The sequence below is a fragment of the Hyperolius riggenbachi genome, chromosome 12 (genome assembly GCF_040937935.1).
Source record: "Hyperolius riggenbachi isolate aHypRig1 chromosome 12, aHypRig1.pri, whole genome shotgun sequence".
In the NCBI taxonomy this organism is placed as follows: domain Eukaryota; kingdom Metazoa; phylum Chordata; class Amphibia; order Anura; family Hyperoliidae; genus Hyperolius; species Hyperolius riggenbachi.
The window spans coordinates 101166295-101295038 of record NC_090657.1 but is presented as its reverse complement, the minus strand read 5'-3'; the positions used below and the strand labels follow the sequence as shown (position 1 = coordinate 101295038).

Sequence of the window (128744 nt, the reverse complement as noted above, 5' to 3'; positions counted from 1 at the left end):
CAGTGACAACCGAGGTGACATGAGTGCACACCAAAAACCTCTAGCAGATCCGCAAAACAGAGGTTTTTGAAGCAGATTTCAGAGCGATTCTAGGCATGTTGAGGCCCCATTCACACTTGAGCGGTTTGCTGGTGATTTCGGCAAAACGCTCAAACGCTAGCACTTTTGAAAGCGCTAGTGTAATAAAACCCTATGGGCCCGTTCTTACTTGGGTGATTTGCGCTAATCGCCGCAAAACACATAGCCTGCACCATTTTCATCGGATTTCCCGGCAATCGCGTTTCAGTACTATAGAACCGCTAAACGCGATCGCGGAGAAATTGCTGCATTGTCCAGTGATTTTGCCACGTGAAATCGCAGAAAAATCACTCCTGCAAAACGCCGGCAAAAATCGCTTGCGGTTTGTGCTTCTATGTGTGAATGGGGCCTCAGAGAGGTTTTCTAAATATGCCTAGCGTTTTTTGGAGCATTTTTGTGTAGCAGATTTCAGGGCTGGTGCACACCTGAGCGGTTCTGGAGCGTTTTTTAAACGCTTGCAGGGGGAAAAGCGCTTGGCTAATGAAAGTGAATGGGATGGTGCACACCAGAGCGGTTTGTTTTTTCCACAAATGCAAACTCGGGGGCTGCAGCATTTTTTAGATTTCTGAGGCGTTTCTGCTTCAATGTTAAAGTTTAGAAAGTGGAAAACCGCTCTGAAAAACGCTAGATCAGAGCGGTTTTCCAGGCGTTTTTGTTACAGAAGCTGTTCAGTTAGGCCCCATTCACACTTACAAAATGCTAGCACTTTTGCTAGTGTTTTGCTCTGGCGATTTTTGGTGATTTTCACCGTTCACACTTGGCGATTTTTTTGGGCGATCACGTTTAGTGCTTCTATAGCACTGAAACACGATCGCTGGGAAATCGCATGAAAAGTGTGCAGGCGACGCATTTGCGTTTTGCGTTTTTGGGCGATTTGTGGCGATTAGCGCAAATCGCCCAAGTAAGAATTGGCCCATAGACTTTAATTACACTAGCGCTTTGAAAAGCGCTAGCGTTTGAGCGTTTTGCCGAAATCGCCAGCAAAACGCTCAAGTATGAATGGGACCTAACAGCTTTACTGTAAGGCCTGGTGCACACCAGAGGAGTTTTTCTGAGCGTTTTGAGTTTTTAAATCTGCTTCTAATGTTATCCTATGTGTCTGTGCACACTGGAGCAATAAGGTTTTGTAAAAAAAACCCATAGCATTACATTGGGAAGAGCTTTTAGAGGTTTCAAAAGCTCTTCCCAATGTAATGCTATGGGGTTTTTTACAAAACCTCATTGCTCCAGTGTGCACAGACACATAGAATAACATTAGCAGCAGATTTAAAAACTCAAAACGCTCAGAAAATCTCCTCTGGTGTGCACCAATATTTGAAATCTGCTACAAAAAAAACGCTCCAAAAAAAGCTAGGCATGTTTAGAAAGTGGCCATTCACACTACAGCGTTTTGGCAGAGATTTTGGCAAAACGCTCAAGCGCTAGCGCTTTTTAAAGCGCTAGTGCTATAATACCCTATGGGCCTGTTCTTACTTGGGCGATTCGTGTTAATCGCCGTCGATTAACGCAAATCGGCAAACGTGTAGCCTGCACCATTTTCAGGCGATTTCCCGGCAATCGCGTTTCAGTGTTATAGAAGCATTGAACGCGTTCGTGGAAAAATCGCTGCAGTGTCACTCCCACAAAATGCCTGCGGTAATCGCTGGCATTTTGCGCTTTGAAGTCTGAATGGGCCCTTAACATGCCTAGAAACGCTCTGAAATCTGCTTCAAAAACCTCTAGCGTTTTGCGGATCTGCTAGAGGTTTTTGGTGTGCACTGGGCCAGAATGTCAGTAAATTGCTTCCTGGAGCAGGAAATAGATAAAAAAGGGTCAATAATTCTTAGATTTGAGCTCTTGCATACTTCAACGAAGGTGTCATTGAGCAGAGACGATGAAACAGTAAAAACTAAAAAACTAGATTCAAATATAGAATAAAACCGTGGGACATCTAAAAAAGTCATTTTTAGGAGAAGGTGGATAGAAACAATTGTTTTTCTCATCAATTTAGTTTTACCTCGGATGTCCTTAGGCCTGTTTCACATCTAACAATGCGTGCAGGAGCCGTTCTCCTACACGCGTTTTACTAGCCTGCGGCTGTCGTCGGGAATCTGCGGTGTGACGCTGAGTAGCGGCGGTAGTATCAATTAACCCGACGGGGAAACGCCGATTCCCGGCGATAAAATGCGCCCGGATTTGTCGTACCACAATGCATCGAAACGCAGCGTCGGGTGTGAAAGGTAAAATGAAAGTCTATGGACTTTCCTTTTACCTTGGTTAACGCAAAAAGGGCTCTGGTGTGAAAAGCTGTTATGATCAGAGAATGCAACCCAACGTAACCCTATTCTCACACAGAACCCTCCTCTGCCAGGCAACTAATCACCTCCGCCCCTCCAGGGAACTAATAAACCCTCCTTGGTGGACAACTAATAACTCCCTGCCCTAGGAACTAATAACCCCCCCTGGAGGGAACTAATAGCCCCCCTGTGGTTGCAATTAGTAACCCATCCTCCCTCACCTGTGGCAGCTAATAACCCATCCTGCCCCTCCCAGACTTTTTAAACATAGGACACCAGCAGTTGCGAATAATTACAGGTAAGATTCCTCAGAGAAGCCACGCATGCGCAGTTATGCTCAGTCCGACCAGCACGCATGCGCTGTACGGTAAGCTGCTAAATCTAATGGGTTGCAATATCTTCCACCACACCGGTTATGTATGAAGTTACATGGAGAAACAGAACAACTATGGTGGGCATATGACTTTAGTAGAGATTCAACTGTGAGCTCCTCTGAGGGACGAGTACATATTACTTCGGCGCCGCTCAGTTCGGCGCGGGGAGAGCCGAATGATGGCTATCTCTGCTGCCGTTAAATACTATTCCCCCTCCGAGTTGACGCAACTCGGAGGGAGATGTAATTCGGGGTCTGACCGCCGACAGAGCCCCGAATTACTGCTACGGGGGGCACGCATCATAGCATTGCTGCTCTGACGGCGCCCAGCTTTGGCGCTCGGCTTTTAGAGCTGTGCGCCGAGATGAACTGATCCGCTGTGGGACAGAGTTACAAGACTATATAATAATAATAGTTATTTAAAGATACCACTATTAACACAAGAGATCAAGGGTTGAATCCGCGGCTGAAACTAGTTACCTATTCAGTAAGGAGTCCTTGGGGAAGACTCCCCAACCCCCCTGGGGTGGCCTGATGAGTGTGTCCTTATTGGCTGCAAATGTCAAGTGCTTTGAGTTCAGCAGGAGAAAAATGCTATGCAAATGTTAACATTAATGGTATTACGTTTAAATGTCCTGTTAAGCTCTGCAGAACGTCAGAGCTATACTGTATGAATATTAAATATGGCAAACGGGCATAACTAAAAATCACTGGGCCCCCTGCAAAACTTTGGATGCCCCCCCCCCCCTTGCTTTCTGCACAGGTAAACTGAGAACCAATGTTATTCAATTGGCTAGTGCACAATTGAATGTGTTTTCCCCATGCAGATAAAAACACAGCAGACAAGCGCTGCACATATTTTATCAATTACATTAGCTTCTGTGATAAAACATGCATGTTTTCACACATATAGACACACATGGGGCTTGATTCACAAAGCCGTGCTAACTGTTTAGAGCGGGTGTGCTAAACAGTTAGCACGTGAAGTGCCGTTCGCGGACTTTTGCGCGCGAATTGTGGCACTTTGCGCGCGCAAAAGTCTGCGAATGGCACTTCACGTGCTAACTGTTTAGCACACCCGTGCTAAACAGTTAGCACGGCTTTGTGAATCAAGCCCATGGTGTGTAGAAAACACATAAAGAAAAACGACAGAGTTTGATCCCAGCCTCAGCTTATTACACTCACTCTGTCCATCTATGATGAAGCAGAAATGGCTCAGACTTCTCCAGCATCACTTCAGTACAGAGCACTTGGGGAGGGGTAGAGAGGTTGCGGGCTAGGTGCTGTACACAAAAGCCTGCTGCACACTGAACAGGGACTGGCTACAAATATTTATCTACAAAACTTTGTATGATTTGTTATCAGTGGCTGAGCAGAGAGTCATTAGAACAATTGTGCAGAGAGCAGAAAGCTTTTTCTCTCCGTTGTTATAAACTGTTCTAATCACCTTTTTTCGGCACCAGCAACTCATCAGCAAGAGTTGCACACACGACTCATCACAGCAAGCAGGAGATAGACTTTCTCAGGCTTCTTCAATATTCACGTTATTTATTCAGGAAACAGAAATACAGATAGATACAGTTCATCATATCCTAGCCACGCCAATCTTCATGTTGCGTTACAAGCCTCTTGATTACCTTCCTAGTGACTGTAATCAAGTCTTCTTAGATCTATTCTAAGTTACATCTAGACTACCTATGTACAGCATACATTATATCAGATTACATATAGAATGAAAATACTTAGAGGTCCCAGTCAGCATTAAAGTAGGAAGCATAGCAGAAATCAGAGAGCCCTTTTTCAGCTCGTCCGGCTATTTAATACTGACTAGGAAAGAGTTAAATGTGACCTCATCTTCGCCACGACTATTGGCTTAGCCCCCTCGTGGTGTCATAATACACACCTACTCGATTAATATTTAATGAGGCTCTTGACATACTTACAGGAATTTGGTATTTAGAAAACATGGCCTATGTTTACTGTTCCTGTGGTGTACATGTTGAGGTCAGTGTAGGCCTGTGGCCTTCTTTCAGGAACATGTTCTACGATGTTCTCAGTATCTGCTTGTTTATTCAAGCAGACACTGAGATGCCTCTGCCTGCATCACAAGAAACTCTATTTATTTTAAATGTATACACTGCGGACAAGCCTTTTACCTAAACTCAGGCCAAGTAACTGAGGCCTACTTAAATTCTAACATCCGCGCCGAGACTCCTCAAGCCTCACTACAGTACACAACACTTGGGGAGGGGTAGAAAGGCTGAGGTAGAACAGCACTGTACACTGAATAGTGACTGTCTACAAATCTTTATCTTCGCAGGGCGCTCCGCGCGAAGTGCCCATTAAAGCCTATGGGACTTTGCACACGGTACTTAGCGCGCGATCTGATTGAAAGAAACGGTGCTAACCTACTTAGCACCCTGGTTAGCGCGCCTAAAGACTTTAGACGTGCTAAGTAGGTTAGCACCACATAGTGAATCAAGCCCTATGTGTCTATGTGAGGAGGCCCAATCAACCCAGGCATTAAACATCATGGAGCCTTGATTCTTTGAAAATATTAGGCCACAGGTGTGCTTTTTTCCAGAAAGCATGAATATTTCCATTTTTTATTGCCCATGACCTTTCAGCCATTAAATTTGCATCAACCTTTCTCGAGATGTCTTCCAAAGTTGGAACATAATGAGATTTCCAGTTGTCAGCTATATTCAATTTAGCCACAATACACACATGATTGAAGATATATCTCTCACGTGGAGGAAGGTCAGATGTTTTTAGATGCAATAAAGCCATATCAGGAGTTATAGTAGTGAGAAATACAGGTGATTTTTTAAAAGAATGTTTCTATACTCTTCCAGAGATTTACAATTTTTGGACAATACAGAGAAATATCTCTGTAAATGGACAATTGTGTGTAAAAAAAAAATCATACCAGCATGGGTATGTGTAAAAATACAACCCAAAACACATTATACTACTTCTCCTGAGTACGGCGATACCACATGTGTGACACTTTTTTGCAGCCTAGGAGCGCTAATGGGCCCAACGTCCTATTCACAGGTCATTTTGAAGCATTTGGTTTCTAGACTACTCACGGTTTAGGGCCCCTAAAATGCCAGAGCAGTATAGGAACCCCACAAGTGACCCCATTTTAGAAAGAAGACACCCCAAGGTATTCCATTAGGAGTATGGTGAGTTCATAGAAGATTTTATTTTTTTGTCACACGTTAACGTAAATTGATTTTTATTTTTATTTTTTCACAGTGTCATTTTCCACTAACTTGTGACAAAAATAAAATCTTCTATGAACTCATCATACACCTAACGGAATACCTTGGGGTGTCTTCTTTCTAAAATGGGGTCACTTGGCGGGGTTCCTATACTGCCCTGGCATTTTAGGGGCCCCAAAGTCTGGAAACCAAATGCCTCAAAATGACTGTTCAGGGGTATAAGCATCTGCAAATTTTGATGACGGGTGGTCTATAAGGGGCCGAATTTTGTGGAACCGGTCATAAGCAGGGTGGCCCCTTAGATGACAGGTTATATTGGCACTGAAGTGCAGGAAGCGCAGGATGTTCTCAAATCGTGACCTGGACATGGCAGCAGAGAACATGGGCATGTGATGTATTGGGTGCGTAGACCAATAAGACCGCAATACTGTTACGCTTGGTGGTATATCCTCCACGGTCAGCACACAATGCGGATTCTGACGTGAAGGAGGTACACACGCTAGCATAAGGAACCAGGATATCCCCAGTTTAGTGGAGGAGAGGACTGACTCCAACAGGAGATGTGGCGCACAGAGCAGGCGTAAATCCGAACAGCCACAAACAATCCTTCCACTGTAGTGGCTCAGCGCAAGGTAGCACTGAGCGCATAAACCAGAACTCAGGAGATCAGGACAGGTAACAGGATGAACGTTTGCTTAACTAGTCACTGCTTAAGTGACAGCAAACGTCCAAGACAAGACAGACTGGAATGAGGCAGCCAATGCGATTGCAGCAGTGGCGTGCCTCACAAGGACAGGACAGAATAGTCGGGAAATAGAGTCAAAGAAGGCAGACGTAATCCACACAAATATACAATAGGTATGATTTCCTAGCGTATTACGGTTACAGCTATCAATGAACTACAAACGACTAACTGACATATGTATATATCGGCGATAAACCGATATATGACATAAGCAAGGAACACTAACTAAGAACTGAAGCAGGACTAGGAACAGGACTGAACTAGCTAAGCACGGGTGATCACGATACGCGCAACCTACCAAAACGTGCTGGAAACTAACTGACTGAACACAGAATATAAACAGTTCGAGTACGTATATATCAGCGACACTGATGTATTAACGTAACACGAATATTATTATTTATTAGATTTATATAGCGCCAACATATTACGCAGCGCTGTACAATAAATAAGGTTACAGACAATGATAACAGGGGTGACAGAACAATACAGGTAATCGACAATAGATACAACTAAATACAGGTAATAGCAAAAAGATGCACAACACAATGCAGACAGTAGTACAATGCCAGATCATAAACTGGAGGGGTAGTGGTAACAAGTTCCAAATTCTGGGTAAAGTGCACACAGTTATGTATGATACACAAGGGGAGAGGGCCCTGCCAAAGGCTTACAATCTAGAGGGAGGGGTTGGTGACACAAAAGGAGGGGGTACAGCAAGAAGTTATTGGCAGAAAGGATTAGGGCAGTGTTGAGTTGATGTAGGCCTCCTTGAAGAAGTGAGTTTTGAGTGCTTTTGTGAATACCAAGAAAATAACAAACGTGCTAGTATGCGTATATATTGGCGATGAACCGATATATGACGCAAGACAAGCAAAGTAACAACTTCTGATAACAAGAGCAAAACTAGGAGGACTCGCTGACCCCTTTGCAGGAGTCAGCGCAGTCCACACAGACTAGGAACGAGGTGGGGGCCAGACAGAGTAACAGACAGAATCTGAGACTATGATAACCCATGGAACACTGCAGGAAGCAGTCCTTTATACTGAGGTCATCCAATGGGAGCAGACATGCAGATTCCCACACAGATGAATGGTAATCAATCACAGGCTAACAGCAGGAAAGGGCAGACAATGATATGCAGCCTGCAAGAAAGGGATTGCAGCTCCATTGCAACAGACAATGTTTGTTTTCACAAAAGCATATTAATCTGTCATTAACTTCAGAGCGACTGCAGATGGAATCAACGCTCAGTGTAAGAGCACGCAAAATTATGCGAGCAAATGCACGCAAAGAAATCAAAAACTGCTTGTCTCCAGTAAAACTTCAGCCAGCAGTACATGCTGCAGAAGTGATCATAACAAATACATTCTTTTTGGCTAGACCCATGTAAAGGAAAATGTTACGTTCAGAAACTTGGAATGGTTTCCACCGAAAAGGCTAGGTGTGGTAGCTTCTTGGATTGGCGGTTGCATACTGTGTGGCATAACGGTTGGTCTCAGCCACAATTAAGTCGTAGAGACCAGCAGTGATCAGAAAAAAAATTCTGTCACTGCAGTGGGGCGGGTGAGGGTTTGGCCGGGTGATCAGAAGCCCGCAGGGGGCAGATTGGGGCCTGGTCTGATGGATAGGAGTGCTAGGGGGGTGACAGAAGGTGATTGATGGGTGTCTCAGGGGGTGATTAGAGGGGAGAATAGATGCAATCAATGCACTAGGGAGGTGAGTTTGGAAGGGGGTCTGAGGGGGATCTGAGGGTTTGGCCGAGTGATCAGAAACCCACACGGGGAAAATTAGGGCCTGATCTGATGGGTAGGTGTGCTAGGTGGTGACAGGAGGTGATTGATAGGTGTCTCAAGGTGTGATTAGAGGGGGGAATAGATGCAAGCAATGCACTGGCGAGGTGATCAGGGCTGGGTGATTGGGTGCCCAAGGGGCAGATAGGGGTCTGATCTAATGGGTAGCAGTGACAGGTGGTGACAGAGGTGATTGATTGGTGATCAGTGGGTGATTAGAAGGGAGAACAGATGTAAACAATGCACTTGATCACTGGAGGTGATCTGAGGGTGGGTCTGCGGGCGATCTGATGGTGTGGGTGGGTGATCAGATGCCCGCAAGAGGCAGGTTAGGGTCTGATCTGATGGGTGGCAGTGACAAGGGGTGATTGATGGGTGATTGGCAGGTGATCAGTGGGTGAATACAGGGGAGAATGGATGTATGTATACGGTACACGGGAGGGGGGGTCTGAGGGCGTTCTGAGGGTGTGGCTGGGTAATTGGGTGCCCGTCAGAGGCAGGCTAGGGTCTGATTTGATGGGTGGCAGTGACAGGGGGTGATTGACAGGTGACCAGTGGGTGAGTACAGGGGAGGATAGATGTATACAGTACACGCAGGGGGGGGGGGGGTCTGGGGAGGATTTGAGGGTGTGGGGGGGGTGATCAGGAGCACCCAGGAGGCAGTTTAGGACCTAATCAATAAAATAGCGCTGATAGATAGTGACAGGGAGTGATTGATGGGTGATTAGGGGAGTGATTGGGTGCAAACAGGGGTCTGAGGGGTGCTGTGGGCGACCAGAAGGCAGGGGGGGGGGGGGTAGGATCAGTGTGTTTGGGTGCAGACATGGAGGGCTGCAGCCTGCCCCGGTGGTCCATCGATCACTGGGACCACCAGGGCAGGAGGCAGCCTGTATAATATGCTTTGTATACATTACAAAGCGTTTTATACATTTGTATGCGCGATCGAGTAGTCAATTACCCGCCGCCGCTTCCGTATGGGCAGCGGGTAAGAGCGCCAGGTGGACGGAGCCAGTCGCCAGCGGCAGATCGCGTGACGCGATCACGCCGCGTAACCACGCCCCCCGCCGCCGCCGCTGATGAGCGTAATGCGGTCGTTTGGGCCCAGCCCTTGCCGCCGCCCATCGGCTTAAGGTGATCGGCAAGTGGTTAAAGTGATTGGACCCGCAGGGGCTCAGGGCAGGATGAGTGGAGCTCTTGTCATTGCCAATTAGCAGGCATAAGTTCGTAGCGCTCGCTATGCTACTCTGATAAGGCATGTAAACTCTGATAAGTCACACTAAGCATGCAGTAAAGGGAGTAAAAGGAGATAGCGAGCGTTACAGGAGGTAGGTAGGACAAGGTGGAGGCCACTCCTTGCTTTTACATGGTAATTTAACTGTTTTGTATAATTAATTTTTTTTTAGCAAGATTCTTTATCGTATTTTTTTCTGGTATTCACACGTCTTTTCTCTCCTCCTTTTGACTAGTCTCCCTAGTTGTGAACTTCTTCACAGAAGTGTTCTCAGTGTTGTCTGATTTGGAAAGTCATTGGATCAGGACATATGTAAGTATTGAATAGCCTCATAACCAGCTATGGTAAAGTATTTCAGTAGACATCAAAGAGATTTCACATCAAATGACATGTAGCTGTCAGGGAAATTAAATGTCCTGGAACAGATACTATTTTCATAAGGGAAATGTACATGAAAATAACATGTTGGCTTGCTAAGATGCTCCTATACAATAGAAGGTGTGAGGTATGAAGTAAGAGGTATGTTGATGCTGGATCCTTACAACCCCTAGGTTAGGTTCGCTTTACAATGGGTTTTTGCCCTGGACGGTGACTGTGCATACGCTGTTAAAGTCGGCAGCACAAACCCCACTTGTAGAGAAGAGAGTTCTGTGAATTAAGGCCTGAGCTGCTATCCAACAGCTGAGCCTGATTGGAAGGGTGGATATTCAAGTTGCACAGCGAGAACAGTAAAGAACATGGGGGTATTACTGTGACAAATTGAGGAGAAGCTTTGTGCTAATTAAAGGGACCCTGAGCAGACTCTTGAAAAACAAATCTGCACTTACCTAAGGCTTCCTCCAGCCCCACGTAGCCCATGAGGTCTCTTGGAGTTCTCTGGGTCTGCTCCGTGGTCCTGCTAGTAGCTCTGTTAAGCTGGCGACTTTGGCTGAAGGAGGCTTGCGGCGACGGGTGTGTGATAGCGTCAGGTGCGTGGACAGGCCGTCCAGGAGAAATAGCTAATGACTTCAGGCGATGTCGCCAGCTTAACGGAACCGCCAGTGGGACCATGGAGCAGACCCAGAGGACGCCGAGTGACCTCTTAGGCTATGGGAGGGGGGGGGGTGGCTGGAAGAAGCCCCAGGTAAGTCCAGATTTGCTTTTAAGGGTCTACTCGGGGTTCCTTTAACCCCTAAGGCTTCTTTCACATCTAGAACGCGTGCAGGAGCCGTTCTCCTGCACACATTATGGCCTGCGGCGTGTCATCAGGATGTTGTGGTGCAACGCAATCAGCGGCGCTAGCTATTCATTCACCCGATGGAAAAACGCCGGCCCCCGGACAATTAAAAGCTCCTGCGTGCGTCGAACTACAACGCACCAAAACGCAGCGTCGGATGTGAAAGGTAAAATTAAAGTCTTTGGACTTTCATTTTACCTTGGTTAACGTTAAAACACAGAAAACGGGCTCAGATGTGAAACTTTAACTGCACCTGGCGATCCCTGTACTGACGTGCAGCTCAGCTCTACAAGAAGCATTACAAAGAATTTGGTGGAGCTACTGAGGCGCAAAATCCTTCCTTTTGAATTATAAAAATTGCTTATTGTTTAAATTGTCCTGCAGGCTGTATTTGCTATACATACTTATTATATTGTATTTGTGTAACATTGTATGATATTAAAACCGCGAAACGCGTTGCCTGTGCTATAATAAATCTTTTGTTTATTACAAAGATTTGTCGTCATTGAGGTAAGCTACCTCACGTTTTTGTCAATTTTAAACTGTTTTTAGATGCTTTTATCTACGATTAGGGCGCCTCTTTACAATTGTCTATTGTATGATATTACTCTCTCTGCACTGCAGAATACAGACTTTACAATGGATGTTTCATGATGTCAGTTCCACCCCGCAGTACCTTCTTTTCCAACACATACAAATACATTGTCTGAGCATGAGGGAGGGGCTTCATGACCACATGAGTCTGTCACCCTTAGAGTGAGGACATGAAAATCTCTCTCGTGCACTCACGCACACACGGTTGAAGCTTCCACCTGTAGCTGTTATGTAAATTGCCGTGACATGAAGATGTGCATATGTGCTTGTGTATTTGTATGCATGTGTAGTCATGCTATCTCATGCACTGGGCAAGTTACATCAGCCCTGGTTTATGGTTAGATCGTATACTCTTGTAATAGATATATACAAAATGCATTCCTCCGTTATGACTGTTTAGACCATTCCTAGCTCAGAATTTGTTTTATATACAGCTTAAAAAACCATATGAATCATTTTTTCATATTTATTTTAATAGGTTCAACAGTAAAATACATTTTACTGATTTTTGCACCAACTCCACAGCCTTGGTAACTATTAGACTAAGGAGTCGGAGTCAGTGATTGTGCGTGCACCAGGCTTGAGGGCCCTTTCACATTGGCACGGTGCGTTGTGTCAAATTGACGCACTGCTACCGCAGGCTAATGAAAGTAAATGGAGATGTTCATACTTCTCATGTTGCAGTATACTGTGCCGGAAGTGGCAGAATTAACGCTACGCTAGGGCATACCTATGTTATGCGGCAATCTGCCCCGACCCCCAGAAGCCTCTGGGAATGCGAGTGATTGTTCGCCTTCCCAGCCTGTATATCGCCCCCTATGCTGCTATTGTGGCTCCTTAGCAGCATAGGGGGCGATATACAGGCTGGGAATGCGAACAATCACTCACGTTCCCATGCCTGTCGGCCAGTGACGGCGAAACCGGAAGTCGTCGCCGGCGGGTCCAGAGGCATCGGAGCGGAGCTGCGAGGGCACCGATCGGCTGCAGGGGGCTGAGGGAAGCCCCAGGTGAGTTCATCTCATTTTTTTTTTTTGACTTAAGGTTATCTTTAAGCCTGGTGAACACACAATCACGGAACAATTTTACTACCTACATGTAGTACAAGGGTTTATCTACACAACTTGCTCACGGTATTCATTATCTGTTGACCTTCATACTACATGGAGGCGGTAAAATTGGTCAGTGACTGGCCAATCATAATTGAAAGTTCAATTTTAAAGTTAAAGTTTAATTATAAGAAATACTTTGTTTTTTTTCTACCTACAGAAATTGTCAATCATAATTGAAAATGTGTACCAGACTTTAGTTTGGCTAGCAAGGTTTACAAGTAAGGCACCATCTTACTGCTTTGTAGTACATTTGAGAGTTTTTTGTAAGACTTGCTGAAGTTAATTTCATAGTGTAAATTCTTTGCATAATTCCACTGGTCACAATATGTATTTCATGCTCCCCTATGTAAGCCAGCAGCGGGCAACGTTTCTCTCGAGCACGAAGTTAAAGGTGGTCTTAATAGCTAGAAGGGATGTAAATAAGCAAAAAACCCACACCAAATATTATAATATCTGCTTTTACATTAAAGTTTTTTCTTACACCATGGGACATAAAGTTTATTTTTTTTTTCCAACCAAAATGTTTAAGGCTAGGTTCACAGTGGTCAGATGCATAGCTCACGCATTATAATGACTGTGAGCTGCAATGGAGACTGGCCACATAGTTTATGCAGCAAGTTAGAAAAACGCGATCAGTTAAAATGCAGTACTGTGAACAGCCTCATAGAACTATATGGACAGTGAGTTGACATGCAAAATTTTTCTGCAAGGCAACTGACCACTGTGAACAGGGCCTAAAAGCAGAACGAAGTTTGTGTTTTTGTTTCCCTTTTAACTGAAAGTGTGGGCGGTTTGTTATGTTAACCGCTTTCGGACGGCAGTGAAATCTATGCCCTGTTTGGAGGCTGCTATTCCTGCCAGGGCGTAGATTTCACTCACCGACGCACGATCTCGTCGCCTCTATCGGTCGCGTCACGCTCTCCCCGCAGCAGCTCATTCGCCCTGCTGTCGGTATGACAGCAGGGCTCCGTGAGCTGGTCAGGAACCGATTTCATTGGCTCCAGATCCTGTCATCAACCATGAGCCAATCTACAGTGCAGCTATCTATTTGCATGAAAAGCTGAAGAAGCCTTGTATTCATGCTAGATGGAAGCCAGCCGAGGTCTCCTTTAAAGTGACACTGAAGCGAAAAAAACCCCCATAATGAATTGTATGTGTATTACGGATAATAGAAATTAGTCTCATATTTTTATTTTCAGTTATATAGTGTTTTTTTTTATAGCATTGCATCATATTGTCATATTGCAGTTTGCTCTGTCTTATAGTTTAAAATACAGAGTGTGGTTTGTAGAGCTAATGACCCTTTGAACTTCTCTATGCTCGGGCTAGCCGCCAGGAGCTCATTGCAGAGTATATCGCACAGCGGGTGCTTTTACTCACCTCCTGGGGGATCCAGACATCGGTAGCCGTTCTCCTTCCTGTCCTCCGAGGCTCTGAATCACTCTGGTGAGATCACCATCAGTAATCTCACCGTAGAGTTACAGCACCACCCGGAGGACAGAGGTAAAATTGGAGCGCTGGGAGGTGAGTGCTGGGGCTGCTGCAGAGACTCTGGCGGCATGATTTGTTTTCCTGATTTTACGATCTGAAATGTTTTATAAAGACCCTAAAATCCGGAAATAATCCTACCGCCAGGGAGGTTAATAAACCTCTCTGAGTTTTCCTTGGTGCTTCTGCGGGAATCATGGGTGTCATTGGCTTAGTTAGAACAGAAGTGGAAGATAAACATTCCCACTCTACTACTGAGGATTGAGAAACAGCACTAAGTACCCAAGGGAGCTCTGGTTTCTTCTACAGATAAATTGATTGAAATTTAAGATTCTTCATAAACCATACTATTCTCCTACTGCTAGACCTGAGAATTGTCCTAAAGCCATAACTGTTATGGGGTCTTTTATACATATGCTTTGGTCTTGCTCTAAACTCTAAATGATTTGGTTGGGTCCAAACTCTAATAAAAAGAATCTTACATGTCAGGCCCCCAATGTGACCCTAATATTTTTATTTTACAGTCGATTGAGGAATGAATAGCAAACTTCTTCTACGATTTAACAATTACTATGTAGACTTGTTCATTTCCCTAAAAAAGAGATTTTGTACAAGTGGCTGCCATATTTTTTTCCTTTTACGCAATACCAGTTCCCTGGCAGTCCTGCTGATCTATTTGGCTGCAGTAGTGTCTGAAGTACACCAGAAACAAGCATGCAGCTAATCCTGTCAGCTCTGACAATATAGTCAGAAACCCCTGATCTGCTGCCTGCTTGTTCAGGGTCTATGGCTGAAAGTATTAGATGCAGAGGTTCAGCAGGACCACCAGGCAACTAGTATTTCTTAAAAGGAAATAAATATGGCAGCCTCCATATAACTTTCACCCCAGGTTCACTTTAAAGGGGAACCTGCGTATAAAGGATACCAGAGGTGAAAAACCTAGGAGAAAATGAGGGGAGCTGGTATGTATGGTGAGCCGTCCTGAGGCCCACTGCTCCACTCGTTCACCTTTCTGCCCCTTCGCTGCTGCTAATTGCTCTCCGGCACCCTATTCCGGGTCACCGAAGTAGAGCATCACTGCACCTGTTCTGGCCCGGCTGCGTGCGTCCCACAGCGCGTGACCGATGCTGGGAGTGCTCTGCGCATGCCTCAGGACGGCTCACCATACATGCCAGCTCTCCCCGTTTCTCCTATATTTTTGCCTCTGGTATGTGTAAACGTTTCTCAGGTTGTTCCCACTGAGAAAGAGTAATCTTTTTTTAGAGATGGGTGAACTGGGAAAGTTCTACCTTCCATGCAATCAAACCCTTGATAAATGTCTTGTGCTGAGGTAGGGAGTACCAGTTCTTTAGTCTGTTCTGCAGCATACTCTGCTTTTAACAGTTCAGCAGTATCTGCTGCACTAAACAAATAGCAAGCTACCTTTGTCTGAACCTGACACCAGCCTTTCCTCCCTCTCTTCTAATGCTGGGTACACACTATGAGATTTTATGGTCGATTTACTGTCAGATTGATTATTTTCAACATGTTCGATTTGCTTTCCGATCGATTTCCGAGCATTTTCAAATCAATTTCCTATTAGTTAACAGAAATTGATTGGAAAATGCTCGGAAATCGATCAGAAAGCAAATCGAACATGTTGAAAATAATCAATCTGACAGTAAATCGATCATAAAATCTCATAGTGTGTACCCAGCATAATGAATCCTCCGCAAAAAGGAACCTTTCCTGGATCTTATCCTGCTGAACCAATGAAACCTGCTTTGTTGCCTGATTTACCCCAACAACGGTGGGACGGTGGAACAAGTGCTGGAGGGAGGTTTAGTGGGGGCATCAGAGGCCTAATGGTACCTGCAGGGCCGGTTCTAGACTTTTTGCTGCCTGAGGCAAACTTGTGAGGATGCAGAACTCAGGAAGCAACAAAAGTAGCTCCCACAGTACAATCTGGAGACAGAGGAGGTAAATGAATTGAACATACAGGCACCTGCACAAACTGATTGTATGCTTCCTAGTGGGAAATACAACAAGAACTGAGGCATAGTGATAAGAGGTGGGAGTTTATAGGGTGCTGTACATTTTGATTGGTTGTTTTGTTTCCTTAGGAGGAAACCAGCTTTGTCTTGTGTAAGCCTTCCTGAGGCATGAGAATATAAAACAGCAGCCATGTCAATGAGACATTAAACCTTGCTTCAACTTGAAAACTAGACTTAACCGTTAAAACCAGAATAAGGCCTTGGAGGCGGGGAAGTTCCTGCTTATCAGCTGCTCCCATGCACCAGCCAGACACTTGAGAAGTGCCCTCATTGACTCACACCCGGGTGCAACCGTTCTAAGATGCCATTTTGCAGTTGTTTTGCCATAGAAAGTATTCACAGTCACTTGTAGGCTTGGTTTAGATGGGCAACTTCTGGCATGTTTACTGCCAGGTTCACCAACGCCCACATTGAGATGTCAGGGAGCATTCATGTCCATGAGTTTACCGTCATTTGTGTGAACCTTGTGGTCAATCAGAATTTTTCAGAAGCCGCATGTAGCGTCCCATGATGGCTGCTTTTGGCGGTTCCATGCCCCACATCAGCTAAACGAGACACCCCAGAAGCCTGTGTGATCTGGCCCTAAAGAAACAATGCTAGTTCATTTAAGATTGTGTGAAGATGTATGGAGATGTGAATTCTACCCATATTAGCAGCAAGGTTAGATGAGAAGCCAAACGCAATCAAAGAACATTGCTAGGAAGCCATAAAAAGTAGAGAAATTGACAAAACACATTTTTAGGTTTTATTTAAAAAAAAAAAAAAAAAAAATAAACAACATAAGAAAAATGTTTTTTTTTTTCTCCAATACTCATACATAACAAGCTTAAACCATTTCCCATAGTCCACCCATCAACAATGATGTGATCTAACTCTGAAAAAATAAACTCAACTTGACTCTCCCCTTTCTTTATTTAAAAAGAAAAAGACAATTTCTTTCAGACATTACTTATTTTAAAATATTTACACTCAAACAAATAATTTTACACTGTAGAAAAACAAACTGTGGGAAAGGTGAATAGCTTGTGAAAATGTAAACTGTTATTTTGCACTGTGATGGTAGATAGTTGAGGCAACACCCCTTTAACTGGGGTACAATGAAGTGCAGGCCCCTCTGGCAGCAAACAGATACCTGGGTATTTTTTTTTTTTCACAGTGCTTAAACTAGAGTTAAAACACTATTCTGGAGGATGTTAGGTGAGCAGAGCTGCAGACATATTTTGCTTTCTATGAGGTAAAATGTTTTCAGAGACCCCCAATTAGGTCTAAAGCAAATACAGTCTGTCTGTATATCTATAACCATTTCACTCAATCATGAAGAGCAGTACAAACATGGCCATTTTATAGCCTGGACTAGTAATCATTTAAAATGGAAATTGGCAGGTCACTAGGAAGCAATAGCATAAACTCACAAAATCCTTTCCTTCATGGCATTTAAAGGGAATGTGAAGGTATTTTTGTTGGTCGATTAAGGCTTTATAGTAAAAAAAAAAAAAGTTAGAAATGTATGAAGTATTACAAATAAACTTTTCCTTTTGGCTCCCCACCTGGCTAAAGGAAAAAAAACTAATGATATAATGAACTGTATGGGCTGGTGCACACCAAAACCCGCTAGCAGATCCGCAAAATGCTAGCAGATTTTTAAACGCTTTTTCTTCTTTTTCTGCAGCGTTTCAGCTAGCGTTTTGCGGTTTTGTGTAGCGGTTTTGGTGTAGTAGATTTCATGTATTGTTACAGTAAAGCTGTTACTGAACAGCTACTGTAACAAAAAACGCCTGGCAAACCGCTCTGAAGTGCCGTTTTTCAGAGCGGTTTGCGTTTTTCCTATACTTAACATTGAGGCAGAAACGCATCCGCAATCCAAAATCTGCTGCAGCCCGGGAGTATGCGTTTCTGCAAAACGCCACCCGCTCTGGTGTGCACCACCCCATTGAAATGCATTACCCTAGCAGATCCGCACCCGCAAGCAGATCGCAAACCGCAGCGGAAACGCTCCGGTGTGCACTAGGCCTATGTGTAGTACCGATAACGAATAGAACATTGGTAGCGAAGAAGAGTCTCATTTTTAATTTTCAGTTATGTAGCGTTTTTTTTTAATAACATTGTATCATTCTGTCATATTTGCACTGTCTTTTAGGGCCTGTACACACTGCTGCACTTGCGCTGCGCTTTTCAAATCCCATGCGCTTTTTAATCGCAATGTCTTTTGAAAAATAATGAAAATCGGAGACCTGTACACACTGGTGCGATGCGCTTTTCCTATTCTCATGAAGGCTTGCGATTTTAAAAGCGCAGCAGTGTGTACAGGCCCTTAAGCTATAAAACAAAGCAGAAATAATGACAACTTTCCTGCAGTAAAACGTTATCTCAAGCTGTATCTCACCGTTTCTTGGCTGTTTTATGCTGGGAAAACACCAGAAGTTTTTTCAGCAGATAGATGGTTCAATAGATAATTTCCGACATGTCCGATCTTATTTTCGATCGTTTTTCTGATTGATTTCTCATAAAAGTGAATTGAAAATGATAAGAAAATCGATCAGAAAAATGATCGAAAATAAGATCGGACAGTAATCGACTGAAAAATCTCATTGTGTATTCCCAGCATAAGTGCCTCAGAAAATATTGTATTCAAAACAGAGCTCAGAGAAGCTCCTTTGCATGGTTAACTGAAGGTTTTTTAACTCTTCCAGTACTGGAAAAAAAAATCATAAGATCATCCATACTACACATTCATTTCTTAGCTGTACTACACATACAATTCATTATCTCACAAGTTTATTTTCGCTTTAGGTTTGCTTTAACTGTGAGCAGAAGAGCAGGTCACTTGTATTTGGGGTTTGAATTCAGAAACCAGAATTCTCCAGCACACCACACTTCAGCAACTAAAGCAGTGGACAAGGTCATGGGGAGTTCACTTACTTGCGGTTCACACCACACTCCCCGTGACCCTGTCCACTGCTTTGAGTGCTGATGTGCAGGATAATTCAGATTTCTGAATTCAATCTCCCGAATTCAAACACTACACTTGTTAGATTAGCAGCAGATAGATCATCAGATAGATTTATGATCTGATGTGTTTAGGAACATTTTTTAATAGGAACAGATTTCCAATAGATTTCAGTATGAAATCTATTGAAAATCGATCTGATGGCATTTTTTGCCATTAGATTTCCATTAGGTCCAATGCAAAATGATAAGCAATCAACAGATTGACCTAGATTTTCCAGCATGTCAGATCGATTGAAATCGGCCGCAAATCGATCGATCTGTCAATCGATTTGCAATCGATTGGCCGCTAATCGGCTTAGTGTATGGGCCCCTTTACACTACATGCCACCTTACTGTAGCAGTAAAAAAAAAAAAAGTCTAAGTAACATAAGAACAAAAGTCCCCAGACTTGGTGACTGACAACTAATCATTATTCTCTGTAGAATTGTTATTACTGCACTGCAGCAAGCTAAGGCCTAATGTGTAATTACAAGGCTTGCAAGTCAAGCCAGTAGAAGGAACTAAACAAATACCAAGTTGAGCGATATTTATCTTTTCTTCATTAACACAAGTTACTTTATATGCTCAAATGTGGTAACCAAAGTTCCATTTTTACCTAAGAAAACAGGTAAAAATAGTTGATACTATAAAATGAGGGCATCTTTACCCCACTGCCATGTCCCACCACGCCATGTTGTAGCCATAGGGTCTTCTCTTTAACCATGGCCGTGCCCTACATGACCTCCATAGCTGCTGGCTTCCACTACAGCTTGGTGTCATTCAGCCACATTGCCACAGGGAGTATGAATGATGGCAGCCTGAAACGTAAGCTAGAACAAGGCTGAATGACAGCAGTGGCAGAAGAAACTGCAGGTGTCAAGAGCACTTAGGCAGTGGCTGAAGAGAGCTCCACGTTCCAGACACAGCAGCAATGAAACCAGCACACTCCTCTGTATACTCTGCATCTGAGGGGTCAAAAAAAAAGTCTTATATTCAAGTATACATAGTAAAAGTTTCCATTGAAATGAACTGTCACATTCAGCATGCCAATAGCATTTCTAAACTGGTCACTAAGGCCTTTCAGACAAGCTGTTGGCAGGCAGGCAGTCCCTAGCAAGCGCTTAGCACTGGCAGTGGGGTGGTGTCAGCCCCCTTCATGCACATTAGCAGCTGCACCTAAATGTTTTGTGAAGAAGTTTTCTGCTGCCCTGTGATTGCACCATGCAACAGCAGATGCTTGTTTTATTCAGACAAACTTTGCCATTCAGATGCATTTAAGAGCAGCCAGGAGGCACTCCTTAACTGTCAATTTACGGTAGGCTACTTTCACACTTCACACATTTCCTTGCATCACGGTCCTCTTCCTGCCGCAGCTTGTCACAAGGGCAATGTAAGTGGGGGGACACTATGGTGACGCGGTGCGACAGGAGTAGTGAAATCGTCAGAAGGCCACCGCATCATATGTGAAAGTAGCCTAATGGAAAAGAGGTACAGCACAAGCCATCCATAAACCTTGGACGGCAATGTTTTTATAGTCTGTATCCCTTGGGCTATATCAAACCATAACTTAGGTGACTGAGAAGTTATCAAATCAGAGTTTCACTCAGTGAAAATAAACATTTTCTTTTCTTTTTAAAGGAATCCTGAAGTGAGAGGCATATCTGTAACAAAAAATACCAGTTACCTGGCTTCCTGCTGATCTCTGGCTGCAGTAGTGGCTGAATCACACACCTGAAACACGCCTGCAGCTAATCCAGTCCGACTTCAGTTTGAGCAGTATCAGCAGGACAGCCCAGGCAATATTTTAAAAGTGAACCTGAAGAGGTTTACAAAAAAAGGGGGAATGTGAAGTGTGTGTGTGTGTGTGTGTGTGGGGTCTTGGAACCCTAAAGGAAAAATACAGGAAACAAAAAACCGGCAGCCCAGTAGTGCAAATATGTTTAAATGCAAAAATTTGCAGTATGAAGAAATAGATATTCTATTCACAAAGGCGAGTTGCAAGGAGGACAACCAACCACAGGAGGCAGATGGGGACAATAAACCCGACTCTGCTCGGGGTGGCCCAAATGGACCTGGATGCAGTCACTTTCCTTAGTAAAAGTGACAGATTGCCACTGTGGTAAAAACCACTTGTGGTCTGTCCTGTCCCCTTCAACAGGGACTGTTGGGGGAGATAGTTAAATCACAGAGTGGGAAAAGTTGTGCCCTGGTGTGTATTAAAAACAATAAAAGCAGAAAAAATTGAGGTGGCTTACCTCAGACGAGATCTTTGTGTAAACAAAGGGTCTTTCTTTTTAGCACAGGCAACGCGTTTCGCGGGTCTGAGCCCGCTTCCTCAGGCCAATAAAAGTGCCAGTTGGAAAAAAGCTGTCCAACATAGGGAGCCTCTGAAGGAATTTTTTCTGCTTTTATTGTTTTTAACCAAGTTTTATACACACCAGGGCGCCTCTTTTCCCACACTGTTCAGTAGGGGGAAGCCTCTGACTAATCCAGAGGCTTTCCCCACCTCCACCAATCCAGTGCTTGTACCCCGAAACCCACTCGACAAGGTTATTGTCAAGCAGTGCAGGTTCCCTCCCATGAATGAGCAAGGCCTTCATCCATAGGACATCTCGCACCTGCGCAGTAGCATGGAGCTGACCAGGCTCTGTTTTTTACCACCTAGCTGAGTGGGTTCCCTGCTATTGCGCATGCACAAGGTGTCCTGCACCTGATCATGGACAGAGCATGGCTGCAAAGTTGGCCGGGAGAACAACATGAAAGCTTCTGGGGGATCCAGAGGCCTCCCTCTACCGAGGTAAGTATCTGACATTTTCACCTAACAATCTCACAGATTTTCTTTAACCTTTTAACTGCCCTGTCAGAGTTATCTTGTTTTAGATAACCTGGGGCAGGGCTACCTCACTAAACTAATGCAGAGTGACTGATATACTGTATTTACCTGAACTGGACGCAGGATCGCCTTTTCTCCTCCACCACTGTGTGGCGCTGTAACACTGACCTCAATCACGGACCCAAAGGATGTCAGCGCTACAGCGCCACTCCATGGTGAAAGAGGAGAGCCGATCCTGTGTCCAGATCAGGTAAATATATCAGTCACTTTCTGCGCCACTCTGCATTAGGTTTGGGGAGTAGAGGGAATACATGGCACCACATAAAGAAAAGAAAAACATCGGCAGGGAAAGGTTAAGAAAAATAAATACGTCAGCTTTCATATCCCTCTCACTTCAGGTTCCCTTTAGGCCCCTTGCACACTGTGTTGCACTGCGTTACGCTTCCCTGGCGCAAGGGCCATGCAAGTCTATGAAGGTTTGCACAATTCACAGGTGCGCCAGAAAACTCTATATAGCCGGAATTCCGCACACAAAGTCTGCAACGCATTACCACATGATCCATGCCTACCGCACGGATTATGCAGTAATGCAAGTCAACAGGCGACGCAGTAGGTGTGCGCGACGGGAGCATGGTGCGATATGGCACACATGCGTGGACCAATGGGGATCTCAGTGACATACTTCCTGTCCAGCAGGGGGCAGCGATATGCACATAACCCTGTTGCTGCACCATGGTGCAGGGTTATATGAAGGCTTATTTCTGCACTAACATTAGATATGCAACCGGTCTTAATAAAATCTGGACAGCCTCAGTTTCTTTAACGATAAGTCCATGCTGTGGATGCTGCATGCAATTGTAGTTACACACACTAAAACAACAACATTCTTCAAATCTTGATTTGGTTCAATATGACCCAGGCAAGGGTTTGCTACGTCATCGTGTTCTGCAGCCTTTAATAAATCATCCTCAGTGGATTCACAAGGTAGCCAGTCCTATCACAGCATGCACCATAGTTGGCTACTGGGAAGGAGAGTCAAAGCACCACATCATTACTGCCTAGAAGAGCACACCTTAAAGGACCACTACAAAAAAAATATCTAAGCAGTTAAAAGCGGACGGAACTGATGAGCTTTGGACTAGCCCATCTCCTCATGGGAGATTATAAGGGATTCCTTTCTTTTCAAAACCAATTCCTGAGCGGTAGTTGCAAAGTCCAATTGCTGGCATGGAGGCTAGAATCTTACTATTTCGGCACTTGGCAACTGCCGTTCAGGAAATGCTTTTGGAAACAAAGAAAACCCTGAGAATCCCCCATGAGGAGATGGACTAATCAAAATCTGACAGAACCTATAGGTTTTGAACTGCTTACTTTTTCCGCCATAGTGGTCCTTTAAAGCCACATACAGACTTTAGATTTTCAGCACCCAAAACAATAGTTTTGAAGGACCATCTAAGACCATAGGTGTCCCCAGACTTCACCGGTATTGTTGTCAGTGATCAACAATGCTAACATTCTTCTATAGTAGTGTCCACAATAGAGCAACTTCCACTTGTCCTTACCTGTTCCTAAATCAGAACAGGATACTCAGCAGATAGTCCATGAGATGCAGGGAATTCTAGCTTGCATGCATTTTTACACTTGTATGCGGCAAGAAACTGGGCCAATGAAATGCCCTTCCTGCTAGGTTGGATTGGCCCAATTCTAAGCTGCCTGCAAGCCAGAATGATTTGTATCTGTTGGTCATCTCTACTCCGCAGAGGGATCAAGGAATTAATGGTTAAAGACCGGTCATTGTTGAATCATTAATGTTTCAGGTAACAGCATTTTAAACTATGTATGTGTACTGAGCACCCAGGATACTTTTTTTTTTTATACAATGAACCTCAGTAATGGTTTGTAATGCAATGTGTGCCATTAGGGTGTCAGAAGTAAGGTGTTCGCCATTGCTTATCCATGAAGGGGTGCTCCTCTAACACCCAGTCTAAATTAACTGCCCCATGAGCATCCACAGGTACCAGAAGTTCAAATATTCTGTGTAACAAGCATCCGGCCACTGCAATGCATGCTGGGAGAGGTAGTCCTTAGATGTGAGTACAGATCTTCCAGCAGGCATAGCGGCAGCCTGGAGCGCTCTACAGATGGAATCTAAACTACCAGTCACTGCAGACACTTCTAGCGCACTCCCCAATCCTTTAGGTAAGCAAATAGCACAGTGTTATGGAGAGGTTCATTGTCAAAGGGGGGGGGGGGAAATGTATCCTGGGTGCTCAGTGCACTTTAAGGTGAATCTGTAAAGAGGGGTAAGTAAATCTTAGATACCTACCTCAGTAGAGGGAAGCCTATTGTCTGACTGCACAACAGCACAATACCACTCAGGCGTTGTTGTTTTGGTTTATTCCTCCGTGCACAAGCTTTCTGACAAGTGTGGATTGTACTCAGGCATGGGCAGTGCAGCCGTGCTCATACATGGATGTGAGTATAGCTGTGAAGAGGCAGAGGGTCCCAGCCAGCAGTGATGGGTTGAAGGACATGTAAAAGCTTCCGGACTATTCTGAGGTATGTATCTAACTTTTACTTTTCTTTATACCCACAGGTTTGCTTTAAAAGGAAAAGCATGCTTTCTGACCTACACAGCAAAATCTTAAAGGCTACATCTGAGCTGCCCAAAAAAATAACGAGATCTACTTACCCAGGGCTTCCTCCAGCCCCTGACAGCCAATCTGTCCCTCGCCACAGCTCCGGTGTCCCGGGATCCCATCCGTTCCAGATGCTGACTTCGCCAGGTCAGCATCTACTGCGCCTGAGTGACCACCGCTTGGGGTCACGCTCACGCGGTCTGGAGTGTTCTGTGCAGGCACAATACTTCTGTGCAGAACGCTTCAGACCACGTGAGCACGATCACCAGCGGCGCTAACACAGGCACAGTAGATTCCAACCTGGCAAAGTCGGCATCTGGAACGGATGGGATCCCGGGACACCGGAGCAGCCGCGAGAGACATATCGGCTGCCAGGGGCTGGAGGAAGCCCCGGTAAGTAGATCTAATTTTGGGGGGCAGCTTGGATATATCCTTTAAGCAGAAGCCACTGAAATCGTCCTTTAAAATAAAAATATATAATTTAACTGAAAAAAAAAAAAAAAAAAAAACAAATCACATCAAACCTAGAGACAGCAAACATAGTAGATTCCCATAGGTAAAGGGTACGAGGCCCAAGCTGATAGCACAGCTAGTACAAGAACCATGCTACATAGAGCTGTTCAGATGAGTAAACCACCGCATTCTGTAAGCACTGAACGTGGGAGCAGTTGTGGATGGAACGCTAGACAAAAATAACACATTTAATGGGGGAGGGTCAGCCTCCACTGCAGCATGAACAGACCTTATAAATTATAAGTAACTGAGCAAGCACCACATCTAAAAACAAATGACAATGGCCTAAATTCACTAAGCTTTATCAAACACTTTATTAAACATTTGATAATTTACCTCATGGGTAAAATCTAATTTTGAATTCACTAAGGTGTTATATATTTATCGAATGTTTTATCGATAAAATGTTCAATAAATCTATAACACCTTAGTGAATTCAAAGTTAGATTTGACCCATGAGGTAAATTATCAAACGTTTGATAAAGTGTTTGATAAAGCTTAGTAACTTGAGGCCAATGAGATAAAAGAGGGGCTGTCATCTGCAGGACAACAGAATGCACATGTATGGGAACAGTTATGCCACTAGCTGTAGAGCAAGAAAAAGCGCTACCCCAAAATAGTAAACAAAGGGTGCCTGTACTTAATCTATATCCATTTCTTCATCCTAGTTAGTGTAGTCCAATTCTCTCCATCAAGTTCCAGGCAAACTAAACTATTAGAGCAGTTGTAGGCCTCTTCCACACTGCAAGTGATTCAGATTCCGCTTTTTAATCAGTTTTTACATCCGATTCAGATTTGCAGTTTGCTCCCTGCACACTGCAAATCGGAATCTGAATCGGATGTAAAAACTGATTAAAAAGCGGAATCTGAATCGGAAATGCATGCAGTGTGCAAGAGGCCGCACAGCGTTCAGCTGGGATGCAGTGCCAGCCTCTGCCCGGTGTGACCAAGCCCTGCCCACCTTACCCTTCCTGGGGCTAGCAAGTGTAAATGGGCACTGCATCCAGCCCAAGCTGCAAGTGACTGCACCGATAGTCTGGTAAACCAAGAGCTTGAGGGAGGGGATTATTTTGCTATACTAATTAGGATGAAGAAACAGACCTCATGGATTGCGAGTACAGGCACCCCAGTACACAGGGGCATGTTCACTTTAGCACTTTAGAAAAGTTCAAAATAAGATTTTACTTTTAGGACTAAATGGATGAGCGTAATTAAGAAAACTATTTCTGCCCATCCACATTGAGGGCCCATTTCCACTATCGCGAATTCGCATGCGGTTTTCGCATGCAAATTCGCATAGCAATACAAGTGAATGGGACGGTTTCCATTTGTCAGGATCCCTTTGCGTTTTTCTGTGCAGAAAAAATTCGCATGGCAGAGCCATCAGAATTCGCATACAATGTATTTAATAGGAAATTCGCATGAGGTTTGTGTATGCGAATTTTCATGCGAATTCGCATAGAAACAATGGAAAGCACACCAGCACTGCCGTGGTTAAATTCGCATACAGCGTCAACCATGCGAATTCGCATAGACTCGCATGCGAAATTCGCATCCGCATGCAAATTTTTACCGGGGCGATTCGCACCGCACAAGTGGAAATGCAGCCTCAGGTATTGAGTATCTGGTTCTCCCTGCTCCCATAACAACAGATAGGCACATGAACCTGCTTCCACATCTCAGCTGATGTCATACTGAATGGGGGAGCTCCCGCATCAGGGGAATGCCACAGGTGTCAGGAAAACACAACCTGGCAGTACAGTAGTCTCCCCAATTTGCTAATGTGAAGCTTGCACAGATATATGATCACAACCTAATCCAACTGCCAACAGTCAGATTCAGCAGCCATCACTCATCAGCACACAGCTTAAAACTAGCTACATCACGCTTAAAGAGAACCCGAGGTGGGTTTGAAGAATATTATCTGCATACAGAGGCTGGATCTGCCTATACAGCCCAGCCTCTGTTGCTATCCTAAACCCCCCTAAGGTTCCCCTGCACTCTGCAATCCCTCATAAATCACAGCCACGCTGCTGACAAACAGCTTGTCAGAGCTGGCTGTGTTTATCTCTATAGTGTCAGTCTGCTGCTCTCCCCGCCTCCTGCAGAACTCCAGTCCCCGCCTGCATCCCTCCCCTCCCTGCTGATTGGAGGGAAGGGACGGGGGCAGGGACTGGAGCTATGCAGGAGGCGGGGGAGCAGCTGAGACTGACACTACAGATGTAAACACAGCCTTATGAGGGATTGCAGAGTGCAGTGGGACCTTAGTGAGGTTTGGGATAGCAACAGAGGCTGGGCTGTATAGGCAGATCCAGCCTCTGTATTCAGATAACATTCTTTAAACACACCTCGGGTTCTCTTTAAGACGTGCTTGTATTATACCTAATAAACCCAAACAGACTGTAAGCAAGACAGGCCCTGCATTATACAGTTACATCTCAAGAACTGGGGCTGGAAAGGACAGTGTTCAGGCAGGTTTCAGAGGACATGGAAAATCACACTAGTGTGTTACTGGGGACAACATGTTTAAAGGTCTATCATCATGAAAAATTGAACAAAACTTAAAATAAATGTTAACATACAAATAAGAAGAATCTCTCTGTCAGAATGAAATGAGCTATTAATTACTTTTTTCCCCCATGTTGATGTCACTTACAGAATGTAGTAAAAATCTGACTAGTCCATCTCCTTAGAGGATTTTCAAGCATGTCCTTTATGCTTTACAAAATAATTTCCTAGAAAGCATCCATATAAAGATGCCGAATGGCCTGCCTGTTTGCACACTATTTTGGCAGACTTAGTAACTGCCATTTAGAAAAAAACTTTGAAAATAAAGAGAAAAAAAAACACAGAATCCCCATGAGGAGATAAACTAGTCCAAGTCGGTGGGCGATTACACAATGCAGCTATGCTCCTTAGTGTTGGACAGAAAATTCTCCTAGCATACAAGTCTCCACTGAATCAGGGCGGGCAGGTATTTAGCCAAAACCTCTATCGTGCCGCCGCATCAGTTGGGCGCCGGGTAGTGTATGCTATCCAAAAACAAGTCAATGACAGCACAATTCAGCAAATGGTGGACCGCTCCCAGCCTGAAATATATAAGGTACTAGCGATACTGCATCAAGATGTATAGTGCTGTGCAGCAGTCGATTCCCCCCCCCCCCCCCCCATAACACCTCCCTGTCACCAACTCCATAGATTTGTCCAACACATCTATTTACCCTTTCTACCAATAAACTGCCTGAGATTCATTGGAAGTGGATTTTTATTGGGCATGTTGAAGGCAATTGCTTCTCAGCCAGTTTGATCAAGGCGATTGGCCAGAAAATACATAGGTATATTGCTGGCCTATCAATCAGTGAATCTGTCCCCCCGAATCTTCCTTCTGTTCATGAAACGGTCAGAACAAAGAAAAATTTCACAGCAGCCGAGTGGCTGAAATGTTAAGGTGTGTACACACCTTGATGGATTTTACCCATCGGGATATGGGCCCAATCCCCTTTAGCAACGTTGCTGGGCCCGGCTGCACAGTTGTGAGTCAGCTGTGTCCCTGACAATGCGCTGTGTTGCTTTGCAATGAAGTGGAGGGATGACTGAGCGGGGCACGTGTCATGTCATACTGCAGACGGGGGAGCGGCATAATCAATGGGTTCAGCCATCGCAGGGAGGGGACGCGAGTTGACCTGCCGGGCGGATCGCTTGTGGGAGTCGCAAGCCACTGTACACACCTAATTATCAGTTGAGGCGGTAGTTTTCAGCCACCTCAACCCACTTTAGTCAAGCGTGTGTACAAGCCTTTAAAGCGAACCCCAGGTGGCATTGCATTATGTTACGGGGGCACAGAGGCTGGTTGGGCACACTAACACCAGCCTCTGTTGCCCCATCGTATGCCTCAAAGACCCCCCTGCTCGCCGCTATACTCCCCGCAGTGCTGGCGACACGCAGCGCGTCGCCATCACAATGTTTACCCTAGCGCTGTCTGTCAGCGCCGCTCCCCCGCATAGCCGCTACCCGCCCTCGTCCCTTCCCTCCAATCAGCGGGAGAGAAGGGACACGGGCGGGTAGCGGTGATGCGGAGGAGGCGGCGGAGCAGCGCTGACAGACAGCGCTAGGGTAAACATTGTGCTGGCGACACGCTGCGTGTCGCCAGCACTGCGGGGGTATAGCGGCGAGCAGGGGGGTCTTTGAGGCACACGATGGGGCAACACAGGCTAGTGTTAGTGTGCCCAACCAGCCTCTGTGCCCCACTAGCATAATGCAATGCCACCTCGGGTTCTCTTTAATCAGTTGTAAAGGCCCATACACACATGAAGCTTTCAGTTGACATTATTTACCAGTGTGTATAGCTTTTTCCCACCCAATGTTTGCTAATTTATTAGCAATCGAACATGCACAATAGCCATTTTTATTTACCAACGCAGGCGCCTGCAACTGTTTAAACCCCCTCCTCTCGGCATACAGCAGAACAAGCATATTGGCCGATAGCCAAAGCTCACACTTTGTACAGTTTCATTATTGCCACTTGAAACAATCACTAGAAGTTATAATGTAGCAAACCGAGAAGACGTGAGGGGAAATGTTGACTAGAATCCTTAGGTGAACAGCTGCCATCTACCTGAGCTACGGGCTTTCATAGGTCAAGTTCTCTCTTCCTAGAAGAGTGGAGACTTACAATTTAGAAGAATTTTCTGCTCACACCTCACTTAAGCAAAGGCAAGCACACATTTAAAAGGGGCACAAGGAAAGACCAATAGTAGAATACTGGTTATTCTAGTATACCCCATAAGATATTGGTAACAATACTGATATTCTATAATTCCCCACAGTAACCTTTTCACACTAACCCTCCCCTATCTGCGCCTATTAGTAACTCTCCCCCAATATGTGCCCAACACTAACCCCTCTTACCTATAATGATCATCAGATTTCTCCCAGATCTAGCCCCCCCCCCAGTTACTCAGATTCCATAGCCTTAATGGTAATTAGCCCATAAATCACCCAGTGCCTCATGCCCATTTTACCTGCTGCAAAGGTAAGACCTGGTATTGCTGCAACAGGAGTAAGGATTTCCTAAAATTTAACGTGAATGACAACAAGCCAGTAAACTGGGAGTGGATTGTGTGAAAGTCTCAGATGTGCTAAAACCCAACGACTCTACTGGGAAATGTTAAAGGGTAAGTGAGGCGAGCAATGAAAACTACATTTACTTATCTGGAGCTCCTTCCAGCCCCTAGATGTCATTTGTGTCCCTCACCACAGCTCCGATCTTCTTCTGGGTTCCGCTGGCAGAACCTGCAGATCACAGACTCCTGATTAAGGGGTACACTCCCAATGACGTGGGCGTGCTCACACACGCTCATGTGCAGAAGATGCCAACCCATTAGGGGTCTGTGATGTTCAGAGGCTGCCAATGGGACCCAGAAGAAGTCCGGAGCTGTAGTGAGGGCCCCCAAATGACATATAGGGGCTGGAAGAAGCCCCATGTAAGTAAAGATAGATTTAATTGCTCGCCTCGCTTATCCCTTAAGCCTTCGTGCATGAAAAAGTACCAGATCTTAAAACAAAACAGAAAATAGCAAAGACTAACACAGAGATGCTTCAACAGATGTACGTTCAGGTCCTTATGAAACTTCATGTCAGCCCTTGCCTGCTAGAATGGATAGTGGTATCCTGGCACACAAACTGTCCCAGGAAGGTTTCTGTGCGATAAATCTCTGCCACGCCCCTTCCTTTATCTTAATGTGGTTATAGCCAGTACTAGATCACACATCAAGAAAAAGTGTAAGCACTGATAGTGAAGGCAATGATGTTAATACATGCCCAGGATGACGACAAAAATCCATCATGCAACCTAAAAGCTCCACAGCTGCTAAACAAAGACTACATGGGTCGTGATGCTTTGGCACGTGAATAAGAGCAGTCAGGGCAGATCAACCATCATACAGTGTCTCCTTTTTCCATTGCGAGGACACAGGATCTCTTGTGTATGCTGTGAAACAAACACTTTGAATGAGGTTCCTCTAAACATGGACAGTGTGAAACATTGCAATGGGGACAGCAGGTAGGAAGGGAGTAAAAATAAAAAAGGAAAAGAAGAATGGATATTACTCGACATGCACCGCAAAGATGAGGCAGTAAAGACAATACAAATAAGCCATGAAGTTTATGTATAAAAATAAATTGACAATTTATGCTCCAGAAGCATTCCGAGAAAGTTTTAGCTGTAAACTCAAACCACTAAAAAGTGGTCCAATTTGATGATGAAGAAGAAGAATAAACGCCAAAGCCAGTGGGGTCTGAAATACATTGCAGGCCACGCTTGAGGTTAAAGAGAAAGGCAGCATTAACCCCTCAGGTCTTGCATCCATCAACCTACAGTGCATATAATTCAGTACATAAATGTCACTAGACAGGGGCTGCCTGGCTATTTACGGGGTGTCCTGTGCGGGGTTTGCTTCTTCTGCATTTCAAGACGGCATCGGCTCCGTTCATCCAGCCAAGGGAGCTCAAAATTCCTGCAGAGTAGAGGGAGAGAAGAGTTAGGACACAGCCTGTGAGCGCTGCAGGAAGTCACTAAACACATTTCAGCAACAGAAACAGTAGGATCAATTTGGATTTCTGACTGTGTGAGGTTATTGCTGCTTGCATAAAGGTCTATTGTTTCCTTATCTCACTATTATCCTTATTTTTAATTTTGCTGTATCCTGGGATCCTGAAGTGAGAGGAATATGGAGGCTGCCTTACTTATTTCCTATTAAACAATACCAGGTGCCTGGCAGCCCTACTGACCTCTTTGGCTGCAGCAGTGTCTGAATCACACCCCTGAAACAAGCATGTGGCTAATCCAGTCAAATCACCTGATCGCCATGCTTGTTTTGAGTCTATGGCTATGAGTATTAGAGACATAGGTTCAATGGGACAGCCAGGCAATGTGCATTATTTCAAAGGAAATAATTATGTCAGCCTCCATATCTCTTTCAGCTCAGGTGTGCTTTAAGGTAAAATGTGGTTAGTATTTAAGAGGAAAAAGGAAAGCTCAGCATTGGCTACTTACTGTGGGGTTATTTTAGGCAGAGGTCGTCCAAATGCCACAACAGGGAGGTAGGGGGTAATCATCACAGATTCCACTGTAGCGAAGAAGAAAAACACGACCAAAAAAAAACAAACCAAAACAATTAAACAGGCATAATAGAAAGACAGTAATTCTAACACTATATCTGAAGCACATCAATCGTGTTCCTGTAAACAGCACCACCACTTCCACTTTGACATAAGGATTTTGTAAAATACATCATTTTAGACATTCATCCTAATATTAATGGGCAGATAGAAGTAAAACTTGCATTTCAGTGTCCCAGAACATATTTTATTTGTTAGGACCACCAGCACTGCGGGAAGGTGACCACCTCCTACAACTACGTACAGGCACTAGATTAGAAACAACTATGGTACACGCGTTCTGAGCCTGGCAGCCCTATTCTGTTTTCTGGAAAAGGGGGTGTAGAGACGGATAAGCAGGGGGCCCCCCCATCTAGGGGACCTAAACCGGTTCACTACGTAAGAGCTAAAGGCCAGTACACACGGCAGATGAAACTCAGCCAGGGAGGCCTGTGTCAATCATCCAACCTGTGTATGGCAGCCCCTTAAGACCTCCGACTGCTCACCCAGCAATCCGTCCGAGCAAACCACTTTGACCAGTAGCATTGCTCTCCCCCACTTACCCCGAAACGTCACTCTGGCGCCGCTCTGCCCCCCTGCATAGGGTAGAACCCAAGCGAGCGATGTAACTGCACAGCCCCAGCCTTGCAATATCACCCTAGGGACAGTAATAGTGTGTGTAGGGACCTTCACATCACACTACAGAAGAAGAAGGTGCCAGTACTTGAGCTAGAATTTCAACTTTGACAACTGCAAAATACCAGTATGTGTACATAGCTTGAGAATTTTGATTACATCATCCTCAGCTCCTTTAAAGGACAACTGAAGTGAGAGATATATGGAGACTGCCATCTTATTTCCTTTTAACCAATGCCAGTTGCCAGGCTGTCCTGATCCTCTGCCTCTAATACGTTTAGCCATAGACCCTGAACAAGCATGCAGCAGATCAGGGGTTTCTGACAATATTTTCAGATTAGCTGCATGCTTCTTTCTGGTGTTATTCAGTCACTTCTGCAGCCAAACAGGACTGCCAGGCAACTGGAATTGTTTAAAAGGGAATAAATATGGCAGCCTCCATATTCTTCTCACTACAGTGGTCCTTTAATCTGATTGTATCTTCCAGTTGCTGCAATGTTCAAGCTACCAGACAAGCAAACCTGTAATTTCCCCACTGCACTATTACTATTAATACAGACGCTGGGCGGGCTCATAGGACAAATGCTCAGGCTGACACAGCTGTATGCTCTGCTCCTGTTGTGTCCCTTAATTCTGTTACTAAAACCACAGAAACTTCAAATGTGATAGCCATCAGTTATGTATGATTACTCACCCTCTCCGACATCCTATACAATGCCTTTCATGCTTTAGTAAATGGACAGAGGCAGTTTGTCCAGTCAGCAAGTACAGAGCATACTCCTGTGTCTACTTGACTGTCATATATGCCCATCATCAGGGTCTGCATTATTAGCAACTGTGCAGCCTGAGATATAACAAGTATGCTTGTGATTGAGTTGTGACTAAGTTTTTAAAGTATACCCGAGATGAATCAAAAGGATGCCCCCTGCTCAGGACGCTCTCAGCCACGTGTGCATGTGCAACAGAGTGCTGACGGAATATGCCGGGGTGGCCAGCAGTGGGATTGAAGTGGCCTAGGGACATGGTGAGGGAGCCCATTAGCTGAAGGAAGCCCCAGGTAAGTTTAAATGCTTTCATTTGATTCATCTCAGGACTCCTTTAAAGTGAGTGTTTACCATTTAAAAAATAAAAAAGTCGGATACTCACCTAAGGAGAGGGAAGGCTCGGTCCTAATGAGCCTTCCCTCTCCTCTCCCGGTGCCCGGTCCCGCGCAGGATCCCCCGTGGCAGTATTCGACCAGTTCGGTCAAATACTGCCACTTCCGCATGCCGAAGGGAGCTTTCGGAAGCCTTCTGGAGCACTCGGGCTCCCGAAGACGGGCCGCTCCATACTACGCATGCGCGAGCGCCCTCTATGACGCACTCGCGTAGTATGGAGCGGCCCGTCTTCGGAAGTCCGAGTGCTCCCGAAGACCTCCGAAGTCCCTGTGGCGGCGGACGCGAACGGGGGAGCCAGCGCAGCACCGAGGGCACCGGGAGAGGAGAGGGAAGGCTCATTAGGACCGGGCCTTCCCTCTCCTTAGGTGAGTATCTGACTTTTTTATTTTTAACGTGGTACCCATTGGCTTTAACCAGCCGGGTGGTATGGACGAGCTCAGCTCGTCCATCACCGCCGGAGGCTGCCGCTCAGGCCCTGCTGGGCCGATTTTAGTGAAATAAAAAGCAGCACACGCAGCCGGCACTTTGCCAGCCGCGTGTGCTGCCTGATCGCCGCCGCTCTGCGGCGATCCGCCGCGAAAGAGGGTCCCCCCAGCCGCCTGAGCCCAGCGTAGCCAAACCAAAAAGTTCCGGCCAGCGCTAAGGGCTGGATCGGAGGCGGCTGACGTCAGGACGTCGGCTGACGTCCATGACGTCACTCCGCTCGTCGCTATGGCGACGATGTAAGCAAAACAAGGAAGGCCGCTCATTGCGGCCTTCCTTGTTTATTCTGGGCGCCGGAGGCGATCGGAAGAACGCCTCCGGAGCGCCCTCTAGTGGGCTTTCATGCAGCCAACTTTCAGTTGGCTGCATGAAATAGTTTTTTTTTAATTTAAAAAAAACCCTCCCGCAGCTGCCCTGGCGATCTTAATAGAACGCCAGGGTGGTTAAAGACGCCAGTGACTGATCCAGAGTGGCATAAGCTCAACCTACCATCATCAGGTTCTGGGAAGAAAGAGGTGACCTCTGGCTCACTCTCCTGACTGCCCTTCTTTTTGTACATCCTTAGCTGCAGGCGCTGCAGAATTCTCTGCTCACGGATCCTCTGTATGTCCCACCTATTGGGAGTCACAATACAGTATATAGATTAGTCATATACACAACATCTATACTTCCCAGTCTAGAAAGATTGGGCTTAGTGAAAACCCAAGTTAAATTTTTAGAGCCGTTGTGAGCGCAATATTTTTGGTATGTAATACAACAACAACAACAAAAAAAGTTGTTTTATTGGCACAAAAAAAGTACTTGCCTAATGAGCAAGAAAAGCCTCATCCGAGTCCACCGCCACTTCCCGGGACGTTCTGACAGTCTGCAACTGCATTCCTCTTTGTGCATTAGCACAGCTGTACTGTGCCTGTGAGAGTACAGCCAAACCTACACAGTAGCATGGAGCTGCTCAGGCGCAGTTGTACTTGCACAGGCGGAGTATGGCCATACATGACAAAATAGTATGCAAGGGAGTAGGGAGGCTGGCTGGTATTTTACTATTTTGGCAGTTAAACTGCTGTTCAAAAACAAAGAAAACCCTGAGAATCCCCCAGGAAGAGATGGACTGGCCCAAAACCTCTCGGTTGTCAGATTTTAACTGCCTACTGTTTTTTGCGATAGTGGTGCTTTAACACTCACCTTTTTCTTCTCTTCTCATCCAGCTCTAACTTGGCATGTCTTTTTGCAAATACTGCATCATCCAGGTTCTAGGAAGAAGAGCATATTTATCAGAACACACACGCGCACGCACACACACACGTTGGGCTACAATTTTCTGATTAAAAAGGAACCTAAAGTGAAAGGCTTTTAGAGCTTCCATATTTATTTCCTTGTAAACAATACCAGTTGTGTAGCAGTCCTGCTGATCATTCTGGCATCAGCAGTGTCTGCATCACACATCTGAATCAAGCATGCAGCTAATCTTGTCAGATATTTGTCAGAATCATTTCATCTGCATGCTTGTTTAGTATCTATGGCTAAAAGTATTAAAAAGGGAACCAGAGAGGAACGGGCTGAAAACATAGAACAAGATTTTATACATCATGGGGCTTCTTCCAGCCCCATAAGCCTGGATCGCTCCCACACCACCATCCTCCGCTTCCTGGATCGGCGGTACCGGGTCCCGTCACTTCCGGCAGACGCGGACAATTGTCCGCATCACAGGGGCTCCCTCCATACTCGTACGCATGAGGCTGCGCAGTAGGCAGCCTCATGCGTATGTGTATGGAGGGAGCCCCGTGTGATGCGGACATTTGGCCACGTCTGCTGGCCGACTGGCGGCAATGACTGGACCCGGTACCGGCGGATCCAGGCAGCAGAGGACGGCGGCGTGGGAGCGATCCGTGCGTATGGGGCTGGAGGAAGCCCCAGGTATGTATAAAAGCTTCCCCCCAACCTCTCTGGTTCCCTTTAAGTAGAGGATCAGCAGAGCTGCCAGGCAACTGGTATGATTTAAAACTAAATAAATAGGTCAGCCTCCATATCCCTCTCACACAAGTTCTATTATAGGCCCAGTGCACACCAAAAACCCTCTAGCAGATCCGCAAAAACTAGGTTTTTGAAGCAGATTTTCAGAGCGATTCTAGGCATGTTTAGAGAGGTTTTCTAAACATGCCTAGCGTTTTTGTGTAGCAGATGTCATATTGTTACAGTAATGCTGTTACTGAATCAGCTACTGTAAAACGCCTGGAAAACCACTCTGATCTGGCGTTTTTCAGAGCGGTTTTTCACTTTCCTATACTTTAACATTGAGGCAGAAACGCCTCAGAAATCTAAAAAAAGCAGAGTTAGTACCTGCTAACGATGTTTTCAACAATCCTTCAGGGCAAAGGTGAGACGTTGCTCCTCCCAGGAACAGGAACAGACAGCACTTCCCCTATAAAAAAGTCACATGGTTAGTCCACCCTCAGTGCGTTTAGCCAAGTACCCGACAGGTGAACATTCCACTAACCCATAACCGTGCAACTATCAGACACAGACAATTAACACCCGGGTGGGATCGTTGCCCTGAAGGATTGTTGAAAACATCGTTAGCAGGTACTAACTCTGCTTTTTCCCCACAATCCTTCAGGGCAAAGGTGAGACGATTAACAAGTAATACAACCTCAGGGTGGGACCACTGCTTGGAGAACCTTTCTACCAAACGCTTGGTCGTGTGCAGACATTGCATCAATTCGGTAAGGACGGATGAACGTAGAAAAGCTTGACCACGTTGCTGCCTTACATATTTGCTCAGGCGAAGCCCCTGCATTATTAGCCCAAGAAGCTGCCCTAGCTCTAGTAGAATGCGCTTTAAATGAGGCAGGAGCCTCACTTCCCATAACTCTGTAAGCTTCTATAATAGCTAACCTAATCCAATTAGCTATAGTAGATTTAGAAGCTCTCTGACCTACAGTTTTCCCTGAAAATAAAACAAAGAATCTGTATTCCTGACATCTGCAGTTCTGTTCAAATATTCCAGAACACATCTTCTAACATCTAATGAGTGAAAAATCCTCTCTTTTCCACACTTTGGATTCACACAGAAAGTAGGCAACATAATATCATGCGACCTGTGAAACCTAGACATAACCTTCGGACAAAACTCTGGATATGCCTGTAACCCTAATGTATCCTGAAAGTAAGGACTTTTCATAGACAAAGCTTGTAGCTCACTGACCCTTCTGGCTGTAGTGATGACTACTAAAAAATACTGTTTTTAATGTAAGATATCTAAAAGAACTGTCCTTAAGAGGCTCTAAGGAACCTTTGGACAGTCCCTTTAAAACCCCTGATAATCTCAAGGAGAAACATATGGTTTATAAACTGGCAGTTTCCTAGAAAAAGCCTTCAGAAACCTTACTATCAAAAGGAGAGGAAGACAAGGGGATAACTGAAAAAGCAGATAAAGCAGCAATCTGCACTTTAAGCGTACTTACAGAAACATTTTTATCCCAACCCTCCTGAAGAAAATCCAGGACTGCTGGAACTGACAGGCTATCAAACTTAAAGCCGGACAGCCGAAGATGGAAAGTTTTCCAGCATTTCAAGTAAATCTTCCTAGTAACTTCTTTACGGATACCAATCAATGTAGTCTGCCTTGTCAGATACTCCCAATTTTTGAGTAAGGATCCAGACTGACAGATTCAATCTGCCTGGATGTGGATGCCACAGGTTCCCTTGCAGCAGCAGATCTGGCCTGCAAGGAAGTCTCCAAGGGCCCCCTAAGGTGCAATCAAAATCAGATTTTGACAACCTCTTGTTGATAACTGCAGGAATCAAATTGAGAGGAGGAAATGCATACCGAAGTGGAAAGTTCCACTCCTGAATGAATGCAGTCACCCCCAGATATATGCTTTTTTGGATTGAGGGAGAAGAAACTCTGAATCTGGGCATGATCTTCTGTTGTGAACAGATCGATTGACTGTGTTCCCCATCGTTTTGTGATGTCTGGGAACACCTCTCTCTGTTTAGAGACCACTCTGATGACAGAATCCTGCTTCTGCTCAGTTTGTCTGCCTCTATATTGAGTTTTCCCTCGAGAAGAACAGCTCTCAAGGATAACACATTCTTTCCTGCCCAGGACAAGATCTCCTCCCCTTCTTCTTGCAACAACAGGGATCTCGTGCCTTCCTGTTTGTTGACAAAACGCTACTGCCGTAACATTGTCAGAGTGGATCAGAACATTGGACTGTGACAGTATCGATCGCGCCTGAAATAAGGCCCGCTTTACTGCCCTTAATTCCCTCCAGTTGGATGACCTCAGACTCCAGTTCTGTCCACTTCCCTTGAAAGGCTCTGTGAGCTATACGAGCTCTCCAGCCCCAAGCGCTTGCATCCGTAGTAATTACCTTGTCTACAGGCTCCTTCCAAAGCCTTCCTTTCACAAGGTTGGATTCCTCCAACCACCACTGCAGAGACAACACCACAGTTTGAGGAATTGTGACTTTGAAATCTTATGTTTATGGACGACCGTCCCAATTTCCTAGAAGGAAACTCTGCAACTTCCTGGCGTGCGCCAGTGCCCAGGGTACTGCCACCATTGTGGATGACATCAATCCCAGCACAGACAAAATCATCCTTAGGGAAACCTTGTCTTCCCTCTGTAATGATTTCACTGCCAAATTTATCTTTAGGATATTTTCCGGAGGAAAGAAAATCCTCTGTTTTAATGAATGCACTAGCATGCCTAGAAAAGGCGTTTTCTGACTTGGAATCAAAGAGTACTTCTCTAGGTTGATAATCCAACCTAGGGATCGGAGATGTTCCGATACCAGATTTAAATGGTTTGTCAGTTGATCTGCTGAACTTCCGAGAATAAGCAAGTCGTCTAAACACGGAATGATTAAAATCGACTGCTCTCTTAACGGAATCAATGCTTCTCCCAGCATCTTTGTGAACACTCTTGGGGCAGAAGTGTTTCCAAACGAAAGGCAAACAAACTGGTAGTGTTCTACCCTCCTATTTTCTCCAACTGCAAATTTTAGGAATTTTTGCGATTTTTGGTGAATGCCAATATGCATCTCTTAGATCGAGAGATGCCATAAAGGCCCCTGGAAACAGTAGCTCCCTTACTGAAAAAATGGATTCCATCCGAACTTTTTCTGTCTCATAACAGGTTAAGTCTTTTTAGGTTCAGAATCAGGCGAAACTTGCCCGACGACTTTTTACTACAAAAATAGTGAAACAGAAGCTTTGCTTTTGTTCCTTTACTGGCACAGGATACAGACTAACCAGCAAGCTCATGGTGACCCAGAACTCAGAGTGTGTAAGAGGCTACAATGGTCCTAAAAGCCCCCTTACTAAAATGCTAAGAAAAGCAAAAAAGTTTGCTTTCTTAAAACAGAAAGAATTTGCAATAATTCAGGTTGGAGTGAGCTTGAGATGTCTCCCAGTGCATCACTGCTGACTATATGCAAATTAACCACTGTTACCCTTAGCAGCTACACACCGCTGGAATGCAATGATGTGTCAGCTTGTTAATTTGTACAGAGCCCTAATAATCCAACATGCATACAGACTGTTTCGGATTGTTTGATCCGGCACAGGATAAAATACATTCTGTTTTAGCATGTTTTGCAATATACTCAAAATTTCTGGAAACAGAGTGGGATCTCCTGGGGCCTTTGAGACCACAAATCTTGACGATGGATGGAGCGCAAAGTATTTGGTAACCAAACTTTATTGTTCGGCAAATAAACGGCCTTTTTCCCCTTTTTGCCCACCTGAGAGAGAAGCATCTTAGCCTCCCCCCACTGCCTTACACGAGTCATTGGGATTTTGACTGGGTTTTCGGAGCTTTATATTTAACCACCCTGGCGTTCTGATTAAATCGCCAGGGTGGCTGCGGGAGGGTTTTTTTTTAAATAAAAAAAAAACTATTTCATGCAGCCAACTGAAAGTTGGCTGCATGAAAGCCCACTAGAGGGCGCTCCGGAGGCGATCTTCCGATCGCCTCCGGCGCCCAGAATAAACAAGGAAAGCCGCAATGAGCGGCCTTCCTTGTTTTGCTTATATCGTCGCCATAGCGACGAGCGGAGTGACGTCATCGACGTCAGCCGACGTCCTGACGTCAGCCGCCTCCGATCCAGCCCTTAGCGCTGGCCGGAACTTTTTGTTCCGGCTGCGCAGGGCTCAGGCGGCTAGGGGGGCCCTCTTTCGCCGCTGCTCGCGGCGAATCGCCGCAGAGCGGCGGCGATCAGGCAGCACACGCGGCTGGCAAAGTGCCGGCTGCGTGTGCTGCACTTTATTTGATAAAAATCGGCCCAGCAGGGCCTGAGCGGCAGCCTCCGGCGGTGATGGACGAGCTGAGCTCGTCCAGACCGCTCAGGAGGTTAAAGCCCCTTTTCCCGGACTTGTCAGAAGTCCACTTTCTGCCTTTTCTCAATGTATTCTGAACAGAGTGACCCGGCTCCTCCCTCATAACCCTCTCTATGCACAACTGACAGAGTCTTTGCATAGGGCAACATTAGCTTAACATTGCACAAAGGGCATCTCTTATAATTAGGAGGGAGCCTATGCTTATCTGCAGCAGCAGCCTCAGCATATTTAGCAGCGGCCTCAGTTTTGGCCTGCAAACAAAACCAACAAGGCATTTAACTCTGTACAGCTTTAGCACCTTTAGCCCAGAAAGAGAAGCCATTATCTCACCTTCTGGGCGGCCTGGTTGCTCTCAATCCTCTCAGCGTCTGACATGTCTCCAAACTTTCATGTCCAGCGCAGGACCAAACTCCCTCTGAGCAACAGTGCAAACAGGCCTGCGCAGCCTCCCTTTTAAAACATATCCGGCCTGCCACAATTGGATGAGGGGTGGACCGGAGGTTCAGAAGGAGTAATGAACCAGCTCTACAATTTGCTACATTCGGCATACCCGCCGGAAATTACGCATCCGGACGCGGCCAAGCGTCCTAATGGCCGCAATGCGCTTCACGCTGCACATGGCCTCTGGCTTACCTCCGTCCTGCTCCTCTGCCGCAAGGCCGCCAAGGGGAACCCACGCCTTCCACACTTGCTCTCCCTGGCAGCGGGAGAGAAAGGTAGGCAAACCCCAGTAAAGATCCAGCCTGGGGCGCATGGCCAGACTGCCTCAGTACCACAGTCTCAGCCACCCAGAAGGATCCACCTGCAGCCCAGCACACAGGCTTCACCCAGAGGGGAGATGCCGACCTGCCTGGACGCAGGAACAAACAGCACTGTGGGTGGACTAACCATGTGACTTTTTTATAGGGGAAGTGCTGTCTGTTCCTGTGAGGAGCAACGTCTCACCTTTGCCCTGAAGGATTGTGGGGAAAAAAATGCTGCAGCCCCCGAGTTTACGTTTGTGGAAAAAACAAACAGCTCTGGTGTGCACCAACCCATTGAAATACATTAGCCAAGCGTTTTAAAATACGCTCCAGAACCGCTCTGGTGTGCACCAGCCTTTACTCAACTGGGGTTTCTTCCAGCCCCCTGAAGCCTTACAGTTGCATCAGATTCCTCCTGATCAGCTCTGCTGTGGCACTCCAAAAGCTAGCTTCCTAGACCAGTCACACGCTACTGTGCATGCATGCCCCCTTGATCACACTCCTGTAGCCTGCAGTTCATTAAGACTGCTCAGAATACTGGAGTTCAAGGGAGCGCAATCAAGGAGGCGCAGTCTGCGATCTCGGAGTGGGATGGTTGTTGGACAGCTGCACAACGGAGCAGATCAAAGAAGCCCCAGGTAAGTAAAACAAAAACTTATCTCCACCCCCCCCCCCCCAACTTATTTTTAAAAGACTTTGGCTGTAGAAAAAAAATACTCAGCAAACTCAATTGCTTATTTTGTAATGGAACCCTTACCTCGGGTATGTCTGTGCCATTTACATCTTGTAGAGGCTCTATAGTGTGTTCTCTCCATGAAGGAACTAGAAAATAGGACGTCTCAGTAAATATACATACAGCAACATAATCTGGTGCAAAAAAACATTTCAATTTAGTCCCAACAAGTCTGCTTCTTTCCTACTAGAAACTGCTGAAATTCTGTTTTTGCAGAGAACTGGTGCAAAAGAAAACAATCCTTATCAAACCACCGCTACATATTTCAAGTATTTTAATTAGCTGCATTAAACAGAAATATCTACGATTACCCTGAACTCTCCACTATTCCTCTCCATATGCTACACGGTTGAGTCGCTAAGAAAGCTGCTTAAAATGGTTGTTAGCTGCAACTGAAATGTGAGTAATTACTCCCAACTCCTGCTTACATGGCATGCACATTGATTTGAGGATCCCCCTACCCCAGTGGTCCTCAAACTATGGCCCGCGGGCCAAATGCGGCCCCCCCAAAGCTTTTTCACTGCCCCCCCCCCCCCCCCAAACACAGAATGTCTAACTTATAGATACGGCCCTCTGCACCTTTAAATATCGCCGGCCCGCATACAGTATAGCAATGCTGGCACCAACCATCCACATGCAGTAGAAGCTAACAAGCAGTAATTTTCTGGCTTCCAATCCAATTCTGCATCAGGGGGCAAAGCTGTCGGATTGGGTGGCAGGTTGTCACCTGAGAATGCTTCACTGTCTGGTGTACAAAGACGTTCTTCGGGTGCCACATGCCCGAATGGCTGCTGCTGGGAGTTCTCCTTCAGGCATGGTGGGGTGGGGAAGAGAATCAATACCTAGATTCAATGTAAGGTTTTTCAACGGTTCATGTATGTTCTGGTCCCCCAGCAGTCTGAAGTATATGGACCTGGCCCTTGACTGGGGAAGTTTGGGGACCCCTACCCTGCCCTACCCTATGGAATGCGCATGTCATTGCAGCAGACTGAGGAAAGCTGTAGCGGTGTGAAGATCTGCATATTCTACTTTCTGCTTTGTGCAGACTTTTAAACCAATAAGTATAATTTTACATTAAGCTGTAAACTGTTGCCACGGGTTCCATGAGAGAAAATTAAATCCTAGCCGCGGCAGACAGAAGCAAAATATATGATAGACTTCAGATATAGATTTTAAACAGTGGAGTTACCCTTTAATGAAAACCTGAAACCTGAACCTGAACATAGACGTGAATAACTGCTGACCTTCCCTGGGGTAGGAATTGTGACCGGTCATTGCTTATTTCTAAACAAGTAAAAACACAGTGAGGTCAACAAATAAATGTACCCTTTAAAGGAAATCTGAGGATGGTTATTATGTGCATGCGTCCCTTGTCACAACCTGTGCCCAACTCCTGGAAATAATGGCACTTTCAAAACAAGCATGGCAGTGTACGAGACGTCACCAAGATAATGTCTGCTCAACAGCTATAAACCCATATAATACCTCCAGGGCATGACATCCAGTGTATGTCTCCAGGTTTTCAAATACTAGTCTTACCTCAAGCTCCTTCCCTACAGCGTATAGACAGTTGATAAAGGTCACCAGAACGTATGACTTGACAGGCAGCCTATTGGGCCAAAGTGCGGGGATCTCGCCCTACAAAGTGAATCAACCCTTAAGTCAGCTAGCTAATTGTACAAGCGGTTAGTCAGTATTTCTCCTGTCTGGGAAATTGTTGATGTTGCTGAAACCCAAGAGAAGCTGAAGACGTGTCTGACATTTCCGCTGCCCGGAGGATCAACTGTATACACATCACCATGGCAACAGGAACGCGAGCCCCCTGCTGCACTGTCCCAGTTTGAAACATATTGTATGGCTCTCACAGAATTACATTTTAAAATATATGTGGGGCTTATGGCTCTCAGCCAAAAAGGTTCCTGACCCGTTTTAAAGTGTACCTGAAGCACAAATTGGATAAAAAAATAAAAAATATGTCCACCAGCAATAGGAATCCTTTGCATGGTCCAGAGGCTCTCCAGATCTTCTACCCCTCCATTGCTGCCCAGGATCCTCCTCTTCTTGTGGCCATGCTCCCGCCAGAGTACGAGCTTTTCCATACAAGCCATGCACGAGTAAGCTCTCCACGTGTCAAATAAAATGAAACCGCCCATGCATGGCTTTTTCCTCCTTGCGCCAGTGCTTTGTTCTCCTGGGCATGCATGGAGCTTACCCCCACATACCCAGCTCGGAGAAGCTCGTACTCCAACAGGAACATGGCCACAAAAAGAGGGTCCTGGGCAGCAACGGAACGCTAGGAGAGGCTCTGGGAAGCCACTGAATCGTTCAGAGGATTCCCATTCAAACTGAATTCATTCTCTCTCACAAGTTTGCTTAGAGCCCATCAGTAGGTATAAATGGCTATACTGCCATATGATATCGTGTCTGGAGCCAATCAACCATACTCTAACCAGGGAGGCGGAATCAGAAATTGGAAAAGTATTTTGCTCTTTGAAATGGATTTATGCTACTACTCCCCAATGCAAAGAACATTTAGGTAACAGATGACTGGTTATTCTGCCTTTGCTCCCATCCTCCTAAACAACAAATCTAGAGATCGCGGTCTTGAATTTATTACCCCATATTGTTCATATAGGGATGGTTAATGAGAAAAGCTGCTGCATTTGATTAGTACATTTCCAAACTATAATATTAGAATGACATTTGCATCAACTCAGATTTGCACCTCACTGACCAGCCCCAGGGTTCATAGTATAAAATTACAGCATCAGCATGTGACAGTAAATGCATCAAATGGCCACACTCAGTGTTAGCTCCACCAAACTTGGAACAAATGTTATAGCCCCTTACTTGCCACACACTCTTCTTTCTTGGGGGAGGGCTCCCTCAGAGGGGAAGGAGGTGGTTGGTGCCACCGGCATAGATACATGTCCGAAGTGGAGAGGTAGGGCAGAGCATCTGCCTCACTGGGGTTTGAGTCATTGTCCTGTACAGAAGGTGCTGCAGAACTGGTCCAGATGGGTCCGAGCTGGATATCTGTCGGAGACTGCGATTTTTCAGGAGTTTCCTTGTTGCGCAGCTCTCGCCGCCACCCCGACTCTGGTACGGAGCCTCCAGGCTCAGCTTCTGCCACTTCTGCTGGCAAACGGGGCACTCTGCCCTTCATTTTTACTAAGTCCGAAGACAGTCTCTTAACAGGGGTCCTGTGTTCTGCACGGCCAAAAGCAGACTTCCTACAAGGTAAATAGAAAAAAAAAAAAAAAAAAAAAAAAAAAAAAAACTTACTTGCTGATTTTCAAGCAAGGATAATGGGAAAAAAACAGGGGGTTGTAACATCCAACAATAAAAAAAATATATATGTAAACTCCTTTGGTTCTAAAATAGGTCCCCATATGTCCCCCAATTTTTTCCTCCATCTCACCTGGTTGCCTTTGCATAACTGCAGGAACTATGCAGGAACAGTCCCAGGATTAATTTTTTAAACTACAGTAACAAGCTTATCAGCATTGAAAATAACCAAAAGCTTCCTATTTCAGATAAGATAAGGACACTATGAACAGAAGGAAATTGGATCCCCCTTCCCTTTGAAGCGTTTGCACGGTGATGTAAACCTGTTGTCTAGGTGATGTTTGCTGTGGGAGAGACAGTAAGCTGTGGCAGTAAGGAGGGAAAATAAACACTGAGCTGGGTTGGAAAAAAAAAAAAAAGGCAGAAGTAATGTCACTTTGGGCAAGAAGGATAATCAGTAAAGATGGAAACCAGCAAAAATATTCTTTTCATATCACATTTCTCCTAGATCTGACAACGAACATTAAAAACAACTGGATAGGTAAGCTACACAAGTAATTTTTTTTTATTGGATGATTTTTTTCCCCCCCAGTTAATATGGAGTTTAATCCCGCTTCAAAGTGAACCTAAACCGTCGTAAAGAAAAAGTTTAATTTACCTGGGGCTTCTACCAGCCCCGTGCTGCCGCCACGTCCCACGTCGGTCCAAAACGATCCTCCGGTCCCCACCACAGCTTACGGTAGTTTCGTTTTCTGCAGACTGTCAGGACACTGCCCGTTTACAAGAGCATCCTTGTTTGCAAGAGCGTCCTGCGCAGTAAGAGAAATCCTTATACTGCACATGCGCAGGATGCTCTTGCGGACGGGAATGAGGACAAGCGTGGCCAGGGCCGCTCAGACGTAGTGGCCTGCTGACTGATCAGTCGGCAGAAACAAAACTAAACCATGGCGGGGGACCGGAGGATGGTTGAGGACCAGCGCGGGACAGGACGGCTGCAGGGGGCTGGTAGAAGGCCCAGGTAAGTGAAACTTTTTCTTTCCAACGGTTTAGGTTCACTTTAAGGCTCGCTCACACTAGAAGCAGTGTTCGGACAATTGAACATTAGTTGGCACAGCCCCTAAGCCTCTGCCGATTGTGCTTTCAATTAACTACATAGTAAGGGCCTCTTTCCACTAAGAGCCGCAACAGTTTTCCAATTCGGCCGTGTCTCCTGTTCTCCTGTGTGGCTGCATGCACAGCTATAGTGATTTGGCTGCAGCATGCTGACGAGATTTGCAAAGAAATGCGATTGAAACGGCAAGTCACAGAATAGATAGGAGTTCCCCATGCAGGGAAATGCTGCAAATCTGTTTATGATGGAAAAACCAATTGATTGAAGAGGATGCTGAGCAGCATTTGTGTGAAAACAGATCTCTAGGTTCACATCGTCTGCAATCTTCTCCATTCCATTTCTCTCAAGAAGTGCTGTGTAAGGGTGACTGTGCAGAATAGGATAATCCAGTCCTGCTGGAATCTGATCTAATGTCAAGTGGTACAAGCTGTGAAACACGGAAATGGCGCATATCAGGGAGCTGATCTATGGTCAGAGCACAATTTTATTGAATTATATGTCTTGTGTAGCACCAATAGGTTTCATTTCCTGCCTCTTATTTCTGCCACATCAGGCAAGGGCCCAGCTACATGAAGTACATATACAATAAACACATGCCTCTTATTTTAATAGCAGCTAATGCTTGGGCAGTTTCAGATAAGCAAAGTCTGTCAGGTCACTTCCAAAAATAAATGTCGAACAACAGACCATATGATTAACCATTTCCCCTCCCCCGGGACGAGTAACTACGTCCCTGCAAAATGCCATAACTCTGTGCAGGGACGTAGGTCCTACGTCCCTCCCGCCACGCCCCCCGCGCTCGGTACCGCCGCTCATTATCGCCGATCGCCCGCCGCTAGATCAATGAATGGGAAAACAAATCCCATTCATTGATCTAATTCCCCGTGTGAATGGCTGCAGCCGTCTATACAGACGGCTCTGCCATTCATTCAGTACGCGTAGTGCTTCCGTTTCCGTACAAACAGTACGGAGCTGAAGTCACTACTGAGGACATCTTGTGGCCAAATTGTAATATTACATCCCCCCCCCCCCCCCCCCCCGCCTTTTTTTTCAGTTTATTATCCCTAGTTACCTTTTATTATTATTATTATTATTATTATTATTATTAACCCCTGACCTCCCACACTCCCCTAAAGTTACCATTTTTTTTTTATTTTTATTTTTTTTAATAAAAAAAAAAATTACAAAAAACAAACAAAAAAAAAAAAAAACATAAATAGTTACCTTAGGGACGGAACTTTTTTAATATGTATACAAAAACTGTATACAACAATTACTTTATAAAATTATGGGCTTGTAATTGGGGATAGACGCAAAACTTAAAAAATGCACCTTTATTTCCAAATGAAATATTGGCGCCATACATTGTACTAGGGAAAAATTTTAAACGTTGCAATAACCGATACAAACGGAAAATAGAATGTGTGGGTTTTAATTACGGTAGCATGTTTTATTTTGAAAATATAATGGCTGAAAACTGAGAAAACATTTTTTTCAATTTTTTTTCTTATTATTCTTATTAAAACTGAGTTAGAAGAAAATAATTTTTAGCAAAAAGTACCCCCCAAAGAAAGCCTATACAGTGGTAAAAAAAAAACAAGATATAGATTGTTTCGCTGTAATAAGTAGTAATAAAGTTATAGATCCAGGGATTTTATCTGATTGCCATCTGGAGTCGGGAAGGAATTTTTCCCTTTAGGGGCTAATTGGACCATGCCTTGTAAGGGTTTTTTTCGCCTTCCTCTGGATCAACAGGGATATGTGAGGGAGCAGGCTGGTGTTGTACTTTATACTGGTTGAACTCGATGGACGTATGTCTTTTCTCAACCAAAAAAAAAAAAAAATAACTATGTAACTATAGGTGAATGAATGGAAGGAGCGCTGACGGATGAAAACTGCTCTGGTTTTTTGAGAGGAAAAACCCTTTGAGGTGAAGAGGTTAATATCCCAATAATAGATAAATACATAAAACAAGAAAGGCAAAAAAGGCCATTTCATGGTACAATGTAATGTACACTTGTTTTACCTATGGTACTATACCTTATGTGACGACATTGCACTATAGGACAGCCCTATTTATTGCCTCTCGTTTTAGGTTTTCATATGGAAGCTCAGCTGATCATGTGACATTTCACTGGCCACAGTCAGGTGGTTTTCCTCACAGCAGTCTGCTGTCAAGTTTGGTTTATGCCTGGTAAACACCATGCAATTTCCCATCAGATTGATGGTCTAATCAATTATTTCCTACAGGTTTGATCCGATTTCCAAACGTTTTTGCAATCGCTTCTATACAAAATCAGAAAAAACATGGAAATCAGATCTGACCTGTGGATATTATCGATTTGATGGGAAATTGCATGGTGTGTACCAGGCATTACATGTAACAGAGGAGTTTTAAATAAAACTGTTCCAGCATTTTCTCCAAAAGACAGAAGCCAAAATGATCTGCAAGAATAAATAACTGCTACAGACCTATAGTCTGTTTTTTCCCCAACTCCCATCACAGTAATTACAGCAATCTCAGTCATGCACACTAATATCTGTATGGCCACCTATGAAAAACAAAGCTACTCCCAGCTTGCTCCAATATCCCCTGTAGGTATATCAAACCCCACAGACTAACAGGCCATCTAGGCTGCCTATGAGGGACCCACAGGTGGGTTCAGAAGCCACAGTGGAGAGAAATGAGAGTGGCTTCTTCCTTTGAAAGGTGAATGCACAGAGACTTTTATTGCACGGCTATTCCCTGCTTGCTCTGAAAGTGTACACTATCCCATACTCACATGTGGGGCCCATTCTATTGGGAAAGGGGGGGGCACAGAAATCAGAAACAGAAGACAATGGGCATGATTCACAAAGCTTTTTCACCTGTTTTCCTTTGTTTTCACCTTAATTATATTATATTTTTGCTCTTTGGGAGCTTAAAAATGCAACATAGATAAGGATAAGAAAAGTAATATTAAAATTAAGTTAAAATGGTCTGAAACTGACATAAGATTCAATAAAAATGCGTTTTTCTACTTCTTACTCATACAGTTATGTTTGCTTTTGTGCTTAAAGAGAACCAGAGACGAAGCACCCTCATGTATTTTATTGCATTTATCAGTGGGAACATGACAGTAAACACCTACCCTGCTTTTAGTTTCATTGTTATCTGCTTAATTAGTCTATTAGCAGCTGTGAGAAGAATCCCCGACTAGCTCAGTCTAGGTTTGACCTGGAATCATTATAGCTGAGTCACTCTTCTGTGGAGTCTTTTCAAGCCCAAGCCTGCCACCTCCTGGCTTAGATTTCCTGCTTTGCATACTGAGAGCTGTGAAGGAGAAGGGATATGAGCCAGCGGCCATATTGGATTTTTCCTGGAGCAATAATGGATAAAAAAACACTAAAAAAAAAAGGCACACCAGAGTGGCGAAGTTATCAGGTAGAGCATTTATTCTTTACAAGCTATCGACTGATATGTTTATTTTGTGTGAAACGTTCATCTCTGGTTCCCTTTAAGTAATATTGTCTGTCTACAAATTACAAGTTTCCAAAGTGTAGTTTTTCTTGCCCTGAAAGCTGCCACTGCATTTTATTCTAACTGCTTTTAATTATATATTAAACTCTTCTAATGAGTTGTTCTGAACTGTTTGTGTGCCTGAAGCAGAGACAGCTTCTCAGAAAGTGTTTTTACTTGTTACACACAAATGTATCAACACTGGAATGTAAACCAAGATACTGTTCTCTCCAGTTTGGATGTGGATTTTAAGCCGAATAGCAGCACAAAGTGCTTTGTTTAACCATATCAGTGATGTTCTGCAAGCAAAAAAAAAAAAAAAAATCTGGGATAGTAGCTTTCAAAGCTGTGAGGAGTCTTTTAGAGCAAAGTAGAAATGCTGACTTTCAGACCACTTTAAACAGAAACAACTTACTTTGAGTGATTATTTTGCTTGTAAATGTGCTGAAAGGTTATTTTTATAAAATAGGTCATGTATGGGAAGTTTTGTGAACAGAGCCCATTATAGAGATGCCTGGTGCTGGACTAAGGGCTCGTTTCCACTATCGCGAATCTGCATGCATCCAACGCATGCAGATTCGCACATGTAATGCAAGTGAATGGACCTGTTTCCACTGTAGCGTTTGCGTGGTGCGTTTTTATGAGCGGTGAAAAAACGCACAAAAGAGCCAACGAATTCGCCTGCTAGTGGAATGCATGCGAACCGCCGCTAATGTATTTAATAGGGAAATCGCATGCGTTTTTTTACGCGTTATTTTACGCGATTACGCATGCGATTCCGCATAGGAACCAATGTAAATTAACACAGGCAGTGACATGGTTAAAAACGCACATAGCCTAACCTATGCGAAATCGCATGCGTAATCGCGTAAAATAACGCGTAAAAAACCGCACCTGCATGCGATTTCTTCTGCGGTGGAATCCAGGCGATTCCGCACCGCTACAGTGGAAACGAGCCCTAAGGGTATTGTCTAAAAGTTCGTACACACCTAACAACTGATGTCGCTCGTTGGATATCGGGACCTTTGCAGAGGGACGACAGTGTGGCGCCTCCATGACATCACATGGTGGACGAGGGAGTGGCGCCTTTAAAGAAGTTGATCCACCATGCAGATCACTTGCCGAGTGGCCATTGCGGGCCAATCGGCTGAGGCGGTCATTATCTGCCGTCTTTAGGGAGGCGTGTGCATGAGGCTTTAGACTAGTGGAAGACCACAACAGTGACTGTATAACATTAGATGACGCAAGAGCAAACTGCAAAATCCAACTAGCCATAACTAATCAGAATATATTCAGTGACCTGATTGGCTGCGATGGGTTACTGCATTTCATGCATCACTGCTCTGCTGTTCTTCACAATTACCCGATATGTCAGCACTTGGATGCTCAAACTAAGCCACGACGCCGTTGCTTATATCAAGCCCAGCAGTGGAACTGCTGTGTAATGTGACCAACTTTTGAGTAATATGCCCTCTGATAGGGCACAATTCTTTTGTCAACTGCAAAGTAAAAGAAAACATGAGTTTCCTTCAACAAACCTTTTATGTCCCTTTGCATTCCGGCCATAGGAGAAGGGTTTTGGGGTAAGGCTTGTTAGCCGAGGGGAGACCACCGTGGGGAATTCCCCACCCCCTGCGCTCTCTGGAAGGGGACCCTCCGGCATGTCGGCTGCCGACTCGCGGCTTTGAGACGTGCGCTGTTTGTCCTTCTCACTGTCCTTTCTGACCAACTGCATACGTCTTTCCATCCGCTCAATGCGGGCCAGGAGCTGCAAATAGGAGAAAAGATAAAGCCAATTATCATCAAGGACAAGCACAGGCGTGACAACAGAAATGGCCTTTAGAAAGTTTATTCAGAAGGTTTAGATCAAATGAAAACATCATCTATCCCCATTTACTTTGAAGTTGTATGCTACAGATGGAAATGGAGTTTCCCTATAAAATGATTATATAGTTAGTAGAACAAACAACAAACACATTGGCAGACAGTGATTACAATCAGGTCTATGTTATGTGCCAACAGGTAGTGGATGGAAACATTGGACGGCAAACAATCTGAAAACAATGGTGAACCATTACAAAATTCAATTGAATTTACACTAAAAAGGAGCAAATCATTGTTGGTTAACTTGCAATTGTTATGGCAATGTGAAGATATCAGATTGAAAAGAAAAGTCTGTATAATTAAGCAGGTGATGTATAATACTCATGGCCATATAAGTGTTCACACAGCCTTAACCTAGGACTTCTCTCTGCAGCTCTGTCTGCTGAGCAGAGATGGGCAACCTGTGCAGGTACCTCAGATTCTAGGACCTGCATCATCAGGTCAATAACACACAAAAAAAGAGTAATGCTGGGAATTCACCATGAGTTTTTTGGCAGATGGCTCAATAGATAATTTTTCGACAGGTCCGATTTCGATCATTTTCCTGATCGATTTTCTCATAGAGGTGAATGGAAATCGATCAGAAAACCGATCAGACAGTAAATCTGCTGAAAACACTCATCGTGTATTCCCAGCATCAGGGGCAGCAGAAGATACATATCCACCATTAGGATCAGCTGTGAAAGTGGCTAGGGTGATCCATCACATTCAACACATGCAGTGGTATAAAGTGATGAAATGGGGGAGGGGTAGGGGTGGAGAATTTATGTTCCAGGGTGTCAGAAGGGGGGGGGGGGGCTGGAGACTGCATACAGACATATATACAGCAACCACATATTAGCCTGCATTGCACCAAAACACAGGGACAGACAGAAACCTAGAACTATACTAGGAGGACATGCCTAGTGTAGACAGTTTACAATGTCTGGAGGGTGCAACAGAAAACACAATGATGGTGGAATAAAGACAAAATTAACAGAACATGTTAAAAAAATGGTTCCATACTCAGGCAAATAAGTATAATAAATAAAAAAAAAAACCAAAACCTCACTGCAACTGCTTAACCCATTGCATGAATGCATCCTTGGTTCCTGCAGATGCCAGCTATGAAGGGTTAATCAGAATCTGCAGCCTGCTCCCCCAAAGGGCCCTACAGCAGGGAGAAATGCTAGTAGATCCAATCTCTTACAGCAGTGGAAGGGTTAAGGGGGAAGGGTCTTCCGCTTTGCATATCCAAGCTGCTGCAGGCTTGCGGATTCTATTAACCATTGCTTCCCCTGAGAGCTAAAATGCTTTCCTGTACGTTTGGAGTTAAATAAAAAATACATTCAGAGACTCCCCCTGCTTCCACCAAACCTTAAATCCATGGTATCCCATCCTCCCTTCTGTTGCTATGGCAGCCCATTTAAACCGCCACCCCCCTCCTCCAACGCCATGATGGTCCTGTGTGAATCTCATGAATGTGCACAGGGTGGAGGGGGTGTTGTAAAGAGAAGGGGGTGGGCAATGTGGTAGGAAAAAAAAAGGGGGGGGGGGGGGGGTTGGAGAGTGATGGTGAGGGGGGGTGGCATTACCTCAGCCTGCATGGGTCCTTCCTATGGAGAGCTGCTGAGGCAGATTCCCTAGCATTACAGCATGCAGGCACCAGCTAAAACATCCATACTCCATTTTCTGTGCCCCCTTTACAAGCATCCTTCCCCTCTGCCACTACTAGATCCCCCTCTCTTCCCCAAAAAAAATAATAAAAAAAGCCTGCTTTCCCTCCCCCCTAGTCTGGCCGCAAGACTCACAGAATGTAGCAGGCTGACTGTCTTGTGGGAAAATATATATGTGCATCACGAGAATTGGCCACAAATCTGTGCGTACTGCAGCCGAGATAAACTTTGTACAATGCAGAGTACCCATTCCTGTTACTTTACAGCAAGAAACAAAAAAGGACAAGGCTTAGTAATAGTATCAGTCAACCACAAAATAAGATTCTATGAAGAGTACAATATGCGTGCTGCATATTAACATTACAGTGATTAGAATTAGCAGCGTGCATGTATCATTTTAGACTATACAACATAATCATCTACAGTGTGTAAGGTAAGAAGGGGTCAACAATACATGGCAACCACATCTTTTTTTTACATCCGGTTGCTGTCAGTTACTGCACATGCCCAAGGCTTACAGGCCATTCAACAGAATTATGCACTAAACCCTTTAAAAGCTGTAGTAAAAAAAAACAAAAAAAAAACAAACAAAAAAAAAAGGGAGTGCCGAGACATGTAGATTAACAAATATTACATTTAGTTACATGATTTTCCTTTTTACTGCAGCATTGGTCAAGATCGATATATACAAGACTCCTGATAGTTCCTCCCTCAGTGATTGTCTACGGACCCACAGATATTAGACTGACGTCAGATATAGCTGCTCACAGATATATAGGCAACCTTCTCTCAAGATCTGGGAATACCAGCTGGAAAACATGAGCCAACTGACAAGTAATGTTTCCAGCAACTGGCCATTCTGATCAATTTCTAAGCGATTGACTGGAAATACCAAAACAATGTACACACGTGTGAGATGCTTATTCCTGGTGACCCTCTGCTCCAAGTAACTTCCTGCCAGCTCCTGTTACATCCATTTGGCACTTCATGGTGGGGACATGTGAAGGACTGATCAGTGTTCACCTGCATGTCCAAATCACTTAGCAGCCATTAAAGTGATTGTTTATAAATTGTTTTATCCTTCTTATTGGACTGTTTGCCAATCGGAAGTAAATATTGGCTTCTGTGTACAAGCCAATTCAAATCTATCTATCTAGTAGGCAAACTAGAACAAACAAAAGGCGGATGATGATACTAAATAATAATGATATAATAAATGGCTTAACTACAGCACATTTATATGTATACATTTTTCCTAGATAATGAGGTTCAAAACATTTAAATACTCATTCATTGGAATGAGAATCGCAAGACATATTTGCCGAAAAATTGCAGAACACTAAGGCAAAATTGCGTGCTGCCGAGCAGGGCTGTGGAGTCAGAGAGTCAGAGTCGGGGCAATTTTGGCCACCCGGAGTCGGAGTTGTTGATTTCATAAACTGAGAAGTCGGAGTCGGATGATTTTTGTACAAAATCCACAGCCCTGTTTAGTATTAAACTAAGGACTCGGAGTCGCGGAGTCGGAGCCATTTTCGGTACCCAGAGTCGTGGTTTCATTAACTGAGCAGTCTGAGTCTGAAGATTTTTGTACCGACTCCACAGCCACGACTCCACAGCCCTGCTGCCGAGTGTGAACAGAGCCTAAGTTGGGCACACACTTTGCAATCTGATGGTACAACTGATTTCCAATCTTACCACATTTATGCATTAAGAGGGCCCACCTGAAAATATATATTTAGGTTTTAGCCACTCTGTTGGTCCTCATAGTTAGAGACGAGTAATTAGGAGTAGCTTTCTACTCATATTCGTGATTCTAAAGAGGCTTAATTGTCTCAGGTGTGCGGCTGGGAGATAGGGGGTTAATTACCCAGCTGCCCGCGGCTTCTATGCGTATCACAGCCTCACACGCGTCCAATGGGACGCGTTCCACGACTTAGTACTGCACACTTCCTCCTTCGGCCGGGAGGAAGTGCATGGTACTGAGTCGTGGAAAGCGCCTCATTGGATGCGTGCAAGGCTGTGATACGCATAGAAGCGATGGGCAGCTGGGTTATTAACCCCCTATCCCCCAGCCGCACACCTGAGACAATTAAGCCTCATTAGAATCACGAATGTGAGTAGCTAGCTACTCCTAATTACTCGTGAGCACATCCCTACTCATAGTACATGCAGTCCCCGGTTAATGAACGAGATAGGGACTGTAGGTTCGTTCTTAACCTGAATCTGTTCTGAAGTCGGAACACTGTGCCATCTCTGCCCCCTGTACTTCCTCTGTGCCCCCCTGGGCCTCCAGTGTCCCCCTCTGTGTCACATCTGCCCTCTGTACCTGCTTATATAAGTTTAAAAGCCATTTTTTCTTTGAATTTTTCAAAATCGATTTTCTCAAAATCTACAATTTTAATTTGAAAACTTTTTTATTTGGCTTGTTCCCATGGAAACAGAGAATCCGGGTCGCTCGTAAGTCAGGCGTTTGTAAGTCGGGGACTACCTGTACACAAATGTTGACAGGCTGGTATGATTGTACAGTTAGATTGCAGTGTATAGTTAGCCTTAAAAAGAACCTGTACTGAGTAAAAATATTTAAAATAAACACATGAGGTAACTTCAAATGAACATTACATAGTTACCTTGCCATCAGTTCCTCTCAGAAGCTCACCATTTTCTTCTGACAATAATCCCTTCCAGTTCTGACAATATTTTGTCAGATCTGAAATATATCAGTTGCTGTCAGTAAAATATCAGTTGCTGTCAGTTATAGCTGAGAGGAAAACTTATGTACCAGGTAATGTCCATGTTTCCCTATAGCTCAAGTGGGCGATGTTACAGTTTAACTGTGTGCTGACCAGAAAGCTGTTATGGGTAATAGCCATTTTCAAAATGGAGGACGGAAAATTCCCTTGATCACAGTGAACAAAAAGGACGCGCAACAGGAGAAAGACACTGGGGAGTAGACTACACGGGAGGCAAGTATGACTTGTGTATGCTTATTTTGACTTTTAATTTTCAGTTCAGGTTCTCTTTAAGGTGGACATACACACCTCAATTTTTCCTGTCTATTCGATCCCCGTGATCAAATCTCCTGGCAAGCAATGACCCAACATGCCCACACAATTGTAATTTTGATAAAAAATTTTTTAACAGAAATCGGACAGGAAATTTAGATTGATCGGGGGCTGGATGGGGACAGAGCGGTAGATCGACATCCCATTGTGTTGCACTGCATTGAACAGTGAAACTCTGCGGTTTGATAGATATTAAATTGATTTCATGCTGAAATGTATTGTATATTTGCGGCCAGTGTGTACCAGCAATAGAAATCGCTCTGGTGGAATTCCCTTCAGAGAGAGATCTATCTTTTGGGCACATCAGAGGGCCATCTACCAGTGTAAGGCTACCTTCACCTCATCAAAGACATCCTATATAATAAATCCCTAATGGCTCTGCTTCCTCCTGTGTTTTGCCCAGTGTGCAGGTGCAGAATGCGGGCAGACTTGGGACAGCAGGACGACGGGTGCAGGGGGGGGCAGATGTGTGCGCACACAGGAGCACAGCCAAGCGCACGTCAGCGATCCCAGTTGTGCAGGAGCACAGTTGATGTATGGGGGGGGGGGGGGATGAGGAGGAGAGTTGCAGGAAGGCCCTAGTGCCGTTTGTTAACGGGTGGGCTGATTTCTAGTAACACTATAATTGGGGTAGGAATTATAAGCCCTCTCTGAAGGACATTGACATTAATGTTCACTGTAAGGCACTAAAAAAAAAATATCAGCACTATGTAAAAATTTATAAAGTTATGCAATGTATTCTCGTTGCTTATTACTGCTATTTTATGCTGCTTGTAAACTGAGTTTCCTGTCCTCAGGCCATGCTTTGTGGATGTCCTCTCCAGAATACAGGTATATGTTAATCACTAGTCTAATTAGCTGTAATTTCCTGATCTTAGTGGAGACACAAAAAAACCTGCACCGCTGGGAAGCCCTGGGAATAGGATTGAGAACACTGCTAAATATTCAACTTCCCTTTAGTTTCAGGTACAGTGGGTAAAGCCCCATCTACACGATACGATTCTTTGTACGATTAAATCCGACATGTCCGATCGGGATTCGATTCAATTCGCCATTGTTTTGCAATGGCAAATCGAATTGAATCCCAATCGGACATGTTGGATTTAATCGGATCGTAAATAGAATCGTAATCGAATCGTACAAAGAATCGTATCGTTTAGATTGGGCTTAAAGGGAACCAGAGAGGAACGGGCTGAAAAAAAAAGAACAAGCCTTTATACATACCTGGGGCTTCTTCCAGCCCCATAAGCCTGGATCGCTCCCACGCCGCCATCCTCCGCTTCCTGGAACCGCCGTTACCGGGCCCGTCACTTCCGGCGGACGCGGCCAATTGTCCGCATCACAGGGGCTCCCTCCATACATGTACGCATGCGGCTGCACAGCAGGCAGCTTCATGCGTACTTGTATAGAAGGAGCTCCGTGTGATGCGGCGAATCGGCCGCGTCCGCCGGCCGACTGGCCGACTAGCCGACTAGCGGCAATGACGGGACCCGGTACCGGCGGATCCAGGCAGCAGAGGACGGCGGCGTGGGAGCGATCCGTGCCTATGGGGCTGGAGGAAGCCCCAGGTATGTATTAAAGCTTCCCCCCAACCTCTCTGGTTCCCTTTAAGGGAAAGAAGCTTTGTTAGTTTACACCGCTCTGTATGCCTGCTGGGCGAATTTTCTATTACTCCACCTGTGGTGCCCTAAACCCAGCTGTGAACTCTGTGTGTTAAATTCTGCCTGCTTCTGCATGGTTTACAAGATTAATAAATTTGCATTGACCCATAACTCATGGCATCCGATTTACCATTCCTATTCTCCAGCACAGATGTCAATGAGATGCAAATAATTTCAGCTTACATGCATATTTAAATAACATTGTATACAGCTTGGAATAGGGCCAATCAATTTACATAGGATGTGAATTTGGCTGAATTTTAAAGGGAACCTGAGATGGGGCCGCAACAACAACAAAAAATGCATGCCTGGGGCTTCCTCCAGCCCCCTTCAACCTATTCGTTCCCATGCTGCCCTTTTCTGACTCCCCTTTCGCCCGCAATTGGCCTGGAAAGTCCTCTGGTCCGGGGCCAACTGCGAATGCACGACCTGGCCGCAATCTCCGGATGCGTTCACTTACAGGGAGCATTCTGCGCTTGCGCAGTACTACTGTGCAGGAGCAGAAGGCTTCCGGTGGTGGGAGCAAGACTGGGGAGCGTGCCTGGCCGGCCTGCGCCGACTGGAGGATTTTACAGGTCCAGTTGCGGGCGAACAGGGAGTCAGAAGAGGACTGTGCGGGAGCGATTAGGCGGAGGGGGCTGGAGGAAGCCCCAGGCATGCATATTTTTTTGTTGTTGTTGTGGACCCATGTCTGGTAAACTTTAAGCTAAATACAATTTGATTCTGATTCTGAATTTGCATGCAAACCAGATTTACTTACATCTTAGGTTGCATACACATCCAATTTTGATTGGCCAATCACTGATCAATATTACCACCTCCATGTAGCATGAGCACCAACAAATTCTGAATACTACGAACAGATTGTACAAGTAGCCTTTTGTACAACATGGAAGTGTTAAAATTTGCCGATTATTGGACAATCAAAATGGGATGTGTGTACCCGGCTTAAAGTGGACCTGAACTCGCACAGGACTAAAGGAAAACAGCGAAATGCACTCTGTATGTATTTAGAGAGTCTAGCCTGTCTAAGCCCCCCTTATCTGTGACTAAGGGCTCTTTCACATTAGGGCAGATTTTCTGCGTTTCAACGCAACGGGTAAAGTTTGCGTTACCCAAGGTGAAATGAAAGTCCATAGACTTTCATTTTAGCTTTCACATATAACGCAGCCTTTTTGTGCGTTGCGTTACACTGCACCCAGGCGCAGTTTTTCGGCCGACGCTAGCTTTATGCGTTACAATGTCAATGTAAACCGCACACTATGCGTGTTTTTAATCCGTTAACGCAGGCAATCAATCCCAGAATGCAACAGAGGAACAATGTAGAAAGTTGAAAACTTTAAAAGAAAAAAAAAAATTACCCGCATTTCATATGTGCTGTAACGCATTGAAAACGCATTAAAAACGCACACTCACTGCAGTGCAACGCATATTAAAACGCATTAAAACGCATACAACAAAATGTATGCTTTGAGCGTTCTCCAACGCAAGCTCTGAAGTGAAAGAGCCCTAAGCACAAATTGTAATTTGATCCCTCAGCTGTGTCAGCTGTTTGAAACGGCAGAGATCTCATTTGTAAACACAGGATGTTACAAATTATGTCTGCTTCAATGAAAGCAGGATATAGACAAAGTGCAGATTTTATCAGTTTCACCAAATAAATGTTTTTCTTTACATGTTATTATACTGTTGCTTATCTTTTAGAGCAGAGTGGCCATTTATTCAGTGGCAACCTGATGAAAATTGTATGCTGCTTGAGCCAATACAAACTGACTGCAATTGCAGCCGATTGATCCAACTGCAAACTACACTGCAACTATTTGCATAAAGTCAAAAAGAGTAGCTACTCGCTCATCTCTGGAGATAGTCGAAATGCTAATAATTTTCTCTTCCATGCAGCTATGAACTGGGCCAATCAAAAAGAAACAAATCCAATTCGTATATTTAAACAGGCAGCATTGTGCCATAGTGAACCGCCCTGGTACAAAAATCTTCAGGCTCCAACTCCGACTCCTCAGTCTATGAAATCACAACTCCGACTCCGGGTACCCAAAACGGCTCCGACTCCTCGACTCCTTAGTCTAATACTTAACAGGGCTGTGGATTTTGTACAAAAATCATCCGACTCCTGACTCCTCAGTTTATGAAATCAATGACTCCGACACCGAGTGCACAAAATTGCCCTGACTCCAACTCCACAGCCCTGTAGTGAACAGCACCCTTGCAAGCACTGGGGCCCAGTCCAGGGCACTATCTGAACAGGGTTTGCATGTTCTCCCCCAACTTGCGTTGGTTTCCTGAGACTCTTCAGTTTCCTCCCACATCTCAAAAACATACAGATAAGTTACATTTGTCAACCAGGCGTGCCTGTGGCGACACTAATTTGCATTTCGTTCAATAATATCGAATTGGATGGTCAATCAACACCAGATCGCTAGATGTATGGCCACATTTATGCCCAATACTCACAATGAGATTTTCTGTCAGATTTCTTGCCAGATTAAATTACTTCCAATCAATTTTCTATTCACTTCTATGGAAAATTGATCAGGAAAATCGATTGGAATTCAGATCAGACATCTTGGAAATAATCAATCTGCCAAGAAATTTGACAGAAATCTCATTGTGTGTATTAGGCATTAGTGAAAACTTTAATAGACGATAGATCCAACTGTATGTAATTAGTAATTGATAGCTTTCAGACACCCTGTAAAGGGGCCCATACACTGGCCGATTTCAGTCATTGATCGGAAATCGATTATATCAAATCTATCAATCGATTTCAATGGATTTGATATATCTGACAGGATGGAAAATCTAGGTCGATCTGCTGCTGGTAGCAGATCCATGGACCATAGAGTTGCATTGAATCTAATGGTCCAATAATGCATTTAGATAGATTTCATTTTGAAATCTATTGGAAATCTGTTCCTAGTGTGTGGCACACATCAGATAGATTTCTGTCACTTCGACTTGACAGGCATCTGACAAATCTGATGGTTGAATCTGCTGCAAATCTACAAGTGTATCTTGCCCCACTATTACGCTCCCTCTCCTATCAGACCCTGAGAATGATGAGAGCAGTACTCCGTGAGTAGTCTGATGATCATAACAGGAGCATATGTAGAGGAAAGGCGTTAAACGACAGAGGGTTGCACTGGCCATTCCCAGGCCTCATCCCCGAGCTGGATTCCCGCTCTCACCGTGTCCTTCTCGGCCCGGAGCTCCCCGATCTGGCGCTCCCGCTCCTGGATGCGGTGCTGCTGCTGCTCGATCAGATCCAGCTGCAGGAGGACGATCTGCTTGAGGCAGGGCCCGGATCCCGGGCGTAGCGTCGCTCTCCAGCGCGGGGGGGACGTGGAGCTGGTGGCCGGGGCCTGGCCGTGTCCAGTGGCCGCCGTAGTCGCCGCCCCGGCCCCGGTCACCGCCGCCCCGGCAGCTCCCCCACCGCTCTTATCCGCCAGGGCCCCCGCTTGGCAGGCAAGGTTGCCGCAGGGCTCGCCGAGGAGGCCGGCCTGAGCCTTCCCTCCTCGCTCCCCGGCCGACTGCGGCCTACTCCGGCCCGCAAGCCCCGTGCTTTCCTGAGCCTCTTCCCCCAGCAAGGGCTCGTCGTGCCTCGGGCGGCACGCACTGGCTTTCATGCTCATGACTCCTCCTCGGGCCCGGCATCCTTCTGCAGCCTCTAGTGAGGGGAGGAGGCCAGAGCCCCCGGGGCGCGCTCTACACAGAACCGAGGAGGGGGAACCCACACAAGATGGCGGCAGCGTCGGGGGGAGAAGTGCGCTGCACACAGGGGAGAGTGAGCAGAGGGGCAGCCGAGCCTCAGCAGCTCCACACAGCCTGACAAGAGGCCTCTGCGAGCTCCACACAGCAGCCAGGAGGGTGTGCTCCGCTCTGTTATTGGGCGGGTGTCATGAGGGAGCTCTGCCCTATCTGTGCACACATGGCCGCAGCATTGTGTAATGTTACTGGCAGCAACCTCCATATAGGATTAGGAAGGAGGAGGAACCTGAAACTACACACATTACAGTGTACACGGAAGCAAGTCCCTTTACTTTCACATCTGATCCTCTGGCCATGATCTACAGATTGGGTCACATGATATATGAAATCATCTGCTAAAATGTTTTTTTTAAGTAACCAAACTTCATTCCCATCCTCTATTGCTGTTCCCCAACATCACAACAAACATGTACAGGGGCGTAACTAGACATCAGAATCAGAATCAGTTTTATTTCGCCAAGAACAGCAAGAGCCATAATCGGAATTATTTGTGGTACACATGGCAAAGACAGAGTAAAGACATACAACACATACACTTTGAAATGCAGTAATCAGATATACAGATAGTGATGCCGGTAAACACTAGTAAAAGGCCCCCGTTTCCGGATAAGAACCGAGGGAGGCAGCGACGGGGACCAGCTGACCGACCCGGCAACTACGAGTGCAGGCCGGACCGGGAAAGGTCAGAGTTCAGTGACCGAACGGCTTGGGGGAAGAAGGTGTTCTTCCGCCTGGTGGTTTTGGCTGGTATAGTCCTGAAGCGGCGGCCCAACGGGAGGAGCTTGAAGTAGTGGTTGCCAGGGTGAGAGGGGTCACGGGAGATCATGGTGGCCCTCTTCCTCAATCTAGCGGAGTGGAGCAGATCAAGAGGTGGAAGAGGAGATCCGATGATTCTCTCTGCATCAGCTATGACCCTCTGCAGTTTATGTTTATCACTGGCCGTTGCACCCGCGTACCAAACAATGACTGAGGAGCAGAGGATGGATTCTATGGTGGCAGTATAGAAGCTGGTCAGCAGCTCCCGTGGCATGCCAAATCTCTTCAGTTGGCGCAGGAAGAAAAGCCTCTGCTGGGATTTCTTTTGAATTTTAGTAGTGTTTTGCCCCCATTTCAGGTTATTGGTGAGAGTCGTGCCGAGGAACCGAACCGATGACACCGTAGAGACTTCTGCTTCTCCAATGAGGACAGGGGAGAGGGGGGGAGGGTTCCTCCTGAAGTCTACAACTAGTTCAACAGTCTTTGCTGTGTTGAGAACTAGGTTGTTCTCCCTGCACCAGTTGCAGATTCTCTCGACCTCGCTACGGTACTCATGCTCTCCGTTGCTACCAATAAGGCCAATAATAGTGGTGTCATCCGCAAATTTGATGACCTTCACAGAGTCAGCGGATGAGATGCAGTCGGTTGGTATAAAGGGAGAACAGTAGAGGTGACAGAACACAGCCTTGTGGAGCCCCAGTATTGGTGGTTCGAATGCTGGAGTAATAGTTGCCAAGCTTCACCTGCTGTGTTCGATTTGACAGGAAGTCCTTGATCCATGCTCGGAGAGTGGGATCAACTCCGAGCTGGGTCAGGTTGGTGATCAGGATGTCGGGGCAGATCGTGTTGAACGCTGAGCTAAAGTCTAGGAACAGGATCCTGGCATAGGAGGCCGGCCTGTCTAAGTGCTCAGTGATGTGTGCCACGCTGACATTGATGGCATCCTCCACGGATCTGTTTGCCCTATATGCAAATTGGAGCGGGTCTAAAAGGGCGTCCGTGGACCTCTTCAGGTGAGCAAGGACCAACCGCTCAAGGAGCTTCATGATGTTAGAGGTTAGGGCAACTGGGCGGAAGATGTTGTGCTCGGTACTGCCTGTTTTTTTAGGGACTGGTACAATTATAGACCTCTTGAAACAGGAGGGGACTGTACCATCAGATAATGACTGCTTAAATAAGGAGGTGAGCACAGGGGCTAGCTGATCGGCGCAGGTTCGCAGGCAGACAGACGACACTCCGTCCGGGCCGGAAGATTTTCTGGGGTTCAGCTTCCGGAGGTTCCGGAGTACCTCTGATTCTAGAACAGCGCTAGGAGCCAGGGCGCCGAGTACACCAGAGGTCGATGCGGATTTGACCACGGGTTGGTTGGAATGTTGCTCAAACCTGCAGTAGAACTCATTGAGCTCCTCCGCCAGTCGAGGGTTCGGGGTCGCCGTTTGGGATGTTGGTTTGAAGTTCGTGGCTGCTCTCAGGCCCTTCCATACTTCCCGTGTGTTGGTGGACTGAAGGCAGAGCCCCAGCTTCTCAGCGTAGGCCCTCTTTGCCGATCGCAGTTCACTTTTCAGGGCGAGCCTAGCTTCTCTGAATTCCTCTAGTGAGCCAGACCTGTGCGCCTCCTCTTTGCGTTTCCGGAGCCGGCGAAGCCTGTCGTTGAACCAGGGCTTGTTGTTGGGGTAGACCCTGAAGGACTTGGATGGGATACACGCTCCTTCGCAGAAGGAGATATGGGAGGAGATATTCTCGGCCCATTCATCAAGGGTAGGTGCCTCCAGAGCCGTCCAGTCGGTGGTTTCAAAGCAAGCTTGGAGCTGCAGTTTGGCGTCCGCAGTCCATTTTTTCACGGTTTTGGTGATGGGCTTTGAAGTCTCCAGGAGCCTCCTGTAGGAGGGGATCAGGTGTATTGTGTTGTGGTCAGAGTTTCCCAGGGGGGCTCCTTGGATGGCCTTATAAGCGTTCTTGTGAACCGTGTAGCAGTGGTCCAGGGTGTTACCGCTCCTGGTAGGGCAGGTGATGTGCTGCTTGTAGAAAGGCCTCACATGCTGAAGGTTTGCCTTATTGAAGTCACCCAAGATGATGAACAGGGCCTCTGGGAGGGCTGTTTCCCACCGCGAGATACAGTCACTGAGTACATGCAGGGCAGTCTTTGTGCATGCGTCAGGAGGAATGTAGACCCCAATGAGGACAAGGGAAGAGAACTCCCTCGGGGAGCACCGAGGCCTGCAGTTTATGGCAAAGATCTCAACCTCAGGAGTGCAGGCCTTGTGGAGAGTGGTGGAGTCGGAGCACCAGGAGGTGTTTATGTAAAAGCAGATTCCGCCGCCTCTTGTTTTCCCAGAGAGGGCTGCATCACGGTCTGCTCTTAGGAGGTTGTAGCCTGGTACCTGTAGGGAGTTGTCAGGGATGCTGTCGCACAGCCAGGTCTCGGTAAAACAGAGAACAGGGGTGTACTTGCTGATCAGGGGTTTGCTGTCGAGAAGGAGGAGCAGTTCATCCAGTTTGTTGGGGAGTGAGCAGACATTTGCAAGTAGGATGGCAGGGACAGGCGAGCGTAGGCCTTTCCTTTTCAGTCGGACCTGGGCCCCCGCCCTCCTACCTCTGTGGCGGCGTTTGTTTGGTGCACGCTTGGTGGAGAGGTATTCGATGTGTGCAGTGACATCATTCCACAGGGGAGAGCCCGGTGTTGGGTTGGGGCTGTCCATGGGTTCCCATTCAAGAAGGGCTTCTCTGGAGAGGGTGACAGTCCGTTTTGCGCCCATGGCCCAATTTCCTCAGAAGGTGGCCCAGGTAGGTGGGATAAGCAAGCAGCACAGTGCATGGGGCGACCAGAAGATGGAGGTAGGTAAGAGGCGGCGGCCGGGCCCAGAGCGTGGCACGTATCAAAGGGCGTGGGGTGATCCGCCCGGCGCAGACTATGGCACAGATATGGTGCATGTGGTACGGAGCAGGCGGCACAACAGTCTGTCAGATATGGTGCATGTGGTACAGAGCAGGCGGCACAGCAGTCTGTCGCAGTTGGATGGGGCGGGCAGCACGTCCCGAAGTGGGGCACAAGTAGGTGGGCTGGAGCAGACGGCACAGCTTGGTGCGTGGCACGGGAGATGGTCTGGTGCGCGTAGCAGGTAAGTAGCCCAAGATGTCTAGAGGGTGTGGAGTGGGCAGTACGTGGTGTAGGCAGCCTAGCACAGGCTCTGGCACAGTATCAATGGTAGGGGCAGGCAGCGAAACACAGTCCAGGGCCCACTTAGATGGAATGGAGCAGTCAGGCAGCACAGCGTAGACTGTGGCACAGATAGATGGTATGGACCAGACAGACAGCACCGTCTATGGTACAGATAGATGGGGAAGAGCGGGCAGCGCAGCACAGGCTAAGCACAGATGGTATGGAGCAGGCACAGCTGGTATGGAGCAGGCACAGATGGTATGGAGCAGGCACAGATGGTATGGAGCAGGCACAGATGGTGTGGAGCAGGCACAGATGATGTGGAGCAGGCACAGATGGTATTGAGCAAGGCACAGATGGTATGGAGCAGGCACAACACAGATATGGAGCGGGCACAGATGATAATTGAGCAGGTGCAGATGATATGGAGCAGGCACAGCACAGCCTATTTCAATCAGTTAGAGGATCACAGTAGGGAGAACAGAACTCACCATGGAGCAGGGCAGGATATGCAGCCGCTGGGCAGGATATGTAGCCACTGGAAGAGGTTGCAGGTTTCTCAGCAGCAGTGAGCACACTGGGTGAGGCCGAGCTTGAGGGGACTGCAGCGTGGAGTCGTCTTCACCAGACCAGGATGGAGGAGTGCAGACCAGGCAAAGTGGAGATTCCCAGGATGGAGGAGTGCAGGTCGGGCATAGCGGAGACTCGCAAGCCAGACAAGGTGCTGCCCCTCCTCCCCAGACGAGATGCTGTTCCGGGGGCACCAGGTAGCTGGGGTGCAGGCCGGGCCACGAGGATGCGGGCCTGTCCACGTGGGTTTCACGTGCCGCGACCACGGGATGGGGAGCAGGCCGGAGAGGTGCTGCAGATCCAGGAGCTGCAGATCAGGAGCCAGGAGCAGCTCACAGGAAGCCGGGGCCAGGGGCAGTCATCAGGAAGCGGCCCTTGGGAGCGCGGTGGTCATCCGGTGCGGCGGCAGGCAGCGTGTTGAGCCAGGAGCAGTAGTCGCCGGAGCGGCTCACAGGAAGCCGGGGCCAGGGGCAATCATCAGGAAGCGGCCCTTGGGAGCGCAGCAGTCGTCCGGTGCGGCGGCAGGCAGTGTGTGGGCAAACATCGGGCAGCATTCGGGATATGGAAAGCAGGGGTTGCTGCGGTAGCCCGGAGGAGCTGAGGCTGGGAGATTCGTCCGGAGGCTGGAGCAGGAGCCACAGCGATGGTCAGCCCCCAGCGGTGGTCGGAGGCGGCAGCTAGAGGTACACAGGATCTTGTATCTAAAAACTAAATCTAAGTCTAAACTAAAACTACCTAAAACTGTACTATCTAACACTAAACTAGCAAAAAGTCTGGAGCCATGTGACCGAGGCGACCTCCGTGGGCGCCATCTTGGTCGATCACTGGGTCCCCCTGCAAAACTTTGGATGCCCCCCCCCTGTAAAAATTTGGATGAGGCCCCCCCACCCCCCTCACTTTCTGCACAAGAAAACTGAGGACAAATGTGTTTTCACCATGCAGATAAAAACACTTAGACTTAAAGGGGAACTAAAGAGAGAGGTATATGGAGGCTGCCATGTTTCTTTCCTTTTAAGCAATACCAGTTGCCTGGCAGCCCTGCTGATCCTCTGCCTCTGATACTATTAGCCATAGCCCCTGAACAAGCATGCAGCAGATCAGGTGTTTCAGACTTCAAAGTCAGATCTGACAAGACTAGCTGCATGCTTGTTTCTGGTGTTATTCAGATACTACTGCAGAGAAATATACCAGCAGGGCTGCCAGGCAACTGTTATTGCATACCTCCCAACATTGGAAGATGTGAAAGAGGGACACTTAAGCCACGCCCCCTGTGCAGCCTTAAACCACACCCCTGCTTTTGCAGGAGGGTGACAATGGGAGGAATGAGTTTGCGGAGGAGGGTGCCAGTGGGTGGGAGAGGGTGACACTGGGTGGAAAGGGGGGTGCCAGTGGGTGGGGGAGGAAGGTGCCAGTGGGTAGGAGGAGGGTGTTAGTGGAAAGTGGAGGGTGTCAGTGGGCAGAGAGGAGGGTGCCAGTGAGCAGGGAGGAGGGTGACACAGGGTGGGGAGGAGGGTGCCAGTGGGTAGGAGGAGGGTGTCAGTGTGTAGGAGAAGGGTGACACTGGGTGGGGAGGAGGGTGCCAGTGGGTGGGGAGGAGGGTGCCACTGGGTGGGGGAGAAAGGTGCCAGTGGGTAGGAGGAGGGTGACACTGGGTGGGGAGGAGGGTGCCAGTCAGCAAAGAAGAGGGTGCCAGTTGGTGGGGAGGAGGGTGCCAGTGGGTGGGGAGGAGGGTGCTAGTGGGTGGGGAGGAGGGTGTCAGTGGGTAGAAGGGTGACACTGGATGGGGAGGAGGGTACCTGTGGGTGGAAAGGAGGGTGCCAGTGGGTGGGGAGGAGGGTGCCAGTGGGTAGGAGGAGGGTGTCAGTGGGTAGGAGAAGGGTGTCAGTGGGTGGGGAGGAGAGTACCTGTGGGTGAAAAGGAGGGTGCTACTGGGTGGGGGAGAAAGGTGCCAGTGGGTAGGAGGAGGGTGTCAGTGGGTAGGAGGAGGGTGCCAGTGGGTGGGGAGGAGGGTGCCAGTGGGTAGGAGGAGGGTGCCAGTCAGCAAAGAGGGTGCCAGTGGGTGGGGAGGAGGGTGCTAGTGGGTGGGGAGGAGGGTGTCAGTGGGTAGGAGCAGGGTGCCAGTCAGCAAAGAGGGTGCCAGTGGGTGGGGAGGAGGGTGCCAGCGGGTGGGGAGCAGGGTGTCAGTGGGTAGGAGGAGGGTGCCAGTCAGCAAAGAGGGTGCCAGCGGGTGGGGAGCAGGGTGTCAGTGGGTAGGAGGAGGGTGCCAGTCAGCAAAGAGGGTGCCAGTGGGTTGGGGAGGGTGCCAGTGGGTGGGGAGGAGGGTGCTAGTGGGTGGGGAGGAGGGTGCTGGTGGTTAGGGGGGTCGTCAGTGGAGGGGGGGGGAGAATGCCCGTGGGTGAGGAGGAAGGTGCCCCTGTGTGGGGGAGGAGATTGCCCTGGGCAGAGAACAAAGAAGAGATGACAGAAATGATTAAGGCGCCAGCCGCGCTAATAAGGGATGCGGGAGCCGGCTTTATTGATCCCTCCCTTCCTCTGAATGCCCCCACCTGCTGTGAATGTGTCCCCCCCTCCCGTAGGCAGTGTGTGCGGAGCAGAGCAGAGCAGTAGGTCTTCTTACCGGAATCCATGCGCACCAGCAACTAGTCTCCCTGCTTCCTGTGACGTCATGGTAAACAGGAAGCAGGAGACTAGTTGCCGGTGCGCATGGATTGCGGTAAGAGGACCTACCGCTCCGCTCCGCACACACTGCCTACAGGGGGGGGGGGGACACATGCACAGCAGGTGGGGGCACTCAGAGGAAGGGAGGGAGCAATAAAGCCGGCTCCCGCATCCCTTATTGGCGCGGCTGGCGCCTCGATCATTTCTGTCAGCTCTTCTCTCCCCAGCCGGCCGGGACTTAAGGGGGGCTTCCCGGGATAGCGGGAGAATCCCGATCAATCCGGGACGGTTGGGGGGCATGGTTATTGCTTAAAAGGAAATAAACATGGCAGTCTCCATATACCTCTCTCTTTAGTTCCCCTTTAAAGGAAACATCAGGCAATCTATGCTACCCCTAGATCTATTTACCCAGGGCTTCCTCCAGCCCCTTGCAGCCGACAAGTCCCTCCCTGTTCTCTGTACATACATACACACACAGCCTTATTATTTTACTACACAAGAGCACATGCTATATGGAGGAACAACAATGACATGCTGAACATAAGATATAGTATCAATGCAACTTTGGCAAAACATTCAGAATGTCACTGATTGATACTGTTATTACGGGATCTTATGAGACAACAAGCTCTCAATGAGGCAGTGACAGCCAGACATCAATCTCCACTCCATCTCATTGTAAAAGTATTCAGAGGCCATAAAGTCATTAGCAGGTGTGATGAGAATCTAGGACCAAGCTTTGCTGAAAAGGGAAAGTCTACAAACAAAGGAGTCACATTTTGAAAAAAGTTGTAAAGTCTTTGTTAAGTCTTTAGAACTTTGCTGCAGTGAGAGACAGATGTTTTTTTACGAACCCCAGGGAGCAGGGACAGTGTACAAATTCCAGTGTGTGTGAGTCCTTATCTGTGTGGTGGACACATGCAGTCAATATAACAATGGTGTGAGAGCAGAATACGTTTTTTTTCTCCATGCCCTTAGCTGTCAGTCTCTCAAACTTTTCCCCCCACGGGCCCCTTGTGGCATCTGGGCCCCCCTGCTGAGGCATCCCTTGCAGGGTCTATTGTTACGCCCCTGAACATGTATCTGTAATTCCAGGCTGAACAGACATGGCTAATAAGGAATTGTGGGGCAAATTTATCAATACTGTAGTATCTGAGAGAAAAATCTCAGAAATCATGCAGAACTGACTGACTGACGTCTTAAGAGAGTGCAATTTCCTTCTGTTGTGAAACATGAGGAGAGGGGTGGGGTTCTCCGAATTGGAGTATCCTATAATTGTATGCAAATGTACAGCAAAATCCCAGTTATCCGGAACTCAGGCAACCGGGAGGCTCAATTAACCAGCATGCCTGAGAAAATACTGTGGACTTTGTTTTGAGGGTTTTCAGGGGTGTTTGGAGGCATTAAAATACTGAGCCTTCAGCAATGTCTTGTAGCCTTCCTTTTGCTCCTAGCGGCTTCTGGCGCCCGTGCAAGGATCCTGCTGTGTCACGTGACCCCATGCGGTTCAGGTGAGATGCCGGCTTCCATGCATGGAGGACGGCCGAAAGCCACTAGAAGCAACAAGAAGGATACAAGACGTCGCTGGGGGCTCGGCGAGTATTTGGGGAGAAGGTTTGTGCTTTTTAGGCCGGCTGCTCAAACAACAGGCAAGCAAATTGCAGAAGTGACCTGGCGGCTGGGACCAGAGCATTAGCGAGTGGCTGTGCTGGCACAGGACGTCTGCGGGGGACCGTTAGAAGCCCCTGGTAAGTTCAACTCTTTTTTTCCTCCTACAGTACAGTACAGCGAACATGTATGTGGGGCCAGCTCCTTCCCCTTCTGCAGAGTGGCGCAGTGGAGAAGTTTAATATTTATCTGCCCCAGTGCTACTTTGGCAGAAAAGGAACAAGATGAAGTGTGGCCCAAGGCAAGATGCTAGCCTTCACTTTCCCCATAGTCTTTTTGGTAAGCTGAGTTGGGGGGGGGGGGAGTTTTACCAACCACATTAGGGGGTTTAAATGCCAAGAGAGGGCTTCATGGTACTTAAAGCGGATCCGAGATGAAAAACTAACTATAACAAGTAACTTGTCTATATATCTTATGTACAGTTTAGATGGTGTAAACAGCAAATCTGTCTGCATACTGCTTTAATAAAATATGATTATTTCTTCCTGTTATACAATGACAGCAGCCATGTTGTTTGTAAACATTACACAGAGGCAGGCTTATCTGCACCATCAGCACTCAGACTGAAAAAAACCTACCCCCCCCCCCCCCCTCCTCCTCCCTTCTGCCTCTGAAATCTCTGGCTAGTAATACCTCCCCCTCCTCCTGCCCAGACTGAGCTCCCATGAGCCCTTGCTACTGCCAAGGCTCTCTGAAAACTGTGGGCGGGGCTTATTTAGTTTATAGGGAATTAGAGTATTAAAACAAAAACAGGCTTGAGGAATGCCCTATAAACTATAGGAAAGGAACACAATTATGCAATGAGAAAAGTTAATCTCGGATCCACTTTAAGCTGGGGAGTTCCATGGGTTGTTGCTGTGCCACTGCTTAAAGAAAACCTGAACTGAAAATTAAAAGTCAAAATAAGCATACACAAGTCATACTTACCTTCCATGTTGTCTACTCCTCAGTGTCTTTCTCCTGTCCCGCGTCCTGTTTGTTCACTGTGATCAATGGAATTTTCCGTCCTCCATTTTGAAAATGGCCATTACCCATAACAGCTTTCTGGTCAGCACACAGTTAAACTGTAACATCGCCTACTTGAGCCATAGGGAAACATAGACATTACCTGGTACATCAGTTTTCCTCCCAGCTATAACTGACAGCAACTGATATTTTACTGACAGCAACTGATATATTTCAGATCTGACAAAATATTGTCAGAACTGGAAGGGATTATTGTCAGAAGAAAATGGTGAGCTTCTGAGAGGAACTGATGGCAAGGTAACTATGTAATGTTCATTTGAAGTTACCTCATGTGTTTATTTTAAATATTTTTACTCAGTACAGGTTCTCTTTGCTTAAACTGACAATGTTCCTACCAGAAACACTGTCACTGCTGTGTTCCTCTGGACAGGAAGGCAGTGTGCTGCCGTTCCTTTACTGATGCATATTTTACACGCCGGAGGGCCACATAAAATGGCAAGGAGGGCCACATAAGGCCCGTGGACCTTGTGCTTTACACCTGTACGCTATACAATTCATTGGTGTCTAGTGGACCCCCTCCCCTGTACAGTTTACTGGTGTCTAGTGCCCCCCCCCCATCTCACCTATACAGTTCCCTGATGTCAAGTAGCTTCCTCCCTTCCCTATATAGTTCCCTAGTGTCTAGTACTTTCCCCCTCCCTCCACCATATGGCTTCCCTGGTGATCTAGGGCTTCACCTCCAATGTAGCTTCCCTGGTGGTCTAGAGTGGGCCAAATATAAGTGGGGAAACCACTTGCAGGCCAAATTCGATGGCTCAAGTTGAGTTTGACATGTATGCTATAAAGCCTTCCCTGACCTCTCATGTTCCCCTCATTCCAGTGGCATCACCCTATTTATATTTTTCACCTCGGGAGGCTATGGAAGTACTTGTGTCTCTGAGAGCTTGCAAAGACGGGTGGTGAGCAGTGTGAACAAAATTATGGCATAAAAATGTGAGGCAAGTAAAGCATTTAACACAATCCTTTCATTTCAGAGGCTCAAAGTAATTGGACAAATAACTGAAAATAAAATGTTCTTTTCTAATACTTGTTTGGAAACCCTTTCCTGGCAATGACGGCCTGAAGTCTTGAACTCATGGACATCACCAGATGCTGGGTTTGATTCTTTTATATACTGCAGTGGTTTTCAATTGCCGTTTGTTTGTGAGCCTTTCTGTCCAAAGTTTAGTCTTCAACAAGTGAAATACATGCTCAGTTGGATTAAGATCAGGTGACTGACTTGGCCATTCAAGAATGTTCCACTTCTTTGGTTTGATAAACTCCTGGGTTGCATTGGTTCAGTGTTCATTGTCCATCTGTATCATGAAATGCCGCCTTATCAATTTGACTGCATTTAGCTGGATTTAAGCAGACAGTGGGCTTGATTCACTAACCGGCGCTAAGCCAGTTAGTGTGCCCTAAGACTTAGTGTGCGCAAACCACGGCGTTAAGTGGTTTGCGCCCACACATTGGATACAGCCCCGCTCACTGTGCGCAGTGCGGGTGCACCTATATTAGTGCACAGTGCGACGATACCGTCGCACCCGCTGCCCCTTAAACGACGCAACGATAACGGCGCATGGGGTGCCCATGAAACGGCGCACTGCGCACTAATATAGGCGCACCCACGCTGTGCGCGCAGTGAGCAGGACAAAAAACTTCTTTTTACACCGGCGCCGCTTAGTGAATCAAGCCCATTATGTCTCTGTGCACCTCAGAATTCATTCGGCTGCTTCTGTCCTATGTCACATTATCAATAAACACTAGTGTCCCAGTGCCACAGGCAGCCATGCAGGGCCATGCCATCACACTGCCTCCACCTTGTTTTACAGATGATGTGGTTAGCTTTGGATAATGAGCTGCTCCATCCCTTCTCCATTTTTTTCTTGCCATCATTCTTGTAGAGGTTGATCTTGGTTTCATCAGTCCAAATAATGTTTTTCCAGAACTGCGCTGGCTTTTTAGATGTTCTTTAGCAAAGTCCAATGTAGCCTTTCTATTCTTGAGGCTTACAAGTGGCTTGCACCTTGCACTGCACCTTCTCTATTTACTTTCATGCAGTCTTCTCTTTATGGTCGACTTGGATATGTGAAGGGGTTTCTGTTCACCATGGAAATTATTCTGCGATCATCCACAACTGTCTTTTTGCGTTGCTGAGTTCACCAGTGCTTACTTTCTTTCCCAGGATGTACCAAACTGTAGATTTTTCCACTCATCATATTGTAGCAATTTCTCAGATGGTTTTTTTCTGTTTTTGTAGCAAAATCTCCCCTAGTGGGTACTCACCTCGGGAGGGGGAAGCCACTGCATCCTAAAGAGGCTTCCTCCATCCTCTTAATCCTGCACTGGGACCCCCTAAGTGTGGCCTTCCTGCACATAAGCGCTAGCTCCGTTCCGCTGGGCCTCCAGCGCAAATAGCGGAGCCTGATCAGGTTTGTGCTACTGCGCAGACGCAGATGGCTCAAACCTGCAGGGACCCAATCCAAACCGGCTTTTACAGAAGAAAGCCGAGTGGGATGGATGCGCCTCTGCAAGACGCTGACAAGCATAGACAGGCATAATTTCAGAGGTCCCGGCTCTGGAACGGTGGGACAGTGGAGGACCGGAGAAGACTTTAGGATCCAGAGGCTTCCCCCTTCTGAGGTGAGTACCCCATAGGTTACGTTACAGGTACACTTTAAGGATGGCTTCTTTCACCTGCGTGGAGAGCTCCTTTGACCATATGTTGTCTGTTCACAGCAAAATCTTCCACATGCAAACACCACACCTCAAATCAACTCCAGGGGCTCGATTCACAAAGCGGTGCTAACCCAGTTAGAGACTTTAGGCGTGATAACCATTGCACCACGCTGGTGAAAAGCCAGTTTAGGCGTGATAAGTTTAGGTGTGATAAGTTTAGGTGTGATAAGTTTAGGCATGCTAAGTTTAGATAAGTGTAGATAGCGTGCAAAGTCCCGCACGCAAAGCAGCGCCATTAAACTCTATGCAAAGTGCACCAGACTTTGCTAGCGCAAAACTTTTGATCAGCTGTGCACTGCGGTGCTAACGCAGTTGGCGCTTAAACTTATCATGCCTAAACTTATCACACCTAAACTTATCATGCCTAAACTTATCACACCTAAACTTATCACACCTAAACTTATCATGCCTAAACTGAGTTTAGGCATGATAAAGGGCTTTTCACCAGGGTGCTAACTGTTAGCACTGCTTTGTGAATCAGGCCCCAGGTCTTTTATCTGCTTAACCCTTTCCACTCGTATGTCCCGCATAGCGGGACATCGCAAAATCCGCGTTCCAGTCGTATGTCCCGCTATGCGGGAATGAAACAAATGATTATGCCAAAAGGAAGTTAGAAAATAATCCTCCTTCACCCAGATACATCTGAAGGAGCTGGACTGATGTTACTAAGCAGGAAATAAAGGCATACTTTGGAGTATTTCTTAGGATGGCACTGCAAGAAAGGGGATCTATCCAGGATTTTTTCTCAACTCGGTGGATTAATTACACCCCCTTTTTTGGAGATATTTTTTCTTGTGAGCGATTTAGTCAGATCCATTGGATGCTACATGTTTCTCCACCCATCAGTGGGCCTGAAGGCCCTCAAACTAGGGGTTGGAAGGTCAGGAACTTGACAGAACATATGAAAGAAAATGCAGAAGTCTGTTTATACACCATAGGAATGTAGTGATTGACAAAAGCACAATAAGTTTCAAAGGAAGATCAGAGTACAAGATGTACAATCCTCAGAAACCAAGCAAGTGGGGCCTACGAGTGTTTTCTACGGCTGATTGTGAGACTGGATACCTCTTTGTGTTTGAACCGTATTATGGATCTGCAACTACGGAAAGCTTGTCAAGGCCAGACTTGCCATTTTCAGCTCGCATTGTCCTTCATCTTTGTACAAATCTGAAACAAGCCACTCCTGGACATGGATACCATTTATTTACAGATCGATTTTATACCAGTCACATATTGGCTCAAGAGTTACTAAAAGAAAAAATTCACATAACTGGAACGGTCATGCCCAATCGTAAAGGTCTACCAAGTGAAATAAAAAAAACTGAAACTGAAAAGTTGTGAAGTTCGTGCTTGGAAACTTGACAGTGAAGAGATGGTATTGGCATGGAATGATAAGCGTATTATACACATGCTTAGCACTTTCTACCCTGCTACTACAACGACACAGCAGAGAAGAATGAAAGGCAGAGTGACTGAAAATGTTGAGAAGCCCACAGCAGTTGTAGAATATACTAAACAAATGGGAGCGGTTGACCGATTTGATCATTACACCAGTAGTTACTCTTTCAACAGGAAGTCATTGATGTGGTGGAGGAAGACCTTTTTTGGTTGTTGGAGCTGGCAGTAGTGAATAGCTTCATAATTTACAACCAGTTGCACCCACATGAACAAAAGGATCATATCAGCTACCGCAAGAACCTAATTCTTGAGTTGGTTCGCGAACAACGAGCCTCTAGGCCTCAGCGGAGATATGGCCACCCTTCTTCATTGGACGTGGAGGAACGTCTAAATGGCATCCAGCATTTTATTGCTAATAATCCTGATCGAAACACCAAAGATTGCACAGTGTGCAGTGACAGGAAGACACCAGGTGGCAGGCGAAAAACCACCTATTATTGCGAAACTTGCTCACGCAGGCCAGGATTACACCCAGGAAATTGTTTTAAAGTGTACCATATTTTGGCAAACTTCTCTGCTACCAGCCAATAGAAGACACCAAACTGTCCAAATAAGGTATGAAATTAAACGTTATAATGTGTTCTTTAAAATAAGATATACCATGTTACTGTGTTACGTTCCATGTAAGAATGAGAGAGAGAGTAAGAGGGAGAGTGCATTTCTGTAAAAAAAAACTCAGAGTAGAAACGACTTCCTTTAGGAAAAAACTCCAAGTGGAAAGGGTTAAGTAATAATTACTGTCACGGAATAGCCGTGAGAAACGCAGGTGAATCTAGAGAATTCACAGTCGCTTTCCTGATCGCTCCCTGTCGGATCTGAGCAGTCGTGCAAGCGATCCGAAAATGACATTTTGTGTTATTTTAAATCCAGAGATATGTTCCCCTGTGAGCCAGAGCAGTCCCCTCACCCCTCCGGAATGTCGCACGTGGCTGGACTCCCTGCAGGGCCCAGCTCATTCCCCCTACAGCAGATGTCCCCATGAAAAGGACCAGGAAACTGGCTCCACAGGGGGGCCATAGAAAGCCAGCCGATCCGGCACCGAGCACGGGCCATAAGAAAAGCATGGGTGATATGATTTCCTGTCGGCATACAAAAACTGTATGTCGCACAGCTATAAAATTCATATCGTCTTGTCCGGTAAAATCTGGCCATCGTGCTGATATGAAATTCCTTGGGATAGACCGTCCGGTTATCGAGATATGAATCTTCTCAGGAGCCTGACCCGCTGGCTTAGCCGTGTCTGATGTCATATTAATCTGTATTTTCCAACAAGTCTGAAGCTGTTACCCCCCTAAATATAACGTGTATGGTTCAGGAGTTACAGCATTTCATAAGTTTAGCCCTAAAATCTCTCAGAGGGAATGAACTGTCATTGGTGGGTGACTCAGAGGGGCCGGCATTGCCACACCCCCAAACCAGCTTCATCAAAAGCACCTGGCCAGCAGGAGGGCATCAATTCCTCCCTTTACCATCTTCATGACACACGGCCACTGTGAGGAACAAGTGGTGGCCATCTTGCCAGAGCTGAAACAAAGGACATCCTCCATTTTGTTTGGATTCTAAATCTTGCTGAACTTTACTCTGAAACAAAGAACTCTAAGAACTTGAAACCGTTTTGCTTGAACTCGATGATTTTCCCGCAAAAGGACATATTTCCACAAACCATAAGTATTTTCTCCCTCTTTATTTCATACTGGCTATTACTGTCTTAATAATTGTGATTTTAATAATTGTCTGTATATATTAATTATTTATATTGCGTGAATAAACGACTTTCTCCAAGTCATTCACTGTCCGCTACCCTGCTTATCAGCACACACAGAACTGATCCCGGGTCTCTGAAGATACGCTACTGTTTGTTTGTTGTTGGCTAGACAGAATACCGTGTGTTTAACCGTTTTATTCGCAGGACTAGTCAGTTAGTGGGCTCCACGGTCCCATGGTAACCGCGGTGGTGGCAGTTTACTCTGAACCAGCGGGTGAAGTTGTAATCACCCGTGTCTCACAGGCTCCCTTCTGAGTTGGCTGCGGCTAATTCTTAACGGTTCCTGCGCATTGGCTGCGACCAGAGTTCGCACGACCTGTGCGCTGGCACCGTTTAGAAGGCTAAGTTCGGTCAGCCACTAGGGCTCCTGTGACAATTACATAACAACGGACTTGCTCACACCTGCACATGAAATAGTCTTTGAGTCACTTGCCCCTGAAATGAAGGGGTTGTGTTAAAAAAAATGGTTTAGTTGACTCACATTTTTAAGCAATTGTTTTGTTCACCTCCCTGAATTAAAGCTGAAAGTCGGCACTTCAACTGCATTTGAGTTGAAAAAAATTAATTGTGGTTATGTACAAAACCAAAATTAGAAACAACATGTCTCTGTCCAAATATTTATGGACCTAACTGTAGGAATAAACTTGCAAATTGTGTTGTTAGGTGTATGACGATTGAAATTGAACCAATCAAATGCAGTTACAGCCAATTTTAATGAATCTGAAGGCCCTCAAACTAGGGGTTGGAAGGTCAGGAACTTGACAGAACATATGAAAGAAAGATGCAGAAGTCTGTTTATACCCCATAGGAATGTAGTGATTGACGAAAGCACAATTAGTTTCAAAGGAAGATCAAAGTACAAGATGTACAATCCTCAGAAACCAAGCAAGTGGGGCCTACGAGTGTTTTCTACGGCTGATTGTGAGACTGGATACCTCTTTGTGTTTGAACCGTATTATGGATCTGCAACTATGGAAAGCTTGCCAAGGCCAGACTTGCCATTTTCAGCTCGCATTGTCCTTCATATTTGTACAAATCTGAAACAAGCCATTCCTGGACATGGATACCATTTATTTACAGATCGATTTTATACCAGTCACATATTGGCTCAAGAGTTACTAAAAGAAAAAATTCACATAACTGGAACGGTCATGCCCAATCGTAAAGGTCTACCAAGTGAAATAAAAAAAAACTGAAACTGAAGAGTTGTGAAGTTCGTGCTTGGAAACTTGACAGTGAAGAGATGGTATTGGCATGGAATGATAAGCGTATTATACACATGCTTAGCACTTTCTACCCTGCTACTACAACGACACCGCAGAGAAGAATGAAAGGTAGAGTGACTGAAAAATGTTGAGAAGCCCACAGCAGTTGTAGAATATACTAAACACATGGGAGCAGTTGACCGATTTGATCATTACACCAGTAGTTACTCTTTCAACAGGAAGTCAGTGAAGTGGTGGAGGAAGACCTTTTTTGGTTGTTGGAACTGGCAGTAGTGAATAGCTTCATAATTTACAACCAGTTGCATCCACATGAACAAAAGGATCATATCAGCTACCGCAAGAACCTAATTCTTGAGTTGGTTCGCGAACAACGAGCCTCTAGGCCTCAACGGAGATATGGCCGCCCTTCTTCATTGGACGTGGAGGAACATCTAAATGGCATCCAGCATTTTATTGCTAATAATCCCGATCGAAACACCAAAGATTGCACAGTGTGCAGTAACAGGAAGACACCAGGTGGCAGGCGAAAAACCACCTATTATTGCGAAACTTGCTCACGCAGGCCAAGATTACACCCAGGAAATTGTTTTAAAGTGTACCATATTTTGGAAACTTCTCTGCTACCAGCCAATAGAAGACACCAAACTGTCCAAATAAGGTATGAAATTAAACGTTATAATGTGTTCTTTAAAATAAGATATACCATGTTACTGTGTTACGTTCCATGTAAGAATGGGAGAGAGAGTAAGAGGGAGAGTGCATTTCTGTAAAAAAAAAACTCCGAGTAGAAACGACTCCCTTTAGGAAAAGACTCCAAGTGGAAAGGGTTAAGTAATAATTACATAACAACGGACTTGCTCACACCTGCACATGAAATAGTCTTTGAGTCACTTGCCCCTGAAATGAAGGGATTGTGTTAAAAAAATGGTTTAGTTGACTCACATTTTTAAGCAATTGTTTTGTTCACCTCCCTGAATTAAAGCTGAAAGTCGGCACTTCAACTGCATTTGAGTTAAAAAATTAATTGTGGTAATGTACAAAAACAAAATTAGAAACAACATGTCTCTGTCCAAATATTTATGGACCTAACTGTAGGAAGAAACTTGCAAATTGTGTTGTTAGGTGTATGACGATTGAAATTGAACCAATCAAATGCAGTTACAGCCAATTTTAATGAATCAGATCTAAATCTGCATCCAAATTGAAACTAAACATCAACTTGTTTAGAAACACCATGAAAAAGAATCACGGGATGCAAAGCTGAGCTTGTTGCAACACCCTACACGGGAAATTATATTAAGTGGGAGTTAGCACGTAGAAAACTGGAAATGTTGCTTCTGGATAGGACCAAACGTAGAGATTTGATCCATTCACAGAGGCTTTGAATTTGGTAACAAGTGCAGCAAGCTCCTAACATATCTATTGAAATCCAATGATCAGTTTAAACAAAATAAATATCCCGCCCTACCTCACAATACAAGCAACAATCCAAGCATGGAAATATGCTATATCACTTCCCTTTAATAGCATTTTAAAAATAAAAATAACTCCCACCCTTCCACTTCAAGTTATCCCCTCTCTAATCGAAAATATCAATATCCATATTTGGATAAAAGCAGGGATAGGCAACTTGCAACAATTAATCTCACCCTCGGGCGTTCTCAGTTTCCAACAGATAAAAGAAAAATTTGATATTCCAAACTCCGAATTTCATACATACCTACAAATAAGACACTTTATAGATAGTCACGATTCAACGTTTCCTCAATGGCCAAAGACCCTACTCTATTTGAAAAAGATCTATTAAGGAAAAAAGGGATCTCAATATGCTATAGCCACCTAACACAACACTATCAGGAGGGATTGTTAAAACACATCAACTTCTGGGCTTCAGAAATGAATACTGCTATACACATTGACCAATGGTTGAAAGCTACACAGCACCTTTCTAAATTCTCTAAATGTGTTGCCCATTGGGAGACTCTCCATAAAATCCTCTTAAACTGGAACTATACTCCTACTAAAATCTCCAAGTTCAGTAAGGAAGACACCAACTTCTGTTGGAGAAAATGTGGAGAAGTACGGTAGGTTCCCTATACCACATTATGTGGCAATGTCCCAAAATAGTCCCGGTATGGGCCCTAGTATTCACAGAAATATCCAACTCTATCGGTTGGACAATCGACCCCTCTCCACAAACAGCCCTTCTGCATATAGATCTATATAATATCCCAACTGAACATAGACTATGGGTAACACAACTACTTAATACAACCAGACAAGCCATAGTATCAAGTTGGAAAGACCCTACACTACCTCTAACAAACAATATCATAAAACAATCGTGCCTAAGTCTAGACATGGAACACAGATTAAGAGGCAAAGATAAAACAGGGGAAGGTTAAACCTATTACAAGGCACGTTTAAGTGAATTTAAAGTTTTGTTGATTCTGAAATGGTCTGGGTATAACCCATCCTACATATGGCATTAGTTATCTAAATCAACTCTCTGTAGAGAACTGCACCATAGCACTACGCTAAAAACTGTAATCTAATTTACATCAACGCCCTATTTTCTAGATAACTATGGCCATAAGTAACGATTAGTGGACTAATCTGTGCTCCTACATACTGATATAGTTTGATGGCTCATCAAACTATATCAGTATGTAGGAGCACAGATTAGTGCTCGATGTTGTTGTTGCTGTTTCTGTTTTATTTTGTTTTATTTTATTTCTATAAGTTCTTCAGACTTACTTGTGATCATATAAGGTATTTCTACTTTATCACTTTTTCATTATCTCTGGACTTTAACCAGCTCAATGTATAATGTTTGTAAGCTTATTCTGAAAAATGTCAATAAAACTTAAAGTTTAAAAAAAAAAAAAAAAAAGAAGAAATCCAATGATCAATCACTAGCTATTCCGAGAATAATGGATAATTCAGGTAGAATACACACTACTTCCACCGAAATTGCCAAAGTTTTCCATGAATTTTACACTAAACTTTACTCCTCTAAACTTGCAGAGCCTGCGGTTGGGTTTGGGGAACCTTTGGGAAGCCTGGACCTTCCCTTACCATCTGAAGAGGCCAGACGCTCCAATCACAGCAGATGAAATTACACAAGCCATTTCCTCTTTTAAAGCCAATAAAACCCTGGGGACAGAGGGCATACCTGCCGAATGGTACGCAAAAAATAAGACCCTGGTAGTCCCACACCTCACTCAATTATTCCAACATGTTTTCGAGGTCGGTTCTCTCCCTGACACCATGCATGAGGCTCTGATTACTCTCATTCTTAAGCCAGGCAAAAATCCATTTGTGTGTGATTCATATCGCCCAATATCTTTGATGAATACTGATATTAAAATTCTCACTAAAATACTGGCTATTAGACTCAACCGTCATGTGGACTCTATTATACACCCCGATCAGACGGGGTTCATTCCTGGTCGAAACACTCGACTAAATATTCACAGACTCCTCTCTAATATTCAGTATCCCCACTGCAATGCTGGTAAAAGAGTGATTGTAACAATGTGTGGTGTTTGGTGCACACTCAGAATATTCAGATTGTTGGTGATCCGCAGTATCACCAATAATGCTGATATATCCGATTATGTGGCGATCTGCGGAATCGCCAATAATGCGGATATTTATTTGTAACTCTGGATACCGGGTATAACAACAGTGGAAAACCCACCACACTGATATCTTTAAGAGGACTGGGTACCTCTAAAAGAGAAACGCAGTGTGTGCGATTCTGCGACTAGATGACGTAACGCTAGAATCGCGTTCCCCAGCAGCAATGATATACTGGGGAACCACTGAGACCTCCGCAAGGAGGGATTCAGCAGAATAAACCCTTTAGTGGGAGAACCACTAAAGGGGGCAAAGTCAGAAATCTAGCCAAAGTCAGTAACGGAAATCAGATAGGCGGAGGTACAAAGTCAGAAAGCCGAACTCGTAGTGAAATAGACAAGCAGAGGTTCGGCAACGGGAGATCAGAAAATGGCACAGATAACAATAGTGCTTGCGAATATATTGGCAAAACCAATATATGTCGCAGATCAGGAAAATAACAAATCTGACTGTTGTGGGCTAGTTACGGCAAGCCGCACTTGGCCCACGATGGTACTGACTGTCAGATCACTATCTGGCTGACTATTAGATCAACTGACTGGCTGACTATAACAAAGATCAGGTTACATACAAATATACAATATTCAGGAAAACAACAAAGACTGACTGATGAGAGACAGGAAGGAGCCTTGCTCCAGCTAGGACTGTCTCTCTCGGATCTAGCTAAGGTCTGAGGGCTATCACAAAGTAACGCTTACTGCAGACAACTTGCAACTGACAGAATGCCTGCTTTTATACTGTGCTGGGCTCAACCAGCCCGCCCAGCCAATCAGCCAATCACAACACAGTTCAAGGACCTTGCAGCACAGCTCAAGGACCTTACTGAGGTCAGCTGACCAGCTGGTCAGCTGACTCTCCTTCTAAGAGTATAAAAGGCTTTATTGCACACGCGCGCAGCCCCTACGGGGTCCAGACTGGATTGAGGATAGCGTTGGTGTGTGGCAGGCCCTGAGGCCTGTGAGGGAAGAACCGGACCACAGCCTCGACGTAAAGTACGCCGAGAGGCCTGTGACCGAACGGTGGATCGCAACGCCGATGCGGATGTTTCTCCGCGTTCCGCATGCGACCATGTGGTGGATGGTGCCGCTGATGCGGACGCGGCCAAACCTCCGCGTTCCGCTTGCTGAATGCGGTCAGGCCGCCGTCTTATTACAGTACCCCCCCTTTCAGGCGTGGCCTCCGGACATGCCTCTCCAGGCTTCCCGGGATGTGACTCATGAAACTTCTTTCTTATCTCTTTGGCATGCAGATCTCGAAGGGGAACCCATAATCTTTCCTCTGGTCCATACCCCTTCCAGTGTACCAGATACTGAACTTTATTGCGTACAATGCGAGAATCCAGGATATCCTGAACCTCATACTCCAGTTCCCCATCGACCACCACAGGAGAAGGGGGAGCCGAGTCTACCCTAACAGCAGGTTTCAATAGGGAGACATGGTATGTCCTGCCACATCTCAGACTGGCAGGTAGTTTCACCCTGTATGTCACATCATTAATCTTTCTTTCCACAGGGAAAGGCCCAATAAACCGGGGACCCAGTTTTGCCGATGGCTGTCTGAGAGAGATATGTTTGGTGGATACCCAAACAAAATCCCCCGGAACAAAGTTCCATTCAATGGAACGTCTTTTGTCCGCATACTTTTTCTGGATCTTAAAGGCCTTATTCAGATTGTACCTGACATTCTCCCAAATTTTCTTGAAGGCTCCTTGCCACTCCTGGAGAGCCGGAAGAGGTGACTCCCTGACTGGAAGCGACGAGAATTTGGGTGATCTACCGTAAACGACCTGAAATGGAGAATACCCGGAAGATGTGTTCCTGAGATTATTGTGAGCGAATTCAGCAAATGGCAAGAATTTCACCCACAGATGTTGCGCCTCCGCCACGTAACATCTCAAGAATTGTTCAAGGGATTGGTTGATTCTCTCTGTCTGCCCATTGGTCTGGGGATGGTAGCCAGACGAAAAAGACAGAGAGATGCCCAAATCTTTGCAAAAGGACCTCCAGAATTTAGATACAAACTGTACCCCTCGGTCTGAAACCACATCCACAGGAATTCCATGAAGCTTAAAGATGTTATGCACAAATAGTTCTGCCAAATCCTGAGCAGACGGCAACCCGGGCAGAGCAACAAAATGTGCCATCTTACTGAACCTGTCAGTTACGACCCAGATGACGGTCTTACCGTCAGATTCAGGCAGTTCACCCACAAAGTCCATGGAGATGTGGGACCATGGAACCTGTGGAGAAGGCAGGGGTTGGAGAGACCCGGCTGGAGCCTTCCTGGAGGATTTGCACCTGGCACAGACAGAACAGGACTTGACAAACTCCTCACAGTCGGACATGAAAGAAGGCCACCAGACAGCCCTACTCAACAGTTCCTGAGTACGGGCAATGCCCGGGTGTCCCACATTCTTGTGTTCATGAAACATACGTAGCACTTGCCCTCGGAAGCGGATGGGAACATACAGGAGACCCTCGGGTTTCCCCTTAGGAACATTAGCCTGACATGCCGAAAGCACCTTGGAAAGATCCTCCGAGATCTCAGTGGCTGCCAGAAAGTACTTTTCAGGGAGGATATTAGTGGGAGTAGCAGATGGGGCAGACTCAGGCTCAAAGCACCTAGACAAGGCATCAGCCTTAACGTTCTTGTCACCTGGCCTATACGTGATCACAAAATCAAAACGAGAAAAGAAAAGCGCCCATCTGGCCTGTCTGGGCGTTAACCTCTTAGCTTTCTCGATGTATTCGAGGTTTTTGTGATCTGTATACACTGTAAAAGGGAACTCTGCCCCTTCCAACCAATGGCGCCACTCCTCCAGTGCCAGTTTGATGGCCAACAGCTCTCGATTCCCCACATCATAATTTTTCTCCGCGGGCGCAAACCTCCTTGAGAAGTATGCACACGGATGGACCTTACCATGCGGGCCAAAAGCCTGCGATAAAACTGCGCCGACTCCTACATCGGATGCATCCACCTCCACAATAAAGGGGCGGGTGACGTCAGGATGACGCAAGATGGGAGCGGAACAGAAGGCTGCTTTCAACAACTCAAAGGCCTTAACTGCTTCAGATGGCCAGTTACTAGCATCAGCCCCCTTTCTTGTCAACTGAGTCATAGGGGCCACCACCGAAGAGTACCCCTTAATGAACCTCCTGTAATAGTTGGCGAATCCCAAAAACCTCTGCAGTGCCTTGAGGCCTGAAGGCTGTGGCCATTCCAGGACTGCTGCGACCTTACTAGGATCCATTGCCAACCCAGATGTGGAGATAATGTATCCCAGAAAGGCTACCTCCCTGACTTCGAAAATACATTTCTCCAACTTGGCGTATAATTGGTTCTCACATAGTTTTTGGAGGACAAACCTAACATGCTGCCTATGCTGCTGCAAGTCTTTCGAAAAAATTAAAATGTCGTCAAGATAAACCACTAAGAATCTGCCTGATACATCTCTAAAGATATCATTGACAAACTCCTGAAAGACCGCCGGGGCATTGCATAACCCGAAGGGCATGACGAGGTACTCATAGTGACCGTCAGGTGTATTAAACGCGGTCTTCCACTCGTCGTCTTCTCGGATACGAATAAGGTTATATGCCCCCCTCAGGTCCAACTTGGAAAAAACACAGGCATCAGTAATCTGTGAGAATAGATCGTCGATGAGTGGGAGAGGGTACCGGTTTTTGATGGTGATCTTGTTAAGTTGTCTATAATCTATACACGGGCGAAGACCACCGTCTTTCTTCTTAACAAAGAAGAACCCCGATCTGGAGGGTGAGAAATGGAGTTTGACAAAGAGGTGACTTGTCTTGCAGTGGGGAGTCATCGATTGCAGTGACATAGATATGCTTCTGAATGGGGAGAATGGGGATATTGAACCTCAAAGCTAGATCACGATCTATGAAATTGGCGGCGGAGCCCGAGTCGATGAATGCAGACGTGTGACAAACTTGATTCTCCCATTGAAGGGAACAAGGCAGCAAGATCTTACTGTGATATGGAGGTAGGGTTGGCTCGCTTAGGGCGGTACCTCCAACCAGCCCTAAGCGGACAAGTTTCCCGTCCTCTTGCTGCACTTCTGCACTCGGTGACCCTTCTCCCCACAGTATAGGCATAGTCCCTCCTTCATTCTCCTAGCTCTCTCAGACCCTGTCAGATGGCCATGCCCCAATTGCATCGGTTCCTCCTCCGAGACCTCAGGAGGACTAACCGCATGGGACACCCTGGCGAGTGCTAAAGATCTGCCCTTCTTATGATATCGAATACGTCTATCAATTTTAATGGACAGTGTTATGGCCTCATCTAAACTTTTCGGTTCAGGGTGGCTTATGATGACATCAGAGATGGAATCAGATAACCCATTCATAAACGTGTCTAATAGTGTGAATTGATCCCACCTCACTGAGACTGCCCACTTCCTGAACTCTGCCGCATACTCCTCAACCATGCGACTACCTTGTTTAAGTTCCCTGAGCTTGCGCTCGGCTGTGCCGGCGATGTCGGGATCATCGTAGATAATGGCCATCGCTTTAAAGAATTCAGACACCGATGACAAGGCAGTATGACCTTCGGGAAGGCTAAATGCCCAGGTCTGGGAATCTCCCTGTAAGAGGGTCCTAATCAGAGTAACCCTCTGTGCCTCTGAACCGGACGACACAGGTTTCATCTGGAAATATGCTAAACAGCGATTTCTAAAGTTACTAAAGTCGGCCCGTGAGCCAGAAAATTTTTCCGGAAGGGGCATCTTGGGCTCGACTGTGTGAGGGGAAGGTTGAACCACTGGTGGAGACAGGGCATTAATTCTCTCTGTAAGCTGGGAGATCTGAGCTTGCTGTAAGGTCACAGTTTTGGACAGTTCTCCAATAGTGGCTGACAGCATATTCAATCGTTCCACCAGACCTTCCATATTCATAATATGGTCTGCAGTACTGTAACAATGTGTGGTGTTTGGTGCACACTCAGAATATTCAGATTGTTGGTGATCCGCAGTATCACCAATAATGCTGATATATCCGATTATGTGGCGATCTGCGGAATCGCCAATAATGCGGATATTTATTTGTAACTCTGGATACCGGGTATAACAACAGTGGAAAACCCACCACACTGATATCTTTAAGAGGACTGGGTACCTCTAAAAGAGAAACGCAGTGTGTGCGATTCTGCGACTAGATGACGTAACGCTAGAATCGCGTTCCCCAGCAGCAATGATATACTGGGGAACCACTGAGACCTCCGCAAGGAGGGATTCAGCAGAATAAACCCTTTAGTGGGAGAACCACTAAAGGGGGCAAAGTCAGAAATCTAGCCAAAGTCAGTAACGGAAATCAGATAGGCGGAGGTACAAAGTCAGAAAGCCGAACTCGTAGTGAAATAGACAAGCAGAGGTTCGGCAACGGGAGATCAGAAAATGGCACAGATAACAATAGTGCTTGCGAATATATTGGCAAAACCAATATATGTCGCAGATCAGGAAAATAACAAATCTGACTGTTGTGGGCTAGTTACGGCAAGCCGCACTTGGCCCACGATGGTACTGACTGTCAGATCACTATCTGGCTGACTATTAGATCAACTGACTGGCTGACTATAACAAAGATCAGGTTACATACAAATATACAATATTCAGGAAAACAACAAAGACTGACTGATGAGAGACAGGAGCCTTGCTCCAGCTAGGACTGTCTCTCTCGGATCTAGCTAAGGTCTGAGGGCTATCACAAAGTAACGCTTACTGCAGACAACTTGCAACTGACAGAATGCCTGCTTTTATACTGTGCTGGGCTCAACCAGCCCGCCCAGCCAATCAGCCAATCACAACACAGTTCAAGGACCTTGCAGCACAGCTCAAGGAGCTTACTGAGGTCAGCTGACCAGCTGGTCAGCTGACTCTCCTTCTAAGAGTATAAAAGGCTTTATTGCACACGCGCGCAGCCCCTACGGGGTCCAGACTGGATTGAGGATAGCGTTGGTGTGTGGCAGGCCCTGAGGCCTGTGAGGGAAGAACCGGACCACAGCCTCGACGTAAAGTACGCCGAGAGGCCTGTGACCGAACGGTGGATCGCAACGCCGATGCGGATGTTTCTCCGCGTTCCGCATGCGACCATGTGGTGGATGGTGCCGCTGATGCGGACGCGGCCAAACCTCCGCGTTCCGCTTGCTGAATGCGGTCAGGCCGCCGTCTTATTACAGTGATTTTATCGTTGGACGCCAATAAAGCCTTCAACTCTATTGAATGGTCGTATGTTATGACTGTCTTGGAGAGATTTAGTTTTGGTCCCAACTTCAGGAAATGATTTAGCATATTATATAATACTCCCCGTGCACAACTTAGAGTCAACTCAACCATATCTCATAGCTTTGAAATTTCCAGTGGCACCCGACAGGGTTGTCCACTTTCTCCCCTACTGTTTGCCATTGACGTGGAACCCCCTGCTCAATCCATCAGAGACTCTCAACAAATTCACGGGCTCAAAGTTAATATAATAGAGGAGCGTATATCTTTCTATGCGGACAATGTGCTTGTTTACCTTGCAGATCCAGGTCCCTCTTTGGATTCTGTATTAGATATTTTTGATAAATTAGCTCTCCGTCTGGTCTGTCAATTAACTGGTCTAAATTGGTAATATTTCCCCTGGATGATTTTGACCTGCAGTTAATCCCCCCCCCCCCCCCCCCGTTCTTGTTTACAAATAGTAGATAAGTTTAAATATTAAGGTGTCTGGGTTCAGTGCTTCCCATGAAGGTTTCTTAAAATTAATCTGCAACCAATTTTGGACTCTATTGAGTCTAAACTTAAAAGTTGGGCTTCTCTTCCTCTCAATGTATGTGGAAGAGTTTGTATAATTAAAATGATTGTAGCTCCAAAACTCCTATATATCCTTCAGATGGCTCCGTCCTGGATACCTAGGGGTACATTCCGACGTATCGACTCTGTACTTACCTCATTTATATGGGCAAACTCAATAACCAGGATTTCCTTATCCACATTACAACTACCTACCTGCAATGGAGGGTTGGCGGTGCCCAATTTTTTTCTATACTTCCTTGCTGCCCAGTTGGTGTCCATTAGCTACTAGTTGAGTGGCTGTAGACGAGACTCCTCATTAGGCACGCAGTGGGTGCTCAGATTGGGTTGTCTGATGTAGACTTAACACCTTCGGGTCTGGAAAGGTTGCTTTTACAGAAAGATAGAACCAAACAAATCTCCAAACATTATAATTTCTTATTAACTTCTCATTGTTCCGCTAGATTTGGCTCTGTGAAGGGGAGGTGGTCCAATATGGTAGATGATATTACGGAAGACGACTGGGTGGACTTCGTAGATAGCTACCACAAAACACCCATGGCAGCTTATGATAAACTAATAGGATTGAAATGGTTTCACCAAGCTTATTTATCCCCTGCTCGTTTAAAAAGGATGGGCCCCCTACATGATGGTCGTTGTTTCAAATGTGGGCAGGATCGAACTGATTTCTTACGTTGTGTCTGGTCCTGCCCTCAAGTCAATAATTATTGGAAATCAGTAACCCATTTTCTGAGAGACACTCTGGGCCTTCCAGATGTCCATTCATTTAAGGCCTGCATGCTTGCCATGATACAGGATGTACCATGTAATCGTTGGAAGAGAATACTCATTAGAATTTTACTATTCTATTCCAGGAAATCCATAGTTCTTGTGAGAAAACGCGGGAAAAGCCGCCGCGTGTACGCAGAACAAGGCGGCTGATTCCGCATCCAATGCGGCGGTTGGCACGCGTAGGCCTACATCTAGTAGTATGGCCGAACGCGGAGAAACCGCTGCATGCCTTGATAGCGGTGCGGCGGTTTCTGCGTCCAGCGCGGCGGGTGCTTTACATCACATGTCTGGTGTGGCTGGGACTGATAGTCCCCACAGGTTCAGAAGGACGCCCGTGCGCGCTGAGAGGCAGAACTTATATGACAGCCAGAAGGAAGTCAGCTGACCAAGCCGGTCAGCTGACGGCAGTACCACTTCCCATTGGTCCAGCACTTAGGGGAGGCGCTGGAGAGCGCCTTGCTATATATACTGGGTGCTGGTCATTCTCTGGTTGTCTGCCGTTGCGATCACTACGTGGTAGCACTCAGACCTTGTCAGTATCTGTGATATTATCTGTGTTATTATCTAGACCAGTTCCTGGGTGTTGACGATCAAGGACCTCACACCTCAGTCTAGGGAAAACTGTATATTATCTGTGTTATTATCTAGACCAGTTCCAGGGTGTTGATGATCAAGGAGCTCACACCCAAGACTAGGCATTGTTGATTATTTGTTATGACCTTCTGCTTTCCGGACTACTCTTCTGATCTCTGATTAGGTACTTCGCTTTATCTGATTCTCTGTTACCGAACTCTGCTTGTCTTAGGATTCTGCATCTGTCTCCTGTCTCTGTCCCTGATCTGTCTGTCTGATGCCGACCCGGCTTGTCCGACCTTGAGAGCTATCTCCCCAGTCTAGAGATAGCTCACAGACCTGGGGGTGACACCCTTCCTTGGTGTCACTCACACTCTGTCCTTCCTACCCCTAGCCTGACCCCTCCCTCGGGAGAGTCTCAGGCTTACGGAAGGAACGTGTTACTGTGCAGTACTCCTTACTGCTGTGCACCTGCTCCTCAGGTGCAGTCCTCAAAGTATTTCTGTTGCACCAAACACTCTTATTACCCAGGTGTCCAGAGGTTAGAGATATATCTGATTATCGGTGATACTGCAGATCATCAATAATTGGGTATATATCTGTATTCTCGGTGATACTGCAGATCACCGGTAATCAGACCCTCTCTGTGTTACACCGATCGTTACAGTTCTTAAGTGGAAAAAAAATAATAATCCTCCCAATCTGACCCACTGGAAGAGATTGGTGAATTTGGCACTTCCTCTTTATAAATTAACTTATCAGTCCCGCAACCAGCCGAATAAATTTTCCAAAATCTGATCACTATGGGTAGACTTTATGGACACTGTAATTCCGAATCTTGATATTAACATTTTTGTCCAGGATCTTGTGATTTGATCCATTAAGTATGCATGAAGCCGACATATCATTCCATGATGATAGTTCTCTACTGCACCTGATTTGATTCTTACTCATTATTATTCGATAAATGTATGATAATTGCATATATTTTATTTATCTTCTGGAATATGGTCTCACCTTTTTCTGATGTATCTTATACCTTGGATTGCATTACGCTGGGATATGTTTTTGTTACTTTTTGATTTTATGTTTTATGTTTTTAGCTCTTTTTAGAGCTATCTGCTAAAAAATAAATAAAAATTCTCTTTTAAAAAAAAAACCTTCAACTTGTTTAAAAACTAGCACCCGACTGATCATCTCTGTTGTCCATCAAATACATCCTGTTCTGCGTAACATCTCAAGTGCACAGTGACAGATATGTATTTGTTAGTTATTCCATAATTGTGTGTACTGTATGTTTTGCACTGAACGCATAACGTGCAATGCGGCTTTCCCTCTCCATTGCATTGCAATCCTGCTTTTGAACGATGTGCAATGCTGTGCCCCATTGTGAGTGTCTCCGCAGGCTGCGTACACAGTGGTGCATAGAGATGAGACTTAACAGCTGCATCATAGAATCAGAATCAGACTTTATTTGCCAAGCATGACTGGGTCGTACTGGTTTTGCAACAGCAGGGCACCATATTGACAACAAGCAGATAGTAATAACAGTAACAATAGCGATAATAAAACAATAACAGACAATGACCACAACATCGGCTACAGCAGCAATAGCCGACAATAAGCAGATAGCAATAATAAACTAAAGCATAACCAGTAGTAACAGCACTACAACAACAGTAACTGCGGCCTAATGGGGAAAAGGAAGAAGGGGGGGGGGTGGCATGGAGAGAGTTCAAGTTTTTTTTTACTGCAGAAGGGGAAAAGGTGCTCCTATGCCTTGAGGTCCTGGTGGATATGGCCCAAAACCTCCAATCTTCTGGGAGCCAACTTACAGAAGCCGGAAGAAGCGAAGGCCTGATTGTGAGGAGTTGTTGACAATTCTCATTGCGCTTAAGCGCAGTCCGGTGTTGTGAATGAGGTCTAATGGGGGAAGAAGTTTCCAAATTATCCTCTCCCTGATCCAAAGACCTTTTAAATTTTTTATCTGTCGCTGGTGGAGGATCCGGCATACCAGACTAGGATGGATGAACGGACAGCCAATTCAATGGTGGCAAGTAGACCTTAGTAGTTCCTGGGCCACGCCAAACTTCTTTAGTTGGCAAAGGAAGATTAGTCTTTGCAGGGACTTCTTCTGGGTTGAGATGGTATTAGCCTTCTAGGAGGCGGACGCTAGATACTTTTCAACTTTAGGGTTAGTGCCATGCTTTCTGAATTCAATCACCATCTCCATGGATTTGGTTGTGTTGAGGACCCGCCTGTTCTCTCTAACCAATGGAAAATTCTATCAACCTCTTGACAGTAGGCCTGCTCATCATTGTTACTTATAAGGCTTATATACTGCGGAAAGTCGGATGAGGTGATATATCTGGCTAACTATACTGGAGTAATCTGGCTACCTATACTTGGAGGGGGGGCATCACTGCTTACCTATACCGGGAGATATATGGCTACATATACTGGGGGAACATCACTGGGTACCTATACCGGGGTGAACGTCACTGGCTACCTATACTTAGGGGTATCCTGCCATTTATACTGGGGGGAGCTTTTAGTTACTTTTACTGGGGAAGAACAACACTGGCTACCTATACTGGGGGGCATCACTGGCACCCCTTACTGGGGGATTCTGGGTACCTATAATGGGTGGGACATCTCTGTCTACCTATACTTAGGGGATGTCATTGGCTACCTATACCAGGGAAAACATCACTGGCGACCTATATTATATGGCATTTGGCTACCTATACTGAGAAGGAATCTAGCTACCTATACTGGGTGTGAATCTGGACACCTATACTGGGGAGAACACCTTGCTACCAATACTGGGGGGAATCTGGGTACCTATACAGGGGGAGATATTATATATACCTATACTGTGGGGGGGGGGGGGTGAGAGGTAGACTAAATATTACGGCCTACCTATACTGAGGGAAATCTGGTTATCTATACTGGTGATGGTGGTGGTGGCAGTGGGGGGTGATGTCCTCCCTGTACTGCTATCTGAGTGGGGCCTACCTCATAATGTAATCTGTGGGTGTGGATGTAGCTACCTATACTGTGGGGACGGACGGACTTCACTGGCTACCTATACTGGGAGAATCTGTCTACCTATACTGGGCGGTGACATCACTGACTACCTATAATGTGTGTAGGGGACATCACTGGCTACCAATACTGGGGGGGTGGTCATTATTGGCTATACAGTGGGTTGCAAAAGTATTCGGCCCCCTTGAAGTTTTCCACATTTTGTCACATTACTGCCACAAACATGCATCAATTTTATTGGAATTCCATGTGAAAGACCAATACAAAGTGGTGTACATGTGAGAAGTGGATCGAAAATCATACATCATTCCAAACATTTTTTACAAATAAATAACTGCAAAGTGGGGTGTGCGTAATTATTCGGCCCCGAGTCAATACTTTGTAGAACCACCTTTTGCTGCAATACAGCTGCCAGTCTTTTAGGGTATGTCTCTACCAGCTTTGCACATCTAGAGACTGAAATCCTTGCCCTTTCTTCTTTGCAAAACAGCTCCAGCTACGTCAGATTAGATGAACAGCATTTGTGAACAGCAGTTTTCAGATCTTGCCACAGATTCTCGATTGGATTTAGATCTGGACTTTGACTGGGTCATTCTAACACATAGATATGTTTTGTTTGAAACCATTCCATTGTTGCCCTTGCTTTATGTTTAAGGGTCATTGTCCTGCTAGAAGGTGAACCTCCACCCCAGTCTCAATTATTTTGCAGTCTCCAAGAGGTTTTCTTCCAAGTTTGCCGTGTATTTGGCTCCATCCATCTTCCCATCAACTCTGACCAGCTTCCCTGTCCCTGCTGAAGAGATGCACCCCCCGAGCATGATGCTGCCACCACCATATTTGACAGTGGGGATGGTGTGTTCAGAGTAATGTGCAGTGTTAGTTTTCTGCCACACATAGCGTTTTGCATTTTGGCCAAAAAGTTCCATTTTGGTCTCATCTGACCAGAGCACCTTCTTCCACATGGTTGCTGTGTCCCCCACATGGCTTGTGGCAAACTGCAAACGGGACTGTAACGATCGGTGAAGCACAGAGAGGATCTGATTACCGGTGATCTGCAGTATCACTGGGAATACAGATGTATACCAGATTATAAGTGATCTGCAGTATCACCGATAATCCGATATACTAGCTAACCTCTGTTCACCTGAGTAGAGTGTAGTGTTTGGTGTAACAGTAACACTTTAGAGGACTAGGCCTCAGTGCAGCAAGGAGTACTGCACAGATTCCCTCAGCAGACCTGAGCTCTCCAAGACGGGAGGAGTCAGACTGACAGTAGGAAGGATGGTCTGAAAGTGACACTCAGGAGGAGGTGTCACTGACAGGACGAGGAACCGCCTCCAATAGTAAGGTCGGTTCTCGAGGTCGGACAAGCCAGGTAGTACACACACGGACAGATACAGTACAAGATCAGAAGACCAAGGCGGAGTCTAAGTACAGGCAGGGTTCGGCAACGGGGTATCAGATATATCGAGGTACAGAATCAGGAGGCAGAAGCGGAGTCTAGGAACGAGCCGGGGTTCGGCAACAGAGTATCAGAAGTATCGAGGTACAAGATCAGAGTTCAAGGGGATAGTCAAGGCAGGCAAAGGTCATAACAGATAATCACAATCAAACTAGTACTTTAGCTATCAACAGAATCTAGCTAAGTGTAGGATTACAGCTCCAGCTGGTCCCGGCACACTTGCGGATCTGACTACGGATCTGGGTGCTCCCACGTATGTGATCGCACGCCAGACAAAGAGCAAGTGAACAGCCAGCAGTATATATACACAAGGACCTTTCCAGGACCTCCCTAATTGCTGGACCAATGAGAGTTGTGGAAAATGTCAGCTGACCCTCCTGGTCAGCTGACTCACTTCTGGCTGTTATTTAAACTCAGCCTCTGTGCACGTGCGCGTGTCACTCTGAATCTTGGTGGACTATCAGTCCCAGCCACACCAGTACTGTCTTGCAATGTATCTTGTGAACCGCTTGCAGGGGCCGCCTCCAATGCGGATTCCGCCGTTCCCAATGCGGATTCCGCCGCTCTGCCTAAGCGGCATGCGGCGGTTTTTCCGCGTTGTGACGCCCTGCTGGACGCGGAAACAGCCGCCTCACTTTGAGAGACGGCGGCTTTTCCGCGTTTCCTCACAGTACCCCCCCCCTCCCCGAGGAGTGGACTCCGGACAACTCCCACCAGGTTTCTCGGGATGTAATGCATGAAATTCTCTCCTTAATTCATCTGCATGCATGCGCGTCCCCGGTACCCATTGCCTTTCCTCAATGCCGTACCCTTTCCAGTGTACGAGATATTGTACCGAGTTTTGTACAGTGCGTGAATCTAGAATCTTTTCCACCTCATATTCGGGTTGGGCATCCACCAACACAGGAGGAGGAGGAGTGGGACCCACCTGGACTGCTGGTTTAAGAAGGGATACGTGGAAGGACCTTACCCCCCGCATGCTAGTGGGAAGATCGACGGTATAAGTAACATCGTTGATTTTCTTGGCAACCGGGAATGGACCCACAAACCTGGGACCAAGCTTATTAGAAGGTTGTCTTAGGGTCAAGTGACGTGTGGACACCCAGACCAAGTCTCCTGGTCGGAAACTCCACTCCAACGACCGTCTCTTGTCAGCTTGACCCTTCTGACTCAGAAAGGCCTTCTCCAGGTTACTTCTTACCGTCCCCCAAAGGTCCTTAAATGACCTTTGCCAGGCCTCCAGGGCTGGGAACGGAGTGGAGGCTATTGGTAATGGGGAAAATTTGGGTGATCTCCCCGTCACTACCTGAAAAGGGGAAAATCCGGAGGACGAGTTTTTTAAATTATTTTGGGCAAATTCTGCGAAAGGCAGGAATCTGACCCAATTGTCCTGCGCCTCTGCCACATAACACCTTAAAAACTGCTCTAAAGACTGATTTATCCTCTCAGTCTGGCCATTGGTCTGTGGGTGATAGCCAGATGAGAAAGACAGCTTTATGCCCATGAGCTGGCAAAAAGCTTTCCAAAATCGTGAGACAAATTGGACTCCCCTGTCTGAAACTATGTCTTCGGGAATGCCGTGTAATCGGAAGACATGAGTGATGAACAACTCGGCCAATTCCTGAGCCGAGGGGAGTCCTTTCAAAGGCACAAAATGGGCCATTTTGCTAAAGCGGTCGACTATCACCCAAATGACCGCCATACCTTCAAATCTGGGAAGCTCACCCACAAAATCCATGGACAGGTGGGTCCACGGCTCACTCGGGGTGGGCAAAGGCTGCAAAGTACCGACAGGTGCCAGTCGGGAGGGTTTACTCTTGGCACATATTACACACTCCTTCACGTATTCCTTGCAGTCCGCTGCCAAAGAAGGCCACCAGGCGCATCTGGCTACCAGATCCTGTGTTCTAGATGCCCCAGGATGCCCTGCATTCTTGTGCGCATGGAACATCTCAAGAACCTGGAGGCGAAATGTTAGAGGAACGAACAGGACCCCTGCGGGCTTCCCTTCCGGGATGTCCTGCTGAAAGGGAGTCAACGTCTCCCTCCAATCCTCCCAAGTACCAGTGGCTGCCAGTATCAACCTCTGGGGAATAATGGTCTCTGGAACGGAGGGCTGTGCTGTCTCTGACTCAAAACATCTGGATAAAGCATCCGCCTTAACATTCTTGCTCCCCGGGGTGTACGTAATAATGAAACTGAACCTGGAGAAGAATAACGATCATCGAGCCTGACGAGGGCTCAACATCTTAGCCCCCTCGATGTACTCTAAGTTTTTGTGATCGGTGTAAACCGTGATGGAATGCTCAGCTCCCTCTAACCAATGTCGCCATTCCTCGAAAGCCAATTTAATGGCTAGGAGCTCCCTGTTGCCAATATCGTAATTCCTCTCTGCAGGGGAGAACCTGCGAGAGAAATAAGCACACGGGTGCATTCTACCCTGCAAGCCTGACCGCTGAGACAGCACAGCCCCCACCCCAACCTCCGAGGCATCCACCTCCACAATGAATGGGAAAGACGTATCCACATGTCTGAGGATGGGTGCTGAACAGAATAGGCCCTTCAGGGTGGCAAAAGCATGTAAAGCCTCAGGGGACCAGTGAGTGGTATCTGCCCCCTTCTTAGTGAGACTGGTAAGGGGAGAAATGACCGTGGAGTACCCCTTTATAAACCTTCTATAATAGTTGGCGAAGCCAAGAAAGCGCTGAAGGGATTTCAACCCAGCCGGCTGTGGCCACTCCAGAACAGCGGAGACCTTGGCAGGATCCATAGACAGGCCCGTGGTGGAAATTACGTACCCCAAGAAAGCGACAGATGTTACTTCAAAGATGCATTTTTCAAGCTTTGCATATAAAGAGTTCTGTCTTAACTGATTCAAAACAAACCTCACATGGTTTCTATGTTCAGAGAGGTTGTTGGAGAAGATAAGGATATCATCTAGATAAACTAGAACAAATCTCCCCAACACCTCCCTGAATACCTCGTTAATGAGTTCCTGGAAAACGGCCGGAGCATTACATAGCCCGAAGGGCATCACCAGGTACTCATAATGCCCGTCTGGTGTATTAAAGGCCGTCTTCCACTCATCGCCCTTTCTTATGCGTATCAGATTGTACGCGCCCCGCAAATCTAGCTTAGAAAAGATCTTAGTGTCTGTAATCTGTGTGAACAAATCGTCTATCAGTGGCAGCGGATAGCGATTTTTTACTGTAATTTTGTTAAGGCCGCGATAGTCGATGCAGGGTCGCAGGCCTCCGTCTTTCTTTTTAACAAAAAAGAAACCTGCTCCAGCAGGCGACCGGGACGGGCGAATGAAACCCTTGGCCAAATTTTCACGGATGTACTCCTGCATGGCCAATTTTTCGGGCCCTGACAGATTGTACAAGTGACCCCGGGGGGGTACACAACCTGAACGGAGATCAATGGGACAATCAAAAGGGCGATGTGGGGGCAATTTGTCTGCTGCCTTGGGACAGAACACATCGGAAAATTCAGAGTACTGATCTGGTACCCCTCCCACCTGAATTCTGGTTTGCCCTAAGGTCAACTTCCCCAAACACCGCTGAAAACAAAGAGGTGACCAAGTAGTTTACTGACCCGTGGCCCAGTCTATTTGAGGTGAATGGAGTTGCAACCACGGCATGCCTAGGATAATAGTGGAGGTAGACATGTGCAATGCAAAAAAACGATAATTGTTCCCCATGCAGTACCCCTATGGTGACCTTCACCTCCGGAGTCTGTGACAGAGCACGATTCCGTTGCAGAGGGGAATCGTCTACTGCCGTGATCTGAATGGGGGGTCTCACAGGGGTGAGAGGAATACCCAACTCCTGAGCAAACTCAAAGTTCATAAAATTGGCCGCTGAGCCTGAATCAATAAAAGCCTCAGTGGCCACAGATTTATTCTCCCATGTAATTGTACAGGGGAGAAGCAATTTCTTTTCTTTAAGGGGTGAAAATTGTGTGCCTAGGGTGTCACCCCCCACTACTCCTAGGCAAACTCGTTTCCCGACTTGTTCGGGCAGTTCCGCACCCTATGCCCTGCTTCTGCACAGTATAGGCACAGTTGTTCCGTCATTCTCTGCCTTCGCTCCACCTGGGTCAGTTTCGATCGACCAATCTGCATTGGTTCGGGTGGAGGCAAGGCCGGAGAGGATGAGACAGATGGAGATGGCGTTACTAGGGGTGCAGCGGAGGGTGCCGCATAAGATGTCACCCTGACACGGTGACTGCCCCGAATCTGCCTCTGATGGCGTAATCGACGGTCGACTCGAATGGCCGATGTGATGGCCTCATCGACTGTCTTGGGCTTGGGTAAAGTTAACATTAGATCGGAGACCTCCTCCGACAACCCAGACAAGAAGTAATCCATCAGGGCAAAATTGTCAAATCTGGCGGTGACTGACCATCTGCGAAATTCTGCCGCGTAATCCTCGACTGAGCCTCTGCCTTGTCGCAAAAGTTTGAGATTCCGCTCAGAGGTTGCCGCAAGGTCAGGGTCGTCGTATATCACTGCCATGGCCTTAAAAAATTCCTCTACCGAGGTCAGAGCTGTATCAGTGGGAGGCAGATTGTATGTCCAGGTCTGGGAGTCACCAGTTAACAATGTTTTAATAAAAATGACCCGTTGGGTCTCAGTCCCCGAGGATCGGGGTCTCAACTCGAAGTAAGATAACACTCTACTCTTAAAATTCCGGAAGTCAGACTTGTGGCCGGAAAATTTGTCTGGTACGGGCATCCGTATGTCATCACTAGGAGGGGATCGCACCGAGTCAACTGACGTCTGAAGGGTTTGCACAGAGCCTGTTAGAGCATCAATTAAAGCTTTGTGCTGGCCCAGTGCTTGATGGATAGTATCCACCGAAGTGGCAAGCACAGTCAGAGGGTCAGCGCGTGCGTCCATCTGTTATTTGGTCTGGCGTTCTGTAACGATCGGTGAAGCACAGAGAGGATCTGATTACCGGTGATCTGCAGTATCACTGGGAATACAGATGTATACCAGATTATAAGTGATCTGCAGTATCACCGATAATCCGATATACTAGCTAACCTCTGTTCACCTGAGTAGAGTGTAGTGTTTGGTGTAACAGTAACACTTTAGAGGACTAGGCCTCAGTGCAGCAAGGAGTACTGCACAGATTCCCTCAGCAGACCTGAGCTCTCCAAGATGGGAGGAGTCAGACTGACAGTAGGAAGGATGGTCTGAAAGTGACACTCAGGAGGAGGTGTCACTGACAGGACGAGGAACTGCCTCCAATAGTAAGGTCGGTTCTCGAGGTCGGACAAGCCAGGTAGTACACACACGGACAGATACAGTACAAGATCAGAAGACAAAGGCGGAGTCTAAGTACAGGCAGGGTTCGGCAACGGGGTATCAGATATATCGAGGTACAGAATCAGGAGGCAGAAGCGGAGTCTAGGAACGAGCCGGGGTTCGGCAACAGAGTATCAGAAGTATCGAGGTACAAGATCAGAGTTCAAGGGGATAGTCAAGGCAGGCAAAGGTCATAACAGATAATCACAATCAAACTAGTACTTTAGCTATCAACAGAATCTAGCTAAGTGTAGGATTACAGCTCCAGCTGGTCCCGGCACACTTGCGGATCTGACTACGGATCTGGGTGCTCCCACGTATGTGATCGCACGCCAGACAAAGAGCAAGTGAACAGCCAGCAGTATATATACACAAGGACCTTTCCAGGACCTCCCTAATTGCTGGACCAATGAGAGTTGTGGAAAATGTCAGCTGACCCTCCTGGTCAGCTGACTCACTTCTGGCTGTTATTTAAACTCAGCCTCTGTGCGCGCGCGCGTGTCACTCTGAATCTTGGTGGACTATCAGTCCCAGCCACACCAGTACTGTCTTGCAATGTATCTTGTGAACCGCTTGCAGGGGCCGCCTCCAATGCAGATTCCGCCGTTCCCAATGCGGATTCCGCCGTTCCCAATGCGGATTCCGCCGCTCTGCCTAAGTGGCATGCGGCGGTTTTTCCGCGTTGTGACGCCCTGCTGGACGCGGAAACAGCCGCCTCACTTTGAGAGACGGCGGCTTTTCCGCGTTTCCTCACAGGGACTTCTTATGCTTTCTGTTAACAATGCCTTTCTTCTTGCCACTCTTCCATAAAGGCCAACTTTGTACAGTGCATGACTAATAGTTGTCCTATGGACAGAGTCTCCCACCTGAGCTGTAGATCTCTGCAGCTCGTCCAGAGTCACCATGGGCCTCTTGACTGCATTTCTGATCAGCGCTCTCCTTGTTCGGCCTGTGAATTTAGGTGGATGGCCTTGTTTTGGTAGGTGTACAGTTGTGTCATACTCCTTCCATTTCTGAATGATCGCTTGAACAGTGCTCCGTGGGATGTTCAAGGCTTTGGAAATCTTTTTGTAGCCTAAGCCTGCTTTAAATTTCTCAATAACTTTATCCCTGACCTGTCTTGTGTGTTCTTTGGACTTCATGGTGTTGTTGCTCCCGATATTCTCTTAGACAACTTCTGAGGCCCTCACAGAGCAGCTGTATTTGTACTGACATTAGATTACACACAGGTGCACTCTATTTAGTCATTAGCACTCATCAGGCAATGTCTATAGGCAACTAACTGCACTCAGATCAAAGGGGGCCGAATAATTATGCACACACCACTTTGCAGTTATTTATTTGTAAAAAATGTTTGGAATCATGTATGATTTTCATTCCACTTCTCATGTGTACACCCACAACTTTGTGTTGGTCTTTCATGTGGAATTCCAATAAAATTGATTCATGTTTGTGGCAGTAATATGACAAAAATGTGGAAAACTTCAAGGGGGCCAAATACTTTTGCAACCCACTGTATATACTGGGGGGAATCTGTCTAACCACACTGTGTGGTGACATCCCTGGTTGGGGGGGGGGGGGGTACGTGGAAAACATCACTGACAAACTATACTGTACCTGTAATGAGGGGACCATACATCACTGGCTACCTATACTGGAAGGCATCTGGCTATATATACTAGGGGTTTTTGTCTGGCTACCTTTACTGGGGGGAATCTGGTTACCCATATTAGGAACATCATAGGCTACCTATACCAGGGGGATCTGGCTACAGATACTGGGAGGGACATCAATGGCTACCTATACTGAGGGGCATCCAGCTATCTAAACTGGGGAGGTTTGGTTACCTTTGCTATGGGGTAGTTCGCTGGCTGCCTATACTGGTACCTAGATACACACATGAAGGGAGGGAGCACCCATTAACAAAGAACGTGTGGTGTGCCAATGCCTCAAGTCACAGTACCATGTGACCTATAAGCAGAAAAGTCTATAAAGGCAGGCGCCTCCAAGTAAAATATATCTTTTAAAAAAATCATCCAGTAAAAATGACCACAGCTGTGGCCATTTTTACTGGATGATTTTTTTTTTTTAAAGATTTTTGAATAAAGAGCTATATTTTACTTGGTGGTGCCTGCCTTTGTGGACTATACTGGTACCTATAATGAGGGGACTCTGGCTACCTATACTGGGGAGCATCTCACTATCTATAAGGGGGAGTCTGACTACCTTTACTGGTGTGGATTCGACTACAAATACTGGAAGGACATTACTGGCTACCTATACTGGTACCTAGAATAAGGGGAACTCTGCCTACCCATACAAGGGGCACATCACTGGCTACCTCTCCTGGGAGGCATCTGGTTATCTATACTGGGAGGAGGGGGGCTCTGGCTACCTATACTGGGAGGAATCTGGCTACCTATATTGGGGGGCAGCATGGGGTACCTATACTGGCTTGAGGGGGCGGCATCCTATACCGTGGGAATTTGGCTACCAATACTGGGGGTATCTGGCTACCTATTCTGAGAGGGCACCTGCTACTCATCCTTCAATCCCCTCTCCATAGGACAGAATGGGATGTTGAACATTCCCCAAAGCAGCACATCTGTACGCTGGCGTGTTGTGGGTGGACTAATGACAGAGCAGAGATAGGAGGAAACCTATGCTGCACATCGCTGCATTGTAACCTTTCACCAAAGTGAACTTCAACCTTTGATAAAGGGATCTGTGTGAATAGCTGCAGTGTGACGAGCAGCACGTTTATGAATAAATTGCTCCTGAGAAAATGAAGGCTTAGATATAACAAACTGCTCTGGAGTCAGACACTTTCCCTTTGAACAAATGCAATTTCCTGTTTCATGAGTCAGTGTTGGGTACTCAGTCAGTTTATGCGCTGTAACATTCCGGATAGACTTGTAGCACGACTCCTGCCTCTGTGGTATGCTCTGTTACAAGTGACACATTGACCCAGTGTCACACTTCAGACCACGTGAGCCTCAGTATTTGGCTGCTCAAGGTGTGGAAGTAGGTGTGGACATTTCCTGAAAAACAATATCAGGGAGGGAAACCTGATAACGTGGATGACTACAGCCAAAGAGCAGTAGGTAATGGGAATACCTTAGTACTGAGCACAATACAGACACCTAGTTCACCAACAAAAACATGCTCTACTTTGCTGTAATTTCCTGGTACATCGCAATGATGTTTGTCATCAGTTACACCTGTGTTTGTGTAATATTGGTGGCTGTATCCATTTTACTTTATTACTGCCTTTGAAGTTAGGTTTGTTCAAAGTGCTGTAAGGGCTCTTGCACACTAGGACCCATATGCAATTCACTTATTCACCTGCATTTTCTCCTAGGAGATAATTTTTTATCGTCTATTTAAAATAACTTTGTAATACTTTGCAACGGAAAAAAAAGTACTAAAAAGTAGGCGAGAAAGTACTATAACAATTATTTGGGGTATTTTCTTGCTTGCTGGTGGTTTAAAGGGCATTTTATTGACAATTTTGAAAATATCACCTAGGAGAAAATTAAAGACAAAAAGTTACTTGCATATGGGCGTAGGAGCTGTTCTGTTTGACAGAACACACCTAGGATGCGGCTGTCCTGCTGATCACCTGCCTTTGGAAGCTTGTAATCGTACGGCGCAAGCGTTTTCCCATCGGGTGAATTAGAACTAGCGCCGCTGATACGCGTCAAACCGCAACTTCCCGAAATCATGCTGTAAAATCGGGTTTGTGCACGCGTTAGCTAGTGTGAAAGAGCCCTAAAGCTGCACATTAAAAGCCAAACTGCAGGACCACATAACCACAGCCAGTACCAAATGTTTAGATAGGTGGTTGTGAAGAATAAAGAACAACAGAAGTGAGAGGGATAGGGAGGCAGCCATATTTATTTCCTTTTAAACAATACCAGTTGCCTGGCAGCCCTGCTGATCTATTTGGTTACAGTAGTGTCTGAAACAAGCATTCAGCCAATCTTGTCAGATTTGACAAAAATGTCAGAAACATCTGATCTGCATGCTTGCTCAGGGGCTATGCCTAAAATTATTATGCTAGGTACACATGTAACCCGCTCGGTCCGTGAGCACCAGGCACTCGGCTAAGTGGAATCTACCAGACACTGACTGAAATGATCAAAGATTTATTTGTGACCTAACAATGGTCACTGTAGAAAGGAATCAATCAGTTATCAACATACACTTTCCTTGCACATCAAAGGTCAAATAATACAATCTTCTGGTCTTCACTGCCGGTTTACCGGTAAAAGCTGCGGAAGGAAGCGGTTAGTTACACAGAAATTATAGTGAGCTACAATAGGTCTTCTCATACAACAATCAAGCACTTTACAGCATATACAATTCAAAGTACCGATGTTGGGCATGGGCTGGGGATAGGACTGGTCTAATGAGCAATTCAGTCCAGTATCGGATCAATTATCAGTCTCTCGCAACTAAGTTAAAGTTCTATTGCTCAGAAAAACCTTGGAGGAAACTCGTGACAGTTCACAATAGGGTACTGAGTAGTTCACAGTTCGTTGGTTGGTCCAATCAGGTCATTCACCTTGCTCCAAGAGATCTTATATACTCTTTAGGTTGTATTTGTAGCACTCAATACACTCTCCTCATAATAGCTACCCTCTAGATTGGGCTCCCCAAAACAACAAACAAAATAAAAGATAAAGCAAATAATCAAAAAGGGTTAAAGTAAAATAAAGATAAATGAAATAAAATATAAAGTGACCGATGCACCCCCTCTATACCATCAACACCTTGTTGTTAAAGATAATCTGTATTGTTAAAATCGCTCAAAAGTAAACATACCAGTGCGTTAGGGGACATCTCCTATTACCCTCTGTCACAATTTCGCCGCTCCCTGCCGCATTAAAAGTGGTTAAAAACAGTTTTAAAAAGTTTGTTTGTAAACAAACAAAATGGCCACCAAAACAGGAAGTAGGTTGATGTACAGTATGTCCACACATAGAAAATACATCCATACACAAGCAGGCTGTATACAGCCTTCCTTTTGAATCTCAAGAGATCATTTGTGTGTTTCTTCCCCCTGTTCTCATGCACTGAAGTTTCAAGCTGCTCTTTTCTTCCTGCAGAGTGCAGACAGCTTTGCCTTTGTCTGCAATTCCTCAGTATGTGAAAGCCCAGCCAGCTCAGAGGACGATTTATCCAGCTTGTAAAAGATGAGAGAAGAGAGAAGCTGCTCTAATCTAAATAATACACAGGCAGTGTGCAGAGAGGGGGGAGTTCATAGCAGAACCACAACACTGAAGAACTTGGCAGCCTTCCAGACACAGGCCGACAAGTCTGACAGGGGAAAGATACATTGATTTATTACAGAGACAGTGATAGTATGAAGTGCTGCAGTTAGCCAGAACACATTAGAATAGCTTTTGGAACTTATAGGATGATAAAAAACAGGATGCAATTTTTGTTACGGAGTCTCTTTAAAGCTGAATGAACACTGAATTAGAGTTGATGCAAATCTTGTAATCCAAATCTGTTAACTCTCTATCTTGCTCAGGTGTCACCTGTTTGCTCCTGCAGCACTTTAATATCATAAGATGCAATGCGACTCCTCCTCCACACTTCCACTGTAATGCTGACAGGTTCACTTTAAATATCACTGAAATTCTTTGTAAGAGAAAAAGAAACAAGCATCCGGGCACCTTCCGTCTTTGTTTATTATAAGGATATTCCTCCGAATGATACAGCAGACATCAAACCAATAGTGTGTACATCAGTGGTTGTGGCGATGGTGATGAGATGGAAGTGGGGGTGTCAGGCACCGTACGGGGCTTGCGATGGCCGTTTTGCGTCTCACTAGACGCTTGGTCACGCTGTGCACTGCATAAAGCTTTAAATATCACACTCCTGTTAACTCTGCAGAACACATCAATTGAAGAACTTGTAACTTGTAACTCAACTCCTGACTCGAAACGGACTTGACAGGGACAATGGCCTCAATTCACTAAGCTTAACTCCTGTCTTTAATAACTCTTCTGAGCTGTTTTACAGTTATCACCATGGTGATATAATTGTGATAACTGTAAAACAGCTCAGAAGAATACTGTAGGGGGGTCAGGGAAAATGAGTTGAACTTACCGGGGGCTTCTAATGGTCCCCCGCAGACATCCTGTGCCAGCGCAAGCACTTACTAATGCTCCGGCCCCACCTCTGGTTCACTTCTGGAATTTCAGACTTTAAAGTCTGAAAACCACTGCGCCTGCGTTGCCGTGTCCTCAATCCCGCTGAGGTCACCAGGAGAGTACTCCGCAGGCACAGACCATACTGGACCTGCACAGTACGCTCCTGGTGACATCAGCGGGATCGAGGACACAGCAACGCAGGCGCAGTCGTTTTCAGACTTTAAAGTCTGAAATTCCAGAAGTGAACTGGAGGCGGGCCGGAGGATTAGTAAGTGGCTGCGCAGGCACAGGATGGCTGCGGGGGACCATTAGAAGCCCCCGGTAAGTTCAACTCATTTTCCCCCGACCCCCCTACAGTATCCCTTTAAAGACAGGAGTTAAGCTTAGTGAATTGAGGCCATGTCTCTTTATCAACCAGACCTTAATGCTGGCGGGTAGTGCATCAGCTATGCGGGTACTTTAGGGAGGCTTATGACAGTCTATCAGCAGCAACTAAGACTGAACATGCAATGTACTTCTTATCATCAACAGTATCTTCTCTAAGTTCAATGTCGCTGTGTGTGTAAAGCTTTCTCACACTAACGGTCTCTAGTAACACCACTTTGAAACACACTAGGTGGCTTAGGGTTGACCCGCAGGCCTGTACTCATCTGTCTGTTGCCTCTGGTATAGCTCGGGTATGAGCAAGGTCTACCTCCTCCGGCCTTCGGTCTGTCCAACCTGCTGCCGCTGTCCTTACTGGTCTGCGCTAGTCTCTCTATGGCCGCCGGGTCCCCTCCTACTGTCCGGGCAACTGCTACGGCCTTTCTGCGTCACCTCCTGCCCGCTCCGCATCACCAGCTCCTGGTGTAAGTCCTTCTCTCTCTCCTCTCTGGCGCGCTCTCTCTCGTCTCCGCCTGTTCCTTCCGGCTCCATCCTGGTCTTTCCGCCCCTTGAGCCTGCGCAGTAGCTCCCTGACTGGCCACGCGGGGTTTCTGGAAAGTGCCAGCAATTTCCCCTAATTTGCATATTGGATCACCTAGCAACAGTCTATGCGACCTGTCTGACGCTTACTCTCCCTCCTATGCGCCTATTAGGTTCCATAGGCCTAGATACTCAGTGCTGCCATCTTGTGGCCTTTTTTTAAGAAGGCAAATCTGCAATAATATTTTGTAACCTTCTTTTAAGGGTTACATCTTACTATACAATTTTCTGGCAGATTTACCTGCCAGATCGATTATTTCCAACATGTCTGATCTGAATTTCAATTGATTTTTCAATTTTCCGATCGTTTCTTTTATCGTTTTTTTTAATCGTTTTTTTTTTATCGTAAATTGTATGGTGTGTACCTAGCATTAGAGACAGAGGATTAACAGGCTAGCCAGGCAACTGGTATTACTAAAAACAAACAAAAAAATATGACAGCCTCTATATCCCTCCCACTTCCCACTTGTTTTTTTCCGGGTGTGTACACACCATGCAATTTTCCCATCAGTCCACTGGGAATTTTCCCATTGTTCGATAATATTCAGCATGTCCGATCTACTTCCAATTGAGAAAGGGATTGATTTTGTTCAGTACTGTTCTCAGAATCGATCCCTTTCTCGATAGGAAGCAAATTGGACATGCAAATTATGGAATGACAATCGATCTGATTGGAAAATGTAATGGTGTGTGTTTTCAAGCATAACTTCCTACATAGCAGTCACATTAAACAGAAGAGTAACAGTGACCAAAACCAAAAATTCAATCCCAGAAAATATAACATGCCAGGTTACCCTTCCAGCATTCATAATTCATTTTAGCACCAACAGCATGGGGTCCAGGTCATTTGACTATATCGGGCAGAACTCTCACCTTGTAGAGCTGGTAGGGATTAGATTGTGAGCTCCTCCGAGGACAGTCAGTGACATATATATATATAAATATATATATATATACAGTATATATATTCTAACCGTCAGGGAGAACAGTTCTGCATGATAATAAGAACCTTCTTAAATCCTAGGTAGTAGTGGCAATTTAGCATGAATTCCTAGAGCTGCACTACAGTTAAGAAAAGCACAAATCCATCCCTAAACTGGCGCAGATTAAGAAGTGCTTGATAGCAGTTCTACAGATGTAGAACTGCATGCTAGACATGCTTTGTGATGTGCTTCTCCCCCCTGCTGAATTCCCCTTCAGAGCCTGCTACTCTCAATACAGCAGGTGTGTTGGTTACCTCAGCAACAGCTATTTCCCTCACACACTGCACTTCCTAGCTCCTCCTATTTTACAACAGTTTTAGAAGGAATCTGCACTATCTAATGATTTCTTAAGATGCCTGAGACAGTTCTGCATGGATTTCTAAAAACCTACCAATATTTTGTCTCAGACACTCTTGATAAATCTGGCCCAATATTCCCATTGACAGTCATTTGAGCCTTCATATGTGTCAGACACTAGGCATTTGTCTTGCTTCTGGTGGCAGCAAATGCATGACTTTATCTGTTACTTCACCAGCCACCAGAAGGTGGCTCTGATGTCTTTTATTCCTAACCTCGCCTGCAGATGGCGCAGGGAACCATGTGTATGGGCTCTCTTCCACCAGCAGAGACAGACAGACACAGAACATTTATATTGCGCTTTTCTCCTGGAGGACTCAAAGCGCCAGAGCTGCAGCCACTAGGACGCGCTCTATAGGCAGTAGCAGTGTTAGGGAGATTTGCCTAACGTCTCCTACTGAATAGGTGCTGGCTTACTGAACAGGCAGAGCCGATATTCAAACCCTGGTCTCCTGTGTCAGAGGCAGAGCCCTTAACCATTACACCATACAGCAGAGGTCACCATCCTTCTGTTACCTCCACAATTTGTTGCAGCTGGCTATAGGACATATAAGGACTGCTGAGTGCTCTGGCTTGCAGCAGGTGCCAGAACTTTCCGAACCGTTCCCTTGCCCTGAGGAGCTGTCTGGCCTCTTCTGTCTCTTGTGTCCTGTGATCTAATCCTTGATCTCCTGTTTGTACTTTGATCTGCTTCTTTGATCTGTTTCTGCATTTCTTGTATATATGCCCTGTACATTATTGTATATATTAGCATTTAATATATTGCAATAGATAGATAGATAGATAGATAGATAGATAGATAGATAGATAGATAGATAGATAGATAGATAGATAGATAGATAGGTTGTGGTGTTTGTGGCTTTTAACTGCGGTGGTTTGGCATATTGCTATATGTCTGGATTGCTGTGCTTACTTCACTGGTACATTTATAATAAACGTGTTTAAATTTATTCAAATCCTGTCTTGTGTTTCTCTGCTATTGTGGTGTTTCCTAAGCAAACCTGTTTACAACAATATGTATGTGTTAATTTCATGATGCAGCAATAGACCTGCTAGTGTGGTCAACTGAAACAAAACATGACCAACCATCATTTGATTTCATAACTTTCTTGGCTGACAATTCAATGCACTTTTCAGTCTCTTTTAGTCCCCTAAACTCTCCTTGTACTTTTGGATAACCCCAAGCTGCTTGGTTACTGTGTTGTACTGGTCCAAGCCCCTATCCCATGGAGCCATATCAATCCCTGCCATACACTGAGGAGGACCAACAATCTGAAACAGGATGTCTGCATGTTGGGTTGATGTTGCTGTGTAAAATTTAAAGCTATTGGCTTGCTAGACACCAGCGGTTCTGGATGCTAGCCTGACTTCAGGGGCATAAAGAAATAATTTGCATATTCAGTAGCAGTGCATTGTGGGCAACCACAGATGTTGATTTAAAGCTGAATTATTGTAAATTTCCTCTGTTTCAAGACGGAAAACCACACTAAGCAAATAAATACACTGGGACAAATTCTTTTAGAACCATAACTATGATTACCTGCCGACCTACCACCTGCAGGCTTAACTATCGTATGGCCAACTCATTTTATTTCTGTTGTTACTTTTAGTCAAATAGAAGCTGTTTTAAAGCAGTAGGATTAGCCATACAATGTCATGGGGAAAAAAAACATATATAAGTAGATAAATACTTGATCTACTTATTGCACATAACACATGTATTGTACTGCCCACGTTTTGATTTCAGTGAATGTTATATAGTAAATGAAGAGAATTCTGTTCCTGGTGGGAACCATGTCTTTTGCCCACAGTTTAGGCTAAATCCTGATGTCATGTCTGCCCTTTACTTTTTTTCCTTATTTCCTCCAATTGCTGAGTCACCTCAGCCTTGCTTGTAAACACAAGTGAGCAGAGGATCGTGTTTCAGATAGGCAGCTAAGCAGGGAAATAAATGGAAGAGGAGGAATATATTATAGATAAAAAGAACCCCCAGCATGCAACTGTTTGGCACGGACTACTAAAGGGCCAGTGCTCCTTAAGTATGTGATAACTCCAACTTATAACAGCAGAAAAAGTTTTGAAAGTTTTGAATGCAGGATTACCATCTTTATCACTTAATACACTCAGACCAGTTGCTGTTGAAATTTGATTTTTATGGTGACAATCCTGCTTTAACAGTCTTTTCTTACCAGCTCATTATTTGTAGTTCCATCTGAGGGAACTACTGTAAACAGTTGTGGCTTTACCTCCTCAATAGCCGTTCACTGCAGCACATTACTTTCCAAAATGGTTAGACAAATACCTGCATTTTCAGTCTATGTGTTATTTAAAACGTTTTGTCCTTGTAAACATTGCCAGCTTCTGGAACTATTAGATCTTACATCAGAATGATCTCTAAAACTGAACTGACTTGTCTTTTACCAGCCCACATGTTTTGGCCAATCAGAATGGTTTAGCTCACTCACAGAGCATTACATGGTCACTCAGAGATATTAATGCATGCATCTGAAAACAGAATGTTAAGGTGCTTCTGTAAGGACACACCTTTGCTTTGTGTTTTTGATTGAGAACTGTGTAGTAGACAGAGATAGATGTGGATTTATCCTGTTCTTTGCTGCTGACATACTGTAGCTTGGTAATATCTTGTTTTACCACATGAGGGCAGCAAATAATCTGATACTACATACAACAGTAGAAAGGGATGTACTATACTGTAGCTGAACTGAGAATTAAAAAGAGCTTGTTGGATATGTTCTTGTGGCTGTTCTCCGCTCCGTGACGAGCAGTTTTGTGTTACTGAGCATGCACTGCCATACTGCGCGAGCTCAGAAAATAATAAAGATTTGGGATTCTGCATAGATCCCAACTGTCCTTTTTTTGGAAGGACAGTCCTTCTTTTGGATCTAAATGCCTGTCCCTCTTTCAGGACTCATGTACAGATGTATGTAAACATATGTTTGTTTCTACCGAAAAATGTGTTTTATATACTCTAAATGTTATTTTATAATTTATCTTGATGTATCTCTTATGTTAAAATGAAGGAGAACTAATGATGATAGAAAGGACCAGTGTGGTCTGAATGTTAAAAAGCGGAATATAACCCTGCATTTCAACTTTGCTCTAAAACATTATTTACAGTATATTATATGCAACCAGCATTTTTTTTTTACTAGACCAGCATTGGAAGGGTTACACAGAGCTTTCAAGTTCCTGGACAGAACTGCAGACGCATCCGAAGCTGACATAGATACATTTTGTTTGTATCGAAGTGTGGCATGTGACTCATCTCTCTGACTGAGAAGGAGCTGGAGGACAGCCAAAGAGTGTGTAACATTTGTCACTTGTTACATTCTATTTAGTTAAATGTATCTAAATGAACTTCTGCATATCTCTCCACGGAACTTTAAACCTCTGTGTTTAACCCTTTCAATGCTGGTCTAGTAAAAAAAAAAATGCTGGTTGCATATAATATGCTGTAAATAATGTTTAAGAGCAAAGTTAAAAATGCAGGGTTATATTCCGCTTTAAAATGTTGTCCTTTGCTTCTAAATTATTTCTGGTATTGGTGACTAGGGGTGTGGTTGGGAGGGACTAGGGGTGTGGCAGGGGTGTGTCTTTAAATGTCCCTCTTTCTTCTTAGTCCCTCTTCTTATCTCAAAAAAGTTGGGAGGAATGCTTCCTCTTTATATAAGTGATAATATAAACCAAAAAAGCTGATACATTGGTCAATAAATGAAGAGGTTACTGATAGACGCAGTAGCAGCCAAGTTACTAGTGGTGATATTAATATCAAAGTCACCTAAGATTATTGTGAATATGTGAGTAGACAGAAAGTGGGGAGCTAGGCAAAGAAGTGGCACAGAATGGATAGACCTGGGGGCTGTAAATGATGGACTTGTTGGTGAAGAGACCCTCAAATGACTTAAAAGAGGAAGGTATAGATTTTATAAGGCTGAATCTTTGGGTAGGTGGTTTCTGAGACTGCCTTGTCTATTTGCTGGTCTAGGAGTCTGGCTCAACTGTAACCTCAAACTGTAACCTGTAGAGTGACATGGCCATGATGAAAAGTTTGAGGATGTGTTCAAGTTTGTTCCATACAGAGTGGATGTTCCATAGAATGCCAGTTATGGGAGCAGGAAGGATAGGGACTCGGTAACGTTGATAAGATTTCTTGGGGTATGAGTGCTAGGAAAGTGGTGCATATTGGATTCTGTTTTAGGACTAGATTGAGGCGATGGGTAGAGTCTAAGGAAGCGACCATAATGTAGAGACACACACACCTGTTCAAGTTTCCATGTTTTATGTATGGAAACACCATTAGGCTTGGTTCCCATGGACGCTTGCTGGAAGTCCCGTGGTGTCTCGGTCAAATGCTTTTGTGCAAATGTGCAGAAAGGCATTTTACAGCTTTTGATGGCTTTCAGCAGCAATCAGTGGGTTTAACCCCTGCATGGAGGCGTGGCAGTAAATGACCCTGGAAGCAACCTGTTGCTCAAATGACAAGAAAAATAAGGATAAAAACACGGTGTTAATGCAAACGATGGTAAACTGCAGTAGGTTACTGTACCGGCGCTGCCTAGTCACTTAAATGGCCAGCGCTTAACGATGAGCACTGCAGCTGTCGTTTAATGCCCAGCAAGCATCCGTGTGAACCGTGTCATAGAAAACACAACTGGTTCCTCCACGATGCATGATCTGTAGGGTGAACAGAATGGCGGCTTAGTCTGCTGCCGCACAAATTCGGGTGGGTGTTAAATGCTATTCCCCCCCAAAAATGTGGGGTCTGGCAATTGCCAGATCCCTGAATTACCCGGTGCACACGGCGAGGACTATATAGCATTACCACTATAGCCGTGCCAAAATATGATGCTACGTAGCCTAGCAGCAGGTGCTGATAATTCCATTACACTTTTCAATGTGTCACACTGTAGCACTTTCCCCCAGGCAGAGTCAGCATTAGGCAATATCTCCTATGAGCACATGCGCAATGCATGAAAAGCTATCTTTAGACAGAAACCTGCAGATCCAAATGAGTCAATAGCACTCCTTAGCATAAACTACAGGAAAAATATAGGGCAATTACTCATAGCAATCTATAAAGTATGACCTTTCATTGCCTGACCAACATTTTAAAAATAGCATACTGCTTGGTTGTCCCAGCAACAAATTATTATTTTTACGTTTGCTCTAAGTTTTGTTTATCAGATGTATAGCAGATTTCTGGTCAGTGAAGGTAGAAGGTAGGGTTGAATGAAGAAGAGGTACAAGCTTATGCTGACATATTCATTTCCTTTTAAACAATACAAATTGCATGGCTGTCCCGATGACCATCTGTCTCTAATACTTTTAGCAGTAGGCCCTGGAGAAGCATGCAGATCAGATGTTTCTGACTGAAGTCTGCCTGGATCAGTCGCATGCTTGTTTCAGGTGTGATTTAAGCACTACTGATGCCAGAAAGCTCAGTACGACTACCAGCAGGGGTTTAACAACAACCCCCTTGACCCCTGTCCTGTACTTAAAGTGGTCTGAAAGTCAGCATTTCTACTTAGCTCTAAAAGATTCCTTACAGCTTTAAAGCTACTGTCCCAGAAAAAATTATAGCAGAACATCACTGAAATGGTTAAACAACACTGTCCTGCTATTCAGCTTCAAGTCCATCCAAACTGGAGATAACAGTATCTTTTTTACTTGTTAAAGTGGACCCAAATTAAAAACACAAGATTTCAGAAATAAAATCTATTTTCTAAATTATAATAATAAATAACAGCCTTTTTTTCAGCTGCATGATGACAAATATAAAATATTTTACATTTATTGGAGAAACCCCTCCCTTCCTTTCATATTGCTGGCAAATAATCTGGCAAACTGGTGGAGTAGATGGTGTCCAGCAAAGGAGGAATTGCTAATGGCTGCCACCTGTATATCCCTAGTTATGAAAAGAGAAGGGTGAAAAGCATGCACTGAAATGCTCATAGGCTTGAAGGAGTGTTTATTTATCTTTGTATGTGTTAGAGTGGTGCAACTAAATATTTTGGATTAAAAAAATGTTTGGTTTGGGTCCGCTTTAAACACAAATGTATCCACACTGGAATGTAAACAAACTGTCTCTGCTTCAGACACACACACAGTTCAGAATAGCTCATTAGAAGATTTTAATATACAATAAAAAGCTGTTATAATAGAAAAAGAATGAAATGCAATGGCAGCTTTCAGGGCAAGTAAAACTACACTTTGGAAACTTGTAATTTGTAAACAGACAATATTACTTGTGCACAAAAGCAAATATGATAACTGTATGAGTAATACAAAGTAGGAAAACACATTTTTATTGAATGTTACAGACCACTTTAAAGTGGATCTCCATCCTAATTAACACTATCCTCTAGCCTTACTGCAGTAAATAGCTTTGCGATTTTCTTCGAGGAGAGAGGGGAGGTGGGGCCAGGCGCCGGAAGTGGAGTGATGCTGGGTCTTCGTGACGGCTTTGTGGGACAAGACACCACAAGTAAATATAACTTTTCTTTACAGCAAGGCTGGAGGATGGTGTTAATTAGGATGGAGATCCTCTTTAAGATGCAGCGCAGCAGCGCCATACGTTACCTGCTTCTGGCTGCGGGACAGATCCTCCCCACTCCTCTCTCCAGTGTACAAGCGCCGTACAGCCTATCACCATGGGTCTCCTGTCTTATGTGAAGTTGCATGGTGATAGGCTGTATGGCACTTGAACAATGAAGAGTAGCAAAGACGGTTTATCCCACCGCTAGAAGAAGGTCATGTATGTTGCTTTGCTGCTGCTCTGCATCTTAAGTATAGGTCCCGGGGCCCCCACAATGGCAAGGGTTGTGGGTGTTATTGTTATGCCCCTAGCCTCTGCTACCCCCCCCCCCTCCCCCCATGGAGGGTAACTAAATACTGTGACAGATCCCTGATGGGGGGCTTGGCACATTAAATTTACGCTCCTGTCTACTAGGGAACTGGCATTATTTAAAACGAAATAAATATGGCAGCCTCCATATGCCTCTCACTTCAGGTTCCCTCCAACTCAAAGCACAGGCCTATCTGATAGCTTAGGATTTGTTCAGAGAAAACTTTTTTAGGCGTGTGATTCAAGCACTATTAAAGCCAAAGAGATCTGCAAGACAGTCAGAAAACCGGCATTGGTTAAAACGAAAAAGAACATCATGGCAATCTCCATATCGCTCTCAGTATAGGATCACTTTAAGAATCTGGTCACCTAACCTAAAAAAAAAGTTAGCTGAAGGAGGTAACAGCAAGCTTTGTCTGAGGCTTGTTGCTGCAGGACTATTCCCCCCCTATTTCAAGTGGGCAGAACACAGACTAAACACTCTAAGCAGACTGCAGTCTACAACTATGGAAGTCTGTGGTGCAATATGGGCTCATGGCCAGTTACTTCAAAAGTGATTTGTCAAAGCTCAGACAAGGAGGGAGCTTATACACTGACAAGAACAAGCTCTGCCACTGAGTTCCTACACAGCGGATTAGGAAGACATTAGTGCCAGGAGATGCGCAGTAACATGATTTAAGTGTCGAAAAGTGGAATCTGGTTCAACTTCTAATTAACTGAGGGACTTTCTAGATTTCCAGAGCTGTCTTAAAATACCTCATTAGCCTCATTAGTGATGTTCAAAGCAGAAAGCTGGATTCACGGGTTATTCACAAGATGTACTGAACATTTATATCACATCCACAGAGTAAAATCATAGTGGAAGTGAGCCATCCATACAGTGTACAGCAGCAGACTAGAATGAGAGAGGCCCTCTAACATGGCCGGGTTTGTATGTTCTGTGCCCCTAGGCCAAGTATGTCGGGGCTCCCCTTTCTTGTCCCATTCCAGGTGCAGCGCCCTCTTCCATGTGTATCATCCATGTACAGTATCCCTTTCTTTCATGAACAGCTTCCTTGACTATCAGTTTCCCTTTTTCATGTGTTGCTCCCCGTTTTTAGCCTCCTCTTTCATATGTGGCAACCCCTATTTCATGTCCAGATGCCCCATGAGCTGCCGCTGCCCAAGGCCTGTGCCTTTGTGACCTTTCCAGAAATCTAACCCTGTCCCCATGCAGGACTCTGGAATGGGTGATGGGGTGACAGCCTCTCCAGGTTCAGCTGCACAGACGTATGAGGAAAGATGTCACATCAATGTAAAATGTGTCTCTAGGTAGACAAAAACACTGCAGAGTGGTTCCAACGGTATGTTATGCACCAGAGAAGGATTAACTTCAAATAGGGCCCTAGAAAGCAGATTTGGCTCACTCTGCTGGCCACCTGACTTCTTTGGTAAGATAAGATGGGGAATGGGGGTTGAAAAGGGTTCCACTCAGGTCACTCACCAGGCCATGGGCACCTGCCTAAGTGGCCTCGTGGATGATCTGCTGTACACTTCATTTCACAAACCCACAACAGTCTTGTGAGTCCTATCATCCAAATGGCATTTGAGCAGCTTTACTGTCCCTAAATTGTTGCATTCATCCCTCTGACTTGTGAGGGAGCTTCTTCCTAGCATAGGCCCTGTGTAAGGCATGTGACATCATCACACACAGCTTGTAAATAACAGCCTGATATGATACACTTCCATTCTGTTTTCTGCACCAATCCAAGGTCAGTAGAGTAAGATGCATAGGAGGAAAGGCTGCGCACACCAGGCGCCTCATCAGTGGGAAGGAAAGCACCAGGGGACAAACTTCCAGGATGGGTGCAAACTTACAAGTCAGCTGCATGAAAAAAAAAAAAAAAAAAAAAAAAGGGGGGGGGGGGGGTTGGTTGGGGGGAAACCAGTTTGGTCAGGTACGTAATCTAACACCCCCCCCCCCCTTCCCACACACACACACACAAGTTTCAGGCACATTACTATGTGCTTACAGTATACAGTATGTGCAATATATAAAAGCATAGGTCCACTGATTCACACAGGCTTCTGCCGGCAGCGTGGTGCAATCAAGCAGAAAAGTATTTGACATGTTCCTGTCGTTCCATCATCACGTTTTGAACCCCATGTTTGTAACCACTATGGAACGCTACATGCAGAGATCTTGGCGATAAACGACTTGCACTGCCGCCAGTAATAGCCTCATGTGAACCAGCAGATTGTTGCCATTATGAAACAAGCAGCCACATCTAAATTGTAACAATGTTTGTGTCAGAAATTGGTAATATTTTATCTTTGATCTTGTTTCAGTTAAAATGGTTGTTTCAATCCTCAGCTGATGAAGGAAGAGCCCCCCTTCACAACAAATTGTGGCGTCAGTGGGCAGTGTGAACAGGTGGTCTCAGGAAGTAATTGGCTGTGTGACCTGTAGGATGAGGAGTAAGTTGACAGGGTCACTAGCCATGACACCCCAAACCAGTGGCCTAGCAATGGGAAATGCAAAGGTAGCGGCCGCACTGGGGCCCCTGGACAAGGTGAGCCCACTAGGGGCCCTGCTTCATCCATCTTATTAGCTTTTCATTGGTGCTATGCTGGTAATGAACACCTCTACGGCCTCTATTCATAAAAGTGCTGTCGGTAAAGTAAATCCGTGCGGGGAAACACAGCTGTCGGTATTTCAGCCTTCTGGGTGATCATTCATAAAAATGTTTCTAGTTGTGATAGGAGTGCGGAGATATCCCGCTGTAGGCTGGCGTTAGGCTGTCGGTAGGCATGCGGAAACAGGAGAAGCTGGCCGAGTCCCTCCGTGTGGTGTTCTCTCTGCTGCCGATTGGGAGGTCTGTCCTATTCACTTACATGTACTCCGCATGCTTATCGCTACCTCAGAGGGAGCGGTATTCCCTGTCCGCATACCGCCTGCGCTAATTTTTATGAATTAACTTTGTGTTACATTTCCACATAGAATCACCGCACAATGCGGTAATTTATCGCTCTGTTCGCGAAAGTCCGCTTCGCATGCGGAAACAGCCTTTATGAATACACATTTTGCTATGTGGTCGGTAAAGTCGGCTGTTTTTAGCATTTCCGCATGCCGGAATGCTTTATGAATCGAGGCCTATATGTGCATTGAATAATTTGAATAGCAGTAATCCTTAAACTGTTTTCTTACTCTGATTACACCTCTCTGACACTGCAGCTGTCCTTGATTGGTTTTGGGACACCATATCATTAGAGTTTTTGGGGCCCCATGTAAAACCCGCACTTGGGCCCTAAGCTCCTTTTGTTGTGCCACTGCCCAGAACTACACTGCAGCATTCTGGCAGACCATGTACATACACATGCATCTACAGAGTGTAAAGGTGGCCATACACTTATAGATTTACAGCAGATTCGACCATCAGATACATTTCTGTCAGATGCCTGTCAAGTCTAATCTGACAGGAATCTATCTGATGTGTGCCACACACTAGGAACAGATTTCCAATAGATTTCAGAATGAAATCTATTGGAAATCTATCTAAATGCATTATTGGACCATTAGATCCAATGCAACTCTATGGGCCATCGATCTGCTGCCAGCAGCTGATTGACCTAGATTTTCCATCCAGCTAGATAGATCAAATCGATTGAAATCAGCCGCAAATTGATCGATAGATTTGATAGAATAGATTTCTGATCGATCAATTCCATAGAATCGATTGATCAATGGCTGAAATCGATTTGTTTATATTTATATCCTTATGCTTTTTATTTTTAACTCTACACAATTAAAGGGAACCAGAGAGGATGACACATACATACCTGGGGCTTCCTCCAGCCCCATACGCACGGATCGCTCCCACGCCGCCGTCCTCCGCTGCCTGGATCCGCCGCCACCGGGTCCCCTCATTGCCGTGAGTCGGCGAGTCGGCCGGCGGACGCGGCCAATTGTCCGCATCACAGGGTGCTCTCCCCATACAGATACACATGTGGCTGCCTACTGCGCAGCCGCATGCGTACGTGTATGGAGGGAGCCCCTGTGATGCGAACAATTGGCCGCGTCCACCGGAAGTGACGGGCCCGGTACCGGTGGATCCAGGAAGCTGAGGGCGGCGGCGTGGGAGCGATTCAGGCTTATGGGGCTGGAAGAAGCCCCAGGTATGTATGAAATCTTTCCCTCCCCCCCCCCCCCACATTCCTCTCTGGTCCCCTTTAAAGAGAATCCGAAGTGGGATTTAATTATTTTACTGGGGCACAGAGGCTGGTTGTGCACACGAAGACCAGCCTCCGTTGCCCCACGGTGTGCCTTCATGTCCCCCGTGCGTGCTGGCGACACGCAGTGTGTCGCCAGCACAATGTTTACCTAAGCACTGTCAGTCAGCGCCGCTCCCCCGCATCAGCGCTACCCGCCCACATCACTTCCCTCCTATCAGCGGGAGGGAAGGGACACGGGCGGGTAGCGCCGATGCGGAGTAGGCGGGGGAGTGGCGCTGACAGACAGCGCTTAGGTAAACATTGTGCTGGCGACACGCTGCATGTCGCCAGCACTGCGGGGGTATAGCGGCACGCAGGGGGGACATGGAGGCACACCATGGGGCAACGGAGGCTGGTCTTAGTGTGCATAACCAGCCTCTGTGCCCCAGTAACATAATTAAATCCCACCTCGGGTTCTCTTTAAAAATCCTTTATTTTTTGTTGGTATCCTTAGAATCTTACACTGTGAGCTGCCTTTGGTTGTGTTTTATTCCTTACACAGGAAGTGATGGATATTTACTTGCTGGCTTATTCTGCATCTTTTTCAGGCACCTGGCTGTTTTGGCCTTTCTTGGTTGGTACAAGGAGATCGAGTCTGCACACAACCAGCTCATCTTCTGCCAGAAGGACCCCGTCAGATGGTCAGATGGTCGGCCCATTCACCTGCTGTCTGATATCGATAGCCAAGTTTACTCACAGCATGATGGGATTTATTTGCTGTGATTCATTGGCAGCCTTCGCCTACCTTTACAAAGCTGTCAAATATTGCCCACAGGGAACATTCACTGAATAACACAGCTGAAAAAAAAAGGATACCGTACTTTGCAAAACTGTGTCAAATCTGAACTGAGATCTTGACTCGGTAGTAAATCAATGATATAAACTGGCACTTCCTTAATGACTTTATTGAGTGTATGAGCATAATGCTGCCGCTCACGATTGTGTGAGTGTTCAGAGATGTTCTCCACCACAACGAGCCCTTCAGCCCATCTCTTGGATGCTTCTGTAGACAGATTGTGCCATTAAAGATATTTGCCTTGATAAAGACACTCAATGTGGCCTTGTGGCCTTGAAACATTGACTTCATGGTGTTTATGTCTAACAAACAATAAAGTTATTAAAGAGAAGCTTTACTGAATATAACGTAATTAAGAAATTAGTTTTTTTTTTACAATATTACTGTGTAAATTGTGAAATCTTTAATCATCCTGCTTAACATTCCGAAATGTATCACAGGTGGGAATATTTTTACTGCTGGCAGGTGCATCACTACGGAATGTTTGTTTACTGTGTGTTCCACAAAGTCCGCAGAAATAACACCTAGGGCTTGATTCACTACGACAAATAGCATGCCTTATCAGAGTTAACATGCCTTATCAGAGTTAACACACCTTATCTGAGTGAACACGCCTTATCACAGTTAACTCACCTTGTCTGAGATAACATGCCTTATCAGAGTAGCATAGGGAGAGCTACGAACTTATGCCTTCTAATTGGGGAAAACTCCACTCGTCCTGCTCTGAGCCCCTGCGGGTCCAATCACTTTAAAAGACATTATCCCCGCACTTTGATTGGCCCAATAGGCTGCCTGTCACTTGGCAGGAAACTTAACAGGCAGCCTATTGGGCCAATCAAAGTGCGGGGATAATGTCCTTTAAAGTGATTGGACATACAGGGGCTCAGGGCAGGACGCGTGGAGCTCTCGTCATTGCCAATTAGCAGGCATAGGTTCGTAGGGCTCGCTATGCTACTCTGATAAGGCATGTTAACTCTGACAAGGCATGTTAACACTGATAAGGCATGCTATTTGTCTTAGTGAATCAAGCCCCTAGTCTCCCACAATGCTCTATGCAGAAAAAGACGCATATCTAAACAGCCTAGGTTAAACATCACAGGGAGAGCAGGGCTAGATACAAATATACTGTACAGCAATATAATGGATAAAGGAACTGTTTCTGATGCTGAAACTAGGATAACTAATGTAAAAGTGGGTACCCTGGGCCATATGCAATTCACTTTTTCACCTGAGATTTTTCCTAGGAGATATTTTTTTATCTTCATTTTTAAATAACTTTCCAACACTTTTCAACTAAAAAAAGTACCAAAAAGTAGGTGAAAAAGTACTATCAAAATTAATTAAGTATTTCCTTGCTTTCTGGTGGCTTAAAAGGCATTTTATTGACAAGTTTAAAAATATCACCTAGGTGAAAACTCAGGAGAAAACGTTAATTGCATATGGGCCCCTGAATCATTTACTACATTCTGCATTTCACTACAGTGTCTTTTTAATGAAGTACCAGTGTATCATTAACTTGTTCATTTTGGGTGGCGTCACCCCGGGACAGTTAAAAATGGCGCACAGCGCCAGGGGAATAAAAACGGCGTCGCAGAGACTTACATTATATAACGCTATTTAGTGTTATATGTGTTAAAAATTGTCGCAGGCAGTGTGCCTTACACTTATAATGCTAAATAGCGTTATAAATCTTAAAAAATTCAGAGGGCAGAGGGGGAAGGGGGGAGAGAGGCAGCGGACACTGGAGGGCATAGGCATCGGGGGAAGATGTGTGCAATATGCATACATTACCTTGTCCCGGGCCGCCGATCACTTCTTCCCTCCTCTCCTTCACTTCTTCCATTTGTTTGCTGTAGTCTTGCAGCCGGCCAATCACCATGTGGTTTCAGTCTCCGCATAGTGATTGGCCGGCTGCCGGACTACAGCAAACAAACTAGGAAGTAAAGGAGTGGAGGGAAGGAGCGATTGCCGGCCCAGGACAAGGTAACGTATGCCTCTGCACACATCCTCCACGATGCCTATGCCCTCCAGTGTCCCGCTGCCTCTCTCCCCCAACCCACTCTGCCTATACTAGCAGCCCCCTGCATGTTTTAATGGCGTGCCGGGGTGAAATAAATGTATCATAAAACGCTATTTACTGTTTTAATGCATTTACATTAAAACGGTAAATAGCGTTTTATGATACATTTATCGGCAGAACGGTGCGCCATTTTTCTCCCTGCGCCATTTTATATGGATGCGGTGTCATACATACAGGGAGTGCAGAATTATTAGGCAAGTTGTATTTTTGAGGAATAATTTTATTATTGAACAACAACTATGTTCTCAATGAACCCAAAAAACTCATTAATATCAAAGCTGAATATTTTTGAAAGTAGTTTTTAGTTTGTTTTTAGTTTTAGCTATTTTAGGGGGATATCTGTGTGTGCAGGTGACTATTACTGTGCATAATTATTAACAAAACTTAACAAAAAACAAATATATACCCATTTCAATTATTTATTTTTACCAGTGAAACCAATATAACATCTCAACATTCACAAATATACATACAAAAACAAATCAGTGACTAATATAGCCATCTTTCTTTGCAAGGACACTCAAAAGCCTACCATCCATGGATTCTGTCAGTGTTTTGATCTGTTCACCATCAACATTGCGTGCATCAGCAACCACAGCCTCCCAGACACTGTTCAGAGAGGTGAACTGTTTTCCCTCCTTGTAAATCTCACATTTTATGATGGACCACAGGTTCTCAATGGGGTTCAGATCAGGTGAACAAGGAGGCCATGTCATTAGTTTTTCTTCTTTTATACCCTTTCTTGCCAGCCACGCTGTGGAGTACTTGGACGCGTGTGATGGAGCATTGTCCTGCATGAAAATCATGTTTTTCTTGAAGGATGCAGACTTCTTCCTGTACCACTGCTTGAGGGCCCGTTTCCACTATAGCGTTGCGGAATCGCCGGCGAATCACCGCAGGAAAATCGCATGCGGGTGCGATTCCGCGTGTGCGTTTTTTGCCGCGATTTCGCATGCGATTTCGCATAGGTAAGGGTGATGCGATTTTAACCATGTCACTGCCTGTGTGAATTAACATGGGTACCTATGCGAAATCGCATAGTGATCACATCGTGGAACGCAGCGTGACCAAGCTTCCTGTTGGACGCGAAACGGCCGTCGCCGATCCCTTTTACACCCTAGGCACCCACCAGACCACTGCTACCACCGCTACCAGCACCAGTATGTATATGCAATGATACCAATGTATACGCTGATGTTAATCCCGTGTATGGATCTAATCTGGAGGATTAAAAGGCGAGATTTCACAGAGGACATTGGTGCACGCTTCTGCTTCTTTGTGTACATTACACCCTCCTAGTGACCAGGCTATTTTTTCAAATTGGTGCTCTGCAGCTTTAAGAGCTCGCTACAGAGCACTACAACTTAGCACACTAATGATGTTTTACTTCCTTTTGTTGCCATCAACAGAGCTTTCTGTTGGTGGCATCTGATTGCTGCTATAACGTATGTTGTTTTTTAATGAATTTCATTCTTAATTTATTTTAATTAAATTCTTCATTTTTCTTTAAATTTTCCCTCCCACCATCCCTTGCTCTCAGCCTATGAGAGGCGATCATCTGCTGGGCCACCAGAGGAGACAGCTCAGTGACAGAGCTGTCCCTGACCCCGTACAGCGATGCTGTAGATCGCAGCGCTGTACATGTAAACAAACGTGTTTTTTTTCACTCTTTACAGTCTACTAGCAGCGATCGCCACTGGCAGACTGTTGACGGAGCGGAGCATCAGCACATGCGATCCCATGCAAACCACTCCCTCAGGACTTGACGCCAACTGGTGTTACGTAGTTCTGGGGGAGCCACCTTGCAACCGCCAATTGGCGTTAGGTGGTCGTAAGGTAGTTAAGAACAATTGTATTCAACATGGAAGAAGCATAGTGGTTGTTAGCAGCAGAACAAAGGAAAGGAGGGTATGATGTATGCAGTGTGGAGATTGGGGCAATCCATAGATCCACACACATGCAGAGCCTGCAGAGAAGCTATGTCCAGTCGTACAGCAAATTTCCAAAATGCTGATCAGCTAGTAAGGAGTAATACCCCAGCAGGAAGAGACATAACTGGACACAGGCCCCTGCCAAAGTGTCTGTGACTATTAGTGTCCTTCTGGCAGAGATTCCCCCCTGGTACCACAAGCCATTCCCCACATGGTATTTCTCATGTGCAGAAGACTGCAGGGTAGTGTATAACCATCTTTCTTGCGGTCAGAGTCGCAGGGCTCCTTTCCTCAGGCGGTGCCTCCTGCCAGGGCTGCCATCAGAAATGTTTGGGACCCATACAGGGCAAACCTACTTCCTCCCCATACATTTATGCGCTAAGGTGCAGTGCAGTTGGGTGCAAAGTAGTAAGTAGTATTGAGCTCTTATTTTAGCCTTGTGATGTGAGTGGGTCCCTGGTGCTGGTGGCAGAGCTGGTGACATACGCTGAAGACCCCACTGATACTCCCCAGGGACTGCAAGGGAGACTGCACTTCTGTTCCCCAGGGACTGCAAAGGAAACCGCACCACTCCTCCCCAGTGACTGCAAGGGAAACCCCACTACTCCTCTCCAGGGACTACAAGGGAGACCCCCTACTCCTCCCCAGGGACTGCAAGGGAGACTGCACTTCTGTTCCCCAGGGACTGCAAAGGAGTGCTCTGTATTAGAGGGTAGAACGGGTGGGGTGGGGGGCACTGGCATAGCTTCCAACTCTCCCTCTTTGGGAGCCCTGTCCCTCTGTCCTCCTCATTTGTCCCTCTTTCAGGACTTTGTCCCTCTTTCTATGTAAAATATATATTTCTCAACTAAAAAATGTATTTGATTGACTCTAAACTTTATTCCCATCCTTTAAATTGATATATTACTAATTTTAAAATGTTACTATGAAGGAAAATGAACTAGGATGGAAAAGGCCAGTGTGGATTGAATTATAAAACAACATATTTTTCTAATAAAATATTTATGGTATGCGTGACTAGGGGTGTGACGGGGCATGATCAGGGGTGTGGCAGGGGCGTGGCTAAAGTGTCCCTCTTTCTCTTCTCTAAAAGTTGTGAGGTATGGGCACTGGTGGGATCAGGTGTGTGAAAGCAGAAGACACTCCATTGTGCTCTCTGCAAACAGACAATAATGGCAACAGATGGGGCGGGGCTGGGGAAGAAGGCTTCACTGCGCTGTCAGGACTGACTGAAAATAGACTGCCGGTGGACAGACAGTGGCGGAGTAAAGGTCCTATTAGTTTATAGTCGAGTCAACCATTTTTACTTGTTCTTCAAGGTAAAAACAGGTTGCCTCTTTGTATACTCAAATCATTTTATATTCAGGTACATGTGATAATAAGCACGTGTTAATTCAGGTTTTCTTTAGGGCTGGTTCACATTGAGCCCTGAACCGCGATTTATGCTTGTGGTTCCCGTACAATAGAACGAGAATCACAGGACAATCGTCACCAAAGCGCTGCATTCAGCGTGTTTGTGATTAATCGCAAATACTGCAGTGAGAATGTATCCATAGGGATGCATTAACAGCACCGCTTTGCTGATGACTGGTGATCAGCAAAGCACTGCAAAAGCACCAAGTGTGAACCAGTCCTAACTTGGATTGGGGGTCTACCATCAACAACATAAAAAGCCTAATGATTTCTAGCTACAATTCTGGATAGGGCCTGGCTTTGCTTTGCTGAGCGCTTGTGATTTGAAAAGCTCTTGCCAATGTAATGCTGTGTACGATCCCACTTGAGGGATGTGGTTCTTTAAAAAAAAAAAAAAAATCACCCATAGCATTACATTACCAAGGGCTTTAAAAATCACAAGCTCTTAGCAAAGCACTGCCATAGCTTTCTATTCATATTCACTATGATTACAGCTGCATGTGCGTGTAAGTATGAAATACCTATTTATATATTTACAGACACACACGCTCTCTCCTCCTCTATTAGACACACCAGGCAGCCAGCCAAGGCTGACGTCCCTCCCAACGTGATGAGCGGCTTCCTGCAAAGTGACTTTGAGCAGTCACCGTCCCCTCCTCGTGACGCCTCCCCCTGCACATGTCTCTGCAGCAGGCTGTGCTGTGTGATGGGGCAGTGTCTCACTGTGTCACATGCAGCGGCCATGTGACTCCTCCTCGTCTCGCTCCCTTTTCTGCTGTGCGGGGGAATTTTTTTCTCTTTGACTCACATGTGTCTGTGAATCAAAACACCGCTGTTAAATAATACACAGGATTTCTCCCAGGCCAGACTTTAACCTGTTATTAGCCATCGCATTGTAACTGCACGTTGATGGACTGCGATCAAAACAAAAAAAGCAATTAGATTATACGATTTAAAATGATGATCTGTAGGTTATACACAGCTGCCATTGCACCTGAAATATTATTTATGTTAGTGTTCTAATACTTACAGGTGCTTATAATATCTTAAAAATGAGGCATAAGGGGCCATTCGCATTATGTGTGCTGCGTCACATGACATTTTTAACACGCTGCACATCCCATAGTGCTGAATGGGCCCATTCACATACATTGTTCACGATTCCTCTGACATTCTGCTTATTGTAGATGATGGATGTACTATCATTCATGAATATAATGGTATCATGCCCCCACTGAGCTGTAATGCAACTTCCTGTATTTTGTGTTAAAATGTAACACACAACATGTGCAAATAGAACCATATTATGGTGCATACACACATGCAATTTTTATTGGCCAAACACTGGCCAGTTTTACCACCTCCATGTAGGATGAGGGTCAACAGATATTAAATACTATGAAAAGATTGTGCTCACGTGGCCTGGAGCGTTCTGTGCGTGTGCAGTACTTTTGCGCCTGTGCAGATCGCTTCAGGCTACGTGAGCGCAGACGCAAGCAAGGAGCAGAAGATGCCAGCTGGCATCTGCAACCGAGGGGACCCTGGGCCACCGTCTGGAAGCGGAGCTGCAGTGAGGGACACATTCAGGGTAGGACTGGGACCTTTTGGCCTGGAGGGAAAACATAAACTAGAGGCCCGGTTTCATGGCAGCCCCAGCCCAAATGACGTCACATGCGCCCCACATGCTATATACCGGTAGTCACATGGTCATGCCAATGCAGAAATACAGCAAGGATGCTCGAGGGACAGCATGACAGGTAAAGTATAAATGCACAGAAACCGCGGGGTACATAATAGATTTCAAGGGAAAATGCCGGGGTTTCCATTGCGTACATAGTTTGTTATTATCGCACTTAACGAATACATCGGCCCGAGATTTACCAGCATCTCAGATTAATACATTTAGCTACTTTCCACCTGTAATAAGTCAAGTTGTTGATTGGGCATGCTTGTGGCAGCACAGATTTTCATTTGATTGGATAATTAT

At 45.7% G+C, this 128744-nt stretch overlaps 1 protein-coding gene and 1 long non-coding RNA gene across 2 annotated transcripts; one reads left to right on the top strand and one right to left on the bottom strand.

Annotated features, from left to right (window-relative positions):
• Positions 1–31286: 31286 nt before the first annotated feature.
• Positions 31287–62523, bottom strand: MSL1 (MSL complex subunit 1). The gene is made up of 8 exons (XM_068263430.1): positions 61752–62523; positions 51825–52054; positions 45239–45621; positions 42413–42477; positions 35753–35820; positions 35060–35184; positions 32191–32263; positions 31287–31651 (listed from the first exon to the last, which is right to left on the bottom strand). The coding sequence occupies exons 1-8, from the start codon at positions 62193–62195 to the stop codon at positions 31561–31563; spliced, it is 1479 nt and encodes a 492-aa protein (XP_068119531.1). The 5' UTR covers positions 62196–62523; the 3' UTR covers positions 31287–31560.
• Positions 61503–121620, top strand: LOC137541882 (uncharacterized). Its single transcript, XR_011025303.1, has 3 exons — positions 61503–61638; positions 118615–118743; positions 121086–121620. It is a non-coding gene; the product is annotated as an uncharacterized lncRNA (long non-coding RNA).
• The last annotated feature ends 7124 nt before the right edge of the window (positions 121621–128744 follow it).

What these genes read in the sequence shown, in the direction of transcription:
- MSL1 (XM_068263430.1), bottom strand. Translation starts at nt 62,195, where the DNA reads ATGAGCATGAAAGCCAGTGCGTGCCGCCCGAGGCACGACGAGCCCTTG. An exon ending in ATGGCACAGACATACCCGAG is followed by an intron (nt 35,821 to 42,412) that starts GTAAGGGTTCCA and finishes TCTTCTTCCTAG; the next exon opens with AACCTGGATGATGCAGTATT. An exon ending in CTGCCTAAAATAACCCCACA is followed by an intron (nt 31,652 to 32,190) that starts GTAAGTAGCCAA and finishes TCTACTCTGCAG; the next exon opens with GAATTTTGAGCTCCCTTGGC.